This window comes from Anguilla rostrata, chromosome 17 (assembly GCF_018555375.3).
Source record: "Anguilla rostrata isolate EN2019 chromosome 17, ASM1855537v3, whole genome shotgun sequence".
NCBI classification, from domain to species: domain Eukaryota; kingdom Metazoa; phylum Chordata; class Actinopteri; order Anguilliformes; family Anguillidae; genus Anguilla; species Anguilla rostrata.
In genome coordinates this window covers 17,639,969-17,782,560 of record NC_057949.1, presented here as the reverse complement: position 1 = coordinate 17,782,560, position 142,592 = coordinate 17,639,969, and the positions used below count along the sequence as shown (strand labels likewise).

At 45.6% G+C, this 142,592-nt stretch overlaps 5 protein-coding genes across 13 annotated transcripts; 3 read left to right on the top strand and 2 right to left on the bottom strand.

The window, feature by feature from the left end:
• Positions 1 to 54,134: 54,134 nt before the first annotated feature.
• Positions 54,135 to 109,306, top strand: LOC135243817 (voltage-dependent T-type calcium channel subunit alpha-1H-like). Its single transcript, XM_064315882.1, has 33 exons — positions 54,135 to 54,544; positions 55,781 to 55,914; positions 57,956 to 58,053; positions 63,854 to 64,013; positions 65,985 to 66,300; positions 69,218 to 69,310; positions 69,766 to 70,582; positions 71,875 to 72,257; positions 77,671 to 77,822; positions 78,346 to 78,531; positions 78,852 to 78,969; positions 80,123 to 80,278; positions 80,705 to 80,792; positions 81,479 to 81,684; positions 81,883 to 82,251; positions 82,999 to 83,099; positions 83,292 to 83,415; positions 84,245 to 84,313; positions 84,827 to 85,011; positions 86,090 to 86,216; positions 87,839 to 87,964; positions 88,948 to 89,037; positions 90,176 to 90,368; positions 94,324 to 94,475; positions 95,119 to 95,228; positions 98,185 to 98,318; positions 98,865 to 98,935; positions 99,378 to 99,456; positions 100,272 to 100,393; positions 102,033 to 102,320; positions 104,256 to 104,424; positions 104,829 to 104,989; positions 105,118 to 109,306. The coding sequence occupies exons 1-33, from the start codon at positions 54,452 to 54,454 to the stop codon at positions 106,270 to 106,272; spliced, it is 6,825 nt and encodes a 2,274-aa protein (XP_064171952.1). The 5' UTR covers positions 54,135 to 54,451; the 3' UTR covers positions 106,273 to 109,306.
• A 1,653-nt stretch (positions 109,307 to 110,959) lies between these two features.
• Positions 110,960 to 114,989, top strand: ccdc97 (coiled-coil domain containing 97). Of its 4 annotated transcripts, none has more exons than XM_064314262.1 (6): positions 110,960 to 111,117; positions 111,473 to 111,631; positions 112,146 to 112,473; positions 112,838 to 113,080; positions 113,458 to 113,587; positions 114,635 to 114,989. In XM_064314262.1, exons 2-6 carry the CDS (start codon positions 111,479 to 111,481, stop codon positions 114,780 to 114,782), a joined length of 1,002 nt encoding a protein of 333 aa, XP_064170332.1. In that variant the 5' UTR covers positions 110,960 to 111,117; positions 111,473 to 111,478; the 3' UTR covers positions 114,783 to 114,989. The 4 variants fall into 4 exon arrangements, with proteins under 4 accessions (XP_064170332.1, XP_064170329.1, XP_064170330.1 ...); XM_064314259.1 differs by having other exon boundaries at positions 111,473 to 111,679; XM_064314260.1 differs by having other exon boundaries at positions 110,988 to 111,150; positions 111,473 to 111,679.
• Positions 114,990 to 116,455: 1,466 nt separating this feature from the next.
• Positions 116,456 to 126,134, bottom strand: LOC135242926 (synaptogyrin-3-like). The gene is made up of 4 exons (XM_064314263.1): positions 126,021 to 126,134; positions 121,247 to 121,481; positions 120,575 to 120,720; positions 116,456 to 119,756 (listed from the first exon to the last, which is right to left on the bottom strand). The coding sequence occupies exons 1-4, from the start codon at positions 126,120 to 126,122 to the stop codon at positions 119,553 to 119,555; spliced, it is 687 nt and encodes a 228-aa protein (XP_064170333.1). The 5' UTR covers positions 126,123 to 126,134; the 3' UTR covers positions 116,456 to 119,552.
• drg2 (developmentally regulated GTP binding protein 2) lies at positions 117,733 to 134,240 on the top strand. Of its 6 annotated transcripts, none has more exons than XM_064314255.1 (14): positions 117,733 to 118,006; positions 129,497 to 129,585; positions 129,993 to 130,153; positions 130,246 to 130,335; positions 130,468 to 130,528; positions 130,726 to 130,816; positions 131,270 to 131,342; positions 131,544 to 131,634; positions 132,270 to 132,367; positions 132,604 to 132,680; positions 132,882 to 132,970; positions 133,274 to 133,332; positions 133,711 to 133,764; positions 133,897 to 134,240. In XM_064314255.1, exons 1-14 carry the CDS (start codon positions 117,939 to 117,941, stop codon positions 133,981 to 133,983), a joined length of 1,188 nt encoding a protein of 395 aa, XP_064170325.1. In that variant the 5' UTR covers positions 117,733 to 117,938; the 3' UTR covers positions 133,984 to 134,240. The 6 variants fall into 6 exon arrangements, with proteins under 6 accessions (XP_064170325.1, XP_064170326.1, XP_064170327.1 ...); XM_064314256.1 differs by lacking the exon at positions 117,733 to 118,006 and adding an exon at positions 126,048 to 126,186; XM_064314257.1 differs by lacking the exon at positions 117,733 to 118,006 and adding an exon at positions 128,330 to 128,459.
• Positions 127,049 to 128,951, bottom strand: gfer (growth factor, augmenter of liver regeneration (ERV1 homolog, S. cerevisiae)). Its single transcript, XM_064314264.1, has 3 exons — positions 128,745 to 128,951; positions 128,164 to 128,378; positions 127,049 to 127,568 (listed from the first exon to the last, which is right to left on the bottom strand). The coding sequence occupies exons 1-3, from the start codon at positions 128,949 to 128,951 to the stop codon at positions 127,406 to 127,408; spliced, it is 585 nt and encodes a 194-aa protein (XP_064170334.1). The 3' UTR covers positions 127,049 to 127,405.
• Positions 134,241 to 142,592: the final 8,352 nt, after the last annotated feature.

Genomic DNA, 142,592 nt, shown 5'->3' with positions numbered 1-142,592 from the left:
CATACTGACTCACTTTTAAGATAATTTTACTTTAAAATTCTCAGAGCATACTTTACATATATATATCTGTGTGTGTGTGTGTGTGCACACCTGATATCTTGTAGCAAGAGAAAAGAATGGTACCTCACTGTAATGAAGTAGCTACCAGTTTTACAGTGTCATTTGAGGAGTGAAGGTTAAGAGGGGACTGTGAACGTCATTACTGTTCCACGAGTGTCGGGGGGACCCCAGCTACTGCATATCAACCCTTGGAAAGGGAACAAATGCTACAGTGTGCGCTATACTGTGTGTGCTTTACTCAGTGTGCTACAACCTATGTACTTTACTCAGTGTGTTATACTCTGTGTGCTGTACTCAGAGTGTACTGTCCTCAGAGTGTACTATATTTAGAGTGTGCTATACTGAGTGCACTATACTGAGTGTGCTGTAATCAGAGCATACTGTACTGAGAGTGTGCTATACTCAGTGTACTGATAGTGCGCTGCCCTGAGACACGGCTGTTGACTCACCCATTACTTTGATGATGTGCAGATTTGCCCATCTGTGGGGATGGCTGGTTTAAGCAGCCACACCTGCCCTGGGTCAAGCTAATTAGACCTGGCCAATTGGATAATTGGTTAATAATTAGATAATTGGCCAGGCTAATTGGACCCAGGAACAGGAGTGGCTGCACCTGTGCGTAGTGAGGTAATCACTGCGCACAGGTTAAATCTGCCATCCCCACCCACATCAGGAGCTTCTCTGTCATGACAGTGTTTGAGATCTGCTCACTTGGCTGTAACATCTTGCCAAACCCTCGTGGAATAAATGTGGACTATTTGAACATCTTCTCCCTGTGTCTCTGTGCTGGAGGGCCCCAAAGAAAGCCACTTCGGTGGCCTGTGGCAGGCGTGTTTGTCACAGTGGCGCCCAACGTGGGGCTCCTCCGGCACAGCAAAGAGGCACAGGAGGGCCAGCCAGGAAGCACACTGGACGAGGGGCGGCTGAGGTGTTCCCGACAGGGCTTCGGGCGGATCCTCCGGGCCAAGAATGGGGAGCGGAAGATGACCAGGGAGGGGAAGGAGGCAATCCTCAGCTGGGACGCTGAGGAGCTGCACCTGGCCGAGGAGGCAGGTCAGCGACGGGCGGTGCACGAGAGGTGGTCGCGCCGTGAGCTGGACTTGGCCGGGAAGGCGGGTCAGCCACGGGCGGCGCACGAGCGGTGGCCGCGCCGTTTTGCTTCCTTTCTCGTCCGTTTGGTTGTTTTTCGTTCTTTGTTTTGGCCTGGTTGGTTTGCCCGGAGCCCATGAGGGGATAAGCCTGCAGCCGCCTGCCAGCAGAGCCGACTGGCGGCCACCACAGCCACGAGGGTTCCTGGGCCCCAGCACCACAAGGCCAGTCCACCAGCCCACCAGCCCAGCCACCCCACCACAGCCCCTGGAACAGCCCAAGCCGGTGACGCCCCACCAGCCAGCAGAGCAGCCCAGGACTTCCCGTGCTCCAGGAGGGAGGAGGAAGAAGGGCTGCCTTGTCGTACGAAGGAGGGTCACCGCATGTACTGGACTGTTCCGGGGCCACCCACCCTGACTTTTTAAAAAAATTTTTGCGTGTTTGGAGTGTTTTTTGTTTGTCTTTGGCTTTGTTGGGAGTGTGGGGGTGGGGGGTGGGGGGAGTAGGCTTCGGCCAGGGATTCTCCCTGGCCTCAGTTTGGCGTTGGGGGTATGTGGTGTGGGGATGGCTGGTTTAAGCAGCCACACCTGCCCTGGGTCAAGCTAATTAGACCTGGCCAATTGGATAATTGGTTAATAATTAGATAATTGGCCAGGCTAATTGGACCCAGGAACAGGAGTGGCTGCACCTGTGCGTAGTGAGGTAATCACTGCGCACAGGTTAAATCTGCCATCCCCACCCACATCAGGAGCTTCTCTGTCATGACAGTGTTTGAGATCTGCTCACTTGGCTGTAACATCTTGCCAAACCCTCGTGGAATAAATGTGGACTATTTGAACATCTTCTCCCTGTGTCTCTGTGCTGGAGGGCCCCAAAGAAAGCCACTTCGGTGGCCTGTGGCAGGCGTGTTTGTCACACCATCTTTTCCAGGGCTTTTGCTCAGAGTAATTAACAGACATAATCCCCTGATGCTAGGAGAGAGCGCTGTTTGTGCTGGAGGGCGGCCATTACATCACGGTCCAGGCATGTGCCTGTCTTCCATCGAGTGCTCAGCCGTTAGATCTTAAATCTTTTGATGGGAGGCCGACGCAGCCGCGGATTTGACTGGGCGGTCCGATCGAGCAGAGGGCAGAGATAAAGGCCATCCAGGCCAGCGGTGCGCCTCAACGCCACGGTCCAGCTTCAGCATCTATTTGAGGATTTAAATCCATTTATCGATCTCCTCACAAAGGTCAGCTTCCATTCCGAAACCAGCCCCTGGGAAGGTGTTGAGCTGCACACACTGAGCGCGCATCCAATCACCTCTGCTGCCACCACTGATTCATCCAGGCCTGGTGCATCCAACCAAAAACTTTCCCCACGGTGTTATTCTCTCATGCCCCCCAGCACACCCCCTCGGTGGCAGTAACAGGTCTTACCTCCCTAACGCTCTGACTGAGCACCCCAACCCCCCCTGCCCGCAGTTCACTTCCAGGTCACTCAATGTGTGAAACTCCACACCCTTCCTACCCATGTGAGTTTGTAAGTGAACACTGCAACATTACCCTTTGAAGAGTAGGTTTTTTGGAAAGTTAAAAAAAAAATTCCAAGTCAGTGTTCTAGAACTCCATTGCTCCCAGTAGTTACATTAGCGTTAGAATGTTCAGCTATTAATCACATAATTGTGATCACACATTAAAGGGTTATTATGATGTCAGCAGGGACCCCCCTCGATTAGTCACAGGAAAGGGGAAGGATTTGCCAGCCTGTGCCAGCCCCACCCTCCCAAGCATGGCTCTGCTGATGACCACACCCTGTGATGCCCATTCCAAATGTCTCCCACGGTGACATTGCACTGTTGATTGCAGTTTGAGTGGACGGACCATGGTTTTCCGCTGCGCTCCAACACATGTTTGAGTGTCTATGGCTGTAATTACAGCTGTGCATCTGTACAGGTCATTGACCCCTTCCTCACCCGCCACCCCCCCCTCCACCGCCGTACTGACAGCTGATTGGTCTGACCCCGGCTCGACCCTCGCCTCGTGCACTCTCTGCGTAATCACTCCATGTGAAGAGATTCACGATGCAGCCTCACGCTCGGGGACCTGCCGTGGATTAGCGGGCCGACCCGCCGCTGATGCTGTTTTTCCGGGTGGTTGGTTCTCCCGGGCCGAAGAGAGGGGCGGTGATGCGTGGCTTGCAGCCGATTGATTGGCGATGATTGATTGGGGTGATTGACTCGGGAGGACCAATCCGGTTTCATGGCGACCGGAGGAGAGGGCTGACAGTTGATACTGCGCCTTTTCCCCTCTTCGCCATCCGCATTGCCAAGTACCCTCTGGGCAATTAATACCACCCCCCCACCTCCAGAATACAGACAAACCACACCTCAAACATGCAAACTGACAGAAGTTTTTTCTTTTGTTGTTTTGTAGAGCACAAGCTCATTTTGGCCAACATGACTGCTGTCTTCCTTCCTTTTAACGAAAACCTTCAGGTTTGTAAATAAAATGGCAAACAAATCACATGATTTGGATGCCACACAGTACCCTTGAAAATGCAGTGAGCAGGACTGCAGCTTCAAATGTATGAAGGCTTCAGTACTTGCAGAACTTTGCAAACACAGTTTTATTTTGGGACTTCAGGGTAATTGTTCACACGGACCATATCCATTTTTGGTAAAAATCCAGTGTGGCTTGTTTTAGAAAGGCACAACTGGCAGACTCCTATGACAGACCTCCAGGGGCATGCGGATAAAACTGGGAAGAATACTCGACAAAACGAATGAATTAGATATAATTTAATGTGTCTTAATATATTCATAAATGTCCAATGTAATCCAATGTGTCTCATAAGTAACGTCACCATTTTTTCTAAAGCACATGACCCACAGGGATTTAAACTTATTACAGATGAAAGTGTACACAGTTGTCGCTCAGCTTACGAAAATGTGTTTGTCCATCATGCTCACACTCTCACATCTGCCCCCTGCAGGTTATTACAGGTGCGACAGGCGTGCCACCTGTAACACTACCTGTGCAGAGCTTTTGCCATCACACACCCACATGCAGGTAAGACGTATTTTCTGATGATATTCATTTAGTGTAATTCTCATCTTCACATTCTTTACGATGGAAAAGGAAATGCAGACTGTGTGTAAGACCATCGGAGACTCTGTAAGAGTGGCAGACTGTAATTACCTTGCCAGAGACCAATACTTCTACTCTGCAGACCTGGAAATAGTCTCACTCATTCAGAAGAGGTTACGACACCAATAAGAGGTCGTTAAAAAGGGAAATTATGGAATCCATACACATGAAAACCCAAGGGGCTGAACAAAGTAAACTGATTTCAAAACATTTCTGCGTAAGAAAGCTACAATTCTGTTGCAAGAAAGATTTGTATCAAGCAGAAAGGCCAGAAAATATAGCCATGGGTGTTTTGAAGAATTCTTTATTCTCTTATCTCTTTGTTGTTCTCAATGCAGCCAGGGCAAAACCAAAGACACATCTACAGAAATGGATAATAAAGTTTTCTGTTCTATTTCTGTGTGCAGTTACCTAAACCAAAATGTTTTTCCTTTTCTGTCCATGCAATCAATGGGGAATAGAGCTTACAGCCTTTAAAATGAAATCTACTCTCTGATTCAGGAACACAGCACCACTGACTGCGGCTCTTGGGTCTGCTGCAATGCTTAAGTAATTTGATAGTTGCATATTTGCTATATTCGCCAATCTAATTAATTGAAGCAGTTATAAACATTGTGAGATAACCAGACTATTGACATGTCTGCCTATAAGTGATTACATTTAGGCTTTCAGAGCACATAACAGTGACTGGGGGGTGATTCAGCTCAGCCTCGGGTGTGGATCTCACCTGCGCAATAGGTTCTGTTTTTTTCAGAATACTGACAAAATATCAGCTTTGGGGGTAAGGAGTGATCAGCAGTTCGGAGAGTGGGGTGGGGGATTATCAGAAGTTATTTGGGGTGGTGGTGGGGGGTGGGTGGTGATCAGCAGTTTGAAGGGTGGGGTGGGGGATTATCAGCAGTTTTGGGGGTGTCTGCAGGGTGGGTGGTGTTCAGCAGTGTTGAGGAGTGGAAGGGGGGGGGAGGGGGGGGTCAGATGGCCTGATTCAGAGAGCCAGGTTGGGCCCTTTGTGCCGTGTGAATGGAGAATCAAGACCTGGAGTAATTCCCTCAGTGATGTCACCTTGTCTGTGCACCTGGGAATACTGCCCCCTACTGGTCCAGCACTTCCAGCAGCAGCCAGGTCTCTACCCAAGCCAAATGCTTCCTCAGCCCTCCTTTATCTACCCCGGTTAAATACGGACTCAGTAAATGCGCTTTGAGGAGAGCAAATGCATCAGACTAATTAATACAATCAAGTCAAACTGAATCACGTCAACGGACATCGAATGGGATCCAGTCAAACATAACTGTGAAATAAAAGTGTCAGGCCCGGACCCGCACGTTAGCTGCTACACGGAACTGAAAATGGAACAGCAGCACTACAGCAGCTAATACAATTCCCAAGTGTTGAAATGCCAAAAACCAACAGGCATGGCAACAGAGAGCTGTAAAAAGACCTGTCAGAGCAGCGCAGAAAGACCCAGAAAAGCTAACAGAAAAGCTGCTCTGAGATGGTTGGAGAGGGGAGGAAGAGGGGGAGGGAGGGGGTGGTGGCAGTTTTGGGCTTACATCTGTGACATCAGCCTGATCTGAAGCTGGAACATTCCTGTTAAAAACTGCACAAATAGTGTTTTAGCCTTAAGCATGATCTACACTAATAGCACGGTAGCCTGAAGCATGCTATGTATGTACCAATAGCACATTAGCCTGAAGCATGCTATGCACCAATAGAGCATCAACCTGAAGCGTGTTATACTCCAATAACACATTAAACTGAAGCACACGCTGCACCAATACTGCATTAGCCTGAAGCATGCTATGCACCAATAGTGCATTTTCCTGAAGCACACTGTGCACCAATACTGCGTTAACCTGAAGCACGCTATGCACCAATAGCGTACAAGTCTGAAGCACACGCTACACCAATAACACATTAGCCTGAATCACGCTATAAAAATGCACTGTGGAGTGAAAGTAGATCATTTTTTGCCATTCCTCTTCAAAAGAATCTCTGGCACACCCACGCTCTCGATGGGCAGTGGTGGCCAAATCAATGTCCACGTCATACTAAATAATCCCCCCCCTCCCCACATCCACACTCTTTATGGACAGGGGTGGCCAGATCAATGTCCAGCTAATACAAAGGAATCATTGCAATATCCACTCTCTCTGCGGACAGTGGTGGTCAGATCAATGTACAGCTCATACCAAAGAATCCCCGCCACATCCGCACTCTCTATGGACAGTGGTGGCCAGATCAATGTCCAGCTCATACCAAAGAATCCCCGCCACATCCGCACTCTCTATGGACAGTGGTGGCCAGATCAATGTCCAGCTCATACCATCGTACCGCCCCCCGCCACACCCACACTCTTCATGGGCAAGGATGGACAGATCATGAAGCCCTCACCCATCCTACGATGGGCAGTGTGCGTATTGACGAGCACCACTCGCCGTCCAGATGGCTGCGGGGCTGGCGGGATGATGAGAGCCAGTGCGTGTGTGGGAGGGAGGGGGTGTGGGGGGTGGGGTGGATCAGGTTTCAAGGGTTAAAGCAGCTTTGTGGACCTCCCAGCTGTTCCTCAGAAAGGCACCCGTGGCTAAGACAGAGTTATGACAACATTAATGGTGCTACGAGGGCAGAAGGTTGGCAGTGTCTTGAAAGTCTGAGAGGGCAGGGGCAGGGGAGATGTCCAGGGGGACTACTGCTGCTGTGGACATTTTCCTTTCACTTGTTTAGCCACAGCGGCACAGGGCTTGTGCCTTCTCTTCTCCTGTCTGTCACATTTATATGAGTAATGGAAAGGGCTCCTAATGAGCTGCTTTCAAATGGAAAGCGAATGGCTTTCAGGCAGCCGTCGGTACAGATCAAAACGGCACGATATACTGGGAAGCAATTACAATAAGAGCACAGTGACAGCGGTAAAACGGAGGAACTGATTTACAGCGGTCGTGGTTTAAAACCCAAAATGACCGCTCAGTGCGAGCAGTAGCGGGAAAAAGAAGAAGAGAGCGGTGGAAGAGAGGAGAGAGGTTGAAGAGAGGGCAGAAAACAGGCCGTCTGTGGCAGCTGATGGAATTTGCATGGTGTTGTTTGGGAAACATGGGATTTTAAATGTCGCAGAGCAGGAGAATCACCATGGCCACAGGCGTCAGACGCCTGGTCCTCTCCTCTCGCCCGCATTCCAGTTCTGCTGCCACTCTCCACTGCTCTCCCACTGATCTGTATTTCTGCTCTCCTGCTCTACTGCTCATCTGCATTCCCGCTCTCCTGCTCATCTGTATTCTCGCTCTCCCGCTCGTCTGTATTCTCGCTCTCCCGCTCGTCTGTATTCTCGCTCTCCCGCTCGTCTGTATTCTCGCTCTCCCGCTCGTCTGTATTCTCGCTCTCCCGCTCATCTGTATCCCTGCTCGCCTGCTCGTCTGTATTCCCGCTCTCCTGCTCTCCCGCTCATCTGTATTTCTGCTCTCCTGCTCTTCTGCTGGTCTGTATTCCTGCTCTCCTGCTTGTCTGTATTCCCGCTCTCCTGCTCTCCCGCTCATCTGTATTTCTGCTCTCCTGCTCTTCTGCTGGTCTGTATTCCTGCTCTCCTGCTCGTCTGTATTCCCGCTCTCCTGCTCTCCCGCTCATCTGTATTTCTGCTCTCCTGCTCTTCTTCTGGTCTGTATTCCTGCTCTTCTGCTCGTCTGTATTTTGCTCGTCTGTATTCCCATTCTCCGCATTTTTGACTACTCAAATAAGCAGGAGCACGCTTGCTCGATTTCCCTCTTTGCTCCCTGAATGCTGGATGCTGTAAAAGTTAATTGAATTTTGTACATCAATAGAGCACAAGGCCACGGGGGAAGGGTCAAGGTGGGGCAGCTGAAGATGGGAACACTGTATACTGAAGTACTGAAGTAGTACGCTGATTCACCTTAACGAGGAGAGGATATCGATGCTCATTGCTATAATGCTATGGATGCATTTTTTCATTTATTCTTTGCAGGAAATTATTGCAGTCCTGCTGTTAATGGCTTGTCTGAATGAGCATTGTTCAAACTATGTGACAGTGGCTGTATTTTCAGAGTGACATTACAAGGGACCCCACTCTGGGCTCTCCCAGTCCACACTGTGGTGCTACTTGAATGGTCTTTTCCTTCAGTTCTTTGTGATATGCATACTTATAAATAAAATGGTTTTGTGTCTTATGCTGAGTAACAGACTCAGCACAAGAAATCCCCCCCGAGCTTATCCAAAATGGGGGGGGGGGGGGGTTCACAGTCTTTATGCAGAGGCCGTTTCCCCCAGAGAAAACAGATTTGTACTCAAAGGAAATTATTTATTTATGGTCAATTCAGAGGAAAAGGAAGCTTCAGAGTTAGCTGCAGTTCAGCTTCCTCCAGTGTTACAGTCTACATAATAACAACAACAACAATAATAATAATAATAATAATACTAGCAGTAAGTGACACTCCCACACAGGGAATATTTTTCTTTATCACACACTTCACGCTTAACTTGGACAGACTTGCTCTCTTATGTCTATTTTCCCTACATCATGGAGAGCCAACACACACACACACACACTGCTGTCCCTTCAAAGAGCAGATAACAGCAGGTGGCAGGAGCTGCAGGACAAGCCAAGCTTCAAAGGTCATCCATGAGCTGTGCACCCCTTAAAGCCTGGGGAATGCTGGGTGTACCCCTTAAAGTCTGGTGTATGCTGGGTATTTTGGTACAGCTCATTTGTGTTTGGGGGAGGGCTTTAGAATGTGTGCAGGTGGAACCTTCAGCACAGAAAACTTAAGCTCACATTTATCATATTACTCATGTTTACACTCCGCATAAATGCACTATCCTGGTTTATGCTGTGATTTTACAGGTGCTTTTTACCAGGGCTAATCTGTGGTGTTAAGCAAAAACTGGCTAGGCTATCATGGGGGGGGGGGGGCTAGGGCGTTAATGAACAAAACAATGTCATCTAATTTACAGTAACCATGGGAATGTGAAAAATGCAACTGCAGTAAAAAAAAATAAAAAAAACACCCATAAGGAACAATGCCCACAGAAAATAGAACTTCATTAATTTAATATACATACTGTGTACATTTATTGGTCTCCTGCAAGTTCACTGAATAGCAAGGTACATTAAATAAGTTTTCATCTGGTACTTATGCATTATTTATTTATCTGTCTCCTTTGGTTACTAAATAGTGCAATATGTGTTCCTCTTTCAGTACTGCCCCAGTGATAAGCTTTTGAACTTAAAGGTAGGTAGAATTCTATACGCTTGGCAATAGGGTGCTTTCTAAAGTAGAACAAGTAGGACTGAATCATATCATGGATTCTCTGATCCCATACCTCTGCTCATTCTCTCATTTAGAGTCTGTCTCTGTTCCCTCAAACGTTTAACTCAACAAATCAATGTTGAGCAAAACTAAGCCAGCATTTTCTTGGACTTCGTCAAGTCCTACTATATTTTATGTTTTCCCCTTTTATTAGAAGATTTGAGAATACATCATTACAACGTGTTAATTCAGTATCAGTGTGCCATGACATACCGAAGACAAAAACAATCATTAGAGTGAAATAAGGCTGCTTGTTTCTGTTTACTCGATCTCGTAACAATTAAAGGAATAAATATGGCACGTGTCATTTTGCAATTAAAACAGTGTTACAGCCTACTTATTCCCCAAAGTAATGACTCTGAGAATGCGCTTCGTGTCATGTAATACTAATAGTTAAAAAAAAAGCTAAATAGCTGCATGCTGGTCTCTTCTCCAAAAGCGGAGGTGTAACAAGCGAGAGGAAATGAGGCCAGGGAGTCTGTCAGCCACGAAACGAGCTCGTTTTTCAGACATTCGTGGCGCTGTGTTCTCTCAGTCTGTCTTTATTTCCACTGATCAGGCTAAACCGAATTATCTCAGTCAGTTTAGCAGTGGGCGGCCGGAGTCTTTTTACGCACGCGGGTTTATCCATACTGAAAATATGCGCCCAGGTAATAGTACGCGTGTCAATGTAAATATAAATATTTGTATTTTTATTGAGCTCTTCGTTATTCCTCGTCTAAGGGCGATATAGATACCTAGTGTGCGTTTTAAACGAAATCTTATAACGACCAAACTCGATGGAAGTATCCCTTCCCATTTGACAAATGAAATGCGCCTTAACAGTTCTGTCTAAAATGCTATATATTAACACAAACGGGAAAGTACAGTGTTTGTTTGCGCTCCTTTGGTTATATGGTACGTGTTGTAATTCCAAAAATTATTTGTTTTTCTGAAAAAAAGAGAAAAGGGTCGTATCCAACGCAGTAGTCAGCGTAAAATACACAAACAGCAACAGCAGTTTTGGCTACTCAGATTTTACTGATTCCTCCTCTATTGTGTAAGAGTGCTGAACATGCAAACTTCTTAAATATCTTCGGACTGCGGTATTTTATATTTTAAAGTACAAAGAGACGGAAAGCTGAAGTACCCCAGCCATTGGGTAGCTGGTGCTGGAATCCCCCAGGAGTCTTTACGTTCACCGTCCCGGCGTCACGTGCCCGAGCTCTTGGTGAAACACAAGTTTGGCATCTCAGAACAAGAAGGAACCCGCGGTGGATACAGACGCTCTCTCGACGCTACTGGCAGTTCGTTGATAATGGGTACGATTTTCAGAATCCACACGGCACAGGCAACCTGTGCGTGATTTATTTCTTTTTAATTCACTCGCTTATGAGTTCAGCTGGATCTACATTCAATTTAAAGCAAGAAAAACTATTGGAGTGCGCAGATGGATTGTGATAAAAGACTGCTTTGCTTCGGGAGGGATTTGACTACTGTGCATTGACACTAAACGCAATGATTACGGGAACTTGTCACTCCACAACTGTAAGGTAAATTTCACAGAATCAACTTTGAATTAATTTTTTACGCTTGGTTAATGCGTAATTATCAGTTAATTGGAAGGGGCAATTGAATGACTATCACTTGTCCCCATTGTTTCATTGTTCATATCAGCTAAGGATATAATTAATTAATTTAATGATTACAATGTAAACATTTCATTGAAATAATATACTATAAAGATTAAATTCCATTTAAATGTGTTTATTGTTTTGCGGTGTGTTATCTTTCACTGCTTTTTGTCTTATGATGCTATCTATGGATTCGTTTTAAAGAAAAAATTGAGTAGACCCTCCAAGCAAGTTAAGACGTGTGTACGCACAAATGAATCTATCATAGACATTTAAACAATAAACTTAACCGTATGTGGGCAGAATAGAAGAATACTTACGAATGTATCGTGACAAACGATAGAAGCCTACTACCACGGTGCTGTTTGACCCTCACCTGCGCTATTACAGGGTCCCATTGCCAGCCGCACTATCATGACTGATGGCGAGGGGAGAGAGCACTTTCACTACTTGGAGACCGAGGAGGTGAGGGTACCTATATCGGTATCGGATCAGGGCCCGGATCAGGGCGAAGACCTCGGGGATGACGAAGAAAAGGGAACCGCTAGAAATCCTATTCCCGAGCGGACTGTATTTCGGGAATCCGGCGGACGCGATCCAACCCCGGATCTGGTCTCGGACGACGAAGAGCAAACCCCCTATCCGGCCCTTGCGCCCGTGGTCTTCTTCTGTGTCAAACAGACCACGCGCCCTCGCAGCTGGTGTCTGAGGCTGGTTTGTAACCCATATCCTTTGCGCTGTGGCCATGCCCGTCAATGCTGCGCTCGTACCCGCTGATGATACAGTTATAACGCTCGCGTTTGCCTCGTGCCGCCGTTTGTGTTAAAAGAGTTTTAATCGCTGCGCGCTGAGAACGCGCGGGGTGGATTTAGAAAATGAGTACATGTATCTGATTGTAGTGTTCAGACAAGCAGATATTTGATCGAGACAGGCTCTTCCGTACATGCTTGATTCGTTAATGCATAGTATGTCTCACTGCGATTTAAATGGATGTGCCACAGTGGGTTGCTCTTTTATTAATCCATAGATCACTGGATCTTTTAAAAGTTCCTGCACAGGCCAATTACAAGCTCAGGTGCAAGTAAAAAAATCATAAGAAATTTTACTTGAGTAAAAGCTGCTATAAAATAAATAAATAAAACGGCAAATATTCCCATATGGACATGAAGATGCAAAACACACCAGCTGAGAGCGGGTTTGCTGGATGTCCTAAATAAATGATTGTTTTCTCAGTAAAGATGACCCCCGTGTCCCTGCCAAGGAAAGTTGGCGGCTTTTAGCCGAGCATAATAGCTATAAGGGTAATTGGATACTTGTGATTAAGTGACCCACATTACGGTTTGCTACCTTTGGCCTCTTTTTTCATTCCTGACTTAAGAGGGTTCTGAATTGTGCTTGTGTGATATTTGTCCATTTGACTGCTAAAACTAATTGGGTGCTGTGCAGTAAAATGTTCAATTTTAAAGTCTTTCTGAGGTTATATGAGTCCAAAAGTACTCTAAAGCCTGATCTTTTGACAGGGTGTCGGCAGACACCTGGGGGCCTTTGAAGGAACTGTAGGGGTTCCCTGGCCACACTTGATATGCAACTACAGTATATATATTTGGGAAAATGTATAAAGTTTTTACAAAAAAATGTAACCCTTTTACCTTGATGTGAGTCCCCTGGATGCCCTTGAGCCTAGGTGGGGTGTCCCTGGATTAGAAATGGTGGAACGTCTCCTGCTCTAATGCTCCTGCTCTAAGTGTTTTAACACTGAAAATTTTACCGTGTGGTGTCCTTGTCAGTCATTTTGTGATCAGTGGCAGTGTTGATAAAAGGACATAAGTCTTTTAAGCTTAGTAACATGTACCAGTGCTGTAATCCATTTTATTTGCAATGAATAAATCTTAACCACAGAAATTAGTTCACAGTACAGACCTGCTTAAAAGTGCTTTTATGGTTGCTACATAATGGGCTGTCCAGTAATGGGGGCGGGGGAGGGTTCGTGTTCCTAATTGGGTGTCGGCGCGCGTTTTAGGGAGTGGCTCGCTAGCGTGAGTGGCGGTGGCCCGGCTCGCCGGCCCTGCCACGCCCCAGGGCTCGCTGGAGCGTAGCCGTGCATTTCAATCATGTTTTTTCTGACTGGCTGTTAGTGTCCTGGCCAGAGTGCTTTCTCTCGCATTGGTGGTCTCGGCCGTGGTTTGAATAAATATTATGATGTTGAGTAGCGCCGGTCCCTCTTCAGGCAGCTGCTGCACCTTTAACTTACGTGCTGCCAGTTACTAATATTTATATTACTCTTATACACACGTATGTGGACACATTACACTTACATACAGAAGTGTGTGCACACATTACACTTAAACACACGTTTACATATTATGAATGTGTGTAAAAGAGTTACATGTACATGTGTGTTGAAATGTAAAATGCACACGTGTATAAGTGTAATATGTACACAGGTGTATATTAGTGTAATATCACAAATAATTACATATTACACTTATATGCACACACATATGTAAATGTAAATTACTACACTTATATACACACACGTATGTTTACATATTTCGCTTATACACGTTTGCACATTTTACACTTGTACACACATGCACATATTTCATTTATACACATTTAGATATTTTAATAAGATCAACGTTTATTTGAAATGTGTACATTTATTCTGTACCTTGTGCTCTTAGTGTGCTCATTTCCAATGGCACTAGGTTACAACTGCTTGCCATATGAAACATTGTCCTGTTGATACTGTTTCAGCGTGAGCTACGGCCTGTACTGTTTAAGCCTGAGGTCAGTTCTGAGTTACAGACAGTGCTGTTTGAGCCTGAGGTCAGTTCTGAGTTACAGACAGTGCCCGCTGTTTTCCACCCAGAAACGCATCGCCTGTAAAACAAGTTTTTGTTTGTAGTTTTCTGACAGCTTTGCGTGTGAAAGGACACCCGTTCGGCGACTGCTGTTTCCTCTCAATGTTATTTTTGCGTCTGTGCTTGGAGGCACACCACTGGTAAAATGACGTTTAGTCACACCACATACAGACTACTGGGCTTGTGTATGCTTTGAGCCCAACCATAGCGTTTTGCTGTGGGGAGCAAAACCTTTTTATTGGTTTAAACAAGTCTATGATTGGCAGCTCATTGTTGTTCCACCCAACATGGGGTTCATGAAATCTCACTTTCACTGAAGCACTGCTGCGTTCAAAATACACTTTACCTCTGGGATTTCTCTGGACATCAAATCATTCTTGAGATGCTTCCAAAACATGCAGCCAATTTAAGTGTAATATTTTTTGAATCTGATTCTTAATATAATTGTCAAAAAGTATTTAAAGGCATACTATGCAGGTTTTTTTTGCCTTGCTGCAGTCCTGTGTATACAATGAAGTGTCCTCCTCCTCAACCCTGCCCACTTATCTCTGTTTTTATATTTTATATTCGTTATTATGCTATTTTATTTTTATATTAAAATTTTTTGATAGCTGTCACCATAGAGGAAAAGCAATTACACGGTTTTCTCTGGTTTCTGTATGAGCCCTGTCAGCTTGTCATTTTGCCTGCCGTTGTACTTGTGCTTCCTCACCTTCATCATTGCAGTAGCTAGCTAGCCTGGTTCTACTCCACAGTCTCTGTAGCCACACCCACCCCTCCCCACACAGAGAAGAGTGTCATGTCCAGAAATGCCCTGAACACATCTTAGAAGAAGAAACGCAGTCAGAGGAGCATGGATTCGGCAAACCTGTGCAGAGACAGAGATTGCCAGTGCATAGACGTCACTGGGCATGGTTATTTTATAATATTTTAATGATAAAAATCCTGCAATGGTATGCCTTTAACCCTATCAAGAATTGGTTTTTGGAATGTTTTTTCAAAATTTTATGTGTTCTAGAACTATATTTGTTTCAGTTACCAGAGGTGATTGTTACATCTGTATTAGAAAGTTAAAAACATTCTAGTCACACGTCTCACACCTTAAAGGGTTACGCATCGCCTGGCTTTGAAACCAGGAAGCGTGACACCTGGGCCATCTGAGCCCACCTGTCCTGTGATCTGCAGCCACGCTCATTTTTCTCAGGTCTGGCAGGTGAACAGATGAATTTCATTGATTTCTACAGTACCCAGGAAGTTTGTTATTTCCTGTCTTCATCAGCAGGGCCTGTGTGGTGCTCTGTCCCTCCCGGCCTCTGTAATGGGCAAAGATGTCGGTAATGGGGCTTGATTTGTTCCTGTGGGGGGGGTATAAATTGGGTGGCAGGCTGCTTAACCCCGAAGTGTGCCCTTTTCATTAAAAAAGCAATGACTTCCCAGCGGCTTAACCGGCAGCTGATTTAACAGCCTGTCCAGAGGGGCTTTTGTGGGATGAAGTGAGTAAATTGGAGAAGCGTAGCAGTTCTTTTTTTGGTAAGTGTCAATCTCTATCACCCCAGAGAGAGAGCAAACCGTTGAAAGTGCAAGGGTTTTGCACCTTACTCAGCGCCATGGACAACTCAGGATTTCAGCCAGTAGTTACTTCCTTGCCAAGCCTCCAAAAACAGCTCTTGTTTGAAGTCATGGTGTTTATTGCTAAGAACAATTCCTACTAAAAGGATTTTCTTCATATGATGCTATTTGTTAATCATAGAAGGCTGGAATGGCTGAAGTATAAAGTATACATACGAATGTGAAACCCGTATTTGTGTGCATGTGTGTATGTTATGTGTGTGTGTGAATGTGTGTCTACATGTACGTTATGTGTGTGTGAGTACATGTTTTTGTATGTTTGTGCGTGCGTACGTGTGTATGTGTGTGCATTACGTGTGTTCACTAGTTGAGTTGTGTATCTATTTTTTTACACAGCACCTCCATTTTAGCATGCAGTGGTGTTTCCTTCTGACATGTCAGAGCCATGAATTTCCTCCATCATTCAGGAGAATCTGGCACCTCAGTCATGTGACTGCGGAATGGAGTGTTTGGGCTCTGTCCCTCTCAGACAAACCACAGGAACTTCCTGTAGTCAGAAGTGGCTGGGGTGGGGGGTTGGGGGGGTGGGGGAGTCGTGGAGTGAAGATTGCAGATAAAAGCCAAAAGGCCATATGGAGTGTCAGGGCCAGATTTGCTAAAGGATTGTGTTTATTTTTCAAATGCAAGTGCAGTCGCTGCAATGCTACAATATCAATGTCGCGCTTACTGAATGTTGCAGTGGGTCAGAATCACTATAGTCACTGTGACTTGCCATTTGAACAGAGTTGAATGCGATCATGCATATGGATACTTGGGGAGAACGTGCTGAAGCAGTGGAGATTTTTGTAAATCAGGTCACTTTGGTAATCAGTCTGATTTACTAAAACATTGCAGCTCTCCTCTTTTGATTTTAAGAACTGAAAGCAGGTGGTAATTTGTGATGATATAGCCAAGCTCACATTCTGTAAAATGTGTGATCATAGGGAGTACTGCCAAACATGGCAGCAGTCGTCAGAGCCAGGAGAAGACACGAGTTTTGCTGTATGTGAGTGAAGAAACTTGCTGTGCTTCTGCGCATGCATGCGTGCGTGTTGCTGTGGGCAGGCTGTCGTCAGTGTGAGCATCTGTGTGTGTGTGTGCGTGTGTGTGACTGCGTGTGTGCATGCATGTGTGCATGGCATGCGTGTGTGCGTGCTTGTTGCTGTAGGCAGGCTGTCCTTCACTCCAGCGCTGCTCTGTGTTCCTCCACACACGGCTCTGCAGAAGGGAGGCAGTCTGAGTGGCCTCCTCTGTACAGTGAGTCATTGAGTCATCTGAGTCTGGAGCGGCAGCAGCTTGGGTTTGCGCCTCACAGGGAGGGAGCAAAGAGGAGCTGCGTGCCCAGTAGGCGGAGCACAGTGTGAGCTCCTCTCCTCTCGGACCTCTCCTCTCCTCTCCTCTCGGACCCTCTCTCTCCTCCTCTCTTTCCTCCTCTCCTCTCCTGTCTTCTCAAACCTCTCCTCTCCTTTTTCCTCCTCTCTATTCTGACCTCCCTTCTTCTCTCCTCTTTTCCTCTTGAACCTCTCCTCTTTCCTCCTCTGCTCTCCTCTGCTCTCCTCTCCTCTCCTCCTCTTGTAGGAGCATCGGAGCATCTCTTTTGGGTTTGAATAGCTGCTGTTATAGCACACTACCGGGAGTTCTGGACACGGTTGGACACACTGATTTGACAAGTGATTGAGCATCATGGGAGTTTTTAGTTTTTTATTCAGTGCAGAGACGAGCTGTGAAAGCAGAAGCGGGAGTCGCGTGGAGGGGGGGGAGGCGGGGGCGAGCCGGACCCCCTCCTGCCCCTACGTGCGGGGGTGTCACAGCAACCTTACATTTGAGGAGGCTGGTCTGGTGGCGGCTGTTTGCCAGGGGCATCCCTCCTCCGTTGCATGGTAGTGATGACAACAATATAAATGTTTTTTTTGTTTCCGTGGCCGTCGCCATGGTTGCTGTTGCTATTAAATCTCTGGGGCTCCTGTAAACCATCCAGGCAGGTTCTCGGGAAACTAGCAGCAGTTACCGTGGCAACAAGTCACTAATACTAAGGCCAGCTTCACCCACGTAACCCCGAGTGTAGAACTCTGTCTCTCCATCTCTCTCCTTCTACATCTCCCTCTCTCTCCTTCTCTCTTTCTGTCTCCCTCTTTCTCTCTCTATACCTCTTCTGCTATTTCTTACCTACTGATTCATCTGCTTCTACCTCTTTCATGTTACCTCCAACATTCTTCCATGATCCTGAGTTGCAACTATTTAACTTTTAGTTTCTTTGCTTGATGGAAGAACAAACATATGTAAGGCATTGAATAATGGTGTTAAAAAGACATGCAGCTGGATTCACACTTAGAAACTGAAACTATAATAACATTCAATCGAAAAACAAGCAGTCCTTTTCCTCCAGAGCAATGTAATGCGATTTATCAGATTTTCAGAGAAAGGTAACGAGCTGTGTGGGTGTGTGCAAGTGTGTGTGTTTGTGCATGTGCGTATGTGTGCATGTGTGTGTATGTGCATGCGTGCACGCATGCATATGTGTCTGTGTTTGTGCGTGCGTGCATGTGTATGTGTCTGTGTGTGTGTGCGTGTGCGTGCATGCGTGCATGCATGTGTGTTTGTGTGTGTGTGTGCATGTGTGCGTCTGTGTGTGTGTGTGCAGGGGGGGGTTGGGATGTGCTGGGGTCAAAGGTCAGCCCCTCAGGTGCTGTTGGAGGCTCGCAGCGCTGGTCTGCATGTCAGGGAGGAGGGGACTGAAAGCTGCTGGTTTGGGTCTCTGATCGGCCGTCTCCACCAGCGCTCGTGCTGATTCCCCCTCGCTCTGAGCGGTGCTTCTGCTTGTCCTTGGGGAAGGACAGATCACTAAGCCTCCTTCCCCAAAGCAGCCGCTCTTAGGGTTCTGTAATCCCGCGGTATGTACGCCCTTTTAAGCCCAGGGGGATTTTAATGCCCCCCCCCGCTGAGGAAGGGCACCATGGCACTTCGGGCAGAATAGCTCTGTTCTGGAGACAATGGGTTCTGCTTCGTTTTCTCTTAGAAAATGTTTTACTCCTGCTCTGTGAATCCGACTCATCTCCTGTTTCTGTTGTCCTATCTGGTCTCCTGCTCATGTCATGCAGTAAAACCTGCAGTGTTAGGAGAGACCTGGGCCTGTATTAATTAAGCGTCTCAGAGCTGAGTGCTGATCTAGGGATCAGCTTCGTCTTTTGGCTCATGCTGGATTATTAGGTCATGGATATGGACCAGGGAAACTGGCCCAAGGTGCAGCTCTCCTGCTCTGAGGCTCTTTATGCCCACGGGCCCAGGTCTGAGCTCCCGGTCTAGTGGAAAACAAGGGGAGGAGCCGTGTGAGGCGAGACGCGTGCTCTCCTGCCTGTCTGTGGGAGGTATTCCGCCCAGGTGTGTGCGTGGCTGTTGCTAGGGCCCAGTAAATATCAGCCTGTGTTGTGTCTGACGGGGCCGAGCGCAGTCCCTGGGGCTGATTTGTCCTCCGCTGCCAGCGGTAAACACAGCGAGTGTAAATGAAAACGGAAGCGGCCATTGACTCCTCAGCCTCGGCATTCACACCCCCCCCCCCCCCGTCCTCACGGCCCCCCCGCTGCAGTCCAGGGCTGGGCTTGGCCTGTGTCTTCTTTCGGCTCTGAGGATTTTTGGCATTGTGGACAGTCCCGGTTGGGTGGGGCGTGGCCGACTGGGGGATGTGGGCGTGGGTCTGGCTTCCTGTGGGATGCTGTGTCATTGGTGCTGTATGTAGGAACGGGAAAAGCCCATGTAGTGGGTTAAATAGTTTTAATCATTATAAAGTTGAATTCATTATTTAGTGATGGCAATTGTGCAGTATTCATCATTGTATAGTTTTAGCTCCCATTTGAATTTAGGTTTATCTAAAAACAGGCTCTTTGCTGTAAGGATTGTGGTTGAGATGAAGTTAAGGTTAGGGTTAGATGCTGTGACTGAGATGAGTTTAAGATTAGGATTAGGGTTAGATTTAGATACTGTGATTGAGATGAGTTTAAGATTAGGATTAAGGTTAGACGTTGTGATGTTGAGATTGAGATCAGATGCCTCAAAGCAGAGCTCTACTCCCAGCTTCTGAGGTGTGCTGGGCTTTGTTTATGCTGAGTTTGGGAGGGCATGGAAACAACAGGAAATGCTTCACTGAATGAATCACATGGCTTATTTTATTAGCCAATATTATAATATCAATAAATTTAATTAGTTTCCTATAGCAGTTTACTTAAAGTAATGTTGGTTTTATTTAGTGCGGCAGTAAATGTAGCAGTCCCTCTGGATTACCATGTTGGCACAATCTGTGTTTTTAGGATTACAGTAAATTTCCCCGATTGCTTTAGCATCTGTTAAGTCCCCCTCCCCCCTTCTCCAAACACAAGCACCCAGAATCCATTGTGCCGCGAAGAAAAAGCGTGTTTCAAAATATCAAAATGTGGAAACTCAATAAATGGTAATGGCATGCTCAGTCTGCTTGATTTGTGCAACATTCGGTTGTTATTTGAAGTCGGCGTTGCTAGGCAACCTGACGTCGTGTGTACCCGGCGTTGAAGCGCCCTTGCCACGCAGCCTCCAGCCGGTTGTTTGCTCTGCCAGTCAGGGCCGCGAGCCGACCACGCTGGCCCTCCCCCGGAGCCCGGCGAGTGCGGGGATACAAAGCCCTTAAACACGAACGGGCATCGCTGTGTGCCACGGTCAAAATGGGCTGAGATCACACTGTGCCAGGATCGCGGTGGCCCGAGATCGCGATGCGTCGGGATCACGATGGTCGAGATTGCGACGGGTTCAGATCGCAGTTGTTGGTGGAAGGTTGCAGGTTAGCTCTCCTGCAGCAAGCCACTTGCCACAAGCTGCTTGTATGTGGCATCGCCCAAAGGCACGGGTGCTTACTGTGTAAAATATAAGTCTTATGTTCTGTGAACTGAAACTCACAGATGCTTAATATGTACAATATGAGCCTATGTTCCAGAAACCAAAATGCATGGATGCTCAATGTGTAAAATATAAACCCGTGTTCTGGATGTTCTCCCAGATGAGGATGCCTGCACAGCAAATAAATAATGTAATGCAATAATGAATAAATAAAAAAACTGCATCTGTTAAAAAAAAAAAAAAAAAAAACTTCTACTACTGTGAATGTGTTGGCTAGAAGAGGAGGTTGCCGTGGCAACACGGGCACTGGGCCAGGGTGGGACTTTGCTGACGTTTCAGAAGAACAGTCGTACATACCACAGCTTCCACCGGCCCCCCGGAAGCCTCCGGAAGGTTGTGCGTCGTGTGTGACAGGCTGAACGACAGCCGGCCGCCTCACTCCGGCGACCACCGGTCCAGTCCGCTGTGGAACTGCGGTCATTATAAGAGCGGTTATAAAGAATATCTCTGAGCTCCACTGAAAGTTTTAACGTTTTTTGGAAAGTTTGACTTGCGTTTGGTCAAGCGGTCTAAGGGACCGCGGTCTAGGTCTGGAACACGGTTCTGGTCGAGTGTTCAGCCTTACGCTGCGTGCCACGGACTGGGGGTTTTCTCCAAGGAAAGGCAGTCAGAAGAAACTACCTGGTTGCCAAGCAACCGCTCAGCTCAAAGCTTGCTGTATGCAAAGGAGAGTGTAGCTCGCTTATGGTGTTTGCATGAGCGTGTGTGCCTGTGTGCTTTTCTATATGTGTGTGAGTGTGTGTACGTGTGTGCATACAATTTGCCGGGTCAATCCAAACCATTATATGTGTGTGATACAGGGAGATGGTGTGTGTGTGGAGCAGCGAGATATTTGGGACTGCTGATTGTTTCCCTTTAGCTAAAGCTAGGCCTATTGATTCGACTTTGTGAAGATTTCCCATCAGTCCCCACCCCTTGGGTCCTGGGATCAAAGTGCTCGCAGCCTGCCACACACACACACTGAGGTATGGATATACTATACAGCAGTGCTGCTGTGAGCCAGATAATCAAAAAAACGATTTTTCCACATCTAGATAAAATCTATATATATGTACAAAATGGGTTAAATCTCTTCAGTGAAGGTTCTGGAATATTGGATAGTGGAGTTTTCTAACAGAAAGCGAACCTGTTGGCCTCCTTGTCTGATGATGTTGTTCGTCAAAAACAAACAAAAAATAAAAACCAGTTTATTTGTGTCCTTTACAGCAAGTGCATCGGCAGATGGTATAACCAACCGTGTGTGCGCTGTCCACTGTCCCCTCCAATCATTCGCATTATCAAACAGGCTATAAATGATCACTGTGGCACTGCTTTAATCTTACTGAATGCACATAGTTCCTGTGAAGTGCGCTGCAGGCTTTGTGATGTACAGCAGGGTGTGTAGGTGTACAGGTGAACAGGTGAACAGGTGTGGCTGCCCAATGGTTAATCGTCTTTATTCTCAGAGACTGCCTCTGCAGCTGATTTGGTGTTTGCATTTCCCTGATTATCTCCCACCCACAGGATGAGAAAGCAGGAGTCGCGCTTGTGCGTATTTATTCAGAGATGAATCCATGTTGGTTGCCATGCCCCCAGGCCCTCTGCCGGCAACTCCGCTTTATTACCCGATTGCTGCTTCATTTGACATTTAAAGCCGCATTAGCCAATGGCAGACTAATCCACCGAATGAGAAATAGCCAGTTAAAGTCACCCCCCCCCCTGCATTTAATGAATTGTTATCATCTCTGAACTGCTTTAATTGGCCGGTCATCCTTGTGTAGGCCCCTATTGCCAGTTAAAAGGATCGTGAAATTGCTGACACAGAGTTGAAGGCGGTCATGTGTGATAAATGGCACATTTTAACTCCGGTGTCTTGTGTTGCTTTGATAAAAGTGTTTTTCCAGTCGCACGAACTCTCCGATATGCTCGCCTGTAGAAAGGGGACAATGGCTGTATGCAGTATGTAATGGGAGTATGTCGCAGATAATACCACTGTGCAATGTGTCTGCTCGTCTGATTGGCTATTTTTTTGCTCTGTGCTTTGACCTTATTGGCCAGGGACAAGGTTTTTCTGCATACATTGACAAACAGCTCAACATATGTATGTATATATAGTGTATATATTATGTGTATTGTATATACAGTGCCCACCATATACCATATACAGTGCCCACCGGGTCACGTGTGTTAGGTCCAGCCATATACTAGGTTTTGACCTGGTCTGGTTTAAATAGTTTCCCACTGTTTTCTCCATAATTTAGATCCCCAGCTGTGTGTAATCTCTGTGATTCAGTCGCCTGCTGTGTGTAATCTCTGTGCCTGTATCTCCAGCTGTGTGTAATCTCTGTGCCTGTATCCCCCGCTGTGTGTAATCTCTGTGCCTGTATCCCCAGCAATGTGTAGTCTCTGTGCTTGTATCTCAAACTGTGTGTAATCTCTGTGCCTGTATCCCCAGCAATGTGTAATCTCTGTGCTTGCATCTCCAGCTGTGTGTAATCTCTGTGCCTGTATCTCCAGCTGTGTGTAATCTCTGTGCTTGTATCTCCAGCTGTGTGTAATCTCTGTGCCTGTATCTCCAGCTGTGTGTAATCTCTGTGCTTGTATCTCCAGCTGTGTGTAATCTCTGTGCCTGTATCTCCAGCTGTGTGTAATCTCTGTGCTTGTATCTCCAGCTGTGTGTAATCTCTGTGCCTGTATCTCCTGCTGTGTGTAATCTCTGTGCTTGTATCTCCAGCTGTGTGTAATCACTCTGCCCTTCTCACCCATGGTAGTTCAGCGGCTGAGGCACATACACCCCTCCAGTGCTGTCGCTGACTCTGAGGAAGTGCAGACTGCTACTTCAGGACAGTCTGTGCTTTTCAGTGGAGAAGCGCTTCACTCACTGACCCTGCCGTCTGTGGGAGGAGCTAACATGGCTCACATCAGGACAGCGCTGCACACTCCCCGGCCCTCGTAAAACTCTGCTGATCTGGGAACAGGTTTCCCCCGGCCGTGTCCTAACCTTATCCGCTATACGCTGAAATAAAACTGATCCTACGTCAGCACTCCTGATCTGAGACTCCTCCTGAACAGCCTTCCTGGTCAAAGTCAATGGTCAGCTTTACCATCAAAACACAAGCCTTGCCAAGTACACACACGCACACACAGACAAAGAGACAGAGACAGGCAGACACACACATGCACACGCACACACACACAGAAGCACACAGACACACACACACACACACACACACACTTCCTGCCATATCCCTTTCATGAGCGGAATGAGACAGGCGGTGTTTGTCAGGGATATGTGGGTTTCAAGTAAAAACGGACTTGATGATTCAGAAATAGCAGCAGTCAGAAATAGAACTCGCATTTCCTGTGAGGGGGAACGCTTAATTTAACTCCTATTCTTCAACATTTTAAGGGCTGCAGATTGTATTGCACAGGGAGCTATTTAAAGGTCAGTGTAGGAAACTTTCACATGAAGGTCACATTGAGATGGGCTGATGCTGATCAATGCACTGAGGGGTGCGTAGTGCCTCACGCGTGATCATACTCTCTGTCTCTTTACACGCGTGATCATACTCTCTCTGCCCCTTTACACGCGTGATCATGCTCTCTGCCCCTTTACACGCGTGATCATGCTCTCTCTGCACTCCCTTACACGTGTGATCATACTCTCTCTGCACTCCTTTACACGCGTGATCATGCTCTCTGTCTCTTTACACGCGTGATCATGCTCTCTGTCTCTTTACACGCGTGATCATGCTCTCTGTCTCTTTACACGCGTGATCATGCTCTCTCTGCACTCCTTTACACGCGTGATCATGCTCTCTCTGCACTCCTTTACACGCGTGATCATGCTCTCTGTCTCTTACACGCGTGATCATGCTCTCTGTCCTTTACACGCGTGATCATGCTCTCTGTCTCTTTACACGCGTGATCATGCTCTCTGTCTCTTACACGCGTGATCATGCTCTCTGTCTCTTTACACGCGTGATCATGCTCTCTGTCTCTTTACACGCGTGATCATGCTCTCTGTCTCTTTACACGCGTGATCATACTCTCTCTGTCTCTTTACACGCGTGATCATGCTCTCTGTCTCTTTACACGCGTGATCATGCTCTCTGTCTCTTTACACGCGTGATCATGCTCTCTCTGCACTCCTTTACACACGTGATCATGCTCTCTCTGCACTCCTTTACACGTGTGATCATGTTCTCTGTCTCTTTACACGCGTGATCATGCTCTCTGTACTCCTTTACACGCGTGATCATGCTCTCTGTCTCTTTACACGCGTGATCATGCTCTCTGTCTCTTTACACGCGTGATCATGCTCTCTGTCTCTTTACACGCGTGATCATGCTCTCTCTGCACTCCTTTACATTACATTACATTACATTACATTACAGGCATTTGGCAGACGCTCTTATCCAGAGCGACGTACAACAAAGTGTATAACCATAACCAGGAACAAGTATGACGAAACCCCTAGAGAGAAGTACCGGTCCAAGTACAGGGAACAACCGCATAGTTCAACTTGGACCCTGGTGGTTAAACTGATTAACACTAACAACGAGAACGGCAACAACGCAATCTATGGAAAAATAAAAATACAAGTAGTCGTTAAGACTGGCGCATCAACTAAGTCACCTATTAAACAGCTGCCTAGTTATACCCCTAAGTTTAGTACACTTTCAGCTGTGTACAATATAATTACACACGCATCCATTTTTGTGCACAACTGTGCTACAGTGTTCTGAAGCACGGTGGCTGTGCTAAGCTGTGCTGTTGTCCTGAGGCACAGTGGCTGTGCTAAGCTGTGCTTTTGTCCTGAGGCACAGTGGCTGTGCTAAGCTGTGCTGTTGTCCTGAAGCACAGTGGCTGTGCTAAGCTGTGCTGTTGTCCTGAGGCACAGTGGCTGTGCTAAGCTGTGTATTGTCCTGAGGCACAGTGGCTGTGCTAAGCTGTGTATTGTCCTGAGGCACAGTAGCTGTGCTCAGCTGTTTTTGTGCTCAGGGTTACAGCAGTGTTTTTCAACATGTTTTGTTTGTGGTTCCCAGTAGTTGCAGATGTTGTATGGCGGTTTATGCGTGACTGGTCTAGTAATCAGAATGTAATCAGATAGTAATCAGTTTGTGTTTCAAATGTTGTGCTACTCTCTTAGAAAAAGGATTTTTCTTGAAGAGGTAAAGTTCTAACTAAGAACTATAACAAGTTCTCCCACAGGTACTTCTGCCCAGCTGTATAAATAGGTGCTATGCACACCTGCCCCGAATAAGCACATCACCCACCCACATCACCCAATTGACCCAGTTATATAAAATCTTCTGCTAAATTGTCTGTAGCTTCCTGTTGGTGATATAAAGTTTTGTATCGGCTTGGGAAATGCTCACCATTTTTAGAGGGGAATCGACGGTGAATGTTACATCAGCCATCCTAATTTTTTTAACACGGCCATGTGATTGACACCTCGTGGCCTATTTTAGGGGTCTGATCCGCCGCTAAGACATCGCCGAGCCACATTCTTCCGCATCAGGGGTACCAGTCACATCACCTCACCGTGGGGCGGGCCCCAGCCATGCCCCTGAAGCATCAGGGGTACCAGTCACATCACCTCACCGTGGGGCGGGCCCCAGCCATGCCCCTGAAGCATCAGGGGTACCAGTCACATCACCTCACCGTGGGGCGGGCCCCAGCCATGCCCCTGAAGCATCAGGGGTACCAGTCACATCACCTCACCGTGGGGCGGGCCCCAGCCATGCCCCTGAAGCATCAGGGGTACCAGTCACATCACCTCACCGTGGGGCGGGCCCCAGCCATGCCCCTGAAGCATTAGGGTTCCAGTCACATCCCTCGCCATTGCAGTGGCCCGTGTGCAGACAGAGCGTTTGTACAGCCCTACTAATAATAATGTGCAATATGCTAAACCTGTCACAAATGTTTTCAATTGTATCCAGTCATTTGACTCACAATTACAGGTCCAGACAGTGGGCAGCGGTGGGGCTCATTAGACGGGCTGTGAGTGGCTGAGGAACGGGAAGCCCCTAATGAGGAGGGCAGTCAGTCTGCTGCCTCTCCACGGGGCCACCCACAGGGAGCAAGTCAGAGCGTGCCCCTTTCGCCCTGCCTGAGAGTGGGGATCAAAGACAGGCCACCGTCTGTCAGCTTACAATGGCTCTCTGTGCTTCTTAAATCAAACCCAGCATGCCCCAGCCTGTCCTGCAGTATTTTAGTGGCCCTGCAGTAGTATAGTAACCCTGCAGTAGTATAGCGGCCCTGCCGTAGTATAGTGGCCCTGCAGTAGTTTAGTGGCCCTGCAGTAGTATAGTGGCCCTGAAGTAGTTTAGTGGCCCTGCAGTAGTATAGCGGCCCTGCAGTATTTTACTGGCCCTGCAGTATTTTAGCGGCCCTGCAGTATATTAGCGGCCCTGCAGTAGCTTAGCGGCCCTGCAGTAGCTTAGCGGCCCTGCAGTATATTAGCGGCCCTGCAGTATATTAGCGGCCCTGCAGTAGCTTAGCGGCCCTGCAGTATATTAGTGGCCCTGCAGTAGCTTAGCGGCCCTGCAGTAGTTTAGCGGCCCTGCAGTATATTAGCGGCCCTGCAGTAGCTTAGCGGCCCTCCAGTATATTAGTGGCCCTGCAGTAGTATAGCGGCCCTGCAGTATATTAGCGGCCCTGCAGTAGCTTAGCGGCCCTCCAGTATATTAGTGGCCCTGCAGTAGCTTAGCGGCCCTGCAGTAGTTTAGCGGCCCTGCAGTATATTAGCGGCCCTGCAGTAGCTTAGCGGCCCTGCAGTATATTAGCGGCCCTGCAGTATATTAGCGGCCCTGCAGTATATTAGCGGCCCTGCAGTAGCTTAGCGGCCCTGCAGTAGCATAGCGGCCCTGCAGTATTTTAGCGGCCCTGCAGTATATTAGTGGCCCTGCAGTAGCTTAGCGGCCCTGCAGTATATTAGTGGCCCTGCAGTAGTTTAGTGGCCCTGCAGTAGTTTAGCGGCCCTTCAGTATTTTAGTGGCCCTGCAGTAGTTTAGTGGCCCTGCAGTAGTATAGTGGCCCTGCAGTAGCTTAGCGGCCCTCCAGTAGCACAGTGGCTGCATTTTCAAAGTGCTTTAACTGTGCTAAGATCGTTTTCTTTTATCTCTTGCCCTTTAGAAGATGGCCTGAGAGCTCACAGTGGGAATTCAAAGCTGGATTTCCTGGCAAAACAATAGTTTGAAAGCATTGTTTCCCTAATGGGGAAAAAACTGCAGGTATGCAGCTAGTGCAGTGGTAATTTGTCATAGATGTGCTATACAGCAATTTTATGTGGTGTGGAGGAAGAAAGTTTTCTATAAGCTCTGCCCCCTTGCTATTTTTGACGGTCCTATCTTTTTCAACCAAATCTTTTCAATACAACGAGCGTGATCTCACTGCTCTCAACGAATCACTTCTGGTTATTGGTTTAAAATTTATGTTTGCCTGAATATTGCACGCACATGTACCTATAGGTCCTTCTAGATTCCGTATTAAATCAAAACTTTTTCCTCTAAACAACTGTTTTAGCATTAAAGAATATTATTTTCCCATTTTTGAGCTATGTGATGCAGCTCTTTTCCTGTGTTGTTTATTTTATGCAGCCGTTTTTTGGTTGTCTTTATCAAGCGTGGCAGTAATGGACCTGCCTGTGGACTCAGCACACAAAGCAGTGCTTTTCATCTGCTGTAGTGCTCAGTGCTCAAAGAGCCGCACAGTGATTGACAGACAAACCTGATCACTGGAGGGAGAGAGAAAACGGAACAAATAGCCAAGCGGAGTACAGGACACAGCTGCCAAAAGCTGCACAAATTATGGCCACAGTGTGTGTGTTTGCATGTCTGAGATTGCATCGCTGTCTGCTGTCTGCCAATCGTCAGCCCCAATGCTTACTGCTGCCTGAACAAAGAACAGCCAATGCCCTTGACCTTGAAATTATGCTGGATTTATGCTATATAATGCAGATATGTTTTAGCATTCAGATTGGATGGAAAAAGACCTTGTCAATATGGAAGCACAAAAGGTTTCAGGACGCAGTTGTCCTTCCATAGTTTGGCCACTCCCAGCTCATTACCTTAAGGTCCCTTAGCAGGTGTAGCGGAGTGGGGTACATCACTCTCAGGAATATAACAATGTGGCATCACCAAGAAGGCACAGAGCCCCAATGACATGCCCATTCCCGCAGACTGTCAGTGCTCACTCTCCTGCTGCTGTCAGTGCTCACTCTCCTGCTGCTGTCAGTGTTCATTCTTCTGCTGCTGTCAGTGCTCACTCTCCTGCTGTCAGTGCTCACTCTCCTGCTGCTATCAGTGTTCACTCTTCTGCTGTCAGTGCTCACTCTCCTGCTGCTGTCAGTGTTCACTCTTCTGCTGTCAGTGCTCACTGTCCTGCTGCTGTCAGTGCTCACTCTCCTGCTGTCAGTGTTCACTCTTCTGCTGTCAGTGCTCACTCTCCTGCTGTCAGTGCTCACTCTCCTGCGTCTGTCAGTGCTCACTCTCCTGCTGCTGTCAGTGCTCACTCTCCTGCTGCTGTCAGTGCTCACTCTCCTGCTGTCAGTGTTCACTCTCCTGCTGTCAGTGCTCTCTCTCCTGCTGTCATTGTTCACTCTTCTGCTGTCAGTGCTCACTCTCCTGCTGCTGTCAGTGTTCACTCTTCTGCTGTCAGTGTTCTGCTGCTGTCAGTGCTCACTCTCCTGCTGTCAGTGTTCACTCTCCTGCTGTCAGTGCTCACGCTCCTGCTGTCAGTGTTCTGCTGCTGTCAGTGCTCACTCTCCTGCTGCTGTCAGTGTTCACTCTTCTGCTGTCAGTGCTCACTGTCCTGCTGCTGTCAGTGCTCACTCTCCTGCTGTCAGTGTTCACTCTTCTGCTGTCAGTGCTCACTCTCCTGCTGCTGTCAGTGTTCACTCTTCTGCTGTCAGTGCTCACTCTCCTGCTGTCAGTGCTCACTCTCCTGCTTCTGTCAGTGCTCACTCTCCTGCTGTCAGTGTTTACTCTCCTGCTGTCAGTGCTCTCTCTCCTGCTGTCATTGTTCACTCTTCTGCTGTCAGTGCTCACTCTCCTGCTGCTGTCAGTGTTCACTCTCCTGCTGTCAGTGTTCTGCTGCTGTCAGTGCTCACTCTCCTGCTGTCAGTGTTCACTCTCCTGCTGTCAGTGCTCACGCTCCTGCTGTCAGTGTTCTGCTGCTGTCAGTGCTCACGCTCCTGCTGTCAGTGTTCTGCTGCGGTCAGTGCTCACTCCCCTGCTGTCCGTGTTCTGCTGCTGTCAGTGTTCACTCTCCTGCTGTCAGTGTTCTGCTGCTGTCAGTGCTCACTCCCCTGCTGTCAGTGTTCTGCTGCTGCCAGTGCTCACTCCCCTGCTGTCAGTGTTCTGCTGCTGTCAGTGCTCACTCCCCTGCTGTCCGTGTTCTGCTGCTGTCAGTGCTCACTCCCCTGCTGTCCGTGTTTCCTGTTCTGTCAGTGTTCACTCTCCTGGAATGCCCTTTCTGTGGGAGTGAGTAGTACAGGGGTAACCTGAGGTACATTTTCTGTTTTTATTTTTTGGTGAAAAAAAAAGCAAGTAACATGAATATACATGCCCTTCTATTGGGCTTTTATACTGGTAATGCACAGCTAAAGTGCAGGGTACCTGCCAATCAACCCACAGCAATTTAGGGGAAGGGCAAGTAAATTACAGAAGCCCATTTTCCTAATACAGGGGCGTCCAGTCTCATCCAAAAAGGGCTGGTGTGAGTGCAGGTTTTTTTTTTAGTCCAGCAGTACGACACCTGGTTCAACTAATGAACCAATCATGGTTCAATCCAGACCTTGATGAGAAGAATCAGGTGTGTTTGTGCTGGGCTAAAACAAAAGCCTGCACCCACACTGACCTTTTTTTGGATAATATTTGACGCCCCTGTCCTAATGGGGGGTGCCGTAGAGCGATTAGAAACAGAAGAGAGAGTTCTGGAAATAGAAAGGATGAATCACAGCTGGGAGGGAAAGGCTCAGGTAACGGCCGATGGGTGCGGAACAGCAGAGGGGCTGAGCGCTGAGAGGACGCACACGCCACTGCGCTCATTATTTATGATTAAAGAAACGCGCCGCTGTTTTCTTTTTCTTGAGCATAATTAATTCTGCTGGGATTTTCACTGTTTCAGCACAGTTTTCCCAGAGTCCCGAGTTTCTCCACTTTTTATTTTGAGTCAAAGTCGCAGTTACATGTGAACGGTCGTCTGCGGACATCGGACTCGGTTCAAGGATTGGACCCTGATTAGATTACTTTGTGGTCGAACTGAATCCTAATTAGTCCACACTACTTCAGAGATTAATCCCATCTGAACCGAAGGCTTTAGTCATCTAATGAAGGGCGAGACCTCACACTGATCTATTGTGTGTTTCTACAAAGTAAAGTGTTAATATGCATGTAGAAAATCGGTACACATATTGATCACTAGAAATATGCATGTATTGATTTGTGAGGGCCTGATCTCATTGACCCAAAACTTCAAAAATGGAAGTGTTGTGATTCACATTACCTAATTGTATCTATTTATGAAGGACAAAGCTATAAAGAAAGATGTGGTGCTGGCCACATTTAGCAATGCTGATGAACATCATTTCTGTGGTGCCAGGTAGATAAAAGAAAGAAGATGCTTGAATATTTAGCAGCGAAATAGTTACCAGGCAGTACTGAGTGAGATGCAGGAGGTAGTCAGGGGCAAGAGTAAATCAGAGGTGGGAGTGTGAGTCAGAGGCGTGAGCGAATCAGAGGCGGGAGTGTGATTCAGGGGCAGGAGTGAGTCAGAGGTGGGAGCGAATCAGAGGCGGGAGTGTGAGTCAGAGGCGGGAGCGAATCAGAGGCGGGAGTGTGAGTCAGAGGTGTGACTGTGAGTCATAGACAGGAGTGAGTCAGAGGCGGAAGTGAGTCAGAGGTGGGAGTGAGAGTCTGAGGCAGGAGTGAATCAGTGGTGTGACTGAGAGTCATAGGCAGGAGTGAGTCAGAGGTGGGAGTGAGAGTCAGAGGCAAGAGTGAGTCAGAGGTGGGAGTGAGAGTCAGAGGCAAGAGTGAGTCAGAGGTGTGACTGTGAGTCATAGGCAGGAGTGAGTCTGAGGTGGGAGTGAGAGTCAGAGGCGGGAGTGAGTCAGAGGTGTGACTGTGAGTCATAGGCAGGAGTGAGTCTGAGGCAGTGAGCCCCGTCTGGATAGCGTTCCAGGCCGCTGCGCTATTTGTGACTGGGGACTCTGCTTTCCTTGGAAGCAGCTGAGATAACTGTCCTGATTGGTTCTTGGGAAGAGCAGCGGCTAAGGGGCAGCAAACGGGGGTGGAGAGCTGGGTGGAGACGGGAGGAGGTGAAAGCCGGCGCTGGAGTAAAACTGAGACCCTGTGGCCGTGCGTGCGTGTTTGCGCGTTAGTGAACGAGCTCCTTCAGGCTGGGCTCCCTGCGTCTCCCTCTGAAATCCTGGAGCATTAGTCACACACGGAACCACTTGCATTCCAGCACAGCACTCCTGGGAGATTCCACACTGCAGACCAATCACTGCCTCCCTGATAAGCCCCGCCCGCCCCCGCCAGCCCCCCGACGTCCTGCCACCCTGGAATAATCACTGACGAATTCCTGGTAACCATTAATTTCCGGCTGTACCCAGAGTCCGCGGTTATCGCCGTTATCTGCTGGGTTTCTAGGAGGCCTGTTAGACTGGTTCTGATTCTGTTCTGACGCTGACAGATTAAAGCGGGGGATTATAGTGCGCCGTGGGATTCATCTCCTCTGGGTTCAGTGCGGAGCGGCTTCGGCTCCTGAAGTTGGCCCCGCAGGTAGCCTTTGCTGGTGGCGGCGAAGAGGCCTGCACTGCGTGTGTGTTTGTGTGCAGTCTTCGAAAAAGGGAAAACAGCAGTCCCGACATTCCCCACAGAATGATTCCGGCTTTTCTGCCGTTTCAGAAAGGGAGGGCTCGCCAAATCCTGAAATGTCTGCATTTCACCGGTTTTGTTCTCTCACTCCGGAACACCAGCAGCACAGTGTAACTGTCTAACCCTCTCGTAGACACTTCACACTTAGTCCTGCATATTCAGGCTTTGCTGAACGCTCCGCTCGAGATTAATGCTGATCTGATGGCCGTTCGGGGCGGTTTGTGCTGGCTCACGGATGACGAGTATCGTCTTCGGTCAGACGGAGATGTGGGTGTCAGGAAAAAAAAAAAAAAAGTGTTTCATCTCCAGCGTCGGCGGTGCTGAGGGAACGTGCGGCGAGCGAGGCGGAATCCCGCCTCTGCTCCGGTTCCCCGGGGGCGGAGCCTCCTCGTGGAGCCGCGTGATCGGAGCGCGTGCGGACGGGCCGCCGGGAGATTCTGGCGCATCGCTATGGCTACGGCGCGGGGCTTTTGCGGAGCCAGATGGAGGCCCAGGCAGCAGCGATCCCGCAGCACAGTGTCCTGCTGTACGGGCAGAAGGCCTCCGCTGAAGGTCCAACATGGCTGTGTTTATTCCAGAGTGACTCATAGTCATGGGAACTGTTGCCTTGCCAACACTATCAGCCCCTCGGGGGTGGGTGGAGCAGCGACGGCCCGATCTAATGTAGAAGGGAGTTGTTTGTGAGGTGCCTGCGTCAGGTGGCACCGTCGTGTGAGTGGAACAGGCTGTGGTTTCGCTATTTTTCATCGGACTGGAACGACGGTGTGTCCTGATCGCGTTCTGTGCGTCCTGGTGGTGCTCAGTGAAGCGGTTTACAGCCCCTGCACTGTAGAGTCACCACTGGAATCTCTGCTGTGGCCTTTTTCACACTCAGTCACACTCACACTCGCTCGCAGTCTCGCTCTCCTGCTTCTTACCTCTCGCATGGGCTGTACCGTTGCTTACAGGCAAACATTACTCTTCAGAGCCCTTGATTTCTGAGATCGGAGGCCTCAGTTCTACATGTTGGCTGGACACCCTGTCCCTGGGGGCAAATGAATTTCACTTTAATGGCAGCAGAAATATGGCTTCTTCCGCCATGCTATCAAAAATCCAATATTTCATACTTTCATGTCTCTGTGGACGGTTTTGTGTCTTGTACATTTCATGTTTATGGATCTCAGAGAGCCCGGCACCCTAATCCCTAGTCAGGCGGTGAACATAGCTGTGTGTGCGCCATAATGGACATCACCGTAAATCCTACATCATAAAATACTGCCGCATGACACTACAGGGACTTTGTAGTGCGAACAATGTATTGGTGGCCCAGAGGGGCAGAGCCTGTGGATCTGTAGCTTCACCCAGACTCGGGTTGTGGTGCTGGCCGGATGCAGCAGCTTTGACTGTGGGACATAATTTCTGTGGTACCGGGTAGTTGAAGAAAACGAAGATGCTTGAAGATATTTGAGTACTAACTGAAATAGTTACCAGAAATTGTGTGCTGGAAGGTATTTATATTTCTACAAAACGCTGTGCCAAGGCAGGAAGAGTCATTCGGAAGTGTCGTAATGGAAGTGTTTTTATGAATGACTAAAAGTAAAAAAAAAAAAAGGAATGCTCAGAGACTGAGGACCGATCACTTTGTTTTCCTCAGTGAATTAATACCCAACAGTCTTTGTCCCAGCAGTGACTTGGTATGAGGAGATTGAGTCTAGGCGTGTGTTAAGCCGGTGGGAATATTCCTGGGGGTGAGCAGGGGACTGTTTATGTAGCCACAGCAGCACTGACCTTTTGCTGTGCTGTGTTATTTTTACCTGGGGCTGCTGGGATGGAAATGCCTGTGATTGTGCAGAGGGGAAGAAAAAGCAATGATGTGAATCGGCACTGACACGGCAGACATGCGGAAGGGGGTTTACTGTTTGTCCCCTCACCTCTGACCTTTGACCTTTGCCTAAACCTTATTGCGGTGGAGCAGTAGTTGGTCTCTGCCATGTGAATGTGCCTGGTCCATATACTTTATAGTCTAGCCCGATATTCACTAGCCATTGTGAACTAGGTGTAGTGTACTGATATTGCTGTTCTTGGCCTGAAATCCAGTAATATCACCCCTGAAGTCACCATTTCCTTTGGGCTTCCTTGATTGGCTATGATTTTGAAAGACGGTGCCCCCTGCCTGCCGAACAGTGCATAGCACTCCATAGCCTGTGCTTGCTTTTCACCTGGGGGTGTGTCTAAGCGTGCAGTCTGCACTCTGAATGGGTGATGACCTCATCCGTCATGGCGTTTTTCTGGTCCTGTTCCCTACTCTCGGCAGGTAACCGCGTGCTTCCTGCTGTCAGTCAGCAGGGACGGGAGGCAGCTCCATATGGCCGTTGCTCTCTCTCTGCAGTAAATCTGAGACTCTACACTCTTGTCCAGGGTGTATATATATTCACATATAATCAGTTCTTGTAGCTGGATGTCGGTTGTAATTCAAATTTATCTTTTAGCGTGAGGGTATAAAAGTAATACTCTGCTTGAGCTATGAACCTTCATTATTCTACCAATAACTCTAGTCAAATGTACATTCTTGGCCCTGTAATGGTTTCAGCACCACGGACAGCTACCGTACAGATGAAATGGCAGGACAGGTATATGCGGCACAGGTTACACTGGATACCTTTGTGTGAGAAATATTCCTTTAGAAAATGGTTTGCAAGTGAAAGCTTCTTGTGATTTCCCAGATCCTGCAGTACACTGCTGTACCCAGCATGCCTCAGCATTGTCATGCTGTTATCCTGTATGTGTTCAGCCCATGGTGTGCCTCTGTATGGTCATGTTCTTGCCCTGTATGTGTTCAGCGCATGGTGTGCCTCTGTACGGTCATGTTCTTGCCCTGTATGTGTTCAGCTCCTGGTGAGTCTCAGTACGGTCATGCTGTTACTGAACGCCTCTAACCGTCTGATCTAATAAACATCAAGCTGCTCCAATTTAATATCCCATGAAATTAATGCACATATTTGTAATTAATATTTTGGATCACAAAAGGCTTTTATAATTAGAAAATATATGCTAATATATGCTTAGAGGAAAGAAAATATATGCTTAGAGGTAAGAGCAGCACTGACAGAGAACAGACCGATTAGAGTTGAGAGCAGCACTGACAGAGAACAGGCAGATTTAAGGGCAGCACTGACAGAGAACAGACAGATTTAAGGGCAGCACTGACAGAGAACAGACCGACTGTGAGGCACGGTCGTGTGTTAACGCCGCGGTCCGCTGGACCCAGATCAGCAGGTCAGATGGGCCAGCCGACGCCTGAGCCAGGTTCTAATTCTGCTTCCTGCCCCCCCCCCCCCCCCCCGCCACCCCACCATCTCTGAACCTGCTGCATGGCACTTTATGTTTGGCAGATTTAGTGCTGCTCCTATTGCATGTGACAAAAGCAAACTTGATTGGTTTATTAGTGGGTGTGCACATGAGCACACTACAGTGGGTTGTATATTTCACTCAACTTGGTGCGAATGGCAGGTGTTCTAATTGGCTCTGGAGAGTTTCAGCTCAGCTAATAAATTATGATGTAATGGCACCCTCAGTGCTCGTCCTTGCAGGAGCTGATCTGCCCGGCCCCCTGCGGTGGCTTCGCTGCACCACACATCTGTCCTGCAAGAGGCTTAGAGCTGCACTAACACTGATTCAGACGCCATTAGAGATAAACCAAATGGACCATAAACTTGCACTTACCCAGTTAAAAAAAATAAAAAATAATTAAATATTCAGACGGGCCGATTTTTAATGCATTTTTTGAGCCGCAGTGTTTTGGTGCAGTTCCGCACGGAGAACTAAAAGGATAATTGTGGCATGACCGTGTCGGTTAGGATATACAAGAGGCGTGTCTGTGCCATATCGTGTGTGTGTATGCGTGTGTGTGTGTGTTTGTGTGTGTGCATATGTTTATGTTCGTGTGCATGTGTCACTATGTGAGCCCTTGTTGTGTCTGTACACAGTGAGGCCGCTTTGTGTAGCTGCAGAGAGCACTGTTGGCCTGTTTGGATGTGAGTCCACAGCATAGCACTGCTAGCGTTGGAGTGCTGGAGGCTCCTCAGAGCTGCTGTGGGGAGCAGTAAGCAGTCAGAGAGAGAGAGAGAACTGTTTCTGGAATGCAGTGTGTTTGAGAGAGAGAGAGAGGGGGAGAGAGATTCCTACTGATAGCCAGGCTGAGGAATCGTGACTCGTTCTCAATCCTGGCGTGTTCCCTTTCCAGTGGGAGCCAGTGCAGACGCACAGCACAGAATGCCTGTGGGTGCTGGCGCCTGGCGTAGAGATCCGGGGCGTCGGAGTGAGGGGTCACTCTGCACTCCTCTCCCAGCACAGGTGTGCAGGCCTCACAATGGGGTCAGAGATTCCCCCGAACACCAGGGGGCGCTGCTCCCAGGTCAGCTGAAAGACGATGAGATGGACGCGGTCGAGGGCACATCCGCTCTCCGCCATCCAGCTGCGCCATTGCACATCGCCATGGCGACCAGGAGCTGCGCTAGCTTGATGTCACATCCTGTAACTCATTGCGGCTTTGCTCAGGATTAGCCCGACTGAGGCATCGCTGACACCCTGAGCATCTCTTCGGTAGGGCGGCTGAACTCTGGAGGAGGAGAGGAGCATTATATTTCTCCATTATACTCCTCCTCCAGACTGCAGTAGCTCTCATATCTCATAACAGCTTCAGATTCTGCAGCTGAGTCAGAGCTTTGAGTCCCGGTTGCCCCAGATACAGAAATCTGCTGCTGTGGAAACCGCCAGCATTCAGAGCATCTGCAGAATATTCCGGCGTGTCGCTGCTCAGCGGCCGCCGTGGTTACCCCGCCAGCAGACTGTCTGCCCCGTTTCCCCGAGCCGCGTCAGCCCCCCCCCCCCGCCAGCCTCGTGGGATCCAGGTGTGCGCTGCTGTGTTCCGAAAGCTGTGGGAGGGGCTGTGGGTGCGTTTGACAGACAGGGTGTGTGAGGGCGGAGCTCTGCTAAAAGGCGTGGATGAGGGCCGGCTGATTCATCTGACCTGCCCGTCCTGGACCTGCCAAAGTAGGGGGCGGAGCTTAGCGAGGCCCAGCGCATTCGCCCCCAGATGGATAGGAGGTGTGAATTGCTCAGTTCCTTTTGACCAATTGTAGTTGGTCTCTGCGTTTGTATGTCTAGCTCAATCTAGGGCTGGTGTGGGTGCAGGCTTTTGTTATAGCCCAGCACTAACACACCTTATTCAAGGTCTTGATTGAAGACCATGATTAGTTCTTTAGTTGAATCAGGTGTTGTCGTGCTGGGCTAAAACAAAAACCTGCACCCACACTGGCCCTTTTCGGATGAGATTGGACTCCTCTGTTCTAGCTGATTGGTCCTTGAAATATTGCGTTAAGTTCTAAATGTTAAGTTCTCTGGTCAAAGGAGAGCAGTGCAGTTAGATGTACTAAACCCATTACAATGCTCTTAGACAATGGACTTATGATAAATAAGTTTTGGTATGCTTGATAAGTATAACCAGAGACTCTCTTGGTTTTCTTTTCTCAAAAAGCACTGACACTTTCTTAACCTGTACACTGCTGAGTAATGGCAGCTACTTATTTTTTGCGTAAGGAGCTCATGTAGCTGGATGTAACCAGCAGCATGTTGTTGTTGATGATGATTTTCTTCAGATGGCAGTGAAAGGGTGACCAGTCTCGTAGTTCCTCCGGTGTGGGAATCTGTTCAATTTCCAACATCACAATATGTCCTCTCTCGGTTTTGTTTCACAGTTTGTGTGCTGGCAGACATCAGGCGAGGAATGTGTAACATCTTAAAATGACGCTCTCACAAGCTTGCTCATGCCAAATATTTATTTTGGTCGTATAAGCAGAAAAATAGCGGAAGAAAAGAAAAACAAGACCGCCAAAGTCTTCGAGTTACACAGAGCTCCAGCAGCGGCACAGAGTCCCAACAGCACAGAGCTCCAGCAGCGGCACAGAGTCCCAGCAGCACAGAGTCCCAGCAGCACAGAGTCCCAGCACTACTAACCATTACATCTACGCCCGGAAATTCAGCAGCAGTAAAAATATATTTCTTTATAGTACATTGACAAATATCCTGTAATACACTGAATAATACATTGGAATATTTGGAAACAGTTCTAAAATATTTAACAGTGTCATTTTTACACAATAATGCATTCTTTTGGTTGTATTCAGGTCAGGTACATGATAAAATGTCCTGTGTTAATTCAACACTAACAGTGTTAATTCATCTCTAACAAATAGCAATTGGTCCCAAAGTGGTGAATTAACTGGTCATTTTACTGTGCACTAGTAGCAATAATCTCTATATTTTGCTATATATGCATTATATACTACAATAGATTTCCCTAAAATATTGATAGATTTCAAATAAGTGTTTATGTCAAATATATGCGAATTTAGTGTTGATACCATCTGTATGTGTAGATAAATGTTTAATGTATTACCACAATGTATTTCCATTGTACAGAAATTTGGTGATCAAGAATGCCACACTCGTAGGCAAAACAGAATGCAAAATACTGGCTCTCCGTGCGGTTGTTCAAATATATATTTTTACTACTTAAGGAGCACCCAAGGTGGGAGGATAGTCGTGCGGTGGTCAGTAGGCTAGCCAGGTGCAATGCAGATTGCTGGCGGTGTTACCTGCTGCTGCCGCTGTAAAAGTTTATGTTCATGAACATTTCAAACTCCATGCAGTGTGTGTGCTCTTTGTGTTTCCATGCGTGTCGGCTCCGGTATGAGCTGATGAAGCCGGACTGTTCCGCGGTAAACAGCGGACGAGTGGCAGTTACTCTCGATGATTTGCGCGTGACGCGCACCCTCCTTTAAATACAGCCGCTTTGACACCTTCGTTACTCGTTGCGTGTTTTCGTCCTTCATGCGAGCCGTGAACGTGCCGTAAACGTACCGCAGTGTCCATTCACGGAGCGGCTGGTCCAACAATAAGAGGCTCGTGATACGAGGCCAGTGTGAGATTGCAGACCGGGTTCCAGGAAATTACAGCCTTTGGGAAATTCAGCTGAAGTGTTTACATTTGGATGCAATGTGTTTATCTAATTATCTATGTATGTGTGCCGCTTCGTTCTGCTAGAATTGTACAGTGGCATTTTAATTAGGAGGCACTGGGCTGACATTCGTTAGTGAAACCCCGAGCGTAGCTTTCAGACATGTATGTGGGTAACGCGTGATAATTTACATTATTAACATACACTTTTCAAGATCAAGTCCTCTATTCTGTTTTTCTTTTTAGCCAAATGAAATGAGTCACCACATTTGTGCGTTTATTTATGATTCCTGTTGGCCTACCTTGTTTAAAGTATGGGATTTTCTCAAGAATTGAAATAGCAAAAAGTATTGTCTTTTAGGCAGCAACTTTGAAAGTGAAGGAGTCACTGGGGTTCAAGAGAGAGAAAATTGCCCTTTACTGTGAGCAAGAAATGTGTTTAATAAACATATCAGCTGTGAAGCATTTGGACTTCTTTAGCCCTCTCTGAGCAAGTGATTTTTAAAACTATTTTATGCAGACATACATTTTAATAAGATTTTACTTATGTGGGCTCTGATTAATTTAGAAGAATGCATTTAATATCTCCCCCAATTGCTTTATTTAAAAACATATTAAATATTAAATGCTCCATGTCCGGAGGCAATCACTTTATTCAGGTAATTGTTGGCTTGGTTTGTTTCCATAATGGCTGTTGGCCTTGATAGGACAGAATTTTGATATATGGCTCAGACAATGGTGAAGTTTCTCTAGACCTCATTTGAAAGGGGAGGGAAGAATATCCATTTAATCTGATTAATTCCAAAAGCATTATACTGTGTGGTTACTCAGCATTAAATAATGAGAGGTGGGGAAGGTTGTACTGATGAATATTTCAGGGCGTGCAGTATAAAATGTGACAGGTTCTGTCTTGTGAATGGGAAATGGCTGCAGCAGGTTCTCATTTAAATGATATTCTTTTACTTTTTATATTTAAACTGGGCAATTTTCTTAAAGAGTGGCAATTTGAGTGCTGATGAACACAGATCCACGTCCTAATTCTGCCCTGTTGGTTTTAACCTGTTGGAGCCTGTCAGCCCAGAGTGAAGACGCTTGATTAATTTATTTAATTAATTTATTTGATCCACCGCAGTGCTCTCTCTGCACCTCCCTGTGTCTTCTTGCAGAGGGCAGGGTTTTAGATGGCTGAGTGGGTTAGAAAACCCTAAACCTTGAGATTTCAGACTCCATGAAAGGAGTGTGGGGCGGCCAGGGCTAACTGCCTGCCGTTATTACCCTCTGTCAGATTCCGGAGAGTTCTGCCTGTGTTCGCCCGCCGTGCGCGTCTGTGTTCGTCTTCCCCTTTCCCCTGCATTAGTCACTCTTCACCTGTCGCCCTCCCTGCCCATTGGGTTTACCGACTCAAAGACCCGTTACCAGGCAACCAAAGGGAACTGCCTCGTGATGTCAGAGAAGTGTTATTTTTAATCAGCGAGGGTGAGTTGTCTCTGTCTCTATTTCTCTTTCTTCCTCTGGTTTTCTGTCGATATTTTCATTTTCTCATTTTGGGAGGGTTAATTTCGAGGCGCACCTTAATTCTCTCACTTCCAAGATGAGTGGCTTGGCCATTATGTGCTCCCTGTTCCTATTAGGAAGCAGAAATCCATGTTGGCACATGCTGTGTAACTCATCCATAACTTCCAGAACACAACTGATGACATAAGATCCTTATAGACCGTAATAGGGAGTGAGATATTCCATTCATCAAAATGTCACATTCACCTAATCGTTCTCCCTGAACACTGCAGGTGCAGATGTCACACTCTGCTTTCGAGCATTTAATTTAATTTAATTTTTTTGTTTGGAGTTGTAGTTCATGCAGTCTTGATGTAGTTCATTGTTTGGCACCTTGCAGCACATATCAAGATGGCCGTCTTTGACCTAAAGGATACGTTCCCTTAAAAATGACCTTCATGGGATTTAAACATTTCCATTAACACAGGTTAAACTGGGGGGGGGGGTGATTGGGGATTGGACGTTCCAGGAGAGAGAACATCTGGTCGATAAAAATTCAATTGGCTATAACCGAAATGCATAATTATGGAACAATATGCAGGTAATTAACCATATAGTAGTAGAATACACATTAATGTGTTAGAGAATTAATAGGAATATAGTGCTGAACTTTATGGATCATTTCGTTGCTTGTCCGTGTTGGAATGCCTGTGAATTTTTGCATAAAATATGCTGAAAGTAAAAAAATGTAAAAATCCCATTTCTCCTTTGACTGACAAGTGAACCACTTTTAATATTCAAAATATGTTATAGCGAGCTGATCACAAAAAAAGAAATAATGTGTAACAGTTTATTGAAACTGACCCTTAAAAAGGATGTCCGCAAATTGGTGATTCGTTTTATAGATTTATGTTGTAAGCCTAGTCGGCAAACGTTTTCCTACTCCTTCACCTTCCTCCTCATCTTCCTCTAGAGCGATGTTTCCTTGCTGCATTGTCATTCGGTAACAATCCGAAGGCATCATTAGTCACCAAATTTATAACTGGAATGACTCATTTTTTTGTTGCCATACAAGCCTGCAGGACAGCTTTTTCCCCTCTACTATCTAAAGTGTTTACCTTTTCCACGCGCCAAGTGGCCGCTGTTGCCGTGGAGAACTAGTCTGTGGTCTCTTCTGTTGTACCGCTCTCTGAGCTCACAAGATCAGCTTTTTAAATGAAAATACTCTCGTAGGCAAAACAGGAATAGAAGGATGCAACTGGTTGTTTGTTTGCCCGATTTTTCATGTTTATTCTACGGCATACCAGGGAATCAGCTACAGCATGGCTGCTGCCCTAAAATTTTTCTTGCAGGAAAAAACCCTAGTTGGTCTTTCCTGTTGCTGTTGGGCATGCTAGCTAATTACGTTGATATCTGCCTCCTCTGTCAGTTGTGCTTTCTATTTGGCCTGCATCTTCTGCAGTGACTGACATGGAGCTAATTTGACAGGATATGTGTATGTGTAGTTGTAGATGATATTGCACGACAGCCACTTATTTGCAACTGTCATGTCATGTGTGGTACACCAACGGGTGTATGGTGTATATGTCATTGTGTGAACCAGTCAATATTCATTTAACAAGGGTGGAATGGTCTTCTGACTACTTTGTTATTAACAGTCCTGTAAGTATAGACTTGTCTGTATATTCCACAGTGCTTTTGACATTTCTTAGAGAGTCTTCTTTGCAGGACTTTCCAGAAGTATAAGGTGTGTTTTAAGTACCTGAGTGATGGGTTCTGTGAGTGGACATGAGAATTGGGAAAGCATAAAGCTAGCCCCTGAACCACAGCGGAGCTGCTTGGTGCTGTTATGACCGGGCGGTTCTTACCGCTTTTGTTTGTGTAGTCATTCTGTCTGTGGTGGCTTTCTTGTAAAACGGCATTGTGGGACGGAGGGAAGGAGCGCGAGTCATTAATTGAGCCCCATCAAATTTTCATTCCTTTCCATTTCTGGGCCAGTGCTCATTTCCTTCTGCTGCATGCAAAGTGGTGGAGTGGGAAACGGCCTCAGGATCAGTGGATTTGCATCATTGCATTAGAAGACATTTGTATGTGGGAGGAGCCTGAGACTGATACAAACACACTGTGTCCTCGGCTCTTTGGATGCCATTTATAAACACCCCAGTGAACAACGCTAAGTGTCCTGCTTTTGCTACAGAAATAAAGGCACAGTGGATGTGCAATAATATTCTATCTGGGCACTAATAAGTACCTTTTACAAGCAAAAAAAGGTACAAATGAATTATGTATTGCTGGCTAGGGGTACAATTTTATGTACCAATAGGGTGCCACCCTTTTCTTCTGAAGGTGTATAAATGCATCATTTGTTGTAGCAATAATACTGCAGATTATATTCTGCTGCATACTATTATCAGTAGCATAATTAGTACAAAAAGATGCTCTCACCCAGACTACACAGACAGACAGTCTTATGCAGAGCAACTAACAATGGGAAGACATAAAGTGTATAAATTGGGGTGAAGGGTGACAGTACCCATTGAGGCTGGAGGTAAATACTCAGAAACCACTAATGTGAAAACCTGGGATCAATTGTAAACTAGTTAAGCCTGTTTGGATTGTCACATTTGTGGTTTCTGAGAATTTAGCACTTACCTCTAGGGCTGCTGTTGCTCTTAACCCTGACTTATGCACTTGTCTTCACATCGTAAGTTGCTCTTGAAAGGAACATCTGTCAAATAGCAGCAATGCATTTAGTAGTTGTTAGTAGTAGTAGTCGTAATAATAATAATAACAATAGTAATAACAATAATAATAATAATAAACTTTATTTGTATAGCACTTTCATGCATGGTGACTGAAGGGCGTGGCAGAAGTGTTTCAATTAGGATGGCTTTTGCTGTCAACTTGGTAAAGGCTGTATTAGCTATAGTGCTTTAGAGAGAGAGAGAGAGCTAGCATTCAAGGTTTAAGCGACCAGTTCCTCCAGATATTGGGCTATTTTCGGCTGCTTCGGAATGCTCAGAGTAGAGGTCACTGCTCCACCTGAACGATTCACCCCAGGTACTGCATTTTTACTTACCTTTAATTGACTGAGCAAGTCTGCAACAGGTCAGTGACAACAACAACTGGAGGCCTGCAGTTTGTGTTCAGGTATACAGGTTCCGTATACACAGTAAAATGTTCAGTGTTAAATCAACTCTTGCATAGATGGTCCCTATTGGACTCATATACTCTGTCGTAGTTTAAATGAACACAGGACATTTTACTGTGCAGCTTTCTTCAAATGAGTGGTACCAATTTATATCGCCAAATTGACTTAGGAAAGAAAGCAAACTGAGCATTTTTTGAAGCAAGCGCGAAATTTTTCTTAGTTTCGAAGGTTTTGATGGAAGGACAGCTCGATTGATTGCATCACCCTCATGTGGGCCAGCGTCTGTTGTCGTTCCGTTTAATATCCCGGAGCAGGCCAGAATGGAACGACACTCTTATCTGGAAGAACACCAGGACTCTGAGTCCTGCAGCACAGATGTAATCAAATTAAGGGAACAACTGTTAACCTATATAGGCTTTTATACGTATCGAAAACTGTCCTTGTAGAAATGCTGCAGTGAAATGGATTTGGAAAGTGGTCCCTATTTGAATTTTTAATCACTGGGCTGCAGAAATATGCAGGCAAACCGTTTTACAGTTGGACCCAGCGTTCTGCAGCACAGAGTCAACATGAAATAGAAATGGTCCCTTTTGCACGGATCACCCAGCTTACACGCGACGATCTCGCAGATGTTACTGGAATGCTTTGTCAGTGTTATAACGTTGCCACTACATGGCGATGGCGGCGTAACATATGTTTTTTTTTTGTTAGCTGGGTAATTTCTCAGTTGCCTCCCTCCCATGTGTCAGACCCAGCCTGTTAGATTCCCTCAAACGTGCTTCTGAAGGAGACGCTTCCGCTCTGCTTGTGTTTAATGATGTCTGAACCCTGTCTGTGTGGAGGCTGTTCCCTGCCGCATGGTGCCCTGACTGCGGAGTCAGTTGGAAAGCCATCGCGTGTTGTCTTGATCCAGGGGTTTTAAGGGGGAGGATACCGCTGAAGAAATCGAACCCTGGGAATGTACTTTGTTGCACCTATGATTTTTTCCTTTTTTGGGTTTAAAATACCTCTCTCGTACGCAGTTCAGCTCTATCCGGTTTATCTTGACACGTCCTTTTCTGAACCGATGCACCTGTGGTGACTCCCCACTGAACCGAGGTGCAGGTTTAAAGTGTTTTCTTGGCCATAATAATAGGCCATAAATCACCCTGGTGGCTTTGCACATCCGACAGACTTCTTCCCTGATGGAAACGGAGCGTGCTCAGAAAGTACTAAAATTAAACATGTCAGGATATAACAGCAGTTCGTAATACATGGGAAAATATACTAATTATTGCCCTCAGATATTTGAAGATATCACACCGTGGAGAATATGTTTATCATTATTTATATATGTTTTTCCAAAATGCACTTATTTACTTTGTATTGCAGTAGATTCTGTTTTCATTAGGGTTCATATTCAAATACCTTTCTAGACTTTTATCTTCTTTCAGACCCACAGTGCGTGTAAATGTGCGGTTGCTGTGGAAACACTGTAATTATAAGGGATAATTATCAGTTTTCTGTTTCAGGGATCAGCCCTGGGTGGCCTTTACGTGTTCTGCCTGCTGACGTGTTAATTGAAAAACAGGAGATTACATGTAATGCTGGTTAGCAGGAGATAATCATTTAAGTGTAACCAGACTGGCCTCTTGGGGGCAGCGATGGGTTTTGGACCCGGGAGTGAGGCCCCCCCCCCCAGCCAGTGAAGGACACCTGCATCCACACAGAAACACTCAACCCAGAGCCCACCCACACAGTGCAGCACCGTAGTGCTGGGCTGTAACCATGGAGACCATCCACCCATCTTATACAGCACCGCCGGTCTGTAACCATGGAGACAGCTGACCCAGACCATTCAGCACCTTAGTGCCAGTCTGTAACTATGGAAACCACCAACTCACACTATACAGCATCTTAGTATTGGCCTATCACAATGGAGACCACCAACCCACATCACACACTGCCTTAGTGCTGGTTTGTAACCATGGAGACCACCCACCCACACCAGACAAGCTCCTAAGTGCTGGTCTGTAACCATGGAGACCTTTCATCAACAGATCTCTATCAGATTAAACAATGGTATACCTCTTTATTCTAGGATAAAATTTTCACTGAAGTCTGAAATTCACTTCTGCTGTATAAATTCCAGACTTAAGAGAAAAGAGTTTTGTTTTTTATTATTTATTAAGTCATCTGTTGATGATCTCCATGATTAAATTCAGCTGACCTTAATCTAAACCAACTACAGTGCAATACTCAAGGGCAAGGACTCTCTTAATGAACTTGTTTTCAGCCTAGACAAAATGTCATTTTTCAAAGTCAAAAGACAAATGTGGAAACAGTTTAACAAATCCATTGTTTTTTAAAAATTAAACGTATATATAAAACCAATGATAGATAGAAGTCGTGGGTTGAGTTGGTAGCTTCTAGAAGCCGGGTCAAGAAATATATGACATGAAGGTAGTGGCAAGTCTTTTTTAAAGAGGTGCGTCAGCAGCATATTCAGCCTGTGGGGAATGGAAGGACAGGAAAGAGTATTTTAGAACACTGCATTTGTATCTGGGTATTTTAGAACACTCTGCATTTGTATCTGGGTATTTTAGAACACTCTGCATTTGTATCTGGGTATTTTAGAACACTCTGCATTTGTATCTGGGTATTTTAGAACACTCTGCATTTGTATCTGGGTATTTTAGAACTCATTTACAGAGTATATTTACCTTGCGGACACCTTCAGCCTGAGCAGCATACAGTAAAGCGAGTTTGCACGTTCTTCTGTCCGTTTATGCTGCTGGACATTTACCAGAGCCAAGCACAGCAGCGGGCTACCAGGGCCTCGAACCTGCAAACTCCCTGGCCCACCAACCAAACCTTCAGTCTGCCGGCTAGCCTTTCGAACCCGCTGCCTTGTGCTGAGGAGGAGAAGAGTGTCGCTCCAGACAGGAGCCGAGCGGCGTCTGAAGTGGAGGCGCTGTGAAGCCGTCGCTGCGCGTCACCAGGCCATTAGCGCGGCCAGCCGGCTGTGACAGTCCCTCCCAACCCAATCAATCCCACGGCTTCATTAATTCCCCGCTCCCGGGGCGCCGCTGGACAATTTAGCCAATTCCCCCGCGCGACGGTGAGTCCGGGAGGCGCCGAGACGACTCCGCCCCTTCAGAGACCCTCGGAGGAGCCCGACTGCGGGCTGACAGTCGACGGGTTCGCGCTGGAGTCCTCTGGCGTGCTGCGGCGCAAAGCCAGCGGGATTTAGTCGGGATGAACGTGGAGGGGAAACGGAATGTTTTCCTTGTATGCGCAATTGTTGACAGCACAAACGTCGCCTTTCAAGCGTTCGGAACAAAACCCTTTTGCTAGCGGGTTAATGCATGACAGTCAAATATAATGCAATGCTTTTAGACACTCCTTTAATTAGTACAGCTTACATGATTATTGTCATAAGGCGTTAAATGTGTTTTCCAGAAAGCGTATGTATTTGGGTTCGTGTAAAAATCAGTAATGGCAGAATGTGAATGCATTGATAAGTTTTCCGGTGCAGAGCCCCTCTGTTGATGCTTAGATTCAGTACTAACTGAGAAATGCTATTGGGACGCAATGGCAGATGAGATTTACTGCTAATGGTTCTCAAAGGAACAGCTGGTCAGCCTTTAGTCGAATGTAAGTGTGATTGTTCAATGTTTATCCTCACAGAGGCTGGCCTATTTCCTTCATTGTTTTATAATGCTGCCATTAATTGTCTTTTGCAGAGCCCCCCCTCCCCTCCCCTTCAGCTAGCTACCCTCCTCTCATTAGTCATATTAAGTAAAAAGAATCTTGCTGCAGAGTGGCATAGTCATAAAATTTGCATTTCAGTTCCCCTGTGGCGAGTTATTTAGAATGGATAGTGGAGGTTACCATAACACGCAAGCAATATAACGGCTCGTGTGGCTGTGCACACGTATAGTCATGCATGTGGAAATTAAAAGATTTATTGAGGAGAGTAATGAAGTTCAGTGAGCTGTGCTTTCCAAGCGATGGCAATAAGGAGAGCAATAATAAGGAGATTACGGGTGTGTGTTGGCAAAAACACAATTTGGTCATGTATAACGGGAGAGAAGAGGGCAGTCCAGCCTCACGGCCCTGTCTGATGTCAGAGACAGAGATGCCGCTCAACCTGTGTGATGTCATACTATCTGTCAGTGCTAGTCCTGTGTGATGTTGTAGAGACCGAATCACTGCTGTCCTGTGTGATGTTGTAGAGACCGAATCACTGCTGTCCTGTGTGATGTCATTGAGACAGAATCACTGTCAGTCCTGTGTGATGTCATAGAGGCAGAGCCACTGCCAGCCCTGTGTTTTGCTGCCGATAAAAGGGGGACCTCACCCAATCGCAGCCCAGACTCACGGAAGGAACAATATTTAACTACCAAAATCAAACAGACATACTGATGACATCGTCTGTTTCCTTAGAAGATGTCCTTATCCAGAAAAACCTAAACAGGGTTCATTTCACATTTTCATCCATGTCCAGTTTTGGGTATTTACTGATGAAGCTAAGGTTTGGAATCCTGATCAAGGGGGCAGTGACAGTGATGCACCTGGTGATGTACTATATCTGAAAATGGCTGACCGAGATTCTTTCAATTTCCTTGGTCTAGCACAGAGCAAATGATCCTCTTTAAGAGAAAATGTATCATTGCACTATAGCAGTAGTGATGCTCTTGGGAGGCCTGCCCTTTATCTTCGCTTGACAATCTTGTTTCCTTAACACATTGCATTTTTCCCTTGTGTCTATTCAGCTGAAGAGAGATGTTGTACAAAGGATTGAAACCGGGGCTCGATTGGCATGGAGTGCTGAAACCATAAACACAAGCATGGGGAGTCAGTAGTGACTCTTTTATTGGTCATTTGCCAGTTCCAGGTTGTCTTCCTGTCCTTCTGAGGCCTGAGGCCATATTTCCACCACAGAATATCGACATTGGAATATTGATTCTGTTCATCAGCCTTACGCTTCTCATGTGCCGCCTCAGGATCGTCCCATGACATCACAGCTGTGTTCCATGACATCACAGTTTTATCCTGTGAAATTGCAGGTTTATCCCACGATGTCACGGGTATGTCTTACACAAGACTTGCTTTATCAGACACATCACCTTGCCACTGTGAGTAAAAAGTTATTAAATTCACAGAATTAAAACCAGTGCAGTCTGTATGTACACCTTGCAGAAACAGCCAGGTCTAAAATAAGCAGTAAAGTGCTTGGGGAGCTGGATCTCTTAAGTCATTTGCAGGTTTGATTTCGACTGCTTTTGACCTGACTATCTGATATGTGCACGGAAAGACGAGGATCTTATAAACTGCTGACCTCAAAGACATGCAATCTACCTTTGATAAGGCATTGTGATAATAATCATCATCATCAGTATCATCATTGTAAGCATAAGCATAGTTATAATAATGATAATGTGTTGAGAAGAACAGTGTTCAGAGCAGGTGAGTGGTGACAGTATTAGGCTTGCAGTAGTGTCAATGTTAAGGTTGCAGTGGTGACATTGTCAGGGTTGTTGTGGTGACAGTGTCGTTGTGGTGACAGTAGTAGGGCTTGCAGTGTTGACAGTATTAGGGTTTGTAGTGGTGACAGTATTATGGTTATAGTGGTGACAGTATTAGACTTGCGCTGGTGTCATTGTTTGGGTTGCCGTAATGACGGTGTTGCAGTGAGCGGTGGTGTCCACCGTGCTCATCTGTTCCTCCGGGTTCCTCCCCAGCCTTTTCCCTCCCAGAACTGCAGCCTCAGCCTGTTTACAGTAACCCCCTCCCCAGGGGTTACGGTGCCGTACTGTCTTCCACCTCCTCCTCTCTCTCCCGCGGGGCCGAAAGGAGGCCGGCGTCATGACAACAAACATCGCAGCAAATCCGGTTGGATCCAGCGCGCTGCAGCCCCGCCGCTCTGCCACCGCTCCAGCCCTTTAGCGCTAATTTACGCCGCCGATGACTGCAGCCTTCGGGCTCGTGCTTTCAATTAGTCAAAGGGAGGGAGCGAGCTCTGGAATAAAACCGGTCAGGGGCTGCGGATTTGAGTTTTATGAAGTCTGTTAACTTGCATTGCAGTGCATAAATTTAACACAGGTTCCTCTCCAGGGTGACTTACTGAAGTGCATAAGTGCTTTCAGTAGGTTTGCGAGTGCTGTGGCTCTTGGATTGGCCTTGTGTGAAAAATGTGCAGAAGTGCAACATATAACGCAAGCTTAAATCTTTATCATAAGAATTTGCCTGCGATAAACCAGTGAATTTGTGATTGTGGGGTGTGATCAATGGATGCATAGATATAGAGGACATTACCAAGAAGTACTGAGCAGTGCACATAGATGGCTTTTTATTTTAATTTTCTATACTCTTTCTTAGGTTTTTCAGGAATCACACTGTTCTGGCTGATATTGTATGAATATGTAAGTACAGCACTGTTTCACCATCTCTTTAACCCTTTGAAGAATAGGTTTTTTGGAATGTGTTTTTTTCCCCTCAAAAAAGTTTTTAGTTAGTGTTCTAGAACTCCATTGCTTTCAATTAGCAGTAGTGACTGTTACATCAGCATTAGAACGTTCAGTTGAGAACCTCCTAATCACATATTAGTGATCTCACACCTTGAAGGGTTAATATGGGATGCAACTTGGTACAGCACTGCTCTGCAGATGACTCTGTTCAGAGCTGCTTGCAGTCCAGTGGCGGCAGTGTAGTATAATGGGTAAGGAGCTGGCCTTGTAACCTAAAAGTCACGATTCCCGGGTAGGACACTGCCGTTATACCCTCGAGCAAGGTACTTAATGTGCATTGCTTCAGTATATATCCAGCTGTATAAATGGATGCAATGTAAATGCTATGTAAAAAGTTGTGTAAGTCGGTGTAGATAAGGGCGTCTGCTGAATGCCTGTAACGTAAATCTTCACTCTTGGCCTTAAGGCAAGATTAAATTCTTCACCGCTTCCTGAAATCGTGTGTATCCCGTCTAGACAGGAACATGGCACAACTAACCATGTGATATTTGGACCAATTGCAGACAGGGGGAGGTCTGTGAACTGTTTGTGAACTACTCTCAAGCAGTTCACGCTGGGGGCTTGCACACGCCGCATCGTACAAACTCAAAATGCCTTTCTGTTTCGTCTCTTGTTCGAAACGCATCATTTTGCTTGAAAAGTTCTGCTTTGTTTTGAGAATACTGCCGCCTTTAGAGAGAACATTTCTCAGCATCTCTTGAGAACACAGTGATGTGCAGCCATCCACTGAGCAGTTTTGTGCCAAAATGAAATATTATGAGTTTATATGTTTTCAGCTTATACCTTATGTGAAAATCTGTGAATCTGTGCGTGGTGTTGTGTGTTTGGATCTGTAAAGCAAGTCAGTACTTTCCTTGTGGTTCCTTTTCAAAGGACTGTGTAGACTCCTTCCAAAGGAAGTTGCAACTAATTTCAAAACTCCAGTTCTATGCCGATGGTGACGGTTGTCTGGTGGGTGTGTGGGAGTGTGTGAGAGAATAGCCCAGGGTGGCCTGCTGGTATGAGGCTCTCTGCGTATCTGGTGCACTCCATTAATGGCGCGTCTGGGCCTACCAGATACCTGCTGCCCACCTCCCAATCTGGAGTCTCCTGGACTCTCACACAGCAATGAGTTCTGGGTAAAGTCTAGAGGGTGCTGGTCAGACTGAGGACAAAACCTACCAACACACGCATGCACACTTTAGGTTGGCTTTAGGGATTTTTTTTTTGGGTCCAAGTGTTACCTGGGCAACACATGGAACCGACTGGATTTCTTCATCGACACAGTTTCCCTTCCCTCCTGCGTTCCGGTGGTGATGTCAGCCTCTTCTCTCTCACCAGCTGACCCGCAGTCCATCTTTATCTTTCCTGCATTCTGGTGGTCCAGAGCGGGGTCCGTTTGGTTGGTTGATGGCAGTTAAATGGTCTTGCCTGTGGTTCCGAATGTTGCCGCTCTGTCTGGTTCATGGTGCATAAGTGGACTTCCTGTGGTTCTGAATGGAGTCAGAACGTAAACATGCTCTTTCTGCCTCTTTATGAGCTGAGTGCATTGGACAGACCGCAGTCATACCAGTATATTAGCTCTGCTAATGTTTAGCAAACTTCAAATGGGCAACCACACTCTTTTCTCCCTTTCCTGCCCCCCCCTCCACCCTCAGTCTCTCTCCTGATCTGTCAGTCAGTCTCCCTCTCTCTCTCTCTGTCTATCTGTCTCTGTCTCTCTGTCTCTCTCTCACAGAGTTTTTACCTGATTTTCTTTGTCAGTCAGCATTTTTAATGCAGGCATTCATTTGACAGCTTCCCCGTGTGATGCCTGTGGAATGATGGATGGTGCTGTGCGGGGATTAGAGAACTGAACCAGAATCAGTGTTGTTTGCATTGAGCAGCAGCCCCAGTGGGATTGCAGCTGCGGGGGGGGTGACCCTGGGGGTCAGCTGATCAATCACCCACGTACAATACAAAGCCAGCTCGCAATTTATCAAGTTCCTAAATCCTTAGAGATGAGATGAGGGGTTTTCTTTTGTCTTTTGACGCCAGGTGTAACGTAACAGATGACAGCCCGAACGTTGTTTCCTGGAAGGATAACCGAAGGATGGAATCCCAGCCATGCTGGTACCGACTGTGGCCAGTAACCTAGCAACGCAACGCATAATTGGCAGTAGCGTCACTCGGGGTCAGATAGGGTTCACTCGGGTGGGATCTGCCGCTAACTGCTCTCGAGCGACCCCCCCTGGTTGATCGGGTGCCTGCAGTCTGCTTGCTCGAGCTCCGCGTGAACTTTCTCCCTCCTGCACCTGGCTGCAGTGTGAAAAGAAGCAGCTGGGGACGTCTTGTGCTTTGGAGGAGAGTGCATGCGTGTGCATGTGATCTCCCGCATTGGCTGCGGAACTCGAAGCGCGGGTGAGAATGCTTCCTGCAGGACGGGTCTCTCCAGCATGAGATTAAGGAATGCTCGTTTTGACGGCAGAGTTTTAGCTCGCGGTTCGCGCAGTCAGTGGCCTGTGCAGAATTACAGGTGTGGGAGGAGAATTATCCTGAGCCCGGTTCTGATTGTTCTGCCTGATTAACGTATGTGCTGTTTTAATAAGGCCTCCCTATTAGAGCTGGTCTATTTCTGCTCTGTGCCTTCTAATGTGACGGCCCCGCACCTGGGCTCCAGCATCAGTGAGAAAGAACAGCTGGATGCATGCAGTTACTGATCTGTTACGAACACAAATTTGAACAACAACAAAAGTAGCAGTAATAATAATGAATCATACCGATAATGATTATGCTGCTGCTGCTGCTGCCTGTACTACAAAGGAGACAAAGAGAATAAAAAAAATGTTCTTCTGTTTTTCCAAAATAATGTTATTTATTAAGGAACTCTGTAGAGCCCATGCAAAAAAATGTTTTTGGTCCCGTTACCTTCACATCACAATTTGTTGTGATCTTGACATAAAAAAGTCACTTTCTTGTCATCACAAGAGAACCTTTACCATCTGGTTGCACAGTGATTGTGTGTGGTGGACTACATTACCCTATGGTGGATGAGAGCATTTGTTTTAATTATTTTTACATCAAGATCAGGAGATGTAAGTCGGGATCATGAACAAAAACAAACGTTGTTATGTTAGATCTTGTGATCTTGAGATGACAGGACAAAAAAACAAATTACATGGCCTTCAAGGATTTCTGTAATTTATTGACTCAAAAGGCACCGTTTCCAGAGGTCAGTAGTGAATACACTCATTTCGGGATTAAATCCTAAATTCTGAAGGGGAAAGGGTATTTTGAGGTGATCAGTCATTTTTGGGCTCTGACTTGTAAACCTCCAGATCTTGAGTAGTATGTCTGGCCTCCCTAAATAGATCTAGGGAATTCCAGTACACTGTATTTTTATCTCTGCGTGGACTTTTCATCTTTTACACTTAAAATCAATTACAGCTGTATTCATCTGTGACCTGAGACAGTGTGTGAACTGAGAAAAGACACCGGAAAACAATGCTTGTGTTCATGTCTGTACAGCAGGTGTGTGAACTATCTTTTCTCTCATTAATAACCACCTCTTTCTAATTAAAACTCCAAGCCAAGCGAAGACCCAGGGGAAAACGTTCTGCAACTCCCCCGATGCATATACATGTGCTAAGAGATAAAAGAAGAAAAAGGATAATTTTGACATGCGAAAGAGACCTCATTCAGGGAGGGTAAAATAGGCCAGGTCACTCTTTGTTCCAGAGAAAGACTAGCCACTTGGGGAAGGTGCACTTCCAAATTCGCAGACAGAAACCCCTCCTGCAGGCTGGTTAAATGTGTCGGTTGGTACCGTGGCGCTCTTGAGGTTGTCCTTGACTCTTGCGCACATGGTTCGAGTACGTGAGCATGCTGGTCATCCTCCTGAACTGCGTGACCCTGGGAATGTTCCAGCCTTGTGAGGACCTCAAGTGCAAGTCCGATTGGTGCACCATCCTGCAGGTGAGTGGCTGTGTGTAGCGTGTGTGTGCCTGTGTGTGTGTGTGTTTGTGTGCATGCGTTTGTGTGTGTGTGTGTGTGTGCATGCGTTTGTGTGTGCGTGTGTGCGTGAGTGTGTGGTGTGGGGGGGATTTAGCTATGATGTGTGTGGGAGAAGATTGGTTTAGCTGTGTGTTTGTTTGTATGTTGGGAGTAATTTTCTGTGTGTTTTTGTTGGGGGGGGGGTCAATTTCCTGTGTGCTTGTGGGGTTTGGGGGTGCCTTTTCATATCACTGTGTGGGTAAGTCTTCAAAGTTTAGCTTTGAAGATTAATTTGAAAGTTATATGTTAGACATACAAGATTTTTAAAAAGTGTACTCACGACTCATATGCTATCAACATTCAAGAATTATATAGTGTTATGGAAGCGTAGTGCAATACAGTGCGTTGCACACATGCTAAATAAAAATGACCTAAGCCGCTATGAGCAGTATAATACCTTACAGGATTTTAGATGCCTGGTCACGAGTAGATGGAAGGGACTGTGGTGCTGAATGTAAGCAACCCAAGCAAATCCCAACCCCTAAATCCGCCTCCAGAAATGTACCCAGCACGCTGCAGCTGATTGTGGAACCCAGCGGTTTGTATGGGTTCCTTAATCGCGCGCTGGCCGCTCGGTCACCTGCTGCTCCGCTGCGATAGCATGCCCAGGCCGCAGGTGACTGAGACCATCTGTGGAGAGAAAGCCTGTTTCTGGAGTCGCTGACGGTTTGCGCTCCCCACCCCCCACTCCCCCTCTCCCCCTCTCCCTCCAAACCCCCCCCCCCCACTGCCCCGCTCACATGCCTGTTTTGGGCGATGGCCATGACTGTGGGAAAGCTGCAGGCTCGGAATGCCGTGCCACTGAGATTTGGGAGAGGGAAGGACGGTGGCAGGAAATGCAGAGGAGGGAGAGAAGCGGAGACCAGCTCTCTTCCCCCCCCGCGGGACAGGCTCTCCGAACTGGCCTGTCTTCCCATGCCCTGCCTGAGCTGCAGCTTAAATCAGAGTGGAGGGTAAATGCACTGAGCCTCAGCTTCGGCACATTCAACAGATCAGTCTTTTCCCAGAAGCCTTTGCAGTCTCCAGGCCACGATTGCTCAGTTTGTAGTTTTGTATTAGGCTGGCAAAGAAGACAAAGATGGCGCAAAGCATTGGCTTTGCAGCATGTTGGGTGTGGCCTGAGGTGATCGTGTGTGATTTCCTGTGCTCTTTCCGCAGGCGTTTGATGACTGCATTTTTGCTTTCTTCGCCGTGGAGATGGTCATCAAAATGTTGGCTTTAGGAATTTTTGGGTCAAAGTGTTACCTGGGCGACACATGGAATCGGCTGGATTTCTTCATTGTCATGGCAGGGTCAGTATATCTCACTCGCTCACACACACGCACGCACTCACACACACACAAACGCACATAAATGCACTCACACACACTTACTTACTCACAGGCACACACGCACTCACAGACACACACACACACACACACACTCACCCACACACACACAAACGCACATAAATGCACTCACACACACTCACTTACTCACAGGCACACACGCACTCACAGACACACACACACACACACACATAAATGCACCCATACGCTCGCGGTCCATTCTTCAAATGCTTTGGCGTCCCTCTAAACAGCCCCTGCATCATGTGCACACTGGGTCAGAGAGATGAATATTCTCCTATGGAGGAGTGATATTCACACAATGCATTGCATTAGCATATTTAATAATATTCGCGTCATGTGAACTGTGATGTAAAGCGGAGCCGGCGGTCTCCCCGGGGAGCGTGCGCTCAGACTCGCCCAGCGAAGTGACCCAGTTTCCCCGCCGTTTCCCCTGCATCAGCAGCAGCAGCTGCAGCCCGTGCGCCAGGCTGGCCCGTCACGCCGCTGCCACATCACTCAGTCACACTTACCGCTGCCAATCAATAAATTCAATTTGAGCCTCCGCTCCGCGCTGCAGGAAGACGCGGGGAGCGCTGCCATTCGAGGGGCGCGCTAATGGCGATGGCGGACTCTGCGGAGCGGGTTGGTCTGCTACCGTCAGCGCTGAGCAGCCGGAACGGCCTGTGGTCCCGCTCGGGAATGGGAGGGTGGGGGGGGATCTTGTTCAGCCTGGCGGGAGTGATTTACAATGAAACACCAGAACGCAGCTTTGCTCTAACTTCAAGCAGGCCTCGCTTTTGGTCCGTGAGGCTTCCCAGACAGAACACAATGTTATTTCAGCTTTCTTTTTTTACATTACATTTATACTCAGGCATTTAAAAGATGCCCTTATCCAGAGTGACTTACCCGGCTTGCATTCTTTTTGCACACAAACCATTTATAGAGCTGGATATTTACTGAAGCGGTTTTGGTTAAGTGCCTTTGCTCCAGGGCACAATGGCAGTTTCCCAGCCCGGAATCAAACGCATTAAATCAAGCCGCTTGCTAACCGTGATACTGCACTGCTGCCTTTCGTAGGGTTTTGGTGAATAAAAGCGAAGTAGCTTTTTTAAATTTTAATTATTTATTTTTCTTTACAGCTATGCTGTAAGTTATGTTGATGAAACATTGCATTCTCATGGTTTTGTTGGGTCTGAGTTTTTGTGGGTGGTGGAACAAAAAGGCTGTTAAAAAGTTTTTTCACCAAAACCTTTTACTAGAACAAGGTGCAGTAGCCCTGAATTTGAAAAAAAGAAAAGCTTCTATCTCTCAGAAACTACTTTAAAAATTCGAACTCAAATGTAATAATGATAAGGATGAAATATACATGCTGCATTTATCAGTGAAATGGCTTCTGTCCTCAGCCAATTATTATACTTCAAACATCAACAACGTAATACTTAATACCTCATGGTGATATATTAGAGGGCTGCTGTTTTGGGAAGGTACAGTGCAGTGTACTGGAGTGCACAACCAAAACAACAAAAATAGTATCCTTTTCTGCACACAATTGTGTTATGGACTGCACTGAAGATGTCAACACAATGACACAACTGAGATTTATTCTTGGGTTTACTCATTACCTTTAGTAGAGTGTAAATATTGATTTTTTTTTTTTTTTAAAGTAACATGCCCAAGGAATGGGATCACTCCTTTAATATCTCACAAGGAAAATTAAAAATGACTTAAGATGATTATAATATATTATATTATGATATATTATCACTGTTATAACTAAGACATAATTGTTGGAACCGATTATTTTAATGTATTATGGAGCAGCTATCTATTTTGGACTGAGAGAAGATGTTACTGTTGTCAAATTCTCTTCAGTATCACTGCTGTCTGTTCACTAAATGAAGCCCTGCAGGTTTACAAGCAGGAAGTGATGTCAGTTGGAAGGGCGGTCCTTCCCTGCCATTGGCTCTGGTTTGTGCACTCATGCTGTCCTGTGCTTTCTCTCCAGGATGCTGGAGTACTCGCTGGAGGGCCACAACGCCAGCCTATCAGCAATCCGCACTGTGCGTGTGCTCCGCCCCCTCCGCGCCATCAACAGAGTCCCCAGTGAGTGACCCCCATGTCACACACACACATGCATTCACACACGCGCACACACACACACTCGCACGCACTCACACATACTCACGCACAGTCTCACAGACACCGCACACTTTGCTCATACTCGCACACATGCACATACATACACGCACACACACACACTGAACTGCCTTATAGGACAGGCATAGCGATGGTCATAGGTCAGAGAGAGAAAGAGAGAAAGAGAGAGGGATGGGCGGGGGAGAAGGAGCAGGAGGGAGAGACTTTTGTCCTTTTCTGGACAGATGGGTTTTGTTGGTTGTGCAGTGGCGTGGCTCTGATACAGCTATGCTACAGGCCTGTATTTATATAGCATGGTGGAATGGAGGGAGCGTGGGAACGTCAGAACGCTCCTCCGCCATGCGCAGATCTTCCGTCGTCCCGTTTCAGAAGACCAAAGTTAGTTCCTGCTGGATCCTGCCTGCTGCAGTAAGCAATACAAGCAAAGTCTCAGTGACTTCCTGTCAAAAACATTTTCCCTGAGCCAGCAAACTGTGGATGGTGGAGCTGGAAAGCCAGCATGGAGAGTGAAAGACTGTCCACTCAGACTCTCAGACACTGTCACTCACCCTGTGCATCTTTACAAAGCGCAGTTTGGTGAGTGCATTTTGCCAAACCGTTCTATGTACACCTGCTTTTATTTCAGTCAAAGTTAAGGACAAATGCCTGTTTTCATTCATGCCTAAGTCTTGGAGCACAAAGGATGTTGTTGTCCATGATATGAGAGAAGTAGAAAGCTGTAGAAAGCTGCCGTTGCTGCTGTACATGACAGCCATGGGTTTGGCTGAAACATTTCTCACTGTTCTGTTCTGCTTTGTTGAGCGCCCTTGACTCTGGTAACATGGTGTGAGCTAACCACAGGTTATTTTTGTATTAATGCTGATGTAAAAAATAAAATGGTCTGCAGTCATATCAGGTACGTATCACACTTTAGAACTGAAAGACATACTGCCTGGATCAGTTTGTGTTTTTGGTTAATAAGATAATGCAGTTTCAGGTTGTAGAGCATGTACTGTAGAGCCGGATGCCCTTGTATACTGATACTGAAAGACATCCTTACAGGCTGCCCGGGGAGAACAGGGTGGTATTATGGTATGAAACAGTGAGGCATTTCTATGCACTTCCTTCTGTCCACTGTTTGGAGCAATCTCTTCAGAAGAGACTTAGTTGGCTGGGCCTCAGGGGTGGGACTGGCTTTCCCTCCATCTTATAAGGGCACCTTGGAGTTTTTATTCCTGAGAAAAAGAGTCTTCGCTCTGCCTCAGAGTAACTGGTCTAATTGGACCTTGAAATTAATTTAAGGTTATCTGGAGAGAAAAAAAACCCTTGATGAGTGGCTGCCTGCGAACCCCAGGGAAAGTGTTTAATTGGACGCACCGAGCACAACCCCTGCACGGTGGCCTTTGTGCTTATGAATGCAGCTCAGATCTGTGGGGCCGGCGGTGTGTAATGCATTATGATAGGTGGTGCCACTCTCTTTTTGTCCATCACGGTGAAGGGAGGCGGGGCCGGGGGCTGGGGTTGGGGGGAAGGCCGCACTCTAATGTGCCTCTGGGAATATTGCTACGATTGGCTGAGCTCTGACATGCCTTGGTGTGTGCGTGCTGCAGGTTAATATGGCGCGTTTGCGAGCGCTCAAGCCCTGCCAAAGATGGCTGAGCATTTGGTGCTGGGCACGGCTCATGACATCAGCTGCAATGGCCCTGTTTGTTATTAAGATGAGGAGATTATGTCATTTATCGGGTATCAGAGGTGTTTGGACTACTTCCCTGGAGGTCAGTGGGTTCACTGGTTTTTGGCCTAAACAATTTCTCTTGCTAGTCGGTCCAATTAATCTCCTAGCACCAAACCTTTACCCTGAAGTATTTCCCAAAATGCGCTGTTAAAGGGTATAGATACAGCTTTAGCCCAATTGTGCTTCATTAATTTGCTTCATTAATCAAGCAGTTTCTAGAGCTAATTGAGAAATGAGGTGTGGGAGCTGGAGTGCGACCCTGCGTGGCTGGCTGAGCTGTGGAGGGGCTGAGTCTGGCCCCTCTGGGCTGGGGAGGGGCCGCTGGGTAGAGCCTCCGCGGTCCTGTGCAGGCAGGGTAAAGCGGCTCTGTGACTGAGGCGCGTCTGCTCCCTGGGATGCGCGACAGCAGCTTACTGTCAGAGATAAATCAGAGCCCCGGCACGGGCCCTGGCAGTGCGTCTGGAGCAGAGTCAGCCGGGCCAGCCTCCCTGGCTCGCTTCTCCGGGGGAGCTGGCACGTGTTTTTGGGTTGCTCTGCGGCCGCGCCCCGGGTGTTTTGCACTCCTTCACCCCGAATGGGCATTCTCCTCTCCTCTCTTCTCCTCCCCTCTCCTCTCTTCTCCTCTCCTGCCATCCTCTCATCCTGTCCACCTCTCCTCCTCTCTCCTGGCATTGCTCCTGCTGGTTTACCCCGCGGTGAGCGCCGTCATGCTTCCTGTTTTCCACCTCAGCCCTTCCTGCAGCACCGGGGCCTGAGCTTGTCACCCACTCCGCCGCCCTGAGAACAGGAGAAACCCGCTCTCCGCTCACTCTGAGAAGGTCACAGGCATTTCAGCTGGTGCAGCTCCCCTCCGTCTGAGAGGGTCAAGGTCATTTCATGGTCAAGATTTCAACCAATCATTTTTCTCTGTGGTTGACAACAGTATCTGTATATTGACCCAGAAAAGTCTGTGATGAGAAGCTCACTGAACCTGTTGGGTTTCAGCCGCCTTACAACCCTCTGGGTTGTCTTTCCAAAGAGAAGAACAGTCTCTTGTTTTCAGCTACAGAGGAAAGCTGAGTTTAAAGTCTCTCCCTTTTACCTGACACGGAGAACACTGCAGATGTTGCAGTCCTTTAAAGAGATGGAGAAACTGCTTTGAAACTGAAACCAACCTTTCCCGAGGGACTTTATCTTTTTCTTCAGTTGCTACAGTTGCTTCAGTTGATGTCACTCGTGGAAGACGGGAAGTGATGTATAAGGCAGTTAGAGCCACTTAGCTGGTGAGTACACCCAGCTGACAGATTCCTTGGAAAAGTCTTCCCCGAAAGGTACATTTTTTGTGTGCTTCTGTCTTATGAACTCTTGACAATTCTGGTTTATTTTGATGAATCTGTGCCTGGGCAGACTGGGTCCCCCTGGGTCTCGCAGGTCAAGCCAGAGCCACGCCCGTTTCCGGTGAGATTTTCGGATGCAGTTGCTGCTAAGCACATCAAAAGTCATGATTTTTTTTTTTGCCCTTGCTCACATGGTAGATTTTTGAAAAGCTTTGATCTCAAAGTGTTTGTTTCAGGACAATCCGTGGCTTTCAACATGAGCTGGAGGATAATACTGACTCCATCAGGTAATCTGGATTGTTAAAAGGGTTTTAGGATACATTTGTGAACATCAGTATATTGCGAGTTAAAATGCAATGTGTAATAATACGTTTGCTAGGCCTGTCTTTGCAGCCCCGAAAATGCATGTACGTGAGCATGCGGGTTTCTGAAAAGGCGGTGCAATCTTATGACACGGTGCCTTCCAGGAACAGAAAGAGATTTTTTCAGTACCCCTGTCCTTCTCCTGGTGAATTAGGAGCTCTCAGAACAGTGTCAGCGGTGGGTTTGAGGAGCTGTACTGATGGACTCGCAGTGCGTTTAGCTTCGGTTAATGAGACGGAGGCTGCGTGGCCTGTAATGTTCCCGTCTTTTCTGTCAGGTTATCTGTGAGTCAGCAGCCTGTGTGTTCTCACAGTCAATTACCCACTCAGGATCGACCCCCCTGGAGATCCGCCGCACCTTTTCAGAAAGTGGTGTTTCATACGAAAGTAGTAAATTCCTAACGCAAGGAATACCTGTTAGAGTGTCAAAATAATTGCTGTGCGCTCATTACGAAAGTGCACCTTTGAAATAAGAAAAAAATAAGAATTTGCAGATTTATTCTTTGATTCATGAACATTTTTGTTATTTGCTTTCCAGTGAATTTGAATCTACCATCATTTAAGTGACTTAAAAGAATAAAATGCTTCTTCCAGCCAGCAATTCTCCAGTCCAATTTCAGCCTTTGTCACCCTATGGCTAACTTTACTTTTGACCAGACAAAGAAATGTTAATGTTCATAATTATTCTTATTTTAAATGTCTCCTTTTGCTTATGCTCTCTTATGGCTTTATGGTTTAATTATGCATGTATCATAGTGGAGAATAAAGCATATTTAAATGAAGTCATAATTTTGGGCTCGGCAAAGTGCTGTCTAGCCCTGCTTATCGAATGGGCTCTACAGCGTGCAAAGTGTGATTTACCTGAGAATTGCAGCACGTTAATTTTTCTCTCCGTGTGTCCACATTTATCCTGGCACCTCCTGGACTGAGTGTGTATCTTAGGAACCATTTGCAATGCATGAGAAGGGAGACTACTGCAGTACATAACCAATAACAGATTTACAGGGAAATGCTGCCTTCAGCTCTCATTAGATATAATGAACTGCTCTCTCTCTTACGATGCCAGAGACAAATGGTGCAGTATGAGAAAGGAATGAGGTTATTTTTGTTGTTGCTCGGAGATATAATGCGGATCCGGTATTAATATTAACCATAGTGAAGAGGGAGACGACAGTTTGTGCTCACCGTCATTTGTCGTGTAGAGTTCAGCTGTACTGAGATCAGCGTTGGGAGTTGCCTACAGCTGAAAGTGACAGAAATTCAGTTTAACAGGGCAGGGTCCTTCTTTCCCTGCGTTTCTGTAGCTGTCTTTCGGAGTCACAGTCATGAGAGCCCTGTGGCAGCATTTCAGTCTGGTTCATTTAGCGCCAAGATCAAGCCCAGGCTATTCTTTCAAACATTGTCATGTCCATAATAATGCTCTCCCCCGCCCCATATAGATGTTTCCAGCCAGTTGGCAGTACTGGAGAAGTATTTACTTGATTGTGAGGTACACAACATCCAGATGAGTGTGTGTGTGATTAAACTGAGAGGCACAGCTGGGTTATGTATGTATGTTTAATTTCTGTGATTATTCATGCAGTGGTTATGCTGAGATGCCTTTGGGATGGTGTAACAGGGTGGATTAGCAGCCTGTGTTTGTGAGACTGTGTAACAGGGTTGGTAAGGAGCCTGTGTTTGTGAGACTGTGTGATAGGGTTGGTAAGCAGCCTGTGTTTGTGAGACTGTGTAGCTGCCTGTGTTTGTGAGACTGTGTGACATGGTTGGTAAACAGCCTGTGTTTGTGAGACTCTGTAACAGGCTTGGTAAGGAGGCTGTGTTTGTGAGACTGTGTAGCAGCCTGTGTTTGTGAGACTGTGTGACAGGGTTGGTAAGCAGCCTGTGTTTGTGAGACTGTGTGATAGGGTTGGTAAGCAGCCCGTGTTTGTGAGACTGTGTAGCTGCCTGTGTTTGTGAGACTGTGTGACAGGGTTGGTAAGCAGCCTGTGTTAGTGAGACCCTGTAACAGGCTTGGTAAGGAGCCTGTGTTTGTGAGACTGTGTGACAGGGTTGGTAAGCAGCCTGTGTTAGTGAGACCCTGTAACAGGCTTGGTAAGGAGCCTGTGTTTGTGAGACTGTGTAACAAGGTTGGTAAGCAGCCTGTGTTCGTGAGACTGTGTGACAGGGTTGGTAAGCAGCCTGTGTTTGTGAGACTGTGTAGCAGCCTGTGTTTGTGAGACTGTGTGACAGAGTTGGTAAGCAGCCTGTGTTTGTGAGACTGTGTAGCAGCCTGTGTTTGTGAGACTGTGTGACAGGGTTGGTAAGCAGCCTGTGTTTGTGAGACTGTGTAGCAGCCTGTGTTTGGTCTCCTGCAGGTATGAGAATCCTGGTGACGCTGCTGTTGGACACCCTGCCGATGCTGGGCAACGTCCTGCTCCTCTGTTTCTTCGTCTTCTTCATCTTCGGCATCGTGGGGGTACAGCTGTGGGCCGGGCTCCTGAGGAACAGGTGCTTCTTACAGGACGATTTGAAGACGTAAGAACCATCGCTCTCTCTCTCTCTCTCTCTCTCTGTTTCTTTCTCTCTTTCTCTGCTGCTCTCTCTATGTCTTTGTATATGTACATGCATACAAGCGTACACACATATTTGTGTGCATGTGTGCCAAATACACATTCTCACATGTCCATGTTGAAACACACAGATTCACTGAAATGGGCAGCAATAGCAATTTTTATTTACACATCAGCAATGGAACCTTTCAGTACCTCGGTCAGTACATTTCTTTTGGAGTTTCCTTTAGAGTTGTTTTCATTGCTGTATTTGTTTCTGGATGCTATTGCTTTTAGTTTTTTATGTATTGTGTCTTTGAAGGTGTGGACATGCATTCAGTCCAACATGCGTAATATAATAGTGTGTGTGGCCTCTTCACCGGTGCCTGGGTTAGTCATGGGAACCAGGTTTGGTTATTTGCAGTGGGAAAGTGTGCCGTTCAACGCAGGCAGAAGTGAGATGTTGAGTCTTTGGCGAGGTCATGTGATTTAGCGCAGAGCGGTGTTGCCGTTGTTGCTGGGAAGCCTGGCTGTTCTTTTGTTGAACATCAGCACTTTGCAGTCTCTGCCCTGCATGGGTGATTGCTTTCATCTCCAACATGTAGCATCAAGGGTTTCACTGAATCCTGACAGCTTCTACCGCTGACACCCTTATCAAAGCCTGTTCTCTGCCTAATTAAACATGACTGCCCTATAAACGAGAACCACGTGCCGCTTACGTGTGTGTGTGTGTGTGTGTATGTGTGTGTGCACGCAGGTGTGCCTGTGTGTGTGGGTGTGTTTGTGTGTGTGCACGCAGGTGTGCCTGTGTGTGTGCTTGTGTGTCTGTGTGCCTGGGTGTGTGTGTGTGTGTGTGTGTGTATATGTGTGTGTGCACACGTAGGTGTGCCTGTTTGTGTGTGTATGCACGTGTATGTGTGTGTGCACGTGTATGTGTGTGTGCGCACGCATGTGTGCGTATGAACAGTAAGATATGTGTGAAATGCACTTGGACACAGTTCCAGTCATTTGAAGTCATTGTTTGGACCCAAATCGTGTCTTTCACGGAGATGTGAGGCAGAAAGGGGATTTTAAAAAATGGATTGTTTTCTTTACTGTGAACACAGCTCCCCTCCCGACGCGGTTGCCAGCTGAACTGTAGTCCCGAGGGACAAGAGCATTCAGTGGGGCTGTGGGGAACTGCTTGTCCCTTTCAAACACAAAAACACCATTCACACCAAATCAGGTGCATCTGAGCGCATCTCTTTCCGTGCGCTATTTAACGCAGCGTTTGCACCTGTTGTGGAAGCGCTGCTTCATTCTCGCACGCCTGCCGTTTCTGCCATTTTAAAGCTCCGCGAACCGGAGCTGCCGAAACGCCGCGTTGGTTCCTCGCGGTGATCTTTAGGCACAGATCTGGCTGTGCGCCACGGGCAGGGAGGAGTCCATTACACAGCACTCAGGCCACGACGGAGGGGGAGAAGAGCAGGGATGTTGCCCTCGCGCGCGTGCGCTCCTGGCACCTGTGGCCGTTATTTTGCGCGGTGTGTGTTTATCCTTTGTTGCGGTCTCCTCTCTTCCTCCCCTCCAGCCCTGTATTTTGGTAGATAATGGCCCGGAGAGTGGTCGTCCGCGTTCGTCTTTGTTTTCGCTGAACAATTGCGCGGTACATGTGGGCGGAACCGTACAAAACAATTTTGTCCGTTGGTTTTAAAAATTTTTTTATTATTTTGCCGAGTCCTTATACAGATGTACTTGAACTCAGAAGCCTTGCGTGGTGTTGACAAATAGTAATTAATTATGGTTATGAGATTGGTGTCCACATTCAACAAAAAAGTGTAAAAAGTTCATTATGCTTCATTCATTTTATTAGATTAGAGAGCGAGTGACCAAAATGCATATGGTCATCATGTCCCATCATCCTCAGCTGTTTTGGTGATTGGTCAGTAATATCTGCTTCTTGCCCTGGTCTCTTCAGGAGGTACAACCTGTCTGAACTGAGCCCGTACTACCGGCAGGAGGAGGGCGAGGATAACCCCTTCATCTGCTCTTCCGCTCGCGACAACGGCATGCTGCGCTGCCACAGCCTGCCCCCCGTCAAGGGGGGCGGGGCCGAGTGCGCCCTCCCCTTCACCCCCCAGAACCTGGACCTGTACGGCCTGGATGGGGCCGGCCGGAACCGCTGCATCAACTGGAACCAGTATTACAGCATGTGCCGGCCGGGGGACCACAACCCGCACAAGGGGGCCGTCAACTTCGACAACATCGGATACGCCTGGATCGCCATTTTCCAGGTGTGCCACCGCGCCTTCGTCGTCAAACGCAGCCTAGCACCTGGGTAAACCTGGAGGTCAGGAGTTCAGGTCCTTGGTTGATTCCAAACTTGACACCCTGAGTAAAGTGCTGGAGTTACTACAGTAGACTTTACACCCTGAGTAACGTGCTGGAGTTACTACAGTAGACTTTACACCCTGAGTAACGTGCTGGAGTTACTACAGTAGACTTTACACCCTGAGTAACGTGCTGGAGTTACTACAGTAGACTTTGCACCCTGAGTAACGTGCTGGAGTTACTACAGTAGACTTTACACCCTGAGTAACGTGCTGGAGTTACTACAGTAGACTTTACACCCTGAGTAACGTGCTGGAGTTACTACAATAGACTTTACACTCTGAGTAACGTGTTGGGGGTTAATGCAGTAGAGTCGGTCCTGTGCTGTGAATGACATAGAGAAGAGGGTCTCCTGTAAGTTTTGCTGGTTGAGAAGCTAAATAATAACATTAAAGGCAGCATTGTGTTTTACTAACTAACTGCTGGTTCATCAGGCATCGTGTTGACTGCAGAGTGCAAATTGGCTTTGAAAGATTGAGGAGTGGGAACTTTCCCTGCAGCTTGAGAAGGCTGTGGCTGTGCCACAGCTCTGATTACAGCTGATAACACCGCTGTACCAGCCCTTTGTGAAAAGGGTTTAATTATAGCACTGAATGCCCTCATATCGGTGACCAGGGCTCAACCGGCTCTGCAAAGTGAGCCGTTGCAGTGAAAAGCATCTGTTGGCTTGGTCACTCTGATTATTTATTTATGTATTTATTTGTTTGTTTGTTTGTTTGACAGGTACAGTGGGCAGCCACTTGGCTGTCCCAGAATTAGCTACCAAGCTAAAATTTCATCTGCTGTCCCCTGGGCAGGTAACAGAGAAAGTAGTGTACATAGAATGTCGATGTTAAAAGACAAACATATCACCATTATTAGTTTAAAAAATTAATTAAAAAACAGAAAAGGAAGAAACACAGTTCTTGTTACTTTACAGTTTCATCAATGATTAATGATTAATCACGTGATTGATTTCATTTCAGCCATGATTTCAGTTGTGATCTGATCTCTCACCCGGCACTCTGCTGGGATGGGGTCTCAGATGGGCAAACACACTGATGGGGTTTCATTATTTTTTTCTTCTTTGAATCATTTGTTTTCCCCGTCTGAGAGGAGGAGGGAGCAGCAGAGGGTGGTTACTGGGTCTCGCTGCCGGGCGCGGTTTGAGGGCCGAGGTTCCTGAGCAGGCAGCCAAACTGAGAGACTGCGCTCTGAATGAGCGATGAGGCTAAATGACCCTCTCTCTGAATAAAGGTGCCCCCCAGAGGAGCGTGGGTCGGGCACCATGCCAGCTGCGATGGGGATCGATGGGGGGGCGGGGGGACAGACAGGTGCTCGATAATGCGGGGTCACGGAACGGCCTGTTTCCACTGCTGGGGCGGGTACGTGGGCGGGGTTAGGGGCAGGTACGGGTGAATAGAGTAACAGTCCCTCCAGTGTTCTTCATTCACTTGGACTCCACTCCTCCAGAGCGCACTGAGCCGTAATGGTTCCCTGTGAGTTTATATACGCAGGCAGGGGGTATTTCTGATTGGTGTAGCCAGGTTGTGCATTGCATTGGTTCAAATCACAAATCACAATTCACAGCTGCACCGGGATGTGCAATATTGACTTGCTCTTAAGTACGTGTGTGTTTTTAAAAGTAACGCTGAAAATGCAAGTGGAATCCAAACTGTGAGGATTTCAGTTCAGGAGTTCACTGCAGTAACGAGCTGGTTATCTTTCATTGCTGCTGAAAAGTGAAGGCCAAGGCTTATCCTCATTTACACCCCAGTGTTTCTCTCTTCATGTTTGGCTACAATTCTCTCTTCAGAAAAACCACAAACAAGCAAAAAAAAAAAAAAACAGGCTTTAAAGCCTGACAGTTTCTCTACAAGGTTCTCTGCAGAGGTGAAGAGTAGTTTGAGCTGCCAGTTGTCTGCAGTTCACACAGTGTGAAGTGAGTGTGTGTGAGGGGAGGGCTGTGTGTCTGCTGGTAGACTGCACTGTGTGTGTGTGTGTGTGTGTGTGTGAGAGAGAGAGAGAGAGATGGGTGTGTGTCTGCAGGTAGTCTGCTCTCATGCTGAAGCTTATGGGACTGGACTGAAGTACAGATGAGGCGGAATAATTGTTTGTTCCAAAATTTGCCTGTGAAATCAAAGTTAATGACTTGGATCAGAATATGATTGCTTGGTAATTGCAAAATGTTAATAAAAATCAAGCTTTATTCTTTCAATTCGATAACAACTAGATACAAGAGATATCTCTAAAGAGATATTAATTATTATATTAAACTCCACATAATGTAATCCCTTCAGAATAGTAATTTTCTTGCTTGGTAAAGTGAGTATTTGCCTGTATGATCTTTAGGACAATCACTTGGAGCGGAATGTGATCGCTTGGTAATTGCAATACATTCAAGAGCTTTATACTTTCAGTCCAATATAGATTTTTTAAAATAAATATTTAATATATATCGAAGGAGAGCCTAAGTTCACACACACACACACACACACACACACACACAAAATGTCTTGATGTTCTTTTTCCTGCGTAATAATGTGAATGCTTATCTCCTTTCGGCAAAGTCATTATTTACATGGAAAGAACTGCAGTTTAATAAACTGCTTGGTTTATTCAGTTTCATTTGAATATGTGATCTTGGTAACAGCAGGATTTTTGACGTCTTGAGGTCACTTAAAACGTACACTTCTGAGGTGAAATGCAGCCCAGTGCAGAATATGTGAAATTTAAATGGAGCAGGTGCCCTGTGTTGGGTATCCGCTCCGAGCGCTGGGCGCTGGGCTGTGCTCATTACCTCCCACTGTCTTAACCTTTTCATTTCTGCTCCCCCTGCAGGTCATAACCCTGGAAGGATGGGTGGACATCATGTACTATGTAATGGATGCGCATTCCTTCTACAACTTCATATATTTTATATTGCTCATAATAGTAAGCAAAATCTTATTTATTTATGAATATGTTTAGTGCTTAAATTGCGATGTGCTTCTTCGTCTCACGTTAGCTCAAGTCAGTGAAATGGCGTGAATCTGATTCATATGGCAGTGGATTGCATGTGACTCCATTTGTCAATAATGTAGCATTAGCGCCATACCAAGCTGTGGTGCACACAGCTCACTCCCCGACTGTGTAGCCCTGCTCTCACCCCCGCTGCATTGAGCTGCACTTCATACAGTTCAGCAAATGCCTTGGGAAACCCTTTGAACGAGGCGTCTGTGCCTTTTGCAACCGTTCCCGCAGAGGACTGAGGCAGAGCTTCAGAGTAACGGCTCTGTGTCACTGTAGCCCCCCATATTTTTTGGGAGGTTTATGCTGCGCGTGTTGCAGGGATGTTGCAGGAACGTTGCAGGAATGACTGATGCGCTGCTGTACCGTGTGTCCGGCAGGTGGGCTCCTTCTTCATGATAAACCTGTGCCTGGTCGTGATCGCGACCCAGTTCTCCGAGACCAAGCAGCGGGAGAACCAGCTGATGCAGGAGCAGCGGGCGCGGTACCGGTCCAACGACAGCACGCTGGCCAGCTTCTCGGAGCCGGGCAGCTGCTACGAGGAGATGCTGCGCTACATCGGGCACCTGTACCGCAAGGTGAAGCGCCGCCTGCTCCGCCTCTACAGCGGCTGGCAGAGCAAGCGCAGGAAGAAAGTCAACCCCAACGGCGAGGGCGGAGGGGGCGGGGCCTGGGGAGGGGGCGGGGGCGGGGGCGTGAACGGGCACGGCCGGCCGCGCAGCAAGAGGAGGCGGATCCAGTCCATCCACCACCTGATACACCACCACCACCACCACCACCACCATCACCATCACCACCATCACCTTAGCAACGGCACCCCCGGCGGCGGCGAGACGGTCGACATGGTGGAGATGAAGCCCCTGAGGGCCCTTCCTGAGCTCAGGCTGCCGTCCCAGCCGGACGACCCCCTGGCCCCGCCGCTGGGGGCGGAGTCCGTTTCCGGAGCGCCGGAGGATGAGGGCCCCCTGCAGCTCCCCGAGGGCAAGACCTCGCCTTCAGGAGCTCCAGAGAACATACAGGTTCTGGGGAGGCTCAACGGGGGCATGAACTACCCCACCATCCGGCCCTCTCTCATCGGCCCCCCTGCTGCCAGCAGCCCCAGAGCCAGGGGCAGGAGGGTGGGCAACCACTCGATGAGCCTGGCCCTGAGCATCCCAGACCCCTACGACAAGCTCAGCCAGTTCGTGGGGGATTATGGTAGGTTGGCGTGCATGTCTTTTTTCCTGTACAGACCTGTCATGTACCCTTCCTAAAGGGACCCTCCTCTCAATCATGCATCCTCTCTGGCCTCCCAGTGGTGGAATGAGCTCCTCACTGCAGTCTGGACAGCAGAGTCACTGCCCACCTTCTGCTGAAGACTGAAAACACACCTGTGTAAACTGTATCACTGTATCGACTTTTGTTTCCTAGCCCTGTCGGTGCTAAATCTAGATTCTCTAACCCATATAACTTAATGTTCCAAAGCGGGTAATTCTCCATCTCCTAGTATGGGATTTACAGGGCCCCACCACGCCAGGAAATCCAGTGTTCTAATGTTTTTGAGGGCCCCTGTCAACCAAGGCCCTCATCTTAACATCCCCCCTATGGCACCCCTGTGAACATTATCCTTTGTGTTCTGACCATAACCATTGGCTGTGAACCTGATGACTTGGCATCAGCAGTGTTCACTGGCATCCCTGCTTAAGTCTGTGCTTATCTAAGAGGCTGTGGAGGGGCTGTGCTGAATGCCCAGATGTGATGTGATGTGATGTCATATGATGTGATGCAGCCCCATGCATGCTTATGAAACGGAGGGTGAGGTGTGATTTTAGCTGATGACTGGTGTCGTACTGAATCAGACCAGCGCTGCTTAAACCATGTGACAGAAAATCCATGGGCGAGATGTGAAAGATGTGCGTTCACAGTGTCAGGGATTGGGGAGTGAAGCCGTGTCCCCCAGCAGAGATTAGATAGAACTGTATGCTCCTCTGCTTTATCTGAACTTATTGCACCATTGAAGGTTCCCTACGGTGTCTTTGAAGGACAATTCATTCTTTCAGCTTTGATTCTCAAAGGTCAAAAGCACCGGTCTCGCTGGAAGATCATTTTGTTTGTGTGTGTGTGTGCGTGTGTGTGTGTGTGTGTTTGTTTGGCACTCTTGCTCATGGTAATCAGGTGAATGCACTTCTCTGTGTGCGTGTGCGTGTGCATGTACATGTGTGTGTATGTGTTCGGCACTATTGCTCATAGTACTCTGATGAAGGTACTTCTGTTTTTCCTACATTCACCCTGGATAAAAGCGTTTGCTAACTGAATGCAATATAATGGATAAAAATACTTTCTAAATGAACGTAATGTAATGGATATGAATGTAACGTAATAGATAAGAGCATTTGCTAAATGAATGTCATGTAATGGATTAGAGTGTTGGCTAAATGAATGCAGTTTAAAGTAAATGCTGCTGCTCCTCTTTGTCCCACTGAAAGGGCCCGTGTCTCTCCCTCCCTCAGGTGTGTCTCGGGACGCCGGCCGGTTCAGCCTGCCCATGGAGGGCATGGCGGGGTTGGCGGGCGACCTGCTGAGCTGCCCGTACTGCGCGCAGGCCCTGGAGAACCCCGACCTGGAGCTCAGCGACTCGGACAGCGGCGGCTCGGGGGCCGACGGGATATACGAGTTCACCCAGGACCGCTGCCACGGCAACGAGGGCCGGCCCGGCCGGTCGCGCAGCCAGCGGCGCAGGGCCCGCGCGCGGGACAGGAACTGCGTGGCCCTCTGCTGGGAGGTCTTCCGCCGGAAGCTGAAGCGGATCGTGGAGAGCAAGTACTTCAACCGCGGGATCATGATCGCCATCCTCATCAACACCCTGAGCATGGGCATCGAGTACCACCAGCAGGTGAGCCGATCCGGGCCCTGGTGCAGAGTGGGCGTCTGGGCCCAAATCAAGAGCTGAGCATGTCGATCTATTTAGGGTGGAAAATGGAACGTTCCAGAAAGCTTGCACCTGCCCACTGCTGGCACTGCAGTCTTTTACAGATCGGCTCTACAGCGGTCTGCCAGTAGCAGGACTGTTTGTCAGTCTCTATGGAGAGTGGAGATGCTTGTTATTGTGCACTTCTGCTGATCTGATCTTGTGGAACGGGCAGACTTTGACTGTTTATTGAGGCTGTCAGGGACAGACCCTGATTGGTTGTGGGGTTTTCAGAGGTGGACACCGATTGGATACTGGGGCCTTTGTGGCAGGCTTTGATTGGCTATTGGTTTATTGGGTAACCGAGGCCACTCGGGTCTCCATGGGTGCTTAATGATTTGCAGTGGCTGTCGTATTGCAGTATAATGTGAGTCACGTGACCCCCCCGCAGGGCTGTGGTGAGAGGAGCCTCGCGGTAACCGGCATGCAAGCGCGTTGAAGCCAGTGCCATGAATCTGAGCAGTTGAGCCGTTGAAATGGTCCAGGTGTCTTTCAATGTGTTTTTCTTCTCCACAGAACAGTACTTCTCATGCAAGCCTACTGCAGGAATATCCAGTGCTCTGGCCTTTCATAATGTAAATGCAGAATATGAAATATTATTCTGTTAATGGAAGAGGGTACGCACAGCTAGCAGTAGCGACCTGTTGTTGGCCCGGCTTTGGCTCAGTCAGCGTTTTGCAGGCACTACAGTGGCTCAGCAGTAGAATGATCCTGCTGTGCTGACCACCAAAGTGTCAATTAGCGAAATGCCACAGCTGTTATGTATGTAGGTGGTGTGAGAGGTGACTGCTTGTTTGGTTAGATATTTACTGTAGTAAATATTCAAGTTATCTATAAATATAAGTTTTCACAGCCTGTTTAACCTTTTGAAGAGTAGGTTTTTTGGAATGTTTTTTTCAAAATTCTAAGTCAGTGTTCTAGAACTCCATTGCTTTTATTTTCCAACAGTGATTGTAAAATCAGCGTTAGAATTTTAATTAATATTTACATGTGATTTCAGTTGATTGTAAATATTATAACACGCACTCAGTCCCTGTATACCTCATTCAGAGTTAACTACTTATACACCTTTTCCTTTGTTTGGCTTCTCCAGTTCATTCTGTAATTCCTCCATAGTCAACAACGCGGAGGGACAGTTTGCAGTTGTGGTAAAGACAGTGCTTAAATGATCTACTTTGTGAATTTGTATGCAGGGTGTTATGTGGTGCAGGAGGTAAGGGGGGGGGGTTGCTTTACAGGTCTTTGAAGTGAATCAGAGAGATAATCCGATTAGCGGAGAGCCAGAGAGTCTTTAGAAGTGACATTGACTCCGTCTCTGTAAACAGTCACGCAGCCGCACCACGGCTGGGGTCAACTTTCAATCAACAAACGCCCGGACGGCGTTACTGCGCCATAAAATACAGCAGCGCACTACCGCTAGCCCCATGCTCATGTTTTAAACACGCTACCGCTAGCTCTGTCCTGTTTTACACATGCTAGCACTAAATCCGTCACCCTGTTTTATACACACTACCTGGAGCTCCATCGTCCTGTTTGACACACGCTTTGGCTACCTCCAACCTCCAGCTCTAAACACACTAACACTATCTCTGCCATATTTTACATGTGCTACCACTAAATCTGTCATCCTGTTGTACACACACTGCTGCCAGCTCTGTCCTGTTTTACACACTGTACTGCTAGCTCTGTCCTCATGTTTTAAACACAGTAACGCTAGCTCTGTCATGTTTTACACACGCTACTGCTAGCTCCATCTTCATGTTTTAAACACACTACTGCTAGCTCTGTCCTGTTTTACACACGCTACTGCTAGCTCCATCCTCATGTTTTAAACACACTACCGCTAGCTCTGTCCTGTTTTACACATACTGCTGCTATCTCTGTCCTCATGTTTTCACCATAGAGTGTACTTAGGACCTGGAGAGGGTAGGAGGGGCCGGGTGATGAGGCCTAGAAAAAGTAAAAGGGCCTCTACTATGCATGTTGAGCGCAAAAGAGCTTGTTGCTCATTAGATTCAATGTAGAAAGTCAAGGTGATTTAACAACCAAGAGTAATCACATCAGTCATTTTTTGTGATCATAAGTTTGTGAAACAATTGTTGTTTTGGTCCAGAAGTCTTTGGAAAATATTTATTAAAATGTACATATTTTATTACATATTACATGTCTGTTTTTCATATGAAACGTCACAATCGTTTACTGAGTTTCAAAATACCATCAGGGAAGTTTTATTTTGCTTTCAAAAGTCTGATACCCCATTCATTTTAATGGGAGCTCCTAGGTTTTGGCCTCAGCATGTGCAGTACAGGTTTAGATCCGGGACTTCACAAGCTTCGGTTAGCTGAAGGTGTGATGGCCTGTCTAGTTAAATGTGCATGTCTATGGTTAGCATGCATGCACTGGGGCGTGGCCGGAGGTGCTCTTCTGCGGGGCCAATTAAGGAGCTGTGTGCCGCTCCCCATCGGTTTTTCGGTTCTCCCCCACCCGCAGAGCACCTCCACCAACCTGTTTCACCACCCTGTGTTTGGGTACCTTATACCACATGTCCCAACCCTGCACTGCTAAGTAACACCCTACTTCATCACTGTGGTGCTGTGGGAATAAGGGCCAATTAGGCTGTGTTTTACGGTATCTCATAAAGGACTGGATTTGTGTGGTGGGTGATGGGATGGGTGGGGGTAGCTAGAGAATGTGTTGGAGGGAGGGGGAGGGAGGGTGTCCCTGGACCCTGAGGAGTTGCGTAATGAGCTGCAGTGGGATGGGGGGAAGAGTTCTGTTCTATTGACCTACAGTACCAGCTGATAGAAGAGTGTATGGAAATCATGAGTGCATTTGGCTTTACAAATAAAAATAAAAATACAAAAGCACTCCAAGGGTGTTCACCGGTTGCTGTCTTCGCTGACATTTATCATTGCCTTTATACCAGATACAGAGAAACATTATCTTCTGTGTAATAATATTTTGCCTTTTATTCACAATTTCACAATGGGTCTGCAATACCTTTTCCCTCTGGATACCTTCAGCAGTGTATTTATCAGTCAGTCCAGCTTGCTTGTTTTGTCGATCTTGCAGACCTGGGTCAAATAATTATCTGAAATACCTTAATTCTTCAGGCACATCCTCCAGTACAATTCCTGCAGATTACAAACAATTCTAACGGAACCATATGTTATAGTAATAGGTTTCCCTAAGAATTATCATGGATCTGGTTCAATATTTTGCATTTTACCAGAATCCAAAGAGTTAAAGTATTTGAAATACATGTCTGAACCAATTTGCAGGCTTGCCATATACAGTCACAGTTTAGCAGCCAACTGGTTGAACTGAGTACTTAAAACTGATTGTTTGGTGAAAAGTGAGTACAACCACCCGGTTGGACATCTATCCCTGTTTGATTAATTGGCTAAAATTATTCTTTTTTATTTGAAATTGCATCATTGATTTTGGACATTTATCCTAATACGTGTTCAATATATATCTATTGGCTGGCTATATATTATGGGTTTTGTAATTACAAGTACACACCATTATATGCCATTAGTAACATATGGCCTCTTTGAAGCCTTTACATTGATTTTTTCTGGGAATGTAGGAGAGGGCTTGCAAGGTTGGTTTAATTAAGGAAGAGGGCTGGTCCTTGTTCTTTGGCCCTTAACCCACCAGTTTCTGCATTGCTGATATATTTTTTTAACAATGATGTCATTATAACAGCTGCTGATTTGCACCTGTAAGGGCAAGTGGCTTAAGTTTGTATCCAATCAGTGGCGCTGAATAAAGGAGATTAAGTGGCCACCATTTGCTATGTTTCCATGAAAACACTGCATGGCTGCTATCAGCAGCTGTTTCCATGAAAACACTGCTGCAAAATTACCTTGGTCTTTCCAAAAAAAAAAACCTTTTAGTTGTGTGCAGCTATTTTCAAATTTTTTTTTGTCAGGAAAAATATTGCATGTGTACTGCTGGCCTCCCATCATGTGGTCAGGGACAACTGAATTCCTCGTTCACGCATAAGAATGTTTTTTTATTATTATTGCTGTGTAGGTGTGTGGTCGGGTTTGTGCAAATCTCAAATCCAATTTCCTTAATGTGCCCATAGGCTAGTTTTTCCTTCCCTCCTTTCCCCAGCTGAGCTTAATAAATGTGCTGCCGTCTGGCACTGTACGATCTTAGTTACGCTCACAATGCCCGTTTCCATTTGGCTTGCTGCACTACGCTGAGAATCAGCCTTCTGAAGTTGCATAAATTCAGGCTAAATGGAAATGTAGCTACTGATGCAGAGATACTTCAATGCTGAAATATCAATGCGACACCAGTCTTTTATTTTAGGTCAGACTTTGTCTTTATTTCTTTTAAAAAGGGAATGCTGAGACCCGAAATAAGCACGCATGCGCACATGCACCCACACACACACACACACACACACGCTAGTATTAGAATATATCCATTAACACTGAAACAAAGTCGGTATGCTTTTATTTTTTTGATTCACAAAGGTATACTAGGACCATTTTTATGACTACAAGCATTTAAATGGCATATGTGGAGAATTATTCCAACAGCAGCCAGTACAATGCACGGCACAGTCATTCTCACTGCTACAAACTCCTACAGTCTAATGGCTTTTCAAGCACTGGTCCATCTGGTTGTGTGTTTCATGGGGTCCATTTTAATCATTAGTTCCAATTTAATCAGCTGTTCCCTTCATCGAAAGGCTCTTAACGTGGTTCATTTTGGCAATAACAATGGCCGTAGATTTAATGGATGCAGGCAGCGTGTTGTCTGGACAAAGGGTCCTCTTTGGGTTGAAACATTGCCCATCCATTATATTCATAGGACTGGGTGTGTAACGAGCGTGTGGGGTTTTGTGTTAGTGGCAACCTTGACAGTATAGCAGCTTTGTTATTTTGGCACCATGTGATCTCGATATGCAGACACTCCCTTGATTGTTTATTTTCCTTTGTTTATTGTGGCTTTATGTGGATTTTCATTTCTAGTGAAGGGTCGTTCTTCAGGAGTAGGTTGTGTTGTAGGCATCCTTTATCCTGTTGCATGTGATTCAATGTGCAGTAGCGGTGATCAGTAGCATTGATCAGGAACGGTGTGCAGTATCAGTGTGCAGTTGCAGGTATCAGTGTGCAGTCGCAGTGTGCAGTAGTAGATATCAGAGTGCAGTCGCAGTGTGCATTAGCGGATATCAGTGTGCAGTCGCGGTGTGCAGTAGCAGTGATCAGTAGCGGTGTGCAGTATCAGTGTGCAGTAGCAGATATCAGTGTTCAGTCGTGGTGTGCAGTAGCACTGATCGCTGATGGCCTGGCCCCTCTGTGTCTCCCTCACACAGCCCGAGGAGCTGACAGACATCCTGGAGATCAGCAACATCGTCTTCACCAGCATGTTTGCCCTGGAGATGCTGCTGAAGCTGCTGGCCTTTGGGCTGCTCGGCTACATCAAAAACCCCTACAACATCTTCGACGGGATCATCGTGGTCATCAGGTCCGCTGCCTCTTCTCCTGTGTGTGCACGTGTGCATATGTGTAGTGTTGTGTCTATGTGTATGTGTATGATGTGTGTGTGTGTGTTGTTGCATGTCATTGTGTGCATATGTGTGTGTGTGTGTGTGTGTTTGCATGTTCATGTGTGTGCATATGTGTATGCATGTGTGTGTGTTTGTGTGTTGCATGTATTGTGGTGTTGTATGGTGTTTGTGTGTTTATGTGGTCATGTGATGCTGTGGGTATGTGTATGCGTGTGTGTGTGTGTGTGTGTGTGTATATGTGTGTTTGTGTGTGCATGTGTGCATATGTGTATGCATGTGTATCTGTGTGTGTGTGTGTGTGTATGTGTGTTTGTGTATGCATATGTGTATGCATGTGTATCTGTGTGTGTGTGTGTGTGTGTATGTATGTGTGTTTGTGTGTGCATATGTGTGTGCATGTGTGCGTATGTGTATCTGTGTGTATCTGTGTGTGTGTGTGTGGTCATGTGATCACGCGACGGTCTCTCTGCCCCCCCGCAGCGTGTGGGAGATCATCGGGCAGTCTGACGGGGGCCTGTCGGTGCTCAGAACGTTCCGGCTGCTGCGCGTGCTGAAGCTGGTGCGCTTCCTCCCCGCGCTGCGCCGCCAGCTGGTGGTGCTGATGAAGACCATGGACAACGTGGCCACCTTCTGCATGCTTCTGATGCTCTTCATCTTCATCTTCAGGTGTCCATCTAATGAACAAGGGAGTCCGCAGTTCGGTAGCACTGATACACGCTGAAATGTTGTGTATGTTGTCTATAGTGGGTATAGATAATGGATGGTTGGATGGATGAATGTGAATGTATGGGGTTCAGTAACACTGATTAGTACTGAAGGACTGTATATGAACACTGGGAATGTGATGTGGTTCTGTAACTCTGAGAGACACATTCATTTGAAAGGCAGTCTCTCACGCAGGCATTAAAGTGTAATATTGGCCTTCATCTGGGAACAAAGTTAAACAGCTTTTTTTCTAATCTTTTGTTTTTTTATGTCTCTTACAGCATTCTTGGAATGCATCTGTTTGGGTGCAAGTTTAGCCTGAAGACGGAGAGCGGAGACACACTTCCAGACAGGAAGAATTTCGACTCCTTGCTGTGGGCGATAGTCACTGTGTTTCAGGTCAGAACGGTGGGGGGGGTCTTGGGGAGATGTGGGACGAGGTAGGACACGGTAAACGTGGCCGTGATTAACACACGTGCCGTCCCCGGGGAGAGATTGTGCTCGGAGTACGCGCTCCTGCCAGTTGGCACAGGCTCACTCTGGACGGCAGCCAGCTGCCGGTAGCCCCGGCAGAGCAGGGGCAACACCGATGTTTCGCAGGAGACGGAGGATGCAGACGGAAAGGCATCTGGTTTTCGTCTTGTCCCTTTCGTCTGGCCGCTTGAGGTTCCTCATCCACCGGTACGGCCCATTGGCAGGAGAAGAAACACATATTTATCTGGCCGCTCAGTTGTTATGTTAATATCATCACTGAGTGAGAATGGCGAAAGCAACCGGTGGCGCCTGTTACACACACACACACACACACACACACACACACACGACGGCTCAGGGTCTCGCAAAACACATCCAGACAGCGCTGAAGAAATTCTGGCACGCAGGCCCTGAACCTCCGTCTGTTTGTTGGTCTTGCTGCAAACTTACAGTGAGATACATTCTCGGTTGGTTCTGGCCTACAGGGAAGAACAACTTTTAGTTTAGAGTTCTTAAGATTTCAGACGGGCGATAGCCAAGCTTCCACAGCTTTGAGGTTCTGCTCCACTTCACTCTCTTCCTTTTGATTGGTTTCAATCGATAGCCCAGCTGCATTATTTACCGGCTTACCGTGTTCTCAACGTCCACTTCTTTGTAGCACTGTTTTAAAAAAAGCCTGCGGAGGAGCCTGGGGCTAGAGTGTGTGTGTGTTTGTGTGTGTGTGTGTGTGTGTGGATCCTGACTCAGGAGGACTCAGACATTGTTCTGTACAGCTGTGTGTGTGCATGCGTGTGTGCGTATGTGTGTGTGTTTGTGTGCGTGTGCATGCATGTGCGTTTGTAGATCCTTACTCAAGGTGACTGGAACATGGTTTTGTATAATGGCTGCATGTTTGTAGATCCTGACTCAGGAGGACTGGAACGTGGTTCTGTATTACAGTGTGTATGTGTGTCCATAGATTCTGACTCAGGAGGACTGGAACGTGGTTCTGTATTACAGTGTGTATGTGTGTCCATAGATTCTGACTCAGGAGGACTGGAACGTGGTTCTGTATTACAGTGTGTATGTGTGTCCATAGATTCTGACTCAGGAGGACTGGAACATGGTTCTGTATAATGGCATGGCCTCCACCTCCCCTTGGGCTGCTCTGTACTTTGTGGCCTTGATGACCTTTGGGAACTACGTCCTGTTCAACCTGCTGGTGGCCATCCTGGTGGAAGGTTTCCAAGCAGAGGTAAGACCGGCTCCGTGTGCCTGTGGCACGCCCAGCGAGTTATTTCTGTGAGTTTCCAGCAGCTCCGTCCCATGCTGTTGCCACAGAAACATTTCCTTGCACTGTAATCAGGCTGGTTTGATTCCTGTCACACAGCGTATGGATTTGGTGAAAATCCCTCTCAGCCTCGGTGACCGGCCCAGAGACCCCCCTGCATTTGAACTGCTGTTGTGTTGTTCTGGAATGTGCTCCATCACCAGTCTCTCTCTCTGACTCCCTCTCTCTTTGTCTGAATCTCTCTCTCTCCCTCTCTTTCTGTCTCTCTCTTGCTCTCTGATTAATACTCCTTCAGTGGCCAAATAGCTACCACTAGCTGTCTGCTGTGATTCTTTTGTTGTTGCTGTGTTGTTTGTTTTTTGTTTTCATAATGCCTCTCATTCCGCCCAGGGAGATGCAAGCAGGTCCGACACGGACGAGGAGAAAACTTCAACAAATTTTGAAGAGGAGGAGAAAATAAGGGAGATTCGAGCCTCAGGTAATTACAGTACTGGCTCTCAAACACCTGCCAATTTAACTTTGAGTACCACATTCCCATGTCCGCCATCTCAATGAATGAATGAATGGATTACTAACTTGTTCATAATGTTCGTTGTGACGATTGACTTTTTAATGCCAAAAATGCTTCCTTATCCAACTGATGTGCTGATGTCACGCTTACATACTGAGCTGCGGACTGCAGCAGTGTTCAGTAGACGGCTGCGCAGCCCAGCTCAGACTGTAGCAGTGTTCAGTAGACTGCTGCATAGCCCAGCTCAGACTGTAGCAGTGTTCAGTAGACGGCTGCGCAGCCCAGCTCAGACTGTAGCAGTGTTCAGTAGACTGCTGCGCAGCCCAGCTCAGACTGTAGCAGTGTTCAGTAGAGGCCAGGCTCGGCTGATTTGAGGTGATAATGAAAGCAGCAGTAATGGCTCCTCAGAGCTTAAATGGGCAGTCCAGCTCCCTTTATATACAGGTACATTATTAATGTTCTGTTTTTTCATTGCCATGGTAATTTGGGGGACAATGACAGGTCGCTATGTTATTTTTCCTCTGGGTTAATCAGGCCGCGCACGTTTCCCTCCTGACGGCTCTTAGACGCTCGGGCAGATGGTGAAAGTGCTGCTTTGTTTCCGAGGGGCATGGATAGCCATCACCACGCTGCTCCGTTTCTCCCCCCCACAGAGTTGAAGATGTACGCATTGATGTTGACAGCCAATGGGTACACTGATCCCCGGGCCAGCGTGGCCCCGCCCATCATCATGCGCACAGCCGCCACGCCCATGCCCACGCCCAAGAGCTCCCTGGGCACGGACTCGGTCCACGCCTTTGTCGAGTCACGCCGCGGGAGCAACGCGTCCATCGACCCCGCCTTCGACCAGAAGTCCCTGGTAAGTGGAGCTCAAGGTGGAGCTCTGAGTTCTTGTGGAGCTGGAGTTGGAGCTCTAGTTGGAGCTATAGGTGGAGCTCTGGGTTCCATATGAAGCCCTGGGTGGAGCTCTAGGTGGAGCTCTGGGTTTTGTGTGAAGCTCTAGGTGGAGCTCTGGGTTCCCCATTGTTACTGAGGTGTCCCCTTTCTCGTCCTCCAGTGCAGCCTGCGGAGCGCCCCCGGTGGGCCCCGGGGCCCGGGCAGCAACTGGGGCAGCCGGCGCTCCAGCTGGAATGGCCTGAGCCGCGCCCCGAGCCTCAAACGCAAGGACCCGTCCGGCGAGCGCGAGTCGCTGCTGTCGGGCGATGGGCAGGGCAGCTCGGAGGACGACAGCTCGGAAGGCGGGATGTCCAGCGTGGGGGGCAGCGTCGCCGGGACCCCCCTGCAACGCCGCGCCAGGTCCCCGGAGCCCCCCGAACCCCTGCAGGTCCCCACGCCACGCCGCGACTGCAACGGCCGCACCCAGCACCCGCCCTCGCACCCTGACCACTGGAAGGACGAGCACGACTACGAGGAGGACATAGACGACGTGAGTGCTGGGCTGTGTCCAATGGCGTGGCACTGGCCTCCTCTGGAATTTGATTGGCCACCCCAGGTGCCAGCCTTATTTTTCCCCCTAAAATAGTGCTTTATCATTGGATAATATAACTGCTGGTGATAGTGTGGTCCCTCCTCACTGAGTCTGCGACCTCTCCCGGCCACCCCATGAAGAAAATCCTGGTAACCCCCCTGCATGAGTGAGGCACAGCTGTGCTTCTCAGACAGGTGACACAGCTGAGGCTCGTTCTTACTTTACATGCAGCCTCGCTGGTAATCTTAGAGACCCGCCTGAAAATCTGACTCTGTGTCTGACCCCCCATCTCAGTTTGTACAGAGACTAATTACAGGGCCTTAATTTATTCAGGGCAGCCAGTGACTGATGGGTGGAAAGCACCCTTACAGTCTCAGGCCGACTCAGGGGAGCAGTATTTTGGGGTTTGAAGGCCCATGAAAAGGGAGCAGGAGGTGGTGCTGGGAGACAGCAGCTGATTGGTTTGCATGGCTGCAGTGGGCGGGATTAAGGTCCTGGTGCTGGTTGTTGGCGGGGGTGGGGGGGCCATGGGAGCCTGATGCTGAGCCAAACATGCCATATGGTCAGGTGACTGTGAAAACGTTTCCTTCGGTTCTGTGGTATTGTGTTGTAATGAGGGAAGCCTTTTTGATTTGGAGGGTTTAGTGGGCGTGGCCGGGCAGGGGAACTGAACAGGGGAACTCTGTGCCACTTACTTTCTTGCAGACCGTTTGTATACGAATCCGGAAGTCGCTGGAGACCCATAAGCCCCAGTTCTGCCGGCAGCGTGAGGACTGGTCCCTGTACCTGTTCTCCCCACAGAACCAGTGAGTATCACAGCCGCACCTGATCTGGGCTTCAGGGGCGTAGGCCCAGAATGTCTGTAAAGTGCATTGAGTGTTGGTCCTTTGTGAAAAGCTCTATACAGTAAAACTGAATTGAATTGGTCCAGAGAAGATCTTAAACTGTAAGGTTGCTGTAACCCTGTGACACGCCCCAACCTTTTTCTCATCTTTCAGGTTTCGCGTTGCCTCCCAGAGGGTCATCGCTCACAAGATGTTTGATCACATAGTGCTGGTGTTCATCTTCCTCAACTGCATCACCATTGCACTGGAGAGGCCAGACATCCTCCCGCACAGCACGGTATGCTGGATGACCATGAGACACTGTGCTCAGGGCTCCTCACCGCTGCTCAGTGTAGCTCAGTGGTGCTCAGTGCTGCTCAGTGCTGCTCAGTGCTGCTCAGCGCTGCTCAGTGTGGCTCAGTGTAGCTCAGTGACGCTCAGCGCTGCTCAGTGTAGCTCAGTGGCGCTCAGTGCTGCTCAGTGTGGCTCAGTGTAGCTCTACTTGGTGCATTATGACTCACTGATGCTTCGTATGGCTTATCGAGAGTGTATACCTCAGTGCGGCTCAGTGTGGCTTGCTATGCCTCAGTGCGTCTGACTCAGGGCCTGCGAGACCGTAGCAAACAGAAAAACAAAAAACAAGCTGTGCTGTGAGGATGAACCTCAGCCATGCTTCAAACGTGAGGGGTGCAGGGTGCCAGGACCCCACAATGAGGCCAGGTCTGTGTGCGGCTCCCCCCCCCAGTAGCAGACCTTCTGCTGGGTGTTTATAGCAGCTTGGATGAAAGGAACACGCAGCCCCTGGGCTGACTGATAATCAGCCTGAGCTTTGCTCCTGCATTTGATGCTGCTGTCCTGGGGTCCTGAAGGTCTCCCAGGTTTGGAGAGACAGCAGGAGGATCTAACGGTTCCTCTGAAGTGTGGGGAGCGGGGCCTTTCCACTCCAGCTCTACCCCCTCCGGTATCACAGACCCCATGTACAGCGTCAGCATAGCCCTGCCTGAGCCCCATCTCACTGCTGCTTCTATTGGAATATATAACTACATGCTCTCTCTCATGCTGTAAGGGTAAGCTTTGATGACAGTTCTGTCATGCAGATTCAATTCTGTTTTTTCTCTTCTTCTTAGGAGCGTGTGTTTCTCAGCGTCTCAAATTACATCTTCACCGTGATCTTTGTAGCAGAGATGACAATGAAGGTAAAAGTTTTTTTTTTTTTAATCTGCGGAGCTTGTGTGTATTTTAGGAGGATGGTGGGAAAAGCTGGGAAATGAATACCTTTTAAAATACCCCCCTCACTGTAATGTGTATGGATCTCCTGTGCTGAGGTCAACGCTATGAACAGGAAATTAATCACTGCCCCAGAGGAACACGCATCGGTATTCCATGATTAATACTGCGTATGCACCTTTACCTGGGTCACTCAGTGTGTTTTGCAGTTTGGGTTATGCTCCAATATGCCCGCAGCAAACAGAATAGACATTATATACATAATCAGACACTTGATGTAGCCAAATGGCTTCTAATATTTGCAGTTTTAAATTTAATTTAAATATTATCCCCCTTCTTTGGGCTCCCAAAACAAGTCAAAAATGAGTCCCAAAGCAAGGGCAAAAAAAGAGGAGTGGGGAAGTGTAGTGCTTTGAGTCGCATCTCGCTTCTAACACAAGAGCGGGACCACCCTGAACCGGGCACCCTGTTTCCCTGGGCAGGTGGTGGCGCACGGCTTCTATTGGGGGACGGACAGCTTCCTCCAGAGCAGCTGGAACATCCTGGACGGCGTGCTGGTCTTCGTCTCCCTGGTGGACATCCTGGTGTCCGTGGCCTCGGCCGGCGGGAACCGGATTCTGGGAATCCTGCGGGTTCTGCGTCTGCTGAGGACCCTGCGGCCTTTGAGGTGGGCACCAGGGGGCGCCGTCCACTATCGGCCCTGTTTAAATCTGAATAGGACCAATCTGAGTGAAAGAGCTGAAAATGACATGGCTGTTTGCGGTGGTGTCCTTATCGAGTTGGACCACAGCCTGGCTTCCGTTAGCACTGGCTGTTCTACATGTGTACCTGTGTATTACCCAGTGATGAGAACTAAACTTAAAGGGTAATTACACCCTAGATCAGTTTTTTTTAAGCTGTAAACATGTTTGTATGCCTACCTTATAATGAAACTTTTTAATCCATGCCGTTCTTTCAGAATTTCTGAAATGATATCATTTTATCAGAAAGAAACTGGCATAAAACGTCTGAGTACATACCAAGATATCTGAGTACATCTTTGGAGATACTACTATGTCATGTAGATGTCAATGAAGATATTCAGCTGGAACATTGTTTCCGCCCACACATTTGTCTATTTACTTTTTTATACGACGGAACACTGCCGGCACTAGATTGGTTTTGGCCCAATGCTTTTCAAACTGGAGAAACATGGTGGCCTGTTCATAAAACTTTTCATATTCCACCTAAATGGTCCACTAAGATATGTTTGAAAACATTTAAGGGACAAAATGTATGTGCTGAATCTTGGTTCGTATTTGATCTGCAACACCTATTTTGACAGTTTGAGTTTCATGAGCCAGGCACCTCTACTATGTACAAATAATTTGCATATAGAATGCTTTATGCAAATGAGACGGACACACCTTCTCCACCCAGCCCAGGATGCATTTTTCAGAATTGTGTAGTAGGTGGAGCCAGGCTGAAACAGTGAGTGCAATTACTCTTTAGCCTTGTCCTACATGTATCTGTGTATTACTCTGAGATTACAACTGACTGAACCACTTAAAACTCCAGTGGCTGAGAAACATTCCAGTGGCCAATGACCAATAAGGTATATTTCCCAAATCAATTCAAATGTGTGTGTGTGTGTTTGTGTGTGTTTGTGTGTGTGTGTGTGTGTGTGTGTGTTTGTGTGTGTTTGTGTGTGTGTGTGTGTGTTTGTGTGTGTGTGTGTGTGTGTTTGTGTGTGTTTGTGACCTCAGGGTGATCAGTCGAGCCCCAGGCCTGAAGCTGGTGGTGGAGACACTGATCACGTCACTTCGACCGATCGGCAACATCGTTCTCATCTGCTGTGCGTTCTTCATCGTCTTCGGCATCCTCGGGGTGCAGGTAAGGACCTGCCAGGACACGCCCCTAACCACTCCTCAGGACACGCCCCCTGAACTCTCACAGGACATACCCTCTCACTCACCACTAGACACACCCCTCGCCTCCGACAGGACATTCCCCCCCCTCACCTCCCACAGGACACGCCTGTGATCCCTTCCTTGTTCTCCCCACTGACCCACCCCTCCCCCTAGACTGGCACAAGTAAAACAGCAGGGTCATAACTCATAATGACAAACAAACAGAATTAAGCCCGAGACAGGAAGATGTTGCATGCAGTGAGCACTGGAGTCTTGGAGAGTGTGCTCCTGTTTTGGACTCATTAGCAAGCAGAGGGAGGAGGATGGCCTCTCATGTCTAAATGCCTCTGAATTTAGACACATTTGTGTGTGATGTAGGTCAGCTGCATCACCATAGCACTGGGATTTGCTGTTCCCCCTTTTTTCCTAAAAGATAATTCAGCTGTGCTTCCAGTCTGATGCATCACATTGTCAGAATTTATTCCCTCCTTTGGCACGAACAGCTATGAATCACCAACCAAATCCGCCCTGTTTCAATGTTTCAATCACAGTTAGCTGAGCCCCGTTGAAAACGGTACCATTGCATCTGTAGTGGGGGGGGGGACCCACGGTCCACACGCTTCGTTAGCAGCTGCATGACCCAGAAGGGTTCAGGGTTCAGACGAATCAGGGTTCAGGAGGTTGGAGGCTGTGTTTACTCCTCCTGCCACACATCCATCATTAAAGCAGGGGAGCAGGGAGAGCAGAACAGGGTCACTGAGCATAATGAGGTCTGCACACGTTAGAGTTTACACTCACATTAGAGATTCTGCTCACGTTACAGGTTCTGCTCACATTAGGGTTTGTGCTTACATTAGAGATTCTGCTCACAGTTTCTGCTCACATTAGAGATTCTGCTCACAGTTTCTGCTCACATTAGAGATTCTGCTCACAGTTTCTGCTCACAGTAGAAATTCTGCTCACAGTTTCTGCTCACATTAGAGATTCTGCTCACAGTTTCTGCTCACAGTAGAAATTCTGCTCACAGTTTCTGCTCACATAGAATTCTGCTCACAGTTTCTGCTCACATTAGAGATTCTGCTCACAGTTTCTGCTCAAAGTAGAAATTATGCTCACCTTAGAGATACCGCTCACAGTAGAGATTCTGCTTACCTTAGAGATACTGCTCACAGTAGAGATTCTGCTCAAAGATTCTGCTAACATTACACTTTACTCTTACCTTTGAGATTCTGTTCACATTACAGATTATGCTCAAAGATTCTGTTCGCATTAGATTCTGCTCACATCAGAGATTCTATTCCCATTAGAGTTTCTGCTCTGAGAGATGGCATTGGAAGCTGCTCTGCCCTCGTGTTTAAAGGGAAAATGCTGAGATTCTTCAGGATTCATGGGAGATGTAGTTAAAACCTGGAACAGGGAGAGCCACTCGGTTGATTTATATAGCGCATGCCTGAACTGTGTTCGGAACACTTTTCAAAACCGTTATTGACCACTGCGGTACATTTTGTGCCCGTGTTTAAATAATAAATAATTTATAAATGAAACTAAGTGATGAAATTGTGTCTGGATGATTGTATCGAGGCCTAATTGTTGTGTGGAATGTAGCTGTTCAAGGGGAAGTTTTATCACTGTGAAGGACATGACTTGAGGAACGTCACCAACAAGTCCGACTGCCTGCTGGCCAACTACCGCTGGATCAGAAGGAAATACAACTTTGACAACCTTGGACAGGTGAGGTGGATTATTATGAACTCGTGGTGTGAACAATGTGTCTGACAGAGACAAAAACAAATGAATCTAGAGCTGCAGTGACACTGCCTTGGAATGAACAGTCCCGCTTTAACAAAGTTGCAATCGATTTAATGCACAATTTAATTCTGGTTAGAAATGAGTTGTGTTCTAAAACACAGCAGGTAATACAAGAGAGCGTTGGAGAAAGCATAGATGCTTCATGTATTATGAGTGTCAAAAGCAAATTATCTTTCATTTATTTTTGCTGAATAAAGCAGTAGATCTGATTAAATGTTAAATGTTTTTGCAATACATTTTATTGACTTATCAATCATGATCTTGACTGCTGTTTAAGAACTACATGACCTAAAAAGTCAAAGAGAAATGGCTGGACACATTGAGAATTACTGCTGTAGCACATGAAAGAATTGTATTGCTGTGCAACTGATGTTTCGCTATTAGTCATAGTGAATATATATTTACCTGAATGTACTTTAAATACGAAATGACTTTTTAGGGATTCTGTGTGGAGTTTGTGTGTGGGATTTTCTGTGGGGTTTGTGTGTGGTGTTTGAGTGGTGAGTTTGTGTGTGGGGTCTGTGTGTAGGGATTGTGTGTGGGGGTATGTGTGTGGAGTTTGTGTGGGGTTTGAGTGTGGGGTTTGTGTGTGGGGTTTGTGTGTGGGGTTTGTGTGGGGTTTTTGTGGAGTTTGTGTGTGGGCTTTTCTATGGGGATTGTGTGTGGGGTCTGTGTGTGGGGTGTATCTAGGGTTTGTGTGGGGTTTGAGTGTGGGGATTGTGTGGGGTGTATCTAGGGTTTGTGTGGGGATTGTGTGGGGTTTGAATGTGGTGGGGTTTGTGTATAGAGTCTGTGTGTGGGGTTTGAGTATGGGGTTTGTGTGGGGTTTGAGTGTGGTGGGGTTTGAGTGTGGGGATTGTGTGGGGTTTGGGTTCTAACGCTATCATTCTGCGGTTATTTTTCAGGCGCTCATGGCCCTGTTCGTTCTCTCGTCCAAGGACGGATGGGTGAACATCATGTACGACGGCCTGGACGCGGTGGCAGTGGACCAGCAGGTGTGTTGTTGTCATGGCAACAGGCGGGATGGAACCGAATGCTCTGGATGACATAACTCTGCCGCGGGCTGAGGAGACCGTCGATCTCCCCTAACAACAGCGTGCGAGAAGCTGCGTGTGCAAAAAACTACGAGTCCCAGCTTCCCGTCTGCCTCCAAACAACCAGGAACTTAGCCGGCCAAAATTCATCTCTTTATGTAACACCTGTGCAAAACTGAACGCATTTAATTCGAGCTGACAGAGATGTCTACAATACATGAATACATTTCGAAAATCGCACCTGTAAACATAACAGATGCGTCTATGATGCATGAATACATTTAAAAAACGGCACCTGTAAACTGGCTTTGTTTTTGAAGCCAAGCTCACGTGACTATGCTGCTGTTTGTTTAAACGCGTAGAGAGCTGCGCTGCCTGTGTCTACTGTGTCTGTACTGTGTCTGTGCTGTGTCTGTGCTGTGTCTGTACTGTGTCTGTACTGACTGCTTAAGGCTGCATTCACCTCGGATGCGCTTTGACAGCTGGGGACGCCGTTTTTCTAATTATTTTCTCTGAGGTTTTTGAAGCGTTGTCTGCGCTGCTTTTACACACCAGGGGCTCCACGTTTGTCTGCCCAGGGTGCCTCCCTGTTTTTAGGTGCGCATGGAGCAGAAAATTATCCCGCTTTGAAGCGCGCTGAGAAAAAAGCGACCTACATCACTGTCATTCTTTTCTCCGCTGTCCAATCGCATGAAAATAGAGGCGGGCCTTGACTCTGCGGTTTGCTTTCACTTTAAATGAAGAAGATTGAAGAGAAGTTACAGTCGTTACAGTTTCTGGCCATTTGAAGTTGTACGATTTCACAAATCATTGCTACCAAATAAGTGGTCCAAGGCATGGCGAGAAATTCTTGCAATGTGGATGTAGATGGCAAGTTATTTTCTGGTGAAATTAGTGGGCTAATGCCATTAAATATTTTACGTTCCTCTCCCCGCTCCCTCACTGTCTCCCTCTCGCCCCCTCCCTCTACCCCTTTCCTTCCCCGTCCCTCCTCCCTCTCACCCACCCTCTCTGTCTCCCTTCCTCCCTTCCCCCCTTTCCCTCTCCCTGTCCCCCGCCGTCCCTCTCTCCCTCCCTCTCTCTCCCCCCCCCCCCACAGCCGGTGCGGAACCACAACCCCTGGATGCTGCTCTACTTCATCTCCTTCCTGCTGATCGTCAGCTTCTTCGTGCTCAACATGTTCGTGGGCGTGGTGGTGGAGAACTTCCACAAGTGCCGGCAGCACCAGGAGGAGGAAGAGGCGCGTCTGCGCGAGGAGAAGCGTCTGAAGAGGCTGGAGAAAAGGCGCAGGAGTAAGGGAGCGTGCGGGTCCGGTCGGTAGTTCTGTCTTTCTGAGTCCTGCCTGCATCCAGAGCCTGAACGCACAAAAGAAAGAGAGGAGGTTGGGGGGGGGTGATGGGGGGTGGGGGTGGGGGGGGGGGGGAACTCCACACACCCTCCAGAGGTGCAGCAAAGTGATTGAGTTCCAGCGCATGCTCCTGCATGCAACCTCCTATAACCCCACATGAAAAAGTATCGCCCTGATATACCAGCAATACCAAATCCAAAATGCAACGAGTACAGTTTTTTCCCAAAGGTACAGAATGTATTAACCTACAAACAGACTAAGTATTGCCACAATTATATAGTGCAATCTTAAATGTAATTTTTTGTACATATTGTCAAGCGTACCCTGTAATGTGTAGTTTTACGGGCTATTCTGCATGCCAATAATTGGCAGATTTGTGGCATGTTTTCACATATATTTCAGTATAATCCTTGGCTTGGATTTGATATTTTAACTGGGAGTGCCATGGCATTTAAAAAATACATTTATAGCAATTTATCCTGTGGTTTGAAATGAGTTGTGCTCAGTTGCAGTTTTTAAATTTAGCTAATTTAGGAGTGACCATAAACTGTGGATGAGAAATGGGCTGTGGAAAATTATGAGGACTATGATTAATTGTGATTAAAACAATGAAGGAATTTCATTAATTCTATTAGCTAAGCCATTTAATGATGATTGGTGGTATTGATAGCCCTGATATAAAGATAAATGAATTTGATTCATTGTGCTAGCTAATTTATTAGCTAATGATTTGCGATATTGACAGACCTGTTATAAAGATTAATTACTTTTTCATGTGGGGGTGCTGCATGAGGGCATGTCTCAAATTCTGGAGAGCTCTGCCCGGTAAAGTATGGCATCCTTGCATATTCTTACAGCATAGCAGCTGGGCCGCAGAGAAAGTAGCATTTTCACTCATTAGGGATAAAGTGTACTTTTCTAAATTGGGGAGAACTGGGGGGTGGGGGGTGGGGGGAATAAACAGTAAACAGAACAGGAAGGTAAACAGTGTTTCTGCACAAAGGCACTTGCACCCTGAAGCAGTGGCCTTCCTGATTGATGGCACAGTTTGAACAACTGGACAGTTTTATGTGTGGACATGACATGTCCTGTAATCCATTCCCTGGTTATTCGGCCGGGGGCTTAATCACTGGTGTGGTACGCTGTTGCGCTACCGCGGTCGACCAGAGATGGCGCGCTTGTTATGAACAGCCGAGGACAGAAAGGATCTCAGCTTCGGAGACTTGAAGTTTATATAGGAGAAAAGAAATGGGATGGAGCCATTCTCCACCTCAGAGCAGAAGCGGTCCTTCAGTCTGCCAGGGGTATGGGGACAAGAGGCTCATTGAATTGGTTTAGACCTGTCTTTCACAGTGAAGTTTGAATGCTAAGTGTGATATTACGAAGGTGACCGTTTCTCTATTGTCCTGAATTACTGTTACTTGACAACATTCATCTCCCTCTTGGTTCCTGTTTTCTGCTGTCTAGCAGCAATATTAGGGAGTAGGATGACATTTCATACGCAGACTAAAATTACACAGTGTAACATTTTCTCAGATCCTGGCATCATCTATATTTGGTGCCATCAACTTTATTAATACGGCGTACCTGCGTTTCAAATTGTTCTCTTGAAAAAATCTTTGAACAAAAGGCATATTGATGGAATTGTACAACATTTCCTTCGCCCTCCAGGATTGACCCAAAAATTTTGCAGATGTTCTACTGGTTATTTTGAAACAGATTATAAACAGGGAATGGAGGTAATCTCTATGGTATAGTAGGATGTCACTTACAAAATATAAGGAATGCTTATTTTGATTTATTGGGATGTTAAATATATATTACACAATAGTAAATATATTTTACACAAATTATGTCAGTTATTGACAATTATCTGTCGTTTCATCAAATGAATATTGTTGAATATTTTTTACAATTAATTCGATTTCAGAATATATACTGTAATATGTAAGTGTGAATGGCATGCATAAAAGTGGAAATAATTTATATATTTCCTCATATATATGGCATTTTTAGTAAATATTTTCCTAGGTGGTAAATTTTTAACTTTTTCATAAGGAATTTTCTTGTGGTAAGCGATTACTAGAAAATATCTTTGAGAAGACAGACTTCAAATTGAAGTGGACGTGAAACATGTTAATGTCTATAGTACTTGTGTCGTGGTTACACTTGATCGTACCAAATCTAATTAGTGTTTTTATCAGTGTCATTTCACATTTGACTGCCACTGCAGTGTATGCTCTTTTTGTATTGATGGTATGTCTACCTTTGATTGATGAGGTGAGGAGATTAAATATTTTCATAGTTCTGGCTGAAGATGGTAATATTTAGAAGTGATGGCACTTCCTGTATCAGTATCACAGAAATTGTATCAGCAAGTGCTTACCATATAAATGTCCACTATGTTCTCACGCAGTAATTCAGTATGTCAGTTGTTCATACTCCTACACATCTAATTGGTGTTTAAGGTTATGTTGTAGCATTACAAATAGATTTTACCAATTTTCCATCACAGACGGTAGCCTTGTAGGTTGTGCTGAACATTATCGCAAAGATGTTGTAGAACAAAAAAAAAAAGAAGATAATCATGTTTGCATCCAGTTTCCTGCACTTTTTGTGTGGTCATTACAAAATGAAAAAACTGCAAAATAGTAATTACACTGAAATTAAATGCTGTTACTAGTGCTGTTTGGTGCAGGGATAAATGAGTAATGAGTATCTCTGACCTCAATGATCAACTGAATATATTAAATTACTGTGTCTGTGTACCAACAATTTACTCAGCAATTACTGGCTATTAAGCCACCGTACGACAGTGCTACTCATATTGCATGTACTAATACAGTAGGTGCATGAAAACCATGCATGAAAGCAAGTGCCAAGATCAGTCTAACCGCAGTGTGATTTGGCCGTACGTTTTAGCGACTAAATTGAAGCCTCTGTTTCTTAAACAGCATTATGAGCTTGGCAGTTACTGATAATTGATCTAGAAAAAAAAGAGAACTTTGTATTCGTGACCAATTGTAATGCTTCATCGCATTGCTCAGAAAACTTCAGTAAAACGGCACAATGCAGTTATAGTGAGTCTGGGCCAAATTATTATCAGTGTTCCTATTTTAGTCTGGCCTACATGCTAATGAGCATATATAGATATGGTCTCTAATGTGGCCCTTAACTTGTGCTCCTGTGTTGACCAGATATTTCATTTTATCTCACCCTTAGTGCAGATATTCATTATTAATGCTCTTGCACTTTAATTTTTAATAAGGCACCCTAGGGTCAGTCAGCAAGGAAAAACAAAGAAAATATGTTTTGTGAACACCTTATATTTGAAGTGCCCTTGCTTTGTCCAGAAAAATGCTTTCACTACCATTCATATTCACAGATTTCTTTTAATTTGGTTTAACTCTACATAGTCAAGCTTTATTTAGATGTCCATGTCTCATACATTTAATTCTAACTACAGCCTGATGTAGGCAGAACTAAAGTCACTAGCATTTCAGAAACAATATGAGCTCTCCACACAAACACACTCAGGTGCACACACACACACGCAAACACACACACACACACACACACACACACACACACACGCACAGTCTGGGAACACATGCGTGCAGTCCACATGCGTAGGAATTTGTAATTCTTTCACAAGAAGATCCCTCAATTTGATACCTCTGCAACGCAATGCAATGCTCAGTAAAAGAACGTTAATTTCCTGAACCCCTTCCTCGATGTATTTCACCGTTTTACAAAATGCTATATTGTGCTCGCAAATGTTCAGGTGGCCACATGGTCTAATGCTTGCCATTGGTGCAATTAATAGTGGAGGCGGGACTTAAATGTGCTCTCTCTCTCCCTCTGCTCTTGTCCTTTTGTGATGCGTTTGTGTATTGCAGAAGCTCAACAGCGGCCCTACTATGCGGACTACTCCCCCGCCCGCCTCTATATCCACACACTGTGCACCAACCACTACCTGGACCTCTTCATTACCTTCATCATCGCCATCAATGTGGTCACCATGTCCATGGAGCACTACAGCCAGCCCCAGGTGACTCCTCCTCCTCCTCAGGTCATGTGACACGTGTTTGCTGAGGCCTCTGGCAGTTTTGAATGTGACACATTTCTGCATGAAAGCAGCTGAATTCGCACTTCAGCCTGCACAGCAGCATGTTCTGCATTAAATTCACTCTGATAGGACATTTTTTTCCTTCAATTGTCAAGAGTCTAGTTTCTCATTATGGAGCCTGTGTAGCTCTATCTGTATTTATTTCTGTTGTGCAGTGGAATTGATTTGTGTTGTTAATAATTTTTGGTATACTTGGTTTAATTTATTCACCTGTCACTTTTTCCTGCTGTTGGCAATCTTATCTTTCTAGTTTGTTTTTGTAAGTCTGTTTATTCCCAAATGGGAAAATGCCTCATAACAACAATTCAATTTCATTTCTTGCTGTATTTTCTGTGATGTCTCATTTTAGAGGATGCTATATACTACAAGTTCTACTTAAATAGTCATTTGAGCAGTTGTGTAGCATTAGCTTGATACTCAGCCTATAAAACAAATTAGGCATATTTTTCATATTGGATATGTAGAGCACATAGTGTATGTAGGGCATATGTTGTATATGTGACTTTAAGGGCATTGGGTGTGCTTGGCTAAAAACTCACCACATGGTTGATCTTGCTGTCTGCAGTACCTTGAAGAGGCTCTGAAATACTGCAACTATGGCTTCACCATCACATTTATCCTTGAAGCTCTGCTCAAGCTGGTTGCTTTCGGCTTTACCAGGTTCTTGAAAGACAGGTAAGTCAACTCTTAAAGTCACACACAGAGAGTTGCTTGCTTGATTACCTGGTCGCTCTGTGCATCGGAAAAGCTATCACGCACACACAAACCACCCCATCCCCCCATCTCTTGCGTGATCACATGGCCATTCTGTGCAGCTTGCACGTGGGTCTCCTACCCCGCCATCAACCGCTCGCTCTTCTTTTCGACTCGAGCGGCCTCAAGGAAATCTAAGGATAATGCGCCAAAACATCCCCAGGCCCCAATGGCTTCCTGTCGCTCTCAATGTGCAGAAATATACATCACCTCCCTTCCCTCCTGTGGCCCCGGGGAGGTGGTGCTTCACGGAGAGCTCTGTTTCTTCACAGGAAGTCAGAAGATGAATGTATGACATATATTTAGTTATATTTCCCCAGTGGTCACGTTAGCCGAGCCCTTATATGATCATGTAGTAAAAGTTTGTCTTCATTATGTATGTAATGCCCCCCCCCCCCCCCCCCAGGCTCTCATTAGGATCCACTCATTCCTGAAGAGGAGGTGATTGGTGTTCCATGGATCACAGTCCCTGTTTAGATTGAATGCAACAAGTTATAATGATTAATAATGATTAATAATAAAAATTAATAATGATCGTTGTTAGGTTCCCATTAAATAACAACAACAACAATGGAGTCATATAGCAAGTTTCTAGCCAGTTTCAGTGGTACTAAGTGATTGGGGAAAATGTATGTGTTTAGGCAGATTGTTGCAAAGATACTCACAATACCAGGGCACCATCAGCAAGGTCCAGTAGCATATTGTTTTGTTTTCCCAATATTCTGTATGTGGAAAACATTTTGAAGGCTTAACTGTTGAATGGAGCACTCACAGAAAGCTTCGCATTGTTTAAGATTGTGCTCATTTGGAACACTGTTAGAGATGCAGCATTCGTTTGGAACACTGTTAAAGATGCTGTGCATTTGGAACACTGTTAAAGATTTAGTGTTCATTTGGGACGCTGTTAAAGGTGCAATGTTCATTTGGAACACTGTTATAGATGCAGTGCTAATTTGGAACACTGTTAAAGATGCAGCATTCTTTTTTAGAGGTCTTTCTCATTCATACTTATATGCAAGAAGTCTTCTATGCGATTTTTTTACACACAAGAGAGAGAATGTTTTAGTGCTCAGCATGCCTTAGCGGGAATTTCTCGCAAACACCATTTGCGTCGTCTTTTTCTGTAAATGAACAGAGAAAGAGCTGATAATTACACATCAGTGACAATTAACTAATCAACCTGAGACTCCATCTGGGAGTAATGACACGTACAAACCGTCAGAGTGGAAAAGGAACAGATTAACTTCAGGCCAACCGCCTGAGCGTATCCTTGTAAGTCCTTTATAAAGAAATATACAAAGGGCATATGAGTCAGAAAATTATGCATGGACTTTTTTGGACCATTTTCAAGCTCATGCATATTTTTACCGCATATAATTCTGGTGATATTTTCTTTCCAAATCTGTTCATTTCTCCATGGACCTCCCTGACGAGTAGTTTTATTTGTCAGTGAAGGAAATAGTATATTGATTATTTATTTTTATAAAACAAACCTATGTTTACTTTTACCATGTGTGATATATTCATTGGTATTTGGGTTGCTGAAATTGAGTGTTGAAAGTATCCATTTACGCCTAAATAAATATTTTTATGCTGTTCATAGCTGTATGCATACTTTAATTCAATCTGTTCCTTATTATGCAGTTTTTAAGTTTGAAAAAAAATTGTAATGTTCATTGATGAATTGCCTGGTGTTCATATGATGATAGTTCATTGCTCTGACTCACACACATACGTGACCTGGTAAATGATAAATTGTCACCAACGGGTAATTATCTCAATCTATTATCTCTGTGGAAAAGACCTTCATTAAGGGATGCTGTTGTGATGTTATCATAAAATGAGAGATTTAAATAGCAAGATGGCATCCTGTTTAAGAAGGCTAGTTCCCATGGCACCAGACTGAAGAGCAGTGTCCTGAGCTGTGGTGTGTCCAGGTGGCTAATGCTATCCCAGTGGAGTCCATTATCTCAGTCTGCTGTCAAATAATGTGGGTTGTTTATCAGCCTGGTCTATACAAGGAAGAGTTGGTCAGACATCTTGGATTTAATGGGTATTTTATATACTTAAAGCCTTTGCATAGTAGTAAAACTTTTTTCATTATCAGTTATTTTATTGTAATAGCATTATAAAGGAACACAAAAAATCATTGCCTTTTTATCCCTGAAATGGTGATAGTTAAATCATTTCACATTAGTCATGTAATATGTATTTGAGACAGGTCTGTTGGTCAGGTCTCTTCCAATATATCCATTTCATAAAATATTTAATAACATATTATTGTCATCTGACATGGCATCGGGATTGTATGAGCTCTGTGACTTCACTGGGCCGGTGGGAAGTGTGTGTAAGAATGACATTGTGGCCTCGGAAATGTGATCGTCCATCTGTTGTATAAATGTGAATGACTGTGGTGGGAGTATTTAACAGTTCATTACAATAGAAATGAAAACCCTGGCAAAAACAAACATGCACGTCATACTGCCCCCTGGGAGCCACAGATGAGCCTCACAGAATGATTCCATTCTTTTTTCTCTCCTTAAATTTTTAAGAATGGGGAAATTTAAGTCCCCCTCAATGTTCCAGGGAATGTTCTGCACTCCTCAATGTGCATTTAGAATCGCGGTTTAGAATGAAGGCATGATACCCTTTCGCCCAATTGTCTTACAGAAGGTGCATTAAACATAGCCAGAAAACCACTGCTAGAGCTAGAGCAAAGCAAAGCTACAGTCACATATGTGCTGTCATAGAGAATGCAGCAAAACAAACTGAGAGAATGTTAGAGCGTTTTATATAAAACAGTAATTGAGGAGTGGTTTGGGATGGTGGATTATTCCAATAGCCAGTGAGTGATTGGCGTGTCTGTTCCCGTCCCGAGGTGGAACCAGCTGGACTTGGCCATTGTGGGGCTTTCCATCATGGGGATCACGCTGGAGGAGATCGAGAGCAGCGCCGCCCTGCCCATCAACCCCACCATCATCCGCATCATGAGGGTGTTGCGCATCGCCCGAGGTGAAGGAGCATTGCCTTACTGCTGTTATACACGGCTGCAGTGTTTAGAGTAACACACTGCTGTAGTGTTAGCATTACACATGTTTGCAATGTTAGCATTACACATGGCTGCAGTGTTTAGAGTAACACACTGCTGTAGTGTTAGCATTGCACATGGTTGCAATGTTAGCATTACACACTTCTGTAGTGTTAGCATTACACGTGGCTGCATTGTTTAGGGTAACACACTACTGTAGTTCTTAGCATTACACATGGTTGCAATGTTAGCATTACACACGGCTGCAGTGTTTAGGGTAACACACTGCTGTAGTGCTTAGCATTACACATGGCTGCAGTGTTATCATTGCACATGGTTGCAATGTTAGCATTACACACTTCTGTAGTGTTAGCATTACACATGGCTGCAGTGTTTAGGGTAACACACTGCTGTAGTTCTTAGCATTACACATGGCTGCAATGTTAGCATTACACACTGCTGCAGTGTTTAGGGTAACACACTGCTGTAGTGTTTCAGATGAATGCTCACTGGCCTTGTTTTGTCTTCAGTACTGAAGCTGTTGAAAATGGCTACAGGGATGCGGTCTCTGCTGGACACAGTGATGCAAGCCTTGCCGCAGGTAACATACCCTTGTCTGTACGTGTGTGGGCGTGTGTGAGTTCGTGCGTGTGTACGTGTGTGTGTGTCTGTGTGCATGCGTGTGTGTGCGTATGTGTGCGCACTTGTGTGTGTGTGTGCTTGTGTGTGTGCATGCGTCTGTGTGTGCATGCTTGTGTATGTCTGCGTGTGCACAAGATTTTTTGCTTTGCAGATTATGTTTACCTCCCCCATATCTCTGTTTCCCTCCTCGATTCTCTCTCTCCCCTACTCTTTCCCTCTCGCCCTCCCCATCTCCCCCCTCTCTCTGTCTCTCTTTCTTCCCCTTCTCTCCACCCACCTCTTTCTCTCTCTGCCATGCCCCCTTTCTCTCTCTCCTCTCTGCCCCCCTCTCACTCATTCTCTTTCTCTCTCTCTGTCATTCCCTCCCCCTCAACCCTTCTCTCTCTCTCTCTCTCTCTCAGGTTGGGAATTTGGGTCTACTCTTCATGTTGCTGTTCTTCATATACGCTGCACTGGGTGTGGAGCTTTTTGGGAAACTGGGTCAGTGCAGCGAGCTGCATTTTCACACTTGTGCTGCATTCTTATTCATTCTTCTACTCTGAGCACAGCGGGCAGATTAAACACTAAATGCACAGCCGCACAGGCGCGTGTACGCGCATTGCGATGCGTCCTCTCTGCACAAGTGCACCCGAGACTCCTCTGATCTGATGGATCCCGTGAGTGGACCGTTGAGACGGGCTGACAGGACGAGCTCAAGCACCGGCACCAGTTTCCTGGAGCCGCCTGCAGTCAGACGCTCGCCTGCTCTCCTGACCTCTCTGTGAAGAGCCGCCATTATCAGAGGAGTGGCGGGAGAATAAAGCTGTGCCCGGGGCAGTGGCACTTCAGATCAGTCTCAGGGCCTGATAGCTGGGAAGCGAAGGCTATTCCCTCCCCCTTTGAGAGAGAGCGGAGTGCACGACCGCTGTCACATATAACCACATTCATGCCATGTAAATATATACGTACACGCACGTGCACATTTATGTTTGTATGCATGCGTAGATACTATACATTACATCACATTTAGTCGGCGGTCGCTTTTATCCGAAGCGACATACAATAAGTGCATACCGAAGGTCATTGGAACAACTACAAAATGCTATATTAGGTTTCTGTGCGTGCATAGATACTATACATAACATTACATCTATTTAGCAGATGCTTCTATCTAAAGCGACGTACAGTAAGTGCATACCGAAGGTCATTGGAACATCTACAAAACACTATATTAGGTTTGTATACAAAAATAGATACACATTCTATGGTAGGGCTGCTGCTGATGGGATTTATCCTTGTTCTGCTTCCTGCTGTAGAGTGCACTGATGATAACCCCTGTGAGGGCCTGAGTAGACATGCCACGTTTGAGAACTTTGGGATGGCCTTCCTCACCCTCTTCAGAGTGTCCACAGGGGACAACTGGAACGGCATCATGAAGGTACGCGCACGTCACGATACCCTGGTCATGTCATGACTGTCACAGCGGACCACGCCGGCGTGTGAGGAATCACTATCGCAACGGATCACATGTTAGTTAGTGATGTTCTCCAGGTTAAACATGCACTGTTTTAGTGATGTTCTCTGGGTGAAACATGCACTGTTTTAGTGATGTTCTCCAGGTTAAACATGCACTGTTTTAGTGATGTTCTTTGGGTTAAACATGCACTGTTTTAGTGGTGTTCTCCAGGTTAAACATGCACTGTTTTAGTGATGTTCTCCAGGTTAAACATGCACTGTTTTAGTGATGTTCTCTGGGTGAAACATGCACTGTTTTAGTGATGTTCTCCAGGTTAAACATGCACTGTTTTAGTGATGTTCTCTGGGTAAAACATGCACTGTTTTAGTGATGTTCTCTGGGTGAAACATGCACTGTTTTAGTGATGTTCTCCAGGTTAAACATGCACTGTTTTAGTGATGTTCTCCAGGTTAAACATGCACTGTTTTAGTGATGTTCTCCAGGTTAAACATGCACTGTTTTAGTGATGTTCTCCAGGTTAAACATGCACTGTTTTAGTGATGTTCTCTGGGTGAAACATGCACTGTTTTAGTGATGTTCTCCAGGTTAAACATGCACTGTTTTAGTGATGTTCTCTGGGTGAAACATGCACTGTTTTAGTGATGTTCTCTGGGTGAAACATGCACTGTTTTAGTGATGTTCTCCAGGTTAAACATGCACTGTTTTAGTGATGTTCTCCAGGTTAAACATGCACTTTTTTAGTGATGTCCACAGGGTAAACTGCACGGTAGTGAGGTTTCGTCCAGGTTACAACTGCATGTTTTCAGTGACCCTTGTTCTCCAGGTTACACATTGCCCCTTGCCTTTTGTGATGTTTCAGGTTAAACATGCACTGTTTTAGTGATGTTCTCCAGGTTAAACATGCACTGTTTTAGTGATGTTCTCAAGGTTAAACATGCACTGTTTTAGTGATGTTCTCTGGGAGAAACATGCACTGTTTTAGTGATGTTCTCCAGGTTAAACATGCACTGTTTTAGTGATGTTCTCCAGGTTAAACATGCACTGTTTTAGTGATGTTCTTTGGGTTAAACATGCACTGTTTTAGTGATGTTCTCGGTTGAAACATGCACTGTTTTAGTGATGTTCTCCTGGTGAAACATGCACTGTTTTAGTGATGTTCTCTGGGTGAAATATGCACTGTTTTAGTTATGTTCTCCAGGTTAAACATGCACTGTTTTAGTGATGTTCTCTCGGTGAAACATGCCCTTTTTTTGTGATGTTCTCCAGGTTAAACATGCACTGTTTTAATGATGTTCTCCGGGTTAAACATGCACTGTTTTAGTGATGTTCTCCAGGTTAAACATGCACTGTTTTAGTGATGTTCTCTGGGTGAAACATGCACTGTTTTAGTGATGTTCTCCAGGTTGAACATGCACTGTTTTAGTGATGTTCTCCAGGTTGAACATGCACTGTTTTAGTGATGTTCTCCAGGTTAAACATGCACTGTTTTAGTTATGTTCTCCAGGTTGAACATGCACTGTTTTAGTGATGTTCTCCAGGTTGAACATGCACTGTTTTAGTGATGTTCTCCAGGTTGAACATGCACTGTATTGTCACGCAGGACACATTGCGGGAGTGCAGGCCTGAGGACAAGCACTGCCTGACCTACCTGCCCTTCATCTCTCCGCTCTACTTCGTCACCTTCGTGCTGATCGCCCAGTTCGTGCTGGTCAACGTGGTGGTGGCCGTGCTTATGAAGCACCTGGAGGAGAGCAACAAGGAGGCCCGGGAGGACGCCGAAATGGACGCCGAGATCGAGATGGAGATGGAGATGACCCGCCGGCTCAGCACCGCCTCGGTGGAGAGGAGCGCCACCTACATGGGGCCGCACCCCGACTCACCTGGCCCGGTAAGGGGATGGTGCTTCTGCAGTTCCCTGACTCACCTCATATGGACAGCTAATGCGATGTAGAGCCACACCTACCTGCTGAATATTCCAGCTTAACTGAGCCTAAGCTGGCCAAGCTGGTTAAAGCTGTTCCCCAGCTGATCAGCCTTTTTAGTCAGTTAGTCCACCAGCTTACTCTACCAGCTTTGACCAGCTTTGTCCAGCTCGAGACCAGCCGCAGACCAGCTATGACGAGCTAAAAGTGTCGAAAACAACAGCTTAAACCATTTTAAACCAGCTTAGAATCCCAGCTGGTCGCAGCTGGAATTTTCGGCAGGGCGGTATTACCTGTGAAAAGGTAACTGAGCGCTCAATGGTCAAGTGCTCTTCAGAGGATTCCATGCGTTGGCTCAGCTGAACAGGTAACAGGGGCCACCTGTGTACCTGGCTTTACACATAATGGCAAATATATACAGAACCCTCACTGGTTTTCTGTTCTTTGTGGGCTGTGAACCCTCAACTGTACAGAGTCTCCCAGCTGCTCTAAGAATCAACAGGATGAGGCTCTTGGATCAATAAAACCTGTGGCTCAGAGATGACCTGTTAATCTCTTGGAAAGACCGTAGGCCTCTGGTGTGAAATCCACCCTGGTGCTAACTGCTAACCTACTAAAGCACGTGAGAGGAATGCAGTTCTCTGAAAGAGTGCAGTGTCCTGAGATGGGGAAAGGGTGCAGATTTTGTCCACCCAGCCGATAGCTTCCCATTGTTACTGTAGCCTGTACTGTGCCTTGTAGCTGCTGTGCTGGTGCCTGGCGCACTGGCATAACCCTGCTCAGTGTATGCTAATGCCAAAGGGAGGCTGGTGCACTGGCATGACCCTGCTCAGTGTATGCTAATGCCAAAGGGAGGCTGGTGCACTAGCATAACCCTGCTCAGTGTATGCTAATGCCAAAGGGAGGCTGGCGCACTGGCATAACCCTGCTCAGTGTATGCTAATGCCAAAGGAAGGTGAGGTAATGAAGATGTGTTGGAGGCCTCTGAAAAGGCAGGGCAAAGCTGCTGCTTCAGAGCCTCTCAGACACAGAGACACTGGGACCACAGCCTGCACAACAAACGTGGCACCATTTCTCTTTTGTACGCCAGGAAACCTTTTTATGTGGCCTGAGAACTGGGCCAAGAAGGAAATTTCATCTCTTTCCCAGACAAGGCTCAGTCTGTCTGATTATCCAATATATTGTTCGCAGCATGGCTTTGCACAGTCAGCAAAGGATGCCTCAGCTTTAGACTGACATGGGCATCATGGCAGATTGCCGAATGCAATTCTGGGGGAAGGTGCAGCCTGGTAGGAACGCGGAGTGCTGAAATTGACTGGATACCAGTGTGATTAAGAAACACTTAAATTCAATGGATATCAGTGTGATTTAGAAATACTTAAATTCAATGTATAACAAAACTTGGAGTTCTGAAATTCAATGGATATAGGTTGGAGCAAAAAACACTTAGCACATGCTAAATTGCTAACACAACAATTATTGGTGCGAAACAAACACCATAACCAGTCATTGGTCATGTTATTGATTTTGCGTGTGCTAAAAAGTTTTACATGTGCTACAGGTCTTGGTAAATCGGTGCTGAAATGAACTGCATATCAGTGTGAGCTGGTTGTTTGGATGTCTGTCTGGATTTATAACGGATGCCATTCACTTGTATATTACTGTACTTTCATTTAGATTAACAAGACACTACTGTGACGTTTGTCTCTAAACGTCTCAAAATTCCAAACAAGATTAACAAAGTGTGAAGTGATTATGTATTGAAAGGTTAAATGCTAGTATACTGTATGACAAAATCTGCAGTCGGGCCAACATACATGCAGCGTGTTAAAGAAAGTACACGCATGATATGTACAAACTGAGATACATAAATGTGTGAATGTGTTTGTGTCTGCTTGCAGGGCGAGAGCTTGTACAGTCCGCAGGAGAACGTTCTGACTGTGGGGAAGATGTCCGTTTCCAGGATGCACTCGCTGCCGAATGACAGCTATATGTTCCGTCCGGTGAGGCCCGCCAGCGCCCCCTACCCGCTGCCCGAGGTGGAGACCAGCCAAGGGAAGCCATGCTCAGGTACCTGGGCAGTGCCCGCCTGACACTCTCATTCTGTCAAATAGAATATAAAAGAACGTGGGTGCCATGCATTGCCATTGTATCAGCTTGAGTACTGAGTTTAAAAGTTTACTGTTAGGGTTTATTGCTTTTTTTTGATTGTTTGATCGTTTTCATTGATTGTTTTATGTTTTTTGTACTTTACTTACCGCTTGCTTGTTTTTATCGATTGTTGATGGTTTTTATAGTGATTGTTTTTCTTATGTTTTGTACTCACCTGTTCAAAAAAAGTATTTGAGATATTGTATTTTTTGGGCAATATATTCAAGCAAGCAGTGCTTTCTTTCCAAGAGCACGTGCTCTTTCAAGAAGCCTGTCTGTTTTTAGATGTAGCCCAGTTACAGTGTGTCCCTCTGTCTGCCCAGGCTCCATGTCCTCAGTCCATTCTCAGCCCTGTGTGGGAAGCTTCTTGCTGCAGGTCCCAGGGGCGTGTCCACAGGTCCAATACTGCAACCACAGCCTGCCCAGGACCCGCCAATCACATCTCTGCCCCTCCTCCAGCCTCAGCAAGTCACTCTGCAGACAGGTACAACCTGTATTATCCACACTCTTTTATGCCCTAATTGTGATTAAATTACACCGAATGTGTTTGCTGCTGTGTTATCGGAGTCTTTGTTGATGCGTTGGCATTGTTTGCTTATTTGTCTTTTTCAGGTTAAAAATGACTCCATTGATGTACAAAGCTGTGACTCAAAGGATGGCCTGGAGAGGTGGTCCAGTGACAGCCTTCATTTGAAAGTGCCCCCATCGGGGCATCTGAGCCTGCCAGTGCCCCGGCTCTCTGCCCCCTGCAGCCCCCAGGGCTCTCCCCTGGTGCTCCGCCGCACCCGAGCCGCCAGCCTGCGCGTGCACATGTACACGCAGGTGTGCACCCAGCACGGCGCCCCCTGCAGGCCGTCCGGTCCAGCCGGCGGCGGTGGCAGCAGCAGCGACAGCGACGAGGCCGACCCCGGCGGCTCCGTCTACGACCCCGCCGATGAGGAGGTCCGCCGCATCAACAGCTCCGCGCAGGCCTGGAGGAGGAGGCGCCAGCCCGAGGGGCGCTGCCACTCCCTCTCCCCCTACACCTCCCTGGGAGCCCCGCCCCCCGTCCCGCTCAAGAACTGCAGTAGTGCCTCCAGCCTGCTGGCCCACGGGCCCGAGGGGCCCTGCTTGGGGACCCGCCAGGCAGCTGTGTCCCCCGGGGGCCTCCTGGCCAAGCCGTCCCGCACCGACGACGCCCGCCGCCACTCCATTGAGATCTGCCCCGCCGTGAGGGGGCGCCCAGGCCCCGGGGAGCTGCGGAGGCGGGGGTCCTCTCCGCACGGCCGCCCGCCCCCCTCCCCCGGCTGTCTGCCCGACCACAGGAAGGTGAAGATGAGCCCGCCCTGTATCTCCGTGGACCCGCCTCTGGAGGCGGAGCTGTCTGCCCCGGCCCCGCCCATCGCCGCCAGTCCGGGGAGCACCATGCTGCTGCGCAGACGGACGCCGTCCTGCGACTCTGCCCTGCAGCGTGACTCGCTGGACCTGCAGGACCAGCAGCCCCTGATCGAGCCCCACCCCCAGGCAGAGCACGGCCTGCCCGTCCCTCAGTTCTCCTTCGACCAATCAGACATCAGCTCCCTCAGCAGCATGTCGGAGGTTCTGTCGGACAGTGACCAATCCACGCATTCCTCCTCCTTTGATGCCAGGCCGGAGGGCGGCGCCAATGTCCCGCCAATCAAGGACCTGGAGGGCGGAGTCCGCGTCGCCAGCAGTCCTCTGAGGAAGAGGGGTCTGATCCGCGTGGCGGGACCGACGGACGCCCAGTCCAGCGATTCGGTGGTGTAGCCAGAGCGCCCGAGGCTGAACCCTGAAGGACTTCACGCGAGCCGCTCGGATAGAGCTGCCTTCTGTGACCCACCGCCCCACCCCCCGACCCGAGGAGAGCGCTGATGAACCGCACCCGACGCCGGGATCCGTCTTGGGATATGCAAATTCAGGCTTTCGGATTGAACTCGGGGACCTCCTTCCACAGCTCAATCACATTGATTTGGGTTCAGGATGCGTGCTGGGTTGTATTGAACTTTGATGGATTTTTCTTTATTTACATTCGATGGGACTGTGCATTTAGCGCATAGAATCTGTACATATTCTGTACATCTTGTAGTGTAAATAGAGGGCAATATTGTACCAGTGTAAGAAAATGGCTGTATTCATATACACATATTTTTATAGAGATCTCTAATCTTTTGCACATATCAATTTGAATTTCAAGTTGAATGGTGTTTGGTTGTCCTGTTGTGAATGTACAGGTTTTTTTTTTTATTTGTTTCAAACAGCAGTTTGACCGATAGTAGCCTGCTGTGATCTACTGATACACACTGAAATTTACTTTTATTTTTTTACCTAGTGGAGAGCGTTGGAACCTTTATATATTCCTCTGAGAACCAAACTAAAATCCTGTGATCTGAGTGCAATAATTGAAGTTCAGTTCGAATTTAATACAAAAACCGTTTGTGTTAAGAGGATAATATGATTCATGTAGTTATTGTAGAGTTGTTGAAATTATGACGGACATATTTAAAAGAACTGATATTATTACAAAGTTCTTGCATTTATATGATAAATATTATTCCCTTTGTCCCACTCTTATGTAGCTAACCCTGAAAGCAGTTGTGTGTTAGTGGCTAGAGCAGTCCATTCATGTGCACATAAACCCTGAATTGATCTGTAATGCAGATGTCCTTCACGTGTCTCTACACCATTCTCAGGTTTCTCTCACAGTAGCGAGAGACATCCTCTGTACCATTAATTACACTTTCCTTCTCTGATCTCAGACGTGTCATGTTCCATAAGTCATCGGGGCGCAAGGCGAGAAATGAAAAGCTAGTTTTGTTTTATGTTTGGCAGAAAGAGATGTCTTTGTTTTTAATAACACTTGAGAGTACAACTCTTCTGTATTCAGTACAATAGCAATCATTTTTATGGATGAGTCATGATGTTGGAAGGAAAACTGGTCCCTCTTTTCACCAAAGCTACTTGATTTTGAGTTTCAGCCTTTATATGCTGCCTTTAGATTGGTGACTTTTCGACAGAGGTCAGAGGTCACTGTTTTCTGTTTTAATCAGGTCATGTTGCACAATACTGTACTATTTTCTCTGTGAAGGAAAGTAAGATGTTAATGTTGCATACAAACATTAAATATCCCTGTTCTGCTTCTTATGCAGCACATAATCATTACATGGCATTAGAGTAATTGCTTATACAGAAGGATTTATTGTATAGAAATTGTGAATGTGAAATATTTATAATGAAGCCGTGTGACTCTGGATTATGAAGAAACTGTCAAATGACTGACTGAATTTTGACCTACTATACGATGAGTATAACCAGAGCTTTTTATGCAGAAACACTTTAATAGCTTGCTTTGTTAAGCTCATCTCTTTCTTTTACAACAGAAGATGAAGAGATTTCTCTCGATATAATGACCATGACAAATGTCCATAATAATTTCAGTGATATTATCCTAGATGAATATACAGAAGAAGCAATGGGGAAACATTATGATTAAAATGCATTTTTCTCCACGTGAAGCAGTTATTTATTGATTAAGGTTATTATCGATTAAAAGTTTGTCCTGGGTGAGCCAGCTGAACTAGGTTGTCTGAACTGGTTTTTTCAAAAGCTTTAGAACAAGATCTCTTGGGGCCTGGAGCATGACGACATACCCAGAGGCTTGGAGATTTGTGCATAAATACTGTATGCTGATGGCTAGCCACAGAAGCTAGCCACAGCTGCCTCTTATTGCTTTCAGAACACACTGCATGATCAATATGTGATTTTATGAACTCACCGCATGCCTTGGTGGTCTTCTCTATGGTCTCAGGAACACTTGAAAAAGCACCAAGCATGCTGTGGACTTGAGTATAGCTTCATTTTTTGTCTTTTTTTTTTTTTTTTGCAATAGTGCTTATGTGGCATACGATAAATGGTCGGCCATATGTATGGAGTATGAAAGGATGTGGGTTTTGAAAGGGAAGAATGCATTATTGTTTTACCTAAGAAATGGTGGGGAGATATCAATCCATAAAGAGTGAAGCTCCTGTGGTAATTGATGGTGGTTGTGTGTCAGGTTGTACGTTTTATCACCGTATACTGCATTATATGGAAAGGCTAACATGCGCAGACTGTTTGAAATTACACTGATCTGAAATAATTCTCTGTTCCTACAGCAAAAACAATGAAACATTTTGAACAGAATCAAAGGAATTTAAAATGACATCTTTATGTCAATGCTGGTTTCTGTTTGTCTCTCTTTCACACCGTCTAATTTGTTTGACAGACCCTAATTATGGCTGGTTTATAATCAGCATTGCTTGCATGAATAACTTGAGATAATTTAATAACTTTTGCCACTTGATCCACATGATACATGAACCAAACAATCATATGTTTTATGTTTGATTATTCACTTTACACCAATGAATGATATACATTTTTTTTCTGATTATAGTTACAATATTTGCATTGTGTGTCTTAGTACAAACATTACTTATTATGCCAGTCATAATTACACAAGTAATGATGCATTTTTATTATTCTTTACTACTGTTATTTAAAATGCTTACTAGCTTTAAAACACATTATAATGTGTCAGAACCTATTTGGAGTTGACAGGCCCTTTTAAAATGTCTGATAGGACAGGCAGGCCAGTTTACTTTCGATAAGGATATTCAGTGATGCAAGGGAAGCTTGTGACTGCTGATGCAGACTGGTGCATTTCTAACACTGACTCCCATACCTGATCTCATTGTGCAAATCAACATGTACATTTTCCTGTATTTTACCTTCAAAATTAAATTATTGACTCATTCTGAATATATATTGTGTTTTGTTATTATTATTATTAGTATTATTATTAGTATTATTATTATTAGTATTAGTTGTAGTAATAGTAGTAGCTAGTAGTTAGTGGTGGCAGTGGTAGTAGTAGTTAGTGGTAATTAGTAGTTGGTAGTAGTGGTGGCGGTGATAGATGTAAGTATTAGTGGTGGCAGTGGTAGTTAGTAGTTAGTAGTAGTGGTGGCGGTGGTAGTAGTAGTTAGTAGTAGTGGTGGCAGTGGTAGTAGTAGTTAGTAGTCGTTCTGCAGTGGTAGTAGTAATAGTAGTAATGTTGGTAACGTGTTGTTTCCCCTCTATTTATTGCAGTTTGTATGTGTTTGTGCTTAGTGCTGCAGTTTGTATGTGTTTGTGCTCAGTGCTGAAGTTTGTATGTGTGTGTGTTCAGTGCTGCAGTTTGTACGTGTTTGTGTTCAGTGCTGCAGTAGATTTGTGCTCAGTGCTGCAGTTTGAATGTGTTTGTGTTCAGTGCTGCAGTTTGTATGTGCTTGTGTTCAGTTCTGCACTCTGAGACTGCACAGACAAGCGCAAGCTCTCCTCTGAAACGCGCACTGCAAAGCCCACCAGTTAAGCTCACCCACATAGAGCCAAAGGAGGACATTTCGTATGTACTTTGTGCAGGCTAACTGTGGGGACCTGCCAGAGGGGGCACTGGTGCACACTGAAACATGGACATAACGACAGACACACACATACACAGATGCGTGCTCACACACACACACACACACACGCATGTGTGAACACAAACACACAGTCAATAGACTGAAATCCCTCCTTCCATCTCTCCCTGGGTGATTCTGTCAGCAGACAGCATATGCAGTCCTGATTTGCTGCCAGAGCACAAGGCCCATCGACACACTAGAAACCAAAATGAGACAAGCCACCCAATCATTTACAAACTGTCTGCTGTCAAACTTGTCACAAATGTGGATGTCTACAAATGGTACATACAAAACATAAACATGTAACCTGAGCATGCCAAAAAGCATACTTGTAGCCTAAATGATTTGGATGAAGCTAATTGTAACTTTATCTGCCAGGAACATGCAGGTAAGGAATTGTAAGAATCAGCACAGGCCTGTATGTAGTATATAGTAGTCTACTGTATGTGCTATAAACTGCAGGATATTGAATGTTTGGTATTTCCATTAGCACTCTTTGGAAAAGAAATACAGTGTTCCGCTGGATAACCTATATATCGACCATAGCGCACCTTTAACGCGTCACTTCTTTACGATACGTCGTATAATCTAAGTACCTAAGATTGGCTGTATTTATGCGAACACAACAGCAAGTCGTTAGAACCTTGTTTATAGGATTCTGTTTATTCAAAATGAGGGATACTGTGCTTAGAACGCAGAGCGCGACCCAGCTAGGCTGCAGTTTTTTTCTATGCATGAACAGTGACGCCCAGTGGTCATTTGCAAGATCGAAACAGAGCGTTTAGCGAGAGGACGTTGCAGTTTCTAAACGTTATATAAGAATTACGAATACACTGTAAACGAGACGCGTTTGACTAGCAATACCTTCTTTCAAAAAAATGTACTAGAACTGCTGTACCAATTAAGACAATACAGTGTTTGCCCTCTGCAGTCTGTAAATATACAGATGGGGAACTACTCTACACCATCATCGGGGACCAATAACAATGTAGAACCAGGAAGAGGAAAGCCTGACTGCGGAAGAAAAAAAATGCACCAGAGATAGAAAGTACTTATATCATTTGAAAACAGTTTTACATTAACAACATATTTTTGTGTTTTACGTATTCAAATGACATCGGTGCAGCTACAGGTAACGTTTCTGAAAGCTTCTGAAAACTTGCTAGTAAGCTTCCCTCCTTGTTCGCTGCTGTATTTTATGGACTGAACGATTACAGGTATAACGTTACTGTGTAGCCAATGTGTGATGTGTATTAAATTATAATAATGAAGAAATTATTGCCGAATATCTTGGGATAGTTAGCTAACCGTAGTCTTATCGTATTAGTATTATCGTATTATCGATTTAGTTAGCTACCGAGATTGCAGTAAAATTAAATAAGAGCAGGAATAAATTGGCCCCAAATTAATATTTTGACAGGACAGTATACGGTTGTTAATGAGCCTACGAGTTAACTACAGCATGTTTTACTTGTTTCCCCCCTCAGATCTAAATGATGTGGGGAGAAATTGAGCCTTGCCCCACGTCCAGTCCTGTTAGCTTTGGCAAGTCAAGCTGTAAGACAGAGCTCCATTATCCCGGGTCGGGTCCGGAGGATGTGAAGTACGATTCTGGAGATGGCAAGGAACAGCCGGTGGACGACGCGGTAAGAAAGGAAGCTGAAGACCGCGCTGAAGCTCTGACGGAAATTTGGGTAATTTATGGAACTTTTTCGTCCTGAGTTACACGAGTATATTTCATTTGACTTGGATGAAGTCACAGAAGTCACTTTCATTTGACAATTTGCAGAGGCTTACTAAGTGAAGTGTTTTGTCTTGTCTTCAGAGAAGTGTTCAGGTAGGTTCTGTTACACACACAAGCACACACAGGAAGTAAACTAATATATACCATGACACCCTGTGATAGGAACTTTGACTTTATGGTTCTCCTTGTTGCAGACATGGCAGAAATAGCAGGCATGCTTGAGACGCTAATGCATATCACAGTGTGTTATCAGAAATATCAGTGATTTTGTTTGTCTGGGAAAGCTGACCTATCTTGCAGGTTAGGCTACTCTGGGGAGCATTAGCAGCGCATTGCTGTAAAAGCGCATGCCTGCTCCGTCCACATACCCTGTATAAATGAAGGCTAATTAAAGTTTTCTCTGGCTGCGTTTGCAGAGCACGTGTCCCAGCCACCTGTCGGCCATGATCGAGGCCGTGGCGGCCAGCGGGAGCCCGGTGAAGAGCCAGCAGCTGGGGGATCCGGACCTGACGCTGGAGGAGAGAAGGCGGGTCCTCCTGGAGCAGTACCGGGCCAAGCCGCTGGTCTTCCTGGAGCGCTACGAGGCCCACCTGAAGCCCGAGCACCTGGGGGCCTTCGCCCACCTGAGCACGGACTGCCGGGCCCAGCACTACTGCCGGGAGGTGCAGAGGAGAGCGTCCAATCGGGCGGCCCGCACCAGGGTCCGCAACCACCGCTACGCCGCTCTCCGCACCCTGCAGCAGGGTGAGGGACATGCCTTTCAGCTCCACGAGGGAAAGGGGCATTAGCTGTGTTTAAATCATTTCAGAGAACGGAGATGATTCTGCCCTAATTTATTCTGCAAAACTGAACACGTTTTTAATCATGTGGGATTATATGAAATCACATGGGATTATGTGTGTTTGCACGGGGCTACAATGTGACAGTCACCTCTGCCGCATTATTGTTGTTGCTAATTGTGATAAATATGTGTGACCAGCACAGTAGGCACAAGAAAATGTGTAAATGCGTGCCTTGCAATAGCAGTGGCTTTACATTGATCGGTTACCCTTCTCTCTGTCTCTCTCTCTTTGTCTCTCTCTCTCTCTCCCTCCCCCCCCCCTCTCAGAGGGTCAGTACTTCAGCGAGGAGCAGATGAGGGTGCGTGAGCCGCTCCTGTATGAGCAGTACATCGGTCAGTACCTGAGCGAGGATGAGCTGTGTAAGCGCTCAGCGGAGGCCATGTCGGCAGGGTGCGGGGGCCTGGCCGACCTGCTGATGAACTCCTACCAGGAGAGACTTCTCCAGAACACGCTGCAGCAGCAGCAGGACAGGGAGGAGGAGGCGCTGGAGGAGACGGAGGAGGACGATGGTGAGAGAGGGGCGGGCTCGCTGGTCATCTTGTGTCATTTTTCATGGTTGAAATTCCCCCTCCATACTTGTTTGGGGTATTTTAGTGCTTCTCCTGCCTTCCCTTTGCTTTCTCTTGTAGTTCTGGCTGCATTTATGTTTGTGTTCATATGGAGAAAATTGTGTCCTCTGGGTTCCGTGCTCTTTGGGATCTGTGTTCTATGGGTTCTCTGCTCCCTAGGTTCTGTGCTTTCTGGGTTCTGGGTTCCCTGTGTTATCTGTGTATTCAGTCAAGCCAATGAAAAGGAGAGTCACAGATGATGTCACACATATAACTCATATTTCTGGACCTTTGGACTGAGTGTAAGGAGCAGTGTGGGTGTGTCTGCTTGTGTTCAGAGGACAGTGAGGCCGGGGGAGGAGAACACTGGGAGCCCAGCGCGGAGGAGAAGGCCCTGCTGAGGGAGGAGTTTCTCACTCAGATGCATCAGCGATTCTTAGACGGCAAGGACAAGGACTTCAACTACAGGTCAGCCTCTAGAGCCAACCGGCCAATCGAATAAGGGCACATGAGCTGAGTGACAGGATGGAGGAAAGGTCAGAAAACACATGAAAAACATTTAGCGTTCAGCTGCAGCTATGCTACACACCATAGCAGCTCTGCTGTGCAGCCTTCCGTGGATGAAAATCACCAACATGGCTGCCCACCCCTCTCATTCATTATGCTTCCCTTATAAGGGCAGTGTAGTGGCTGTACAAGGCACATATATGCTCACATTGTGTGCAATGTACAGATGTGTATTTGTTTATTGTAAAATGGTGAAATCACATGCTGTTGCTTGTTGGTTGTAAATGTTTAGCATAATGTCTCTGCTGAATCGAACAGTCTTTCAGCCCCCTCACAACATTTTTGAATAGCTCACAGATATGCTACAGGCTGCTAACTGAACTACTGAAAACTTTACTCTGAAAAGAGTGAACTGTAATTCTGAGTCTGCTGTGTTCTACACTGGGGACTACTCTGAACAGCCTTGTATATTCAGTGCTGTTTTCAGGATATTTACCTAAGATTTACTTGAATTACTATTTGGTTGTTCCCCCATTAACCTGCCCAGGTTGTGGAGGCTGTACATTACATTATAATACAGACATTTAGCAGACACTCTTCAGTGTGAAGTGCACAACTTTTTACATAGTGTCCGTTTATAAGAGCTGGATATATCCTGCAGCAATTCAGGTCCGGTACCTTGCTCAAGGGTGCAATGGCAGTGTCCTACTTGGGAATTTGGCCTTAAACCTGGTTATAAGCCCATTTCTCTCACCGTTATACCACACTACTGCCCCTTTCTGCCACTCAAATGATCCCCAGCACCCTGCAGAATGAGTGCCAGACCAGGCCTATCCCCGCCAACACCAAACGTTGTCATAACGTCGCTGCCGTGTTGTGGCAGTGTTATAACATTGACTAAACGTTCCGGTGACGTTGTGAGAACATTTTGTGTTAGCTGAGACACTGTACTGTAACGGTATTGGAACCTTATTCTGACTCTGCCCTCTTGCGCATTTTGCATCGCAGCGAAGTGGACGAGAATCCAGACTACGACAATCTGGACATTGTGAGCCGTGACGCAGAGGAACGGTACTTTGATAATGATGATGACGATGAAGAGGAGGAAGATGAAGATCTAGAGGAAGAGGAAGAGGAAGATGAGGAGATGCAATAGCATACAAAAATGACTTAAGTTTTCAGTGTTGAAGAAAAGCCCCACAAATGTAAATGCAATTGTTCATGTAGTTGGTGTTTATTTTCATCACTATGTAATTGAACTTTGCATACATTCAGCATATTTCTCTGTAAATTTCTCTATTTTCTTTGTTTAATAGTTTCTGTATGAAAGGGTTTCTCATTAAATAATGTAACTGTTTATAGACGTTATGTATATAATGTGCATTTTTATCTGTTATTTGTTTATTGAAATGTGATAAATGCATGAGTATTCATCATAGTACGCGCTGCAACATTTTATCCAAATGTTTTAAAACGTTTATGATTTCTGGGCATGTTCAACTCCAGAATCCTTCCTGAGAAGAAGGTTTCCTGCTTTGTTTCCCACAAAACTTTCATCTTGTTGTGAAAATTATATTGCATTTATCTGGTTTAGTTTCACATTCATGTACGGCAGGGGGTCATAACAATACATTAATCCGTATACTGTACCTACCCTCTTGACAGCAGGACAAAATCTAAAAACGTATTTTAAAAATTGTTCTGCTTAAGTCAGGTCTAACTTTTTAGATTTCAGAAAGAGCTGTTCCTCTCACAAACTTCCAGGGTTCAGGGGCAAAATCAAACCATGCTGGAAGCAGCTCTTAATGGCTGCAATCAAGTCGCCTGTAGAACTTGAAATGTCCACAGGGGGCAGCAGCTTCTCTTTTCCAGCAGAATTAACATTTGGTCTTATGATGGTTTTCCAGTCTTGAGCTGGCTAAATAAATGGATGCAGAAAGAAATAATGGCCATTTAGAGGTGTAACCTTTGCCATTTTTTTCAATCAGACAAGCGCAACCAACAGTCTTCCCATTTAAATGTTGTCATGGATGAAAATATCTGGAGATGAATGATTATGCTTGGTGTGTTCAGGGCTGACTCTTGGCGAATACTAAAATGCAGCATAGGTCATAAAATCCGTCAGAGACATCCCACATAGTGACAGATCAAAGTAAAGATTCAATTGGGGGAAAAATGTCTTCCTTTTTGGTGTCTAGTAGGGTGGAGGGGCACTGTCAACTAATTCTATTCTTGAAAAGCAGTTATGCTGAGGAGAAGTTTCCTGAGACTAATTCCTGCTCCAAGAACACATTATCACAGAGGAGACAGCGGCTACCATAATAATCACTTGAGGAACATTATGTTTGCTGTGGATTAGTGTGAATAATGAAGCTTTCCCTAATGGCTGCAGGAGCATTAGGAGGGAGAATTGGAGGGCTCCATTGAATGAGTTGTCGCAGGCACCGCAGGTAGCGGCAGCCCACAGCATCTCCCCAGCTCCCTATACGAGTCCTTGCCTGTTCCAGTGTTCATCTTTCAGTCACAGCTGGCTTTGTGTTAGTTGCACATTATTTGCAGTTAGTCATAATTTTAGGTTCACATTTCAGTGCTGTTAATTGAATGAAAATCATTTTTCTCATCTGAATGATTAATTCGGGTCACAGTTAAGCTCTCTGATGATATCTTTCACCTTTTTCAAAGCAATTTGGAAACGCCATGCTTAGTGGCTCTTTTTTCCATATAATTACTGGAAGACATCGTTGCTGAAGGCAAATTAGCAATAACATAATAATGGAAGCATAGCTCAATGCATTAGTTACCTTGTAAACAGTTCCACACATGAACAAATTCATGCCTTACAAACAATTTTTATTTTTATTTTCATAACTTCAAAGACAATTGCAGTTCAAAGAATTGTGGTTTGACAAGAATTGATGTTTGCTATACCTTTCACAGAACAATGAACCTTTATGCCCAAGGGTACAATCAATGGAATTTTAAATGAAAAAATTAACCCATGCTGTAAAATTGGTCCAAAAAGTTCTCAACAAGAGTGCATTGTTAGTACAGGAAACACACAACCTTGGAAAGTTTAATAAATGTGGTCCAATAAGATAGACTGAGTTAAGATCAATATCACTTTGTGTACATTAGCCTATCTCACAGAGAATAGATACACAGGGGGTGTGCTACCACAGATTACACTAAATACTGTTAACATTCATTTTACATGCTCCCTCATCTACTCCTGGAACTATCATATGCAAAAACAAATATAAACTAATTATACAGAACACAATGTACACAGGAACTGGCAGGGACTCTTAGCTGACAGCCTGACTAGATGATATTCAGCAAATGAAGATACTAGATGAAGACTAGAGGATATTTCATGAAGACTTTTTTGCTGGTCCACTACAAATTTCTTCAGAGGCAACCTTTTTGTTAATCAAAGTAGGTGGACTAGACAGCTTTTGTTATTTCATGCAGGACATCGCAGGAAAGTGCAGTTTTCCTGTTCAAAGGAAAATGCATCATTCCCAATGTACACAGGTAACAGCTGGCAGTAATTTCAGAGGTGTGAGGTAACTGTGCATTATAATGTGCTCACTGCACACTTATTTCTCTATAGAAACAGGAAAAGGCAAACCTGGATGTTTTGTACTGCATCCTATTTTACTCTACTGTAGGCTTTCTGTTAAATTATGCTGCTGCTGTTTTACACAGTTGTTTTACCATGTGATGTCAGTTAGATTTGTATTTGCTTATTTATGTGTTGAGGACCACATTGGAAAAGTTGTTTCAATATTGCTTTTGCGTGCTATTCTTCAGGCTAAAATATACATGCTATATTTTTCCAATTTATTTATTTAATCCCAAAATAATAGATTTAATCCAATCCAATTCTTTTCATTCTTTGTACCGAAGTCTGGCCTCTATCATTATGAGTAGTTGCCCGTAGGTGACAGGTGAGACATCACATTGTAGATATGGGGCTGAGCTACCTTCACTGTGATTGTAATTGAATCCAATCATTTTGGATGGTAATTAAGAATGGGTGGGTTGAAGAACATTTATCCAATGTTATTGGCTTACAGTGAGCAACACGTGCGTGCTTAGGGCGCGGATGCACCATGCACCTGTAGTTGGGCGGAAGCGTGCTTCTGCTGAGAGGGTCACGGACGATTTACTACAGGATGAATTTCCTTGCTTCAGTGGTTTTTTTAAAAATGAGAAGCGCTCAAGCTAACAGTGTGTGTTTTGCCTGTCTTCGTACATCCCCGGAGGTGACACGGACCTGAACATCGCACTTGTACAACATCGCGTACGGATGCCAACACAGCGCGAGCGAGCTGTACGATATGCTATAGCTAGCAACGGAGCTGCCGTCAACTTTGAGTGAGCCTTTTATGCGTTACTACAATGACACATTTATCTGATGTTTTCGGTAAACATAGCCTACACCCGCACACTTTGTGTGTAGGCCTACTCATGAGACAGCTGGTGGCTTAACACGCTACAAGTTGAAATCTCGAATATTTCATATCAGGCAACCTTCCTAAACGACACCATTAATCGTAGCCCTGTGTTTCTCTCAGCCAGAGCTATAATATCGAATAATCCATTTTATATACCACGCTGTTAATTCCCATTTACGTATATTAATACATGGACAATGACATGTGAAAACTATCGTAGCAGTATCGTCATGGTTCACATATAAAGAGACTACAGTGTCCTTTGGAATGGTAACTGACAGGGTGGAGGACTGTTTTAAAGAAGGGGAAAATTGTCACTGACACATACTTAACTTTGATGTCATTCTGTTAATCCTGTTTCATTTTCTTTATGGTTAATGAAAATAACTTAAAATACATACATAAAATTGCACATACTAAACATGGGAGCAGACTAATTTCATCTCACTATGTTTCATATTTGGTGGCCTATTTTGCTCAATGTCATTTTCTGCCACTCTTAGATTGGTCACAAGGAAAATACAAACAGTGGTTTGTTTATTTATGGCACCTATCAATATTATTTTGCATGACCTTTTCAAAATAAACATGTTCTTTTTATAAGTAGACAGTAAAGCCTTGTTTCCTATACACAGTAACACTTAATGCAGTCAAGGACATGGATTGTCAGTGGTCAAGTTTTCTTTCTTACTATAAGCTCAATGAATCCTGATGAAACCGAAGAATCTTTCTATTTTGTAAAATTTATATAGACCCTGAATGGAACCCACAGGTTGTTACTGTCAATCACAGGAATATGACAGATTCTTGACATTGCTTTGCTGAACAGAAAAGAAAGTTGAAATGGTGTGCATCTACTTGAAGCGAAATTAGGCCAGCAATAGTATGGAAGTACTGGTTGTTTCTAAGGGTACATGTACATTGGGTCAGGGTTGGGGTTGCTGAACAGTTATATGGAGAGGAGGGCAGGCTCCAGTTATCCATGGATATAGCCAGGACTACCAATCTACCTTATGTGACCTACCGTACCCTATCCTAACCCACCTAACCTACTCTATGCACCCTAACCTTCCTATCGACTCTACCCTACTTACAGTATCTACCCTAAGCCTGCTCTACCTACCCTTCCCTACCCACCTACCCTAACTCTACCCTATCTACTGTACCCTACCCATGTATCCAATACTATCTACCCTACCCACCTACTCTACCTATGTACCCTAACGCTAACCCTACCCTACCCTACCTACCTCTCTGAATAATGATGAAATTACAGCCGGCATATTGCTCCTACACAGACTTCCATAGAACAACTACCTACAGTATGAACACTGCTGCGCTGTTGCACTGTCTTGGTTGGCAGCTACGTATAGACAGGACTTCATTGGTCAACAATGAAAAGGCACTGTGCCACATGCAGTTTTTTGACACTCTTTGCAGCCCCCATCCCCCCCCCCCCCCCAGCTCTAGTATGTGGGCTCAGGGTAGGCCTTGGGGCTGGTCTGAAGGGTCTGGGTGAAAGGCGGGCTCTGGTAGGTGTCGGAGGTCTCCTCCCCGGTGCTGGGCGGGTAGGGCTGGATGTTGGGCTTGCCGTCCAGGTGGTCGGTGGTGAAGAGGGCCATGTCCGTCCCCAGCAGGAGCTTCTGCGCGGCGGCTACGGTGAGGCCAGCCTACGGACAGGATTAACGGGGTTAGCGACCCGCGCGGTCACACACACGCCGGGCGAAACGTGTCATCGGTGAAACTAAATGGGAAAATGTCCGTTTTAATGCAACAGTGATCTGCCAAACGCTGTGGATTCCTCCAGCTGACACAGCTGCCTGTATCAGGGCCATTTGTTCTCGCTAGTGGGCCAAGATTCAGATAGCGCTAGTCTTTAATCATGACTCAAAGATGAAAATATTAGCTTTTTTTGCTCTTTAATGTTCATTTTACCGAATCACTGAATTCTCCAAACTAAGGAAAGAAAAACACTTCCATGTAATTGTGGCTCAAAAAGGCAAATGTTTACCAAATTCTGGACATCCAAGACATTTAGGATGTCCATGCAGGGACAGCAGAATAAAGGGTGAGTCAGAGAGGATGTATTCCATTGATTTTGGAAGAATCATTGCTCTGCAGAAATTTCCTGGAGGGATTTGCGCCTTTAAAACAGTGCTGACTTTGTCTTCAAAGAACATTGAGACCAGCGTGAGCTTTCTCACATGTATTCTGTGGAAGTTGCGTAACATGAACAGGTTATTTCAGGTACAGATTGGCTGCATCTGTCACCATGGAAACCAGCTGACAGTTCTACTTTTTCTATAATTAAAATGGGAACATAACACATTTCTTATACCAGGTTCTGAAAGTGTGTGTTTGTATAACTGTCTGTGTGTGTATGAGCATTAGCATGTATGTAAGTGTGTGTGTATGTGTGGGAGTATGTAAGTGGGTGTGTGTGTGTGTGTGTGTGTGTGTGTGCGCGCACATTCGGAGCTGTGCTCACCCAGGTGATGATGGAGAAGAAGGAGAAGGCGATAGCAGCTCGTGCTGCGTCTGCTCCCTGGTTCAGGGGAAGCTCATTGGGGGAGGTTTTCTGCCACTGATTTGCCAGGAAGCAGAACCCCACAAACCACATGAACGTCCAGAAACCTGAGAAAACCACAAGGGCCTCAAGGTTCCTGATCTGCTACAGGTTCCAATTTCGCTTCTTGAAACTTTTCATTTAAACCCATCCGTTTGCCTGGCTTAGCAAACAAAAAAGTATCAACCTTTGTTACTCTGACACTATTCCTTTCTTTATGAAAATTAACTGTGTTTTCAATTCAGCACATTTAATCCCATAGCTAAACCAAAGTTATTTGTAAAATGATACCGTAACTCTTCAAACAGATGTTACATTTTTTCTTAAAGCACTTTCTATAATGGACTTTGCATGCCAACAAATCTGCATGATACCTTAATAAGGACGAATACTCTTTAGTATAGGCTTAGATTCTAAATTATAACAATAAATTCTACTATTATTATTACAGGTAGACTGTGTTCCGTGACCTTAATCATGTTTCTCCATCTGGCCCCAAATTAAGAAAGTTTGACTGCCCCGGAAGCAAGAATCGTGCTTTAAAACCAGCTCTCTTCTCTGTAGTTCCTGAACATTTGCTAGGTGGTTGTTTACCTGAGAAGCCCAGCTCCACCAGAATGGCCTTCTTCCTGTCCTTCACGCTGCTGATCTGAGGGAACTGAATGTCAAGGACGGTGAAGAGTATGCAGGCCAGGAAGGCCACCACGCCCACGGTGATGCCGTAGTTGCAGGCATCATAGTTCTTGTTGAAGATGCAGTGGAGCCTCTCGCTCCCGCTGTTGACGTAGCCCTCGTTGACGATGGAGCCGAACACAACCATGGAGAAGATCTGTAGGGCGAAGAAACGGGTCGTTAGCCGGCGAGCGCGTTCGCGTCCGCGCACTCCGCTCCAGACTCCAGCTGCCGCGGTGTACGGGGCCCACGTGGGGCGGAGCCAGGCAGAACTTCTCAAGCAGAATCCAGCCGCGGTTTACGGCTGGTTGCGGGCGATATTGCGCAATATCGTGGGACCGCTCCCCTGTTACCATGGAGATCCTCTGTTCCCATGGCACCCAGATAAACGCTGATGACACAAATGCTCAGTGGCAGAATAAGATCACTGTGGACTGGAAGGGCAAAGAGCCGCAGCCCACCGCCCCCCCCCCCACCCAAAGATGTGTCCCAGAAACACTCCAGAGTGGCCCTTACACGTCAGGGCACGGGCGGCCCTGGAAGGAACACATAAGGGGCTTGAATCCCTGTGCAAAGACTCAGGTTAAACGCAAAGCTGCTCTCTGCAAGCCTGTTTCTGTAACTCCAAGTGAAATTATGTGGGTCGTGTCTTAGCCTTTCAACTACTGAAGAGTTTTTGTTTCCTGATGTATAAAATTCCTGTTGTGGCAGAATATAGAGTCACTGTGCTGATAAGGTTCCTGTTGAGCTATAACAAAATCCTGCAAAGTTAACAAACGGATGTTTGCTATTCTTGCTCATATGCTTTCTCAGCGGTTGCTTTTATCCTCAGTACCTTACCTATATTAGTAACTAACCTGCATTCGTAACTTACCTGCCTTACCTATATTAGTAACTTACCTGCCTTACTTATACTAGTAACTTACCTGCATTAGCAACTTACCTGCCTTACCTTTATTAGTACCTTACCTGCATTAGTATCTTACCTGTCTTACCTATGAGTAAGTTACCTACATTAATATCTAATAATGTCTTACCTATATTAATAAGCTACCTGCAATAGTATCTTACCTGTATTAGTAACTTACCTCCCTTCCCTATATTAGTAACTTACTTGCCTTACCTATATTAGTAACTTACCTGCCTTACCTTCATTAGTATCTTACCTGTCTTACCTACATTAGCATCTTACTTGTATTAATATCTCACCTGCCTTGCCTGTATATTGGTATCAGTTTAAATAGCTGGTTATTTGCAGAGATGCTACTTAAGGGGCTTTTTGCAAGCATTCAATGGTCATTCCTCTCTTGGGACCTGAACCTACAACCTACTGGTTACAAAGCCGGATCCCTTCCAATAATCCACAAACAAGCTCCATTCTTTGTAGTTCACAGTCTAATGATATTACCTGTAGGCATTCCCATATACAGTAGAGGCTAATTGCATTGGTCCATGCTGGTGTGCTCTCGGTGCAGATCGGTTCATCTGTATGGTCATCTTTTTGACTGCATTTATTAGAATAGAGAGATTTCAGTGCACGCCTGTGCAGCAGTGCTGTACTGCAGAGGGCTCAGACCACCGCTGGCCTGTTCTTAAAGTAGTCTCTGTAACGTGGTGTTGGGCCTGCATGCGGACCTTACACAGGCCGTCTGTGATGAAATATGATTATTTGTGGAGCTTAAACAGGCAAAGCCAGAGTTATGAGGCCTGGCATCTCTTGCTGTAGCACAGCCAGCTCTCACCCCTGGTCTATCCTAACCTGTTTAAATCCCAGGTCATAACACACATGTAGCAATTAAACAGGCCATCTTTTTAGTGAATAACACTCATCTGATCTCCTTTGATTCAAATCATAAAGGCTATGAGCTAAAAATAATAGTCCTTATGTGGGACAGATCCAATTACAGTGCTGAACTGAGAAGCAGTGTGTGTGTGTTTTGTGTGTGTTTGCATGAGTGCGTTTGCGCATGTGAGAGAGGGTGTGGTTTTTGCCTGCTAGTCGTCTGTATTGCAACTCTATAAAATTAGATAAAGGAGGCTTTTGAAGGTGACCGTGGCTCTTTTGACAGCTCACCAATAAAAACGTTACCGTCATAAAGAAAAATTCAATATGTACAATAAAAAGACCCGCTGTACATTTATATTATGGAAGAGGATGAGGATAATCTAAAGCATCATTACAGACCGTAACTGAATCTACAGCTTCCAACACATTCTCAAGCCTTCATGGATTCTGTAGTGAACCTGTGCTGCCAAGTACATGTGAGCGCTGACAGCAGTCCTTGTGATACAGAGACCCAGGTACCACGAGCGCACCCCTGTTCAGTCTAGCAGACTGAGACGCAGCCACGGGCCCCCAAAATGCCACGCTCGCCGCTAGAGACAGCTTTTCCCTGCCGTCTCCCTGACGACCGCACGCATCACCGCGCGCACGCGTGCGAGCGAGCAGGAGCACGATGCCACCACACAGCAGACAGTAGCGGCTAAAGCGCTAGCCGCCAGGGCTGTGTCTTCACAGGCTTGTTACCTCAGTGACTCATGTAAATCAGAGCAGGGCCCTTTAGCTTAGCCTCCCCAGTAGAACTCCCAGCTGTACAGCACAGGGTACACACTGTACCAGGCTTCAGTGCTAGCTGCAGCGACTGAGTGCACCTGCTGAGCAATGGAGAGTGCTGGTGGCAGTGGGTCTGAATCCCCAAGGGGAACTCCACTCCACCTGTTGTCTTGAACATTTCAAGCAAGTCACCCATGCAGTGATGCATCATGGGATAGCCTGTGTTCACTGCACAGGGCCTATCAAATTAAACAGCACTCGCCCACTCCAATGAACACTTTTTTTGTTGGCGGACAGATAAAGGCAGTCCCTTTCAATACACCCCCACCCCACACCCTCCCGCCTACAAGGGAAAATGGTAGAGGTGTGAATGTCAGTGCAGATGGCAAGAAATCATGGGAGTTATACAGAAGGGTAATATTTGGATATATCTGAAGACCTGGATGATATGTGAAGTATAACACAACACACAAAGGAAAAGCATTGCAGTAATGACACTGCTTTAGTTCCACCCATTACAATGGTAACAAAACCTGTACTTTATGGGTTCTCTACCCATCTGCAAAAGATACAGGTAGCAAAGAGGCAGACCACCATAGGCACTGTCTGTTAAGCATCTTAATTTAATTAAAAAAAAAAAAATTAATCTAAAGACGCCTGAGTAGCACAAATTTACAGCTCTCTTCCACAAAGAGGAAGTGTCCAAATGATGTGCTCTCACATCCCTGTAAGAATTTATGGTATACCACCAGCAGAGCTGTTAAGCCAATGAGACATGAGTACAGCAGTTCTACTTCCTGTCAGCAACAACACTGTTCCTGCAGCCTTTCATTCATTGGAGTGCATTGTATGCTGTCAAATCTGGTTGGTTAATATCATGGCAGTGTAGGGGATGTAATGTACATTAATGACCTTATAGGGAACATAATGTCCATTAATGAGAGTAGAGAAAACAATGTATATGAATGACATATAGAGGGAACATAATAGACATTAATTAAAGTATACGGAACATAATATTCAATATTGGATTTTTATTCCTGTTTTTATTCCCCAGTTTGGAAAGCCAAGTTATACAAGTCTCACTGCTGCAAAATTCTCAGATCCTCACAGTTCCCGAAGCAGAACAGTGCTGTCAGCTGAATCGGGCAGACCACAGGTTCCCAGGTGAGCAGAAGACTTACAGCTGAACAATGAGACGGGTAATACCCAGTCAACTGAAATCCTTCCTCCCAGAGCAACGTTATGGGCAAACAGCTACCCAATCACGCTAGTGGGGTGCATTACATTATTACAGCTGTTCGAAATATTAATTTAGCAGCGGAGACACAATATATGTTTGTTCCTTTATGGTACAAGGTGCTTCCTTATATGACATAAATGACTAAAAATACATACGTTGGCAAATGTCAGTGAGAAAATTTTAATTATAACGTGATTTCATTGGTATTATTTTATGTAGTCTCATTATTGTGTAGTTATGAACATAAACTGCTCGAAATTTACGAATACCCAAAAAAATATATTTAGATATTTGCAAGCGAGAATTCCGAACCTGTGGCGTACTGACCGAAATCTTTTCCGTGCGTTGAAGAGCGCATGCAATGACGTCCTTACGAGTCCAGAATTATGAAGTGCAATTATAGGCCCACAGAAAACAAACGTCTAAATTGTGAACAGTGTAGTAGCTAATAACACGTGATCTATATGTTCATTCGTTTCCACTATGAGAAAAATAAATAAATATTAAAGCACAGCCTTCTTTACGCGCTAGCACATACCGAAGAGCGACCAAAATCTAATGTAATGACCAACAATTGAAAAAAACCTACAGCAATATTGTTGTGCCTTGATATTTTATCTGATTTCGCCGCTAAACGCATAATGAAAGCGGTCAGCCAGCTGGAACGCATACATTCATGCATATTACCGAATAATACGGACGACAGTCCTGTAAATATGTAATAAAGGATTATACGCAGAACAATCGCCAAATGTAGTTTATAAAAATAGTCTTATCATCAAAATGGTCCTTGTATTGTGGTGTTTCACTGAGTTAAAATGCGATCTTTTAACAAAAACGTGAATGTACATTTTAGGTAAACATCTGCAACATAATTGAGGAAATAAATCACATCTTACCCATGAAAGTATCCTTAGGATCGTCTGCGGCCGTTTAATGAAGGCGAGCGGATCGAATTCACCTCCAGCTCTCCCAGCGCCAAAGGACCCGACACCTTCCATCTTTATTCTGCACCCGAGCCAACTGCTGCTACAAAGGCTCCAGGCTCTGCCTCGCTGAAGATAGGTAAGGACGTGCAGTGCACACACCCAGCAGCGTGCACAATCCAGACGGGTCCGCGCACTGGGTTTGAGTCCCTGTACAGCACCGGCTTTGGTGTCACAGCTGCGAAACTGTCATCATAGCGCTGCGAAAGTATAAATCCGAATACGCTGGCACTGGTTCAGGTTATGCCCTCGCATATCTAAGACATTTCACCTATAGATATTACCATAAAAGCGCGGAATGACGAGCGATACGGCTAGATATTCACGAGCATCAAGGCTAGTCTACACCAATCCGCTTTTTTCGTCATATGGAGGCGCTAATGTAATCACCAGTCTCATCAACCCATCCAATAGAAATGATGCTCAGTGGTTCTGTACAAAGCTCGCTCGAAACCGCTGTATGTGAACATACAGTTCATAGAAAAGACTTTATTCTGATCATGCTGCCCTAGAAAAAGTCAGATGACTGCTTTGCCCATGAATAAGTCTAATCATTTCTGCAGTGTATTTCTGTATCTGATCTCATTTTCCCTCAAATGATGCCATTTTCCTCCGGTGCAGATTTTCCTGCACAACGACTATGCTCATGTTAAGGGTAGTGACAGTATTGTAAATGTATCTCCTGATCAGACTACCACGTAATTTTACGATATTCAGGGTGTACGCAAAATCAACGGCTTTCAGCGTCTGACCACTAGTATCAAAAACTTGCAAGCTGTTGATACTTCAGTAAATAAATTAATGTATTAGTTGTTTGCTTTTAATTTGTAAATTAAGACACATTTTTAAAATTATTATTTACTTGTATAGTAGCCCACTCTGCATGATGAACTTACATGGCTCAAATAAATATGAATGTATATGACTGTAAAAGTCCAACATTCAAGAAAATAATGTTTTTAATAGTCTTTCATTTATACATTTCAACACATCCTTGGACATATCACCCTGCATACATTAACAAGAAATGAAAACAACAAAGAGCAATCAATAGATTCATTAAAACACAAGCAATAAATATCTTGGATTGTAAAAAAAAATAAAATAATCATGTATTTTTTAGAAATAATTTTCTGTGGCGTTTGGGCCATTTCTGATGTAAAGCATACAGAGTAAGCAGTAAACAATGATCTAGAAATGATTACGTCAAATTAGAGAGTTTATTGTAACAACGCAGTTTGGAGAGGGAAGGATCCTCCACCATGAACACCCTGTTCCGTTGTCAGGGTGTGCTACAGTCAGTCGCATGATCCGTCTTTCCAGCCGTCCCTCCATCTCTCGTCCACTCTGGAACAGTCAAACTCAGGCTTTCCCAGGCGCACGTTGACGCCGTTGTGGAGCCGACACATCCACTGGGACAGACTGTGCCGGCTGCCTGTGTCTGGCTGATTGGTCTTCAGCCTACAGTAGCAGGTAGAACAGAAATAAATGAGGGGATGTGAGGGGTGGATTACAGAACAATCATTTCAACAAACACTCTTGTACTGAAGTAAAAAGAGCAGTTCCAGGTTTCACTCAGCACAATTATCCAGCTAACTCAGTAATCCTACTTCCTGAAATACCCCCCCAGGACCAGGACCATGTCCAAAACAGCTTACTTGTATACAACTTGAATACTCAATAGTAGGCAAGTAACAGCGCAGGGTTGGGGAGCCCTTCCCAACATAAACAGCAGAAAAGTTGAGCTTTTTGAAACTCAAAATGGGTGGAGCTATCATTTGACTGATTTCATCAGCCATTATTTGACTGATTTTAACCAACAATGTTTTTCTTTTTGCGGTGGATTGCAGCCACTGTTGGGTCAATAGTCATTGACTGACAGCTCATTATAGTTCCAGTCAGCATAGTTTTTGAAATCGTATTCCCCCATCTGCTCAACACTAGCGATGCACAGTTATGCGTGTACAAAACAAGCACCATTTATTAAACTTAGGTTGCTTTGGGCAATTTAGTTGTTAAGGGTAAAACATGAAATATAAAAATGTATGTTTCTGACCTTGATCTTAGATCTTCTGCGCACTCGTCACACGGGAAAAACTTAGAGAAGAGGTTGATAAACTGCTTCATTTCGCTCTGCTGGCTCTCCGTGGGTCTGTCGGGGTAATACGCTGCCATGGTATGAAGAAAGGACCAAGTACTCTTCCCCAGCTCCTCCCTATCCAGAGGACACTCTAGTCGTTTCTCCCCTTCCACTCTTTCACTCACGCTTCCCTGCTCAAGAACACCAGCACTTAGTTAACAGCAGTCAGTTAGCACATACACGTCCTTAATTCAGGAACAAAACAGACCCAGGTAGCGAGCGGCAGGCTTGTTTACTTGCAGTTAACCTGAGTCATGATTGCATAGCGAGGAGGCAGTTAACGACTATTAGCTAATCGAAATAATAAGTGGCGATATTGTAACTGGGTATTTTAAGGAATCTATCATTTGTACCTACCCCAGTAGGAGTAATAATATGATTTCTACATAAATTAGCGAGCTAATTTTTAGATCTAGCGAGCTACGTAGTACTACAGCTAATTTGGAAATAAACTTGGTTGTCGTTAATTTAGTTTGCCGGTTGCTCACTTTCATTACCTGTACAGCTGTCTCTTTCTTCTGAATCTTCATCCATGACTTAAAATCTGTACACGCTCTGCATGGTTTCTTTTTCTGTTCTCCGGATTTTCCTTGGTCACTGTCAGCAGTTCCGCTTGTGCTATCCGCAAGTTTAAAAGGGAAACCTTCAAGCCCAGTTGATTGAGGAGAAGGTCTTGATGCCCTGTTATCACCGGGCGCAGCCATGTTTATTCTTGCATTCTGGGATTGCCTGAATCTGCAGTCGGTCACTAAATTGCATCTTTCCAAATACGTAGCTGAAGGATGCCATCAAGAGTAATCTGTATAAATGTTTGGTTCAATATATTTTTGAACGTGTGCTTGCATTGTGCATTGGGCGTTTCTCCAACGTACATATACCCAAGCCAGATAAAGCCAGTAGCAGTAAAAATGTCACAATTGACCTGAGCTGGAACGAAGTTGTTCAGAAACATATTGTGGTTTCTACTCGGAAACATTTATGTATAGTACACGTTAGTTCCGGAGGAAAACGTCATGCCGTACATGCTGCTGAGTTCAATCGTATAGAGTAATTATTTGCTTTATTACCAGACAGCACACTTTTCACTTAATATAATCGCAATAAATAATAGAATCAGTACTTTATATTTGAATTAAAAAATATGCTCTGTTAAGATTATTTGTAGATAGTTAATATGGAGCCACTTTAGCTAACTAGCAAGACACGTTTCATTTCCTCCATCTGATGCATATTTTTTCTCCACTTGCAGTTTAATAGTTTACTATATTTGGAAAATGGGGATCCTCGAAAAGATATCGGAAATCGAGAGAGAAATCTCGCGCACCCAGAAAAACAAAGGTAGGCAAAGTTACTTTTACTTTGTTTCCCTTGAATAAGCTAAGCTAAATAAATAGCTGTCTATCATGCAGCCGTATTTTGTGTTTTGCACCGGTGGTAGCTATGAGTTAACTTGGATTTCTACCTCACAATTCAAATGGCCTGCCATTTGGTGCTGACTACAGTTGTTTCTTAAGAGTTCCAGGTATGTTTGCTGTCCCACCAACTTGTAGGTGAAAATGGCTTTGATTAGTTTGTCTGTAGCCAAAACTGGATGTTTTTCACACATTCTTTAAACTCGTCAGTTGGCTGAATAACAGGATAGACATGCATGAACTAGACAGCTACATATTTAGAAAGACAATATTTGGTCTTAGTGTTGTCTCATTTAATTTTGATTTTGTGATTTGTAAAAACTTTACTTGCAGCAACTGAGTACCATCTTGGTTTGCTGAAGGCTAAACTAGCCAAGTACAGAGCTCAGCTGTTGGAACCCTCCAAATCAGCTGGGGCCAAAGGGGAGGGCTTTGATGTGATGAAATCTGGGGATGCTCGGGTGGCTCTGATTGGTTTCCCCTCTGTGGGTAAGGTAAGTGCTTGTCCCCCTGACTTGGATGCTTGTGTGATCTTGTGCATACTTATTTGTCTATTTGGTAGTTTAATTTTCTGTCTCCTTTCTAGTCAACATTTCTCAGTTTGATGACTTCTACGGAGAGCGAGGCAGCCTCTTATGAATTCACAACACTGACATGCATCCCTGGAGTTATCGAGGTATGTATACATATTTATGCGTCTATGCATGTTGTTGTGTGTGTGTATATGCTTGCTTATTTTAGGGATTGTCAGGTTTTATTTAAATGTAATCTTACGAGCTGTATTATCTGTTGTGTCCATTTTCTCCAGTATAAAGGGGCCAATATTCAGCTTTTGGATTTACCTGGAATCATTGAGGGTGCTGCCCAAGGTGTGTCTCTAATTAATTAATCTTTAAGTAATGTAGACAGCCCTGGTATATTTGGTGAGGCAGTATTGCCACCTAGCTAGCTGCTGTACACAATGACAGCTTTCAAGGTTAGGACTCAGACAGCGGAAGTACAATTTTATTAGTTTAATTCCTGCTTTTGTAGTGCCTTTGAAAAACGTTTGCGGCTTGTTTTATAGGAAAGGGCAGAGGAAGACAGGTAATCGCCGTTGCCAGGACGGCGGATGTCGTCATCATGATGCTGGATGCTACGAAGGGCGATGTTCAGCGGTTGGTGTCAATGGAGTTCTATGTCATATGTTTGGCTCTCTATTTAAAATAATTTATTATGGTACTGTTATATTGTTTATTATACCAGGGGTGGCCACCCTGGTGCTGGAGCTGCAAGGTTATAGCCTACTTTGTTTTGTTTTAAGCAGCCAATTTGAACCCAATGGACACCTTATGATCCACCAGTTCCCGATTGTGCATTATATTAGAAGTTTTTGAATGATAGCTTGTGGCCAGTGCAACTAAGTGAAGAATTGGTATGTGTTTGCAATTTTTTCCTGAATTTGACAGAACAATTAGAAATCCTTTTAGAAATGACATCAGAACTGCAATGCCTGTATGTCAGCACTAGAACTCTGAGCGTATTTTGTTTGATTTTTGGTTTTTGTTTAGGGCAACAAACGGTGACAAATGAGGTTACAAAACTTGAATTTGTATGTGTTTGTTCTTAAGGGAGCTCTTGGAAAAAGAACTGGAATCCGTCGGAATCAGACTTAATAGGTCGAAACCAAACATTTATTTCAAGGTAGAGTTTTATTTATGTTTATATCTGAGAGATGGAGAGCATTCTCTGGGGTTGAAAATTAAATTTTTTATTTTAATTAAATGGCACTAAATAAACAGTGAATCAGATGTTGTTGTTTTAATTTAATTTCTGATGTAGTTTACAGTCAAAATTCCAACCTTAATGAAAACCGTTTTTCTCCAATGATATTTTGTCTTTCAGCCTAAGAAAGGAGGAGGACTATCCTACAATTCAACTGTCCCTCTCACTATGTGTTCTGAGAAACTAGTACAGCTCATTCTTCATGAATACAGTATCCTTAATGTCGTATTTGATTGTCATGAGCAGCTCTCTTAGGAGAGCGATGACTTTAGCCGTGCTGGCTGAAAACAAGGTGTCTTCAATCTAACCACAGCTGGCTTTGTTCTGAACTTTTGAGTCACAAATTCATGTTAAAGCAGAAGTATTTGGACTCTTTCGCTCATTCCTTTCCCTCACCGTGTTGAGTGCTGTGTGCTTGTGGAGTTCATCTTGCTTTTTCCGGGGGAGGTTTATGCAGTGAAATAGAATGTAACCGTCAAATTTTGGCAAATGGTCAATGCGACTACCTGATTTTATTTGAATTCCAAGTTCAAGAAATCAGAGACGCACCCAAGTTGAACGGAATGCTGACTGACTGTGTATAAGAAAGTCACTCATTCCTCAGATCTGAGAAAAGGCAGGAGTGTTTTATTATAAATATGAATTGCTAACCCAATAGAATAATGAAGATAATGTGATTAATATCCAAAGCTTAAATAATATAATGAATAATGAATCTGATTCATTTTTTTTCCACACAGAAAATTGTTTTGCACTTGAATTCTGAATTTTGAATGTAAAGCAGAGCTCCTGAATGGCTTTGTGTCCAGTATCAGATGTTTATTTAACTTTAACAATTTTCTCAAGAAATCTTCAATGCTGAGGTTTTGTTCAGGGAAGACAGCACACCGGATGAATTCATCGATGTCATTGTGGGGAACAGAGTCTACATGCCTTGCTTATATGTAAGTATGTGTGCACATCTAACACATCTACACAGTGCTCATCCTAATTATGGTCTTTTCAGGACTTAATTACATGATTGAAAATGCAAATTTTGAATGGAAAACCTTCACTTAAGCTTTGAGTCACTGAATGTTCTCTCTCTCTCTCTCACACACACACACACACACACACAGATAAGTGCATAGCTGTTTTTGTGTTTGTGTGTATACACGTATACATCATATTTTGCCTGCAGGTGTACAACAAAGTCGATCAGATCTCCATGGAGGATGTTGACCGGTTGGCTCGGAGACCTCACAGTGTGGTCATCAGGTGATGAAAGTGTGTCCATGTGTGTCCTGTTAAGTAGGTCTGAATGAGGCATGTGTGTATGAGTGTGTCCTGTTAAAGCAAGTCGGGGTGAGGTATGTGTCTGTGTGTCCCGTTAAACCAGGTCGTTATGAGGTGTGTGTGTCCTGTTAAAGAAGGTTTGGATGAGGCACTGCAGTATTGACTAAAACCCTTTTCTTGCAGCTGTGGGATGAAACTAAACCTGGACTACCTTCTGGAGATGCTGTGGGAGTACCTGGCCCTCATCTGCCTTTACACTAAGAAGCGAGGAGGTATCCAAATTCCTCATTATCCTTCATCCATCTGTTTCCTGTGGCTTTAGCTCCACACTCTGGTTATCGGTATGCGTTGTGTTGTAATGAAGTGAGTTGATGTCTAGAGTGTTTCAGTCCTCTGGATGTTCGATCATAACCCTGTGTGCTATAGATAATTACCCTGTGGTATATAGATCATAGCTCTTTATGTTATAGATATATATTTGTTATAACCCTATGGTTGTTTGTTCATAACCCTGCGTGTTTTATAGATTTGGCCGGTGTGAATATTGATGTCTCTTTCTGTGCTGTTGCTTTCAGAGCGGCCGGATTTTAACGACGCGATCATCATGAGGAGAGGAGCGTCTGTAGAACACGTGGTGCGTCCGGGAGCTTGCTCAGGGGGTTATGGGATTGCACGTAATGTTAGCGTCAGTATACTGCCTGCAGACAGAAACGGTTTGCCATATTTATACTGGCTGTAAAGGAGGGATCAATTTTATATCCAGTTCTGTCACATTAGTCCTGTTTTAAACAGCCATTGTTTCACTTTAAAATTTGATTATGGCAAATGAACAAGGACAGTGTCATTGATGTGAAGTACCACTCTTACGCTAATAGCCCCCCCTTGTGGAGAATCTTCAAGCTGCTCAATGTGATTGAGTTAGGGAGTTAGTAAGTTAGTTAAGTTACAAGCCAGGTCCATGAGGTGCTTTGCATCTAAAAAGATGTAATTTTTTTTTCTTTTGTTCCTTAAGTGTCATCGAATTCACAGAACATTAGCAAGTCAGTTCAAGTACGCGCTGGTCTGGGTGAGTAGCCTTGTTCAGTGGTGTATGAGTCTATGTACATGTCTAGCTGAGTGGTTTTGTGGTGGTTGACTGAATGTTTGGCAGCTCTGTGTTAGTTTTCTTTAAATAAATTTCTTTAAATATGTTTTTTAGGGAACAAGTACCAAGTACAGTCCTCAGAGGGTCGGACTCACCCATATCATGGAGCATGAGGATGTCATCCAGGTTGTGAAGAAATAAGAGTGTGTGATTGGTGCAAAGGTCAGGCCAAGTGGCTGCGATGTGTGCATGGGAGGACTGCACAGAAAAAGCATCCATTTCTTACAAAAACAAAGTCTGATTCTTATTTTCTGGGTGCCAGAAAAAAATGACTTTGGAAAGAAAATAACCATTTCATGCCAGAGGTTCTGAAATCCGCATATTTTATTCACCGCAGCATTGCATGAAATTCATTTAAAGTGAAAAATATAAATAAAATTAAAAAAAACTTTAAAAAATTGGTCTTGCACAACGTGTTTCCTTTCCACAATTGTTTATCCAGACAGAATTTCTGCATTTCTGCAGGTGTGTTTGCACCCAACAGGTACGACCGTCTTCAAATTCAAAACTGAGATCGAAGCTGCAGACCTTTAACCATATTACCCTGGGTGGTTCAGAGGTGACTCCAGCCTGTGCTTGCAGGTGTGGTAATTAGCTTTTTATGGATGCAGTGCTCTTTGTCTAGAGATACTTACTTTTATACTGTGACATGGTGGCTCGGAGCAGTGCAGAGTCCAATATGAATGGTGTTCCCCTGTGAAGGATCAATTGTCTTGTACAAGCCAGGTGTCATTAGCCGTGGCTAATGCAGACTTGAGAGCAGAGGGAAAGTTCCGCTGCACAGCCAGCCCTGTGGATGGGCACAGCAACTGGGGAAAGGGATAGAATTAGGGAGGAAATTCCCTGTTTAAGCTCCACTTGTAACATAATGACAAGAACAGGCCATTAAACCCAACAATACGCACCATTTTCCTAACCCTAAAGTGTACCTAGTGCTCGCTGTTTACCTACAGACTAGATGGTATGTAGCACCGTATCGAGCCCGGTCTTGGAAAACCCCCAGAGTTTCTGTCTTCGCTACATGACCTGACAGGTTGTACATACACGTGAAACTGTATATATGCCTGTTTTACAAGCTGATTGACTTTTTCTATGAACGGATGAGCTGATCTTATTGTGAGTGGCGGGCAGCTAGGGTAGAAGGCCTTTCTAGGTTCAGGTAGCAGTGACTCAGCCTCCTGCACAAGGCAGAAATTTTTGTGACTCATCAACAGGGCTCAACCCATACTTGCTGGTCAGGGCAATGGTAGCTTGTGCTGGTCAGGGTGTCTATAGCCTGTGCTGGTAAGGATGAAGTAATCTGCTCTGGTCAGGGTCACTGTAGCCTGTGCTGGTCAGGGTGTCTGTAGCCTGTGCTGTTGAGGGTGTTTGTAGCCTGTGCTGGTCATAATGAAATAATCTGTGCTGGTCAGGGTGACTATAGCCTGCGCTGGTCGGGGCAACAGTAGGTTATGCTGGTGGGGGCCATGGTAGCCTATGCTGGTCCGGGCGACAGTAGCCTGTGCTGGTAGGTTTGATAGTGGCCTGTGCTGGTCCGGGCGACAGTAGCCTGTGCTGATGGGGTGACAGTAGCCTGTGCTGGTCTGGGCGACAGTAGCCCGTGTTGGTCCGGGCGACAATAGCCTGCGCTGTCATGAAGCTGAGCAGCGTTTCTACCACGTCCTCCTCCTCTGGACCTCTCTCCTGGCAGTGTGGATTTTGTGCTCATTAGGAACGCGGAGCCGTTTCCTCTGTTCAGGAGTGAAAACGAGCATAATGGCGACTTCAATTATGCATGGGGAGGCACTGGCGCATCGCGGCCGTGCGCACAAGTGTGGATTCTGGAATCGCCAAGCTGTTGTGGGCTGAATTATCCGCGGTGTCGAGTTTCGTCTGGGCGACCCGGGCTGCCGTTCGGAGGCAGTTTGAAGATGCCGATCCTGAGGAGAGGACGGAGAGGAATAGTGTGCCGAACTGCACCAGGATGGGCCTTTTTCACTGACTGACTGTGGAGCCAAGGTAAGAATGGGAGTTCCTGCCAATTCTGGACTGACACATGATGCTGTTGACATATGGCCTTGTGTAATTGTGTGTATGTATGTGTGTGGGTGAGTGAAGGTGTGTGTAAGGGGCAAGTCCTGTGAGGTTGGAATACCTCCATTTGTTAGTTCCACTGGGGTATCACCCTGGAGAATGAAGGTTTTTGGAAGCATTTGGCGCTACAATTATAATGAGATTTTTTTTAAACAAAAAAGAGATTGGGATTAAAATGGAGATCCTCCATGGAGTTCTGTTGATAGCAGGACTTCCTGGTCTTGTTTGTATTTCAAGTTTTATTGAAAAATACATTCAAATAGAGTGTGTGTGTGTGTGTGTGTGTGTGTGTGCGCACATACATTTACATGTACATGCAAAGTTATACACACTTAAACACATTTATAATTAGATGACATTAAAAAGTGCACTCATCATTCTGCCCTAGAATGTTTTGAGGCTTTCTATGGAAACAATAAATTATACTATATAAAGAATATTAAAAAAAATAAAAATAAAAACATGTAAACAGGTAAATGAGTAAATAAATTGGATTTCTCATAAGTCTTTGCTGCCACCTGCAGGGAGAATCTTTTCACACATGATATCTTTGAGCCAGAGGGTCTGATGATACTTCTGTCTTTATCCAATACTTTAATTTAATTGGCTGACTTTTGTAAATGTAATCATTTAGGCCTAAATAAAACTGTTCTATGCACTTTGATCAGACAGTTCTCTGTATGCAGACTATGTAGGTTTGTACCCTTACCCTGTAGGTAAGTCCCACACATGACTGAGAAAAATAGCTTTTTCATCTGCGATGTGCTATCCAACCATACTAAGATGTAATTTGAAGTTTTAAATCATAGAACTGTGACTATATTAGGTCAAACCCTCTATTTCTAAACTCTTTATTTAGGTTTTAGAAGTTTGCAAGTTTCTCCATGGTTAAAAAGCCCACTTTTACCATTGTACCATTTTAACATTTTACCATCACACACTCACACCTGTATGTGGAATTACTTACATTAAAACAGGCCGGTGCTCATCTGGCTGAAACATTGGCTAAAAACATTGCTGTAACATTGGGCAAACTTTGCTGTAACATTGTGCTGGATGTTGGGGTGTATTTGGAGTGTGCCGTGCTTTAAGCATTCTTCTTTAACCGTTCTTCATGAGTCAGCGCTTAATGTGCACAACCAAAACCCCTTTCATTTAATAATACTCATTTAAGTTCTACTGTTTTAAAAAAAGGGTTAGAATTCCAAGCATCTACTGACGTAATCATGAAATGATAACAATGAGGGGGCACTCCTCAAATCAGTATTCTCACTGGATGCTAATTACGTAGGCAGTCACGTAGGCAGTATTCTGGAAGGACACAAGATAAATTATGTCTCAAATACTAATGCATTTGCAGCATTTCATCAGTTATATATCCAGTCACAGCAATGATAATGTAGATGATGTTTTATGCAGGAAGGGCCCTGGGGATCTAGTAGAGTAATGAACCCGATGGCCTGCAGATGGCAACGTGGAGCCCTAGTAAAGTAGGAGTTATGGTCTGTCACTGTGCGGGTGTGCTAACTCCTGGGCCTCTTTGAGGGCCTGTCCCCACGCCGGAGTGTAGTGTTCAGATAACCCTGGAAGAGCCTGGAAGAGTATTGTGTTTAAGGCTGCTGTCGGGAGGAATCGCGGTGAATCAGGCCGGCATTACAATGGAAAACTCGGGTGGCTTTCTGTGTTCAATCAAATCCACAGAAAGGGTACATATATATATAAATATTAGGATAATGAGTGTGCCCATGTTGAGAGATTTACTTTAGAGATGGGGGTAGGGTACGTGGTGTGTTCTGATTCTCACGCGCTGCTTAATTAGTCGCAGGCATTCTAATCAGGATTATTGCTTATTTCCTAGGCAACCTGACTCTGCCGATGGATGGTAAAGAATAGGCCTTGGTCGCCCACACTTCTGCTGTCATTCTGTGTAACGGTCCTCATTTCCGTGCAGTGGGTCCTGCTTCTTAAAAATCGAACTTTCCGAAGCCATAAACAAATGAATTATTGAAATCCAATTATTATGCAGAAGTAAAAGTGAACTCTAAAATGTATGGAAAGTATTATTGATGTATTACCGCATATTAGGAAAAAAGTTTTTATTTGTGTCATTTTATGTCCATGTTGTAAAATACATATAATTTGTGCAATAACTTCATATAAGCAGAATATTTCAAACCATGGATTTTAATTGGACCATGTTGTGATATTTCTCTCATATGGGACATGACTGTGTGAAAGTGATTTACCCATAGGCTTGTGTGTATCAGGTGCTGAAGTGTCTTTATTGGATGGAAGGATGGGAGACCCGGAGGCTCCGCCCACACACCTGTTAGGCTGATGTGTCTTGCATCTGGAGGCTCCGCCCACACACCCCTAAGACCATTGAGAGATGTGTCTGGAGGCTCCTCCCACAAGTGGCGGAGGGGGTTTTGATCTTTGCGCTGCATTACGACAGGCTGGTCGGTACGGGCGTGTAAATCTGAGTGCTGCGGCGTGTGTTGAGAGTTGAGAGGAAGCAGCCCTGTGAGGAGCCTCAAAGCTTGTGGACATGATCGCCAGAGTTTTCTGAAGGGAGGGCAGCGCTGACTCTTTGGCATTTATTTAGTGTGTGTGTTAACAGTGGTGAGTCATATTTTCATCATGGTTTGCATTGTAGTACCATATGTGCACTATAGTTCAATTGCAGTATTTTTATTCTGATCAGTTCATGTTATTACATGACATTATTTATTGCTCCTCAGTTACTGAAAATATGCAAGAGAGACTTGAATTAATAACTGGTGCATTACAACTACATTGATACCAGGGAATGAAAAATCATTTTTTGGTTATGAAACCAGGGTTCCTGTGTGTTCTGAACAAATAGACTTAGTTTGTGAACTAACATTAAATCTTGAAGGCTAAAATGATTTTTTTAAAAACTTTTTATTATTCAAAGTACAAAGTTCACCCAAAGGATGCCATAAAAGTCAAAAACCTATTTTTCATAAGCTATATATCACTTACACATAGAAATTGTGTTTGCTAAATCCCCCAATTAAATGACTTAAATGACCTTTTCTCCTGAAATACAGACCTGAAGTTGAGTTTTGTCTGCGGTCACAGAGCTAAGGTCAGTTGCATGCCATGTACATGAATCATTCTAATCTATATGAGCCTTTGTGAGTGGACTTAGTGCACATGTCACATGGCAGGAAAGCAATGTTGTGCAAAATGGATGTAGAAAGTAATGCAGACAAGCTCACGTGGCAGAAACACTGGCCGCATGTTGCTTTAACATAGCACTGTGGTGGATTTAGAGAGTGCCCATTCTTCTGAAAAAAATACTGAATCAAGTGAATCTGTGCTTTGTCAGTTAAGTAATGCTTTGTCACACATGGGTGTTTGAAACTCAAACCCTCCTCCTCCAATTAAAACTGAAAGGTAATATACACAGCTTAAAATTATTAATGAAACATGGAAGACTATTATCCTTTGTGGTTTTTTATTTTTTTTGGTTCGTCAGTGACATCATATAACACAATGAGACTTTAAAAGATGGTTTACATTTGCATGTAAAAAAAGAAATAAAAAGGAGAACATGCATGTGAGGTCAGGATGTTTGCAAGAATTCTTTAAATCTTTTCCACTGATAATGATTCTTAACATGTAGAAAGATTTTCAGAATATGCATATCATGCGTTCATACTCACAGGCTTATTGTTTCACTTGTATTTCATTTGCTTTGGATTAGATCATCCTACTAGTTAAGCATTATATTTAGCCATCATATTCTTAAAGGCCTATTTTGACTGGATAATTTCTACCCAAGGAGGTCCGGCATGGATTCTTTACTTTTTATGTGGGTAATTCCAGCGGAGCGTTCTGATGGGATGAAAAACTCCACTCCATCGCAATTACTGACCTTGTCCCGGATGTTAGATATGGAAACTTCCGCTACCTAAAAAAAGGGGGGCACATCTAGCAGCAATTACTGAGATGTCTATTCACATGGGACTAGTATTACTAGAGGACCTCGTTTACCTACTAACCCCCCCCCCCCCCAAAAAAGAAAGAATATAGGTAGGTAATTCAGTCCAGGAAATTTACTTTGCAGTTAGGAAAGAATTACCAACTTGGCCGATTTTGAGGGGATTGAAATCATGGGAGTAATATGTAAGAATTCAAATTACAGGACATCCTTTGGTAAAACTAATCCTATCAGAATAGGGCTTTGGACATTCTGGGTCAGTTTTAGGCCCCTGAATTATGTAGACATAGTTGTTCATTTGAGAGAGTGGCGAGGATGGCCTCCATGTCCCGCACTGCAGTCAGCAGTTTCTCCTCCCTCTTTACTTCAGTAGATGTGCACTGATCCCATCACTGGAACAAACTTCACATTGTCTCCCTGCAACACTTTATGGCACCATGCAGGGTTTGGTTCTGGACCATGGAGCTCATCAGTACTGCAAGAGCCAGTGATTTAGCTGCAGGCTCTAATATTAAGGCCGTTAATAGGGTAATATGCTGCATAGACCACCAACCTTGCTATATGGGATATTATACTACATGGAGCAAATTGTATAGGCTTATATATCACATAAGGCACCAACCTTACTGTATGGCTAATGCTATATATGTGTTACTTATTGATAGAGTGACTAGTAAGATGCCAACTAGCTACTATTTACACAGAATGTGCATCATTCCTTGTAGCAGGGAATGCCTGCTGTTAAAATCTCCTAACAATAATTTGCTACCTTACCGAAGCTAGCTAGTTAACAATGTTTGATGTAACATACTAGTTAATTATCCTAACCTCCTTGTTACACATTTAATTTTGTGTCTTCAAAATTTCCGTTGTGTTCCGGTCATGTAAAAAAAATGCTCATGTTCTTCTCCCCTTAAAAGTCTGTGCTGACTGTCACCCAACCCTCACGCACGATTAAGTGTTCTGGGCGAAGGTGGAAATTTGGGTATTGGTTACAATGCCTGTCTCACCAGGTGTTGTTTTAAAAGCTTAAGAATAGCTTAGCTAAAGGGTGTTAAACACCTGAGGCTGTTAAAAAAAAAGAGTAGATGTAAAATAAGTGGATCAACACCACTGAGAAATCAACCAAGTTTAGTAATCAACCATGTCTATGTGTATTATTATGCTAAATATATTAGATCTGATGTGTTGATTATGGTGATAGAAGAATTGACAGGCCAGCATCGATGTTGTTAAGCTTACTGATAGAAATACATGTTTATGGTTTTTAGAGCAAGAACTCTACTGCTGTGCTTTGTCCAGGTTTCATGTTAATTCCACTGCACCTGCAATCACTATGCAGTGTAGGTCCAACTGCCTTATGACAGCCAGATATGTGCATCTCAACATCAACACATTCATCTTCAGCTCATCAAAATGTGCCATGTTTTTAAGCATCACTGTATTGAATGTAACGTAATACGGCCTGGCTTGTGCCGAAAGATGTGTAGATTTTGTTTTGTTTTTAATGGGTACAGTCCTGCCAACACTTTAATTAGCTTTGCGTTGCAGTTGGTGCCTTCAGTTACGAGGACATATCGATGACTGCCCTCCCTGAAAGAGCGATAGTAGCATCACGGGGATACCTTTCTCTGCCTGAGATTGGAAGCAAATCCAGGGTATTTACATGCTGTAGTAGCAGCCAATCTTGATAAATCCTCTTTGACTTGCAGCCATGTACAGTGATGAGCCTATTATATAGCATGGCAACTACAGTACATACCCAAACACTGGCTGACCCAAAAAATAAATCTCTTCAGCTGGTTCTAGCAGTGATCCACTGAACAACCGATGAATATGCAAATGAGCGATGATCCGCAGACCTTTTTAGCCTGTTCCTGTGAACGCCGCCTCCTGGTTCTGGTGCTCCTTCCATTCTATTGTGTGGGAAAAAAAGCACTGTATCACTGGAAAATATCTTGTCTTAGCTCGAACTGGCTCAGAAACTGCAATGCAGAGATTGTGTATGGTCCAAGAATTATAACATAAAAGGGTTTTCGTTCGTAAGTGTCACTTTTTATACTCAAATTTGAGGTGAGCATGTCTTGCATTAAATCGAACAGTTAATTAATGTGAAACCACTTGTCCTCAAACTTTGGAAACAAATATAATTTTTACAGTTGAAAAAGTTAATTGCATCACTTAATGATTTCATCACTTCATTACTTAATTATCAATGACACACCTTGGATAGGACACAGGTCAATAACAGATTATAAATGGTCTTACTGTATTCATGGACCATTCCTTTTTTCCCACAAAGAGAGCAATATGATACAGGTGCATAAATACTGTGCATTGTAACCTCAGAAGTATGACAGTGAAGGCAGTAGATAGCTGGGTTCCCTCTAGATAAATTTAGAACTTGTCTAATTAATGTTTCATCAATTCTCAGAGGATTGAATATAGACCAGTCATTAAGTATTAATTGCTCCCAGTGTCATGAACTTTTGGAATATTAACAAGTCATCAATGAATTAAAATGATTCATTCAGGTTATGCCTTTCCATGCTGTAACACCTCTTTAAACAGGCAAAAATATTATTGGTGACACTATAAGACATAATTCGAATTGATAATTTTAATCATAACAATTTTTTGACTGCATCACTAAAGACAATGTGGCAAAACACTACCCCACTGAACAACTCACAAAGTATAATGTTAA

Excerpts from the sequence above, each read along its gene's own strand:
- ccdc97 (XM_064314259.1), top strand. The coding sequence starts at position 111,479 with ATGATGTGGGGAGAAATTGAGCCTTGCCCCACGTCCAGTCCTGTTAGC. Across the intron at positions 111,680-112,145 it reads AAGCTCTGACGGAAATTTGG|AGCACGTGTCCCAGCCACCT; the intron begins GTAATTTATGGA and ends CTGCGTTTGCAG. Across the intron at positions 112,474-112,837 it reads TCTCCGCACCCTGCAGCAGG|AGGGTCAGTACTTCAGCGAG; the intron begins GTGAGGGACATG and ends CCCCCCTCTCAG.
- LOC135242926 (XM_064314263.1), bottom strand. The coding sequence starts at position 126,122 with ATGGAAGGTGTCGGGTCCTTTGGCGCTGGGAGAGCTGGAGGTGAATTC. Across the intron at positions 120,721-121,246 it reads GGTGGAGCTGGGCTTCTCAG|GTTTCTGGACGTTCATGTGG; the intron begins GTAAACAACCAC and ends TGGTTTTCTCAG. Across the intron at positions 119,757-120,574 it reads TCTTCTCCATCATCACCTGG|GCTGGCCTCACCGTAGCCGC; the intron begins GTGAGCACAGCT and ends TCCTGTCCGTAG.
- drg2 (XM_064314253.1), top strand. The coding sequence starts at position 129,030 with ATGCCATCAAGAGTAATCTGTATAAATGTTTGGTTCAATATATTTTTG. Across the intron at positions 130,817-131,269 it reads ACGAAGGGCGATGTTCAGCG|GGAGCTCTTGGAAAAAGAAC; the intron begins GTTGGTGTCAAT and ends TTTGTTCTTAAG. Across the intron at positions 132,681-132,881 it reads CCTCACAGTGTGGTCATCAG|CTGTGGGATGAAACTAAACC; the intron begins GTGATGAAAGTG and ends CTTTTCTTGCAG.
- gfer (XM_064314264.1), bottom strand. The coding sequence starts at position 128,951 with ATGGCTGCGCCCGGTGATAACAGGGCATCAAGACCTTCTCCTCAATCA. Across the intron at positions 128,379-128,744 it reads AGAAAGAGACAGCTGTACAG|GGAAGCGTGAGTGAAAGAGT; the intron begins GTAATGAAAGTG and ends GTTCTTGAGCAG. Across the intron at positions 127,569-128,163 it reads GCAGAAGATCTAAGATCAAG|GCTGAAGACCAATCAGCCAG; the intron begins GTCAGAAACATA and ends CTGCTACTGTAG.
- LOC135243817 (XM_064315882.1), top strand. The coding sequence starts at position 54,452 with ATGCTGGTCATCCTCCTGAACTGCGTGACCCTGGGAATGTTCCAGCCT. Across the intron at positions 54,545-55,780 it reads ATTGGTGCACCATCCTGCAG|GCGTTTGATGACTGCATTTT; the intron begins GTGAGTGGCTGT and ends CTCTTTCCGCAG. Across the intron at positions 104,990-105,117 it reads GCAAGTCACTCTGCAGACAG|GTTAAAAATGACTCCATTGA; the intron begins GTACAACCTGTA and ends TGTCTTTTTCAG.